Source organism: Petromyzon marinus, chromosome 11 (assembly GCF_048934315.1).
Source record: "Petromyzon marinus isolate PM22_M1 ecotype Great Lakes invasive population chromosome 11, UKy_Petmar_22M1.pri1.0, whole genome shotgun sequence".
Lineage (NCBI taxonomy): Eukaryota > Metazoa > Chordata > Hyperoartia > Petromyzontiformes > Petromyzontidae > Petromyzon > Petromyzon marinus.
Genome location: NC_133677.1, coordinates 9,519,540 through 9,663,718, shown reverse-complemented (window position 1 = coordinate 9,663,718; position 144,179 = coordinate 9,519,540). Strand labels below are relative to the sequence as shown.

At 42.0% G+C, this 144,179-nt stretch overlaps 2 protein-coding genes and 1 long non-coding RNA gene across 7 annotated transcripts; 1 reads left to right on the top strand and 2 right to left on the bottom strand.

Moving 5' to 3' along the window:
* Positions 1–38,142: 38,142 nt before the first annotated feature.
* LOC116941233 (gamma-aminobutyric acid receptor subunit pi-like) lies at positions 38,143–94,057 on the bottom strand. Of its 4 annotated transcripts, none has more exons than XM_032952057.2 (10): positions 93,809–94,051; positions 93,063–93,151; positions 90,168–90,265; positions 88,441–88,508; positions 83,705–83,922; positions 70,762–70,844; positions 68,899–69,036; positions 64,144–64,296; positions 57,839–58,032; positions 43,587–53,638 (listed from the first exon to the last, which is right to left on the bottom strand). In XM_032952057.2, exons 2-10 carry the CDS (start codon positions 93,107–93,109, stop codon positions 53,288–53,290), a joined length of 1,350 nt encoding a protein of 449 aa, XP_032807948.1. In that variant the 5' UTR covers positions 93,110–93,151; positions 93,809–94,051; the 3' UTR covers positions 43,587–53,287. The 4 variants fall into 4 exon arrangements, with proteins under 4 accessions (XP_032807951.1, XP_032807948.1, XP_032807946.1 ...); XM_032952055.2 differs by having other exon boundaries at positions 93,475–94,050; XM_032952058.2 differs by lacking the exon at positions 93,809–94,051 and adding an exon at positions 93,279–93,468.
* Positions 82,353–84,010, top strand: LOC142924284 (uncharacterized). Its single transcript, XR_012941472.1, has 2 exons — positions 82,353–82,822; positions 83,776–84,010. It is a non-coding gene; the product is annotated as an uncharacterized LOC142924284 (long non-coding RNA).
* Positions 94,058–99,067: 5,010 nt separating the features above from the next.
* PACRGL (parkin coregulated like) lies at positions 99,068–140,516 on the bottom strand. 2 transcript variants are annotated; one of them, XM_032952061.2, is made up of 8 exons: positions 140,370–140,516; positions 137,253–137,408; positions 134,922–134,989; positions 133,944–134,034; positions 130,497–130,631; positions 119,497–119,604; positions 118,726–118,806; positions 99,068–99,565 (listed from the first exon to the last, which is right to left on the bottom strand). In XM_032952061.2, exons 2-8 carry the CDS (start codon positions 137,391–137,393, stop codon positions 99,509–99,511), a joined length of 681 nt encoding a protein of 226 aa, XP_032807952.1. In that variant the 5' UTR covers positions 137,394–137,408; positions 140,370–140,516; the 3' UTR covers positions 99,068–99,508. The 2 variants fall into 2 exon arrangements, with proteins under 2 accessions (XP_032807952.1, XP_032807953.1); XM_032952062.2 differs by lacking the exon at positions 130,497–130,631.
* Between the last annotated feature and the right edge of the window lie 3,663 nt (positions 140,517–144,179).

The window sequence follows — 144,179 nt, the reverse complement described above, 5'->3', positions numbered from 1 at the left end:
GATGTGTGAGGAGCCATCCTATAGGCAGCTAGCACTCCGGGAATATGCAAATCCCAGTCAACATCGAGGTCAGAGTCCTGTGCAGCAGCTCAACCATGCCATCCGTCTGTGGGTGGTATGGTGATGTGCATACTGTGTTCGTTCCCACCAAATTGCATACTTCGCGCAGCAATTTAAAAGAAAATGTTTGGCCCTGATCGGTCAAAAGGCGTTCGGGAGCACCCTTGTCCGCTACGTAGCCATTGAGGAATGCCTCAGTGATCGTCGCCGCCGACTGGTTGGGAAGCGGCCAGGCCACCGGCCATCGTGAAAAGTACTTGACTCCCACTAGCAAATATTTATTCCCATGCGGGGTAGTGGGAAATGGATCAAGAATGTCCAAAGCAACCAGTTCATTTACGCGGGAGATCTGAAGCGATTGCAATGGTGGACAACAGGATTTCGCTGGCGGTTTCCGCCGCACACACTGTACACAACCTTTCAACAAATTAGTAACATATTCTGCCATGCAAGGCCAGAAGAAGTCCAGCTTAAGTGTGCCAACGTCTTATGCACACCCAGGTGCAACAGTCACTCATGTACTGCCCAAATGACCTTACCCCGCAGGACAGTGGGCACAACAATATTATAACGGTGCAACCCACCGTCCCAATGTATGAGCAGTCCGCCTCTGAAAGTAACAGATGCAACACCCCGTCGATCTGCATCCCCATCAGCCTCCCTGACCCGGCGTCGCAATTTAATCAGGGATGTATCCTTAACTTGGAGGCGCCCCAATTCTTCATGGTCCAACCCAATGACGGCGTCGTGCGTCACCGGACCCTCGGCCGCCTCAGAGGTTCCAACCTCAGCCGATGCCGCAAGGGGAGGGGGCGAGTGCTCGGCGGGCGGCTTACAATGCCCAGAGCCCAAAAAACATGCACACCCATCGCTCGTTGGTAATTGCGACAGGGCATCCGCGTTCGTGTGTCGGGAGCCTTTGCGATACGTAACAGGAAAGGAACAGTCCTGGAGGACCTCCAACCAAAGTGAAAGTTGGCGCGATGGCTGTTCAAACACTGCATGGTCAGAGCTCACCTCAAAGCGTCTACCATACAAATAGGGATGTGGTGTACGAAAGGCTGTTTTGGGCTTCGAGGCTTCATCTAGTGGCAACTGCCAAAACCCGGACAGGAGGTCAAGAGTGGAAAAGAACCGTGCTCCTGCTAGATCATCCAGAGAGTCGTCCATCTGAGGTAGAGGGTACCGTACGTGTCAGCAACAGAGATCTTATTAAGCTAATGGAAGTCAACACAGAAGCGCAAGCTACCATCCTGCTTTTTAACAAGTACAATTGGGGCTCCCCATGGGCTGGTAGACGGTGAAATAATATCTGTGGCTAACATTTCATCAACCGCCAGCCGAACGTGTTCTTTTTCCATAGGGCTCAGCCGGTAGGGATTCTGCCGGATGGGAGCAGCGTCACCCGTATCAATGTGATGACTCAAAAGCACAGTGCGGCCGATGTCAAATTTCCTTTTGCTAAAAACATAACAAAATTTGCGCAAAAGCGCCCTCAATTTCCCCCTCTGGACCTCGGACAAGTCCGCATTTTCCCAACAAATCTTATCTATCCACCCTTCATCTGGTGTCTTGTGTGGCTGATTATTTGACGCGGCACCCACACTGCCAACGATGCTTCCCTCACAAAGTGCTGGCGACGCATGAGCGAGCACGGTACCTTCTTGAATGACCGACGTCTCTAACCCTGCATTAAGGACCTGAATAAAGGGTTCCTGACCGTTGGAAACCAATGTCTGGGCCCTACTAACGTCAATCCACGACTGACTTTATTAGAGGGTGCCAAGAGGATTCCTCCCTCTGTCGTCTCCTGGTCTAGCGGCTTCCATAGCCGCAAGGGGACCAACATTTGCGCGCCGGGGGGAATCTTAACCATCCTACGTGCAAGTGCCTGCACGGTAGCGTAAGCTGTGTACAAGCAAGTGGGAGAAGGCAAAAATGCCATTCGACGGCTGGATGGTAATTCAATGCACCTTTGGTCGATCAAAATTTCATGGGCATCCTCCCCAAAAGTCAGTCCCAAGTAAGCAAGGAATAGCAAGGGATGTCGAACAAGAACCGGCCCCGTCAATTTTACATCCACAATGTACGTTTGCGGCGAAGCATGGAGCTTCGACAGGACATAAGGTACGACATTTAGGGGATAAGATGTTATAATTCAATGGTAGTCACTGATGCACCAGTGTCAACGAGCATCCTGATCTCAACCCCCTCTGTCAACCCAATAACAGCGTGCAAAACCTGCGGTCACGGCAACCACTCTATGGGCCAGCTCCGACCATTGACCCAGTCGGAGCGGCCAATCGACCCAATCAAAGTCCGAACCCTCCCGCACCGACGCACGACTGGCACAGAACCCGAATTAACAATATGGGTGAGGTGGAATCAGGGGCCGAGTGTGTGATGTGTTGTGACTCGCCTTTGGGTGTAGTGAAGTGGAGGACAGTCGGTGGTCTGGTGAGGCATCGTCGCGACACGCGACAGCCCGACGAGACGTGTCCCAGCAGGCCGCAGTTGTAGCACACGACGTGCCCGCTCCCAGGATGAGATGTCTTCTGCCGTCGTTGGTCGTGTGCCCGTCGCACCATGCCGTCCCCTCGCCAGCCTCTGCCCTGGGTCAATGCGCAAGCTGGGGCCTCACGAGGCCCGATACACGCTGCGAACACTTTGTGCCATTGCAAGAGCTTTTGCGCCTGGATGCATCTTGCAACCTTGATAAACAATAGATCGTCATCGTCGACAGCTGGCAGGACGATGTTGAGGTCCTTAGCTAAAGCCAGCAATCTCTCGAGGACCAGTGAGTCGACTCCGTCGTGGTCCATCTTTGGAAAGAAAACCTTCGCTAGTGCCAAAAGCGCACTACGGAAGGCGAGGGGCATCTTAGTTTCCCTTTTTTTCACGTAGTGAACCTGTGGCGCACGTTCAATGGCGGCTCGTAAATTGCCGCCATCTGCTCAAAGGCTTGACTCAGCATGTCCCTCTCAAGAGCAGCGGGCAGTGCTCTCAGTGCTTCCGCCTCCGTCCACCCCGCCAAGTCGGCGTTCATTAGGAACCGCCGCTTGAAGGCCACCCATTTGCCTCCGGTGGCTGTAAATTCTTTCACGAAAGGCCGTGATCGCCAGAGAGATGGAACGTCCACAGACAATTTCGATGCATCTTCGGATTTGGCGGGCTCCACGCTCCGCTTTTCTGACAAGATGGCCACCTCAAGTGCGGGCTGCGCTACAGAGGTTCCGCTCGGGGGGAAATGGCGGCGGAAACTTTGTTTCTGCGCAGCTTCACTGCACCTCCGTCCACTGCTGGCTCCTCACGGTGGAGCTCCGCGACAATGGACGCCGCGGCTTGGAGGAGTTCCGCAAGGCGGGAGTGTGCCGTCCGACGCTCCTTCCCCGACGGCGGTGAGCCGTCGCGCGCCGGGTCGATGTGCTGCGCCGCCGACAGCACCTCGCCTCCCTCCTCCGGGGTCGCCATCCCCAGGGCTGTTTGAGGGATGAGGTCGTCATCTTCGTTGTCTGACGTCCTGGTGCGTAGTCTGCGTCACGCATTCATGACCTAAGATTTCTAACTTTACTAGAGAAAGTTTGGCCACTTCCGACACCAGTTCAAGTGAGTTCAACTGAGTCGCAGACGCATTTCTTGGAGGCAACACATTTATTAAAACCAACGCACGGGGTACAACCCCTTCACACATTAATAACTTAGGGTGGTGGACCAACAGGCTAACTGTGCTAATTACACTGGAATTAGCTACGACGGACCGGACCCTGGTCCGGGTCCAGATCCACGTGTTGGTGACTCTTGTCGGACGTAAAACGTAGAATGTAGATTCTTCAGGATGAACAACAGCAGCCAGTCCTGCTCGGGGACCCAGCTTATATCCTCTGTGGCGGGGCTGGCTCCACCCTTTGCCACGACCACCTCTAGCAGGTTCTCGACTGTGACACATGACCACCCCTAGCCACCACCTGGGGCCCCTGTGTAGATTTTACCAGTCACGTGTCCTTCGGGGTCAACCAGTGTGCCATGGCCCTTGGTAATCCCATTCCCATGGCCGGCACTCTCACACCCTATCCTGTAGAGATCGGTACTGCACGCAGAGCGTGGTGCCACTCAGCACTGGCAGACAGCGCTCACCGAGTCCCTCTAGGGTCGGTACTGCACCCACATATACGTGGTGCCCGCAATGGCAATACATCGCACGCCGTGCCTCTCTAGAGCCGGCATTATACAGTGACATCCGCGATGTCACTGCGCATACACAAACTATTGAGCATGCGCTGCACATCTGGACTTTTTTCTAACAATAGTAGCAAACGATGCAACCGTGACAATAAAACGATTGCAAGCTTGCATTTTGGTTCTTGCAAATGAAAACTAAATATGAAAACAAGAATTATGTTTTGTTGCCAACACCACCATTACAAAACTGTACGAGATGGATTTTAGGATACCATGTGGTACAATATGACAAAGTAATTATCAAAATATTAATAAGTAGAATTTGGCCATGAAATGGCAGTGCAGAGATCAATTCACTGCACCATGAATATTTTCATCTCAGTTCAATTCGCAGCCATAGCTGACAGGAATCACAAGTGATATCTGAACCAGTCCTGGCCCCACCAATTCACTAGTCTGTACTGACTGGCGTCTTGAAGTAATGTTCAAACAACCCCCAAAGACTGACATAATGTATGGAGGCTTTTATCCAGCATTGTATTGAAAGGGGACTGTATATTTTAGCATTATACATATTTCTGAAGTTTTTTCTGAAAGGTACTGACAGCATATTGAGAGGTAAAATAAAATGGAAGGCTATTTGGTGAAATAGCACGAATCCTGAAGCCAGCACTTACCAAGTGTCTCTTTACTATGTCTGACTCTTGGTCACAGAAAATTACTATGCCTACTGGCCAGAATAAGCTATTATAAAGTCCTAAATCTTTGCCAACAAAAACTATCTATGCTTTTGTAATGATGACCGTCTGTCGAGGTTATTTAAAGATGTGCCGTGATTCACGAATGCAGGGTATTGTACAGATTGCATTAAAAAGTACTTGAAGAATCCTGTGGAAATCACGAGTGAGTTTTTTTCATTTCTTTGGTTATATGTATAGTTTGGAAATATACTTATTTGCCAAAATGTATTCTCATAGAACGCAGGTAATTATTACTTTATCACTAGAAATGTTAGTATAAACACAATATGATTGTGCTCAATAAACTAAAATTACAATACACTTCATGAGAACATAAACAAACTAAATGTGGCAAGAAACATAAGTAAAAATGTGTTTATAATATTACATACTAGCATTTGAAAGAGTAAATTCATATGAAAAACACAAATGTGGAAAGTTTATTTATCATATATAAATATTGCATTAGCTTTGAGTGTTAAGCTCAAAGAAGTCAATGCCTTTGGCACCACCACAAGCCATACCTTCGGGGTATTGAACTATAAAAAAAAAACATTTTCTATGGATATATCCCAAACGGCACAGCTTTCCAACAGATTTAATTATGAAAATAATTATAAACAAAGTGCAAGTTGAAACCTTTAGGATGCTGTGATTCCCTTTGTCACAGGGATTTCAAATTAACTTTAGCTATGGACATGGAAATGCTCACTTTTTGCCACACTGCTGTCAACGGATATTTACAGTACATAACTGCTAAAGGGAGGTGGGTGGCAGTCTTTGTATTAATTCCATCACACCAAGTCACGATTGTCAAAATATATCCGAGGTCATCTGAACAAGAAGCATGTCTACAGGCATATACCAAAACAGAGAATAATAAATTACTACAATCACAATTTTTCCAAATAATTAATATTTACATAATTTTCATTATCATCGGCCATTGTCAATCCACTGCTGGTTGAATGCCATGCTATAATGATCCAATATGGTCCGGCGATGCCACAATCCCACCTACTTCTTCAAAACCACAGCAAGAAAATTTGCTGTGGTTTTTCACACCTGATGATGATTGCTTGTGTTGCAGTCGAAACGTCGTGAGAATTTTATTGTTATATATTTTTATTATTTTATTGTTTCCCTTCTACGTGACTTTACGAGAAAAGAACCAAGAATATGAATCCCTGCAGTCACGAAAGCTTTAAATAAAAAAATTAAATATGAGTGAGTTTATCCACAAATTTGATTATCAAGTAAAGTTTAATATTTTGTTACGTCTCACCTTGGTAGCTGCCAGATTGCTAGTACAATCTCTCAGAGAAGTAATTTAAGCAATGAGCAAGTTTCTTTAAACCCCCCACCTTTATCCATCCAAAAATAAATAAAAGGTTTACCACAGTTAGTTGGTAAAATTTCAAGTGTATTTAGTTTAAACATGAGAACCCAAGAAAGCATGAAAGGTCTCCATTGACAAGAGTGACCTGGGGCATGTCAGCCAGCAGAGGCAGCTTGTTGTCCTTCCCACGTACCTTCAATTAGCACAGTTGACTACATATGGCGCGAAAGAAGTTAAACATAACATTAAATGTTCAGGTGGAAAGCACTTTGCGGTGGTTTTAGAAAGATTTCTTTGAAATCCAAAGGTCATAGAATATGCCTCCAATAAAGTTAGCTCAGCTGTTAGAGCATTGACATTGTCCTCAAGTTTTGTTGTCCTATGCAGCAAGAGCTATGTCATCTGCAAATAGAAATTTGCAAGATTATGTACATGACAGGCCACTTATGTTCATTAGTGACGGTGCAAGTACAGAGCATTGAGTGAGGCTCTTATTCGTAATAATCTTGCGGTGGTATTTACCAACGAGGTGTAACCTGAAAGTGATTGTTGCTGAGCATCGCATCGATTAGGTGTATAGTAAAATGGCATCTGATGAATTTAGCCTCACTTGAGGAGTGGGCCACGCTGCCAAAAAGTGTCAGAGGCAGCAGATAGGTTTTCTTGTGCCAGTTTTCTGTTGATGATGGAGACCAATTGCAATGAGGGTGGTGAAGGCAACGATCTGTTGCAGCAGCTATGATCATTTCAAAACCCGGCTTGTTTGGGAGGGAGTTAGAGGTCAATAATAGGGGAAAGTCTGACAAGCATGGTGCATTCCGTTCGTTTTTAGGTGGAGGACATGATGGATATATAGCCGGAGTGCAAGTCTTGCGGCTTTCTGCGTTTCAGAATGGTGATGGCTTTAGCTTTCTTCCATTCTTTTTGGATTTTATCTGTCCTATGTATGACGTTGAAGGGATTGGTGAGGCATTGCTGTTCATATAGTGTGAGGTTCTATAGGGACTCATGAGACAGGCCATCATATCCCAGTGCCTTGTTGGGCTTTGTTGCCCTGAGGTATGCTACCAAATCAGAGACAGTGCATGGTCTTGTTAGATCTGTTGCTTTTGGTAAGTGATTAATGTGGATGGTGAATTCTTTCCAGACTGCTTTTTTGGTGAACTTTGTAAAGAATGGTATGTGGGAAGCCACAGCGTTCACTGTAGTTTTTGGTGGTGGTGCTCTGTTCGTTTTGAGGCACCTAGGTTCCAGATGAGCTGCTACACTTTACGGCTGTAGTGAGTCAAGTCCAAGTTTACAATGATGTCTTCCCAACGTGCAGAGTTCAGGGTCCCCCAGTCGAGTGGTGCCCTCATCATGGCCATCAGTTCTGATCTTTTTCAAGAGTTGTTCTGTTTCTGGTTGCCAACATGGGGTATCACTCTTCCGATCATTCCCCTCAGGGTGATGGGGTTTTTGCGGCAGACGTCAACATTTTTTATGAAGTTTGTAACGTTTTCAGAATTTGGCTTTCAATTGGGCTATGGTTTTATTTTCACAGCCAGGCCAATTGGTCTTCCGACAGTTCCAACATGGCCATGGTTTTGAGGTTATGACCGGTATCAGTAATCCAATGTGCATCTGTGTTGGCAATTCGTTGCTGTCCTTTTTCCAATAGAGCTGAGTGAAGTGTGCCTGGTTGGTTAGGGTCATATATAAGGAATGCGTCTTGTGTCGATGACCATTCCTCGTGTTTCTCTCCATCTTCGTCACTTTCTGAGTAGCCCTTTTGTGTGTGGTGGCTGTTGAAGTCACCTGCATTATACACCCGAATGGCTCCCTGCCAGAAGTGGTGGATTATATACATTGATCACCATCACATGACCAATTGTGACAGTTATTGTCGATTTGCTGTCACTTGTGGTTGTGGGCCTGAAAGCATAGTCCTTTAGGCCTTACCAGTTGAATGTGACGGGGCCATGTTGAGGGTGGTAAATGGCAGCAACAAGGGGGCAATTATGCAATGTATGATCCCAATTGAGTAATTTGTGGGTAATTTTCTAACGTGGAAAATGTAGACCCCGACTCCAAAAAACAATGACCTACTTGTGCAAATATTTAACATTCACTATGAAGCAGATAGCGCATATTAATATAGTTGTTACACTCACAGTAAAATCAGGGTGGCCACTGGATTTGAACCATGAACCTCTGCAATAAGCAATGAAGATGCTCCTACTAGGTCATGTGAACACCCACGTCACCGATTGGCAGATCACGTGGGGAGGTGAAGTATGGGTATTCCCACCTCTTCCAAGATATCTGGAAAGTACAGATGAGTAGACCAAGTAATCTATAGAGGGGCTCTATAGGGCCATCTAGCAGTGGCCCTTCTGCCAGCAGTGCTGTGAGCAAGTTATTTCAGGGCTGCACCTCTATATTTTAAACATGTCAACGTGAATGTTCCCATTCAGCTGGACACCCAAATGTGAATGTTCAGGTCACATATTCAAAAAAAGAATTACATTCAATATGTGCTCAACAAAATGTAACCGCACAAAACATTTCAAGAACCCATGACCCTTTTATCCCCAGGTTCCATGACTGGCTCCAAGCACTCACCAACCCACAAAAGAGTACATATTGGTTTCAAATCAAAATGTACATCATAAAAAATAATTAAGACATTCATTATGAGCTGCCTTGCCTATTTAAACCTTAAATATCCCTGGAAACATTCAGGCACAGTAATCATTTTTAAATGTCATGTACAGGATACAAAAAGTATACGTAATTTTTCAGTCAATTAAATATAATCTATGCATTTCCTGTGAAGTCAGGACAATATTGTTTGCACTCAGGAGATTATTAATTAACCATATTCAATTGCAGCCTTCTGTCAATCGGCTCCTTGATGAAGGCCTCCCCATGTCATGTCAGTTCATGGAGTTGCTTGATCATACCTCACCATGTTAGTCAGTTACAGTCAGTAAAGGGGATGAGGGTAGACAAGGACCGTTTTAAATATCATCTCCGTTGATGTTATCCATGGCCAGATTCCAAGCGTGTGCCCTAATCACTATGCCACTAACCTATTCAGTTGATAATGAGTACCTTGAAATGTAATATTATCAAGCGTTTTCATCAATATAATGTATTTGTTTTGTTATCCTAAGAGTATACTAATTTTAAATTGTGTGCTTCGCTACATAGTGAAACTGCCGGTTGCTTTTAAGAGGATTAGTTAAAGAGGGGATAAATATAAAGTTACGCATGAGTAATATGATTATGGAAAAACAAATTAAAAATTTAGCATATTTTGGTGGAACACTAATCCTTTTGTGTTTAAACACTCTCTTACCTCATTAAAACCTGGTCTCAAACTCCAGGTCATTGTCCTATTCTGTGCTGAAATGTTAAGCATTATTTTTCTGCGTTACTTTTAATACTGTCTAACACGTTTTCAATACAAATTAAAACTGAAAAAAGATAAGGGCTGTTTTTTTTTTCATCTCACCTTAAGATGCTTGAATAGAACATGATGCTTTTCAATGGAGGATACATATAACTGCCTTTTTAATTGCTGAAAATCACTGTTTGCGGCTATAATTCAAGATTGAAATCACGATACCAACACATGAGTTCCGAGTTTTACTGGCCCTCCGAGGCTGGAACTAATTTCATTCTAGTTTTAAAAGATAAATGTATGCATTCATTTCAAGGGTGAGACCAGTAGATATCAGCCTGAAAATATAAACCATAATGGATTGCTGTAAAACTTAAAATCGACTTCCTTCGCCCTTTATACCAAGTGACAGGAAGTTAATACTTAATGCAATACTCTTTGGTTCTTTCGGTAAAGTCACGTAGGTATGATGATACAAATAAAAGCGAGTTAATGGACACTGGCTGCATAGTATGAAACACTGTTGCCATGAATGCCACTGTGACAGTCTAAACTAATTCTAATAATTTTCAATGCGGATTTCAATGTCATCGAAATGCCTTTAACAGTAACAGTTCACAATCTGACAATAAATACAATCAATTTAAATCTATTAAACGCCAATTAGATGTAATTACTTGTAATTGCTACATATTTGGATTCAATTAACTTAAATGTATTTCAGAATGTGTGGCTTTTAACCTAAATGTTTTGAGTGCAATTGTCAAGTTGATGTGTGCACATTAACGCCACACAATTTGGACCTTTTTTTGAGTGATAGCAGCATATGCAAGAATTCATACCCCGCCTGTGAGTTGTCAATGTTAACAACTGAGACAATATTTATGTTGAGGATTATGCACAATGAACCATAATGCACAGATAATGTGCAGTAGCTCAACTCGTCTGCCAGGTTAATTAAGTGAAGGGATCATCTTTATGTTTTCTAAACAAAGTGCATTCTAGTTCAAAGAATGGTTCAATTTATTTGCACCTTAATTAGTTTCTTAATGGATACTGTGATCACAGCTGTAAATTAGGTACCTTCCATTAGCCATTCAATGTAAGACTGCATGCTCATACTGAACGACAATGCATCACGTGACAAAGAGGTGATTCCATGGCGAGGCACAAACGTTGGAGAGTTCGTGCCGCTGGGCATTACAGACCTGTTTTGCATGTTTGTGCACCTTTTTTAATTGTAATGCCACTTAAAATGGCCGCACATACATTGTCATGATTCGAATAGCATAATTACCATTTGGTCAGAAATATTAATAACAAATGTTAAAAAGAGTTCAAACTACAATTCGGTGCCAATTTCTGCATTTAAAATACGGGACAATTTCAGGGAATTGGTAGTGCATTTTGCATTGAAATTTCCATTTCAGATTTCCAGTAGATAACAGTTTTGCTTCTAAATGTTAAACATGCTGTCATTTCTATAGAAAGAGCATTATAGACCAACATTAAATTAAACGGGAATGATCTTGCTACTCATTGTACATTGGAAATGCATTGACATTATCGACGAAATAACCTTTAACTTATTTCAGATACGAGCTGTGGCCTAAATAATTTAGTTTACTTAATCCAGTCAAGACTGTTTTAAGAAAACTACCAGGTATTCTTTTGTTAGTATTATAGAAAGTATAATATATAGAAATGCACACCAGCGTTTGGTAAGCAAATGCAAATAGAAAAGGACTACCATACAAAATATATAGCATGCCAATGATGACCAAAAGAATAAGACTAAAAAAAGAAATTAATAACACAACAATTGTGTTTGGGTATGAACAAGACAATATTAAATACAAAGCTGATGCAAAACTGCATGCATTGTTGGTGGATCTTGTCAAGGAAATTTTAATAAATGTACACATTCATAATTTAGTTCAGTTATATATTTACAATTGCGGATGTCGCACTGATATTTCCACCAAATGTATGAATTTACATAACCATTTAAAACAATTGTCACACAACAATCTTATAAAGCACAAATCTAATTATCTTAGTATCTAAATTTGACAAGTTTTGTTGAATTAGGATTAAACTATTTTATTTAGATTTATTTAGTTTCAAATGTTATTTTGCAGGCACACAAATTATCAGCTAATAAAAGTGTTAAATATGGCATATGCTAAGACGAAAGGGAAAAATCTATACCTGATGATGATTGCTTGCGTTGCAATCGAAACGTCGTATGTATACTATTATGTAATTTTATTTTATTATTATTTCTTATTTATACGTGACTTTACCGAAAAAAACAAAGAGAAAAATCTAAATGTTTGTAAATCAATCTGACTGCCCATAATGACTGGACCCTGCTCAACAGGTTCCAAGCAGGGCAAACCCCATGTGGAGCTATAAAGCCTGCACAGATGGGACTTAGGCGACAACGCTGAACTGGCGATGCAAGATAGACGATGAGGCCAGACATTGTTGAAGGCTGTGTCCGCTAACCGAGTCTAGTGACGGTCTGAGGATTACGACGACAAAACCGCCGCCGCATTCTGATGAAGCCGATGCCTGGCACAAGTTTATTATAAGACTCCCAAATCACCAGGGCATGAGTTCAAGTCCTGGCAGGAAGCGCTCAGCGCATTGTAACTTTGTGGACTGGTAAAATAAGCTGAACCTGGTGGACGCCACATTGTGGTAAGTCACACAATTTTTGTTCCTGGGTGGAAAGTGTTATTTCGTAATTGCTTATGCCTAAAATTTATAGAAAATGGCTATTATCCCCCACAATCGTTTGTGACCAGGACAGTGATATTTTGAAATTTACCTATTTTCAATAAGAAAATGGGGAAATTTGTGTCTTTTCGTTCACATAAAGTCAGAAAAAACAACATATGAATCCAAATTAACATGTATTTTTACTACAGTAACGCAAAAATGACTACAAAAGATTTAGAAGTGAGTAGTTTTTCGAGATTTACGATTATACTGTAAATCACTTTCACGAATCAGCCCCCTGTCCTTAGTAGTGGCATTCAAAGTCCAGTATATCCTGGTGGAAGCGCTCGCCTTGCTCTTCCGAGTATGCTCCCATGTTCTTCTTGAATTTATCAAGATGAGCATCAAGGATATGGACTTTAAGGGACATCCTACAGCCCATTGTGCCGTAGTTTTTCACTAGAGCCTCAATCAGCTCCACATAATTTTCGACCTTGTGATTGCCCAGGAAGCCATGAACCACTGCGACAAAGCTGTCCAAGGCTGCTTTTTCCTTAATAGTGAGCTTCTTGGGGAATTAATTGCACTCCAGGATCTTCTTTATCTGTGGTCCGATGAAGACACCGGCTTTGATCTTTGCCTCAGACAACTTAGGGAAGAAGTCGTGAAGGTACTTGAAGGCTGCCGACTCCTTATCTTGAGCTCTGACAAATTGTTTCATAAGGCCCAATTTGATGTGCAGTGGTGGCATCAGCACCTTCCAGGGGTCCACCAGTGGCTCCCACTTGACGTTGTTCCTCCCCACCAAGAACTCGGTCCGCTGTGGCTAGTCCCACCTGTGCTAGTGCGCCTTGGTGTTCCTGCTGTCCCAAAGGCAAAGATAGTAAAGAAACTTGGTAAAACTACCTTGGAGACCCATCTAGAATGCCACCATTTTAAAGTCTCTGATGACCTCCCAGCCATATTCAACATACTTCAAGGCGTCCAGTAAGGTCTTGATGCTCTTGTAATCCTCTTTGAGGTCCACCGAGTGAGCCAGGGAAAGAGATGGGTACTTGTTACCAGTATGGAGCAGCACGGCTTTGAGACTCCTGGATGAGCTGTCAATGAAGAGACGCCACTCATTCTGGTTACAGGTGATTCCGATTGCCTCGAACAGACTGGTCACATTGTGGCAGAAGCAGAGCCCATCTTGACGCGTGAAGAAGCTGCAAAAAGGTTGGTGACGCTTCCTCTGATCTGCGACTTGCACACTTTCACGTTTCACTGCTTGAGCCTAGACATCAAAAGCTCGGCATTGGACTTGGTGAGACCAATATCTCTGATCAAGTCGTTGAGAGCTTTTTGGTTGTGGTAGTATGGGTTTCTCTCCTCAGCTTCACCTGAAATTGTCATCTGGATCTACAACGTCTTCCTCGCTCTCTGACTTGCTGCCCTCTTCTAAAGATGGCCGCTCTCTCTCTGGAAGAGTGGGTACGGGGAGCTCATGGCAGTGTGGCACCGGGGCGATGGATGAAGGAAGGTCCGGATACATGATAGCAGGTGCATTCTTGCCAGTCCGACGTTTGGAAGGGTCCACCATACAGAAGTAGCAGTTGCTTGAGTGGTCAGTGGGTTCCCGCCAAATTCTTTGGATAGCAAACTTCATGGCTCTCTTTTCCCCTCTGTAACATCCTACGAAAATACATTTATTTCCCCCATGACTAATGTGTAAGAGATTCTCGCAACATTTTTCACACGTGATATATTTTTTCAATAACATTAAAAATTGAAAAACATTTTTAAATTAAAAACTTTTACAATTTTCAAAATTGTAACAAATTTTATGACGTAAAATTCCGAGCAACAATTGTCCATCTTACCTTCCAGAGTTTTTTGCATTGCTCGCAGGTGAAATGAGGTGCCCAGGCTTTGTTTTTGTTTGGATCCCCGACAGGCATGCCGAAATAGGCCTTGTAGGCCCCACACATCTTAGCAGATGCTTCCACAGAGTACTTTTTTGCTCTTGTCTTGATAAATTGGCCGCAGACAAAGCAAAATGCGTCTGCCGGATACTTGCAGCCTCTTGATGCCATCTCAGAAAAATGGAGATATGTATCCACATAGGCAGCTGGAACTAAACTGAACTGGTGGGCTTAAGGCCCTTGTATTTACACTACTATTTATATTACTGGAAAGTTCTAGAATGTTCTAGAAGTTACTCCAAGTGTACTCAGCACTGAATCTATCTGAAATCTTCTGGAAAATAGGTAAATTTCAAAATATCACTGTCTTGGTCACATAACCAAAGTTCGTGGGGAATAATAGGCATTTTCTGTCCTTTTGAGGCATAAGCAATTAGGAAATAACACTTACTACCCAGGAACAAAAAAACTTGTTACAGTGTTATTTGACCATATGGATGCACTCATTTGCAACCTCACCTCAAATAATTAGTTCAACTATCAACAGTAAAAAATAGTAACGAGCAAAGTATATGAAAATTTTTGATTTAAAGCTTTCGTGACTGCAGGGATTCATATTCTTGGTTCTTTCGGTAAAGTCACGTAGAAGGGAAACAATATTTTTTTTATTATTTTATTGTTTCCCTTCTCTGTGACTTTACCAAAAGAACCAAGAATATAAAGTATATACTAGTCTAGAAAGCAATCAAGACTATTTAATGTTATATATTTAACGACTACATTTTATCCATAAGAGGTTTGTTGGGTTAGATCGTGTAAATATATAAATGTGTCGTTAAAACTGACTACATTTTACACTCATTACACAGTGTATGCAAAGCCTCGTTTATGATACAATAAGTCATAGATCTTTGTATTGTTGTGAGGGAGGATTCAAAATTACATTTTGGCAAAACCTCATGATTTTTACTCACTGTGAAGGTAGGATGAGCCAGTGATCTTTTTACGATCGGTGTAATGAGTTTTCTGGCTAAAGGCCAAATTAATTATTTTTAATAGCGGATAGGGGAGAGTGGAGGCCATGTTGAGAAAATGAGACGTGCCAAAGATAGCCGCGGTGAGCAGTCTGTGAAGAAAGCCCTTTGCCCCTAATGGCCCCCATAAGAACACCTCCCATTTGTATCAACTTGCCACAAAAACTAACCTTTGATTGAAAGTAATCACTGTACTTCCGCGGTCATAGTTTTTACAATGTGAGCGACCAGAAAAATCAACAAAAGGTCCTAAAGGAAATGCACAAAAGTAATAAAACACAAAATAAAAACACAAAGCCTTATATGTTCCTGTGGAAGTATGCTATATACACACACATCGTATAACCCATAAAAAAATTGGCAATCTCATCAAAACCCAAAGGCTTGAGTTAGAGTTGCATAATAGAAAATGATATTAACACACAACACCCTCCATAAAAATGTCATATGCTGTAGAAATCTTCAGTATAACACAGACACTATAAACCCATTGTCTTGGCTAGGCTGCCAAGGCAAGCAAATGTTGATACAGTAGTAGTATAATAGTCTGAGTAAACTCATTGGCTAATTTCTCAAGTGTTCCATGTAAAGTTGGACACAAATTAAACACTACAAATACATTTCAGTCGAACCAGAGGAATAAGCAAACAAGCTAAAAAAAACAGTCAAAAATATGCATGGATAAATTTACGCAATACGCAGAGAACGGAACGCCTGTATCCATTTAATCAAAGTAAACTGGAGCTTATAGGAATGTTCAGGGTGGCTTCAATTGGGGAAAAGTTAATCTAGGGGATTACTTCAAAACCAATCATCATCCGCAACTCGAGGACTGATGAGGTCTCTCAACCATGAAAAATACTGCGAGACCTTCTGCAAGCGGCAACCCATCACAGCCACTCGATAGCTCTCATATCACATCACTTCCTGGGTCGCTGACATCAGCCCCCCCCCCCCCCCTGGTTGAGGTGTGTGCAGCAAAAGAGACTCGTGCATTGAGCACCATAAACTGTGGGTACCCAGACTCCTCGATCAATCCATCGATCATTAAAATTAATTGGTTGCCGCATGGAGCAGCGTCTCTCTCACACACACACCAAGCGGTGGAGGTGGCAGTGTTAGAGCTACATTTGTTGTGTTCACGCTACAGTGCAAGCCACGGTGCTATAATCAATTTGCGCAAGAAATATGGGCGCATTTGTCACTAGTGTTTCCGCCACTTATTTATCAGTAGGAATGACCGTTTAAGCAGCACTACAGATGATTGTGTTTTTTTACACTTTATATAAGCATCTAGCACTTTGATCCCCAACATAAACCCCTTCAGCCCTTCATTAATGCAGGGCTGTCCTTCAGTCACCCTTTACCAAGCACTAGGCCTGCCCATGATGTTTGCAACGTTGAGGACTTGGGCAGGCTACAAGGCAATGCCTCGTGCTCTCCGTGTCAAAATAAAAATGCTTACAATTAAAAATTTCTAAAGCATTCTTGGCAATTTGGAGTTATCACAATACTGTAGTGTTTGACATAGGCGTCCTGTGCAAAAAAAATAATTTTACTTCGATCCTGTAACCAATTACAAGATAGCTTGAGACAGTGCACTTGTATTTTTAGCCGTAGGTTAAACAGTTCCTGACCGTGCTTGTGATCTATGCAGTACAGAAAATTGTGTGGGGTGTTTACAATGCAACCAAAGAATATTCCTCAAAACGTGCATCTGAACATATGCAGATACTACATTCTCTCTGGGATTGTTTGACAATCACGTTTGATCAGATACAATTTAGAGCGTGTTTTTGTCATATACAAACCCTTTACTATGCACTGTTTTTCATTTTAAAGAATTACCATTTTTTCAGAATCGGGTTTTTCCCCTTTTTTTCTGGCAACAAAACTGAAACCTTTTTACAAGGATTCATGTCTGCATTAACCACAATACCTGCAGTCAAAATGCAAACAAAATCATACTATAACAATATATCCATTGTCCTTGAAACGGATTGTTCCACACCAAGGGACGGCTTTCTTTTGAGCCTCGACCCAATTGGTGCTCGACCAGATGACGCAAAAAGGCGTACAGCTCAAAGACAACGCACTATCAAAGTAATGAGGGCTCGGGGTGAGCATCTACATCATTAGACCTCCTTTGCCAGTACCAAAATATAAGAATAATTTATCAAAACTGCTTTCCCAGTTTCCCTAATGTCTTTGACTTCCATGCGTCCAAATGCACTCGTGCTGTTCACCCACAGCTTCGCAGCGTTTTCCAAACGTCTACTCAAGCAAAGATGCAGGAGTAATTTTGCAAACAGCTTACCAAACATGACACTTAACTGCACTACTACATCGCATTCATATACCCATGGTGTTCACTCTAACGAGAACACAGCGTGCATAAAAACATATAGCCAGCTGAATAACACAACTAATTTACTTGTGTCACTATTAAATACACTAATAATATATCAGGTGCTCTGCGTTTAGTCAATATACACCGTTTGACTAGCAAAACACACAATTTATGTCAGTATGCCGATATTACCTAGAAAAGTCATACCAGTACATCTAGACACTCTTTAGTGAGGGCAAAATGCAAGATACATAATCTGCCATTTTATTATGTGCACCCAAATGTACGTATTCGGATGTTTTGGTATTTGAGGTCAAAAGTGACAACCAACAGACAAGGAAACCAGCAACATTATTAAATTAGCCTATTATATTAAATAATTACCAGGTTGATGAATGGATAGGTGGACAGAAAAAATATATATAATGACCTCCAGGATGGATGGGATTCATGACTAGATGCACAGGTGAATAATTGAAAGAATGAAGAAAACTGGATGGACAGATGACAAATGAGTGGATAGACTGAGACTGAGAGGAAGACTAATTTCAAGGGCAAGAGGTGGATTGATAGGTGGTGCATTAATGACATCGCTGAATTGTATGGTTGTACACGTGTGGATTAAGGAGCGAGATATGTTTTCTTAATTCTTACCAACTGCCTACACTTAATATTACCTGTGGACACAAAGCTTTGGGTCTGACACAATGTAAAATTATTACCTTTCTCATTCCCATTCGATGGTGTAGATCATGAGGGAAGTCATCTCATTAAGGCAGCCTTGCCACTGTGCAGAGTAACCCTGCTACACCAGTGCCACCAAAATGTCTCCATTGGAAGTGGCTTTTTGGTTCAAAAGCACTCATCAATTCAATTTAAATGTTAATTAGAAATTCTGCGCTACGCGACCACTTTATATTTTTATGCATTTCATATGACTGCTCCACATTTTTTTCTCCAAAAGGTACATTGTATACCCCTGGATGACGTTTCCAAAGGTGAAATAGACATCTCCTGCAAAACAGGCCATTAATCAGCAAGAACATTAAATGCCACATTATGTTGTGCAGCATCAAAGACCAACTGTTTGTATTTTAAGTTAGCATGGCTGGTTTTTTTTTTCATTTAAATATATATAAGGATACACTACGGTATGAAGTAGATGCAGCGACAGAACAAAAACCACAATGAGGAAAGCAGTGTTTTGTAAATAATTACAATTCAGTTTCAAATTAGTTGTTTTTTTTGTAATAAGGCTTTTACTGAAAAGGCAACAAACCCTAATTAACATTATAATTAAGTGTCCCCTGTAATGTTTATATTAAACTAGCGGGAAGTACCCGGCGTTGCCCGGGGGGAAAATATATTTCAAAACTTCTCAAAACTTTAAAACATAACATAAACATACACACATACGAAGTTATTGTGAAAGCTAGGGGTGCGGCTTGTCTGTCCATTTGTCCGTCAACAAAATTCTAAGTCCAAAAAGTTATAGAAAGTGTCGACCCCCCTCCGCCACCCTAATAAATGTTTACCCCCACGTAGGCATATATAACTAAACACCCTACATACAATAAAGTGAGTAGTGTCTAGTGACCCTATAGTAGTATCTGACTTTACAGTAATAACTATTGACTCTGCAGTAGTATCTATTGACTATAGCAGTACCTACTGAACCTATAGTGGTATATATATTGACTCAATACTATCTATTGACTATAGTAGTAATTACTAACTCCATAGTAGTATCTGCTGACTCTATAGTAGTATCTGCTGACTCTATAGTAGTATCTGCAGACTCTATAGCAGTATCTGCAGACTCTATAGTCATATCTACTGACTCTATAGCAGTATATACTGACTCTATAGTAGTATCCGCAGACTCTATAGCAGTATCTGCAGACTCTATAGTAGTAACTACTAACCCCATAGTAGTATCTGCTGACTCTATAGTAGTATCTGCAGACTCTATATCAGTATCTGCAGACTCTATAGCAGTATCTACTGACTCTATAGCAGTATCTACTTACACTATACCAGTATCTACTGACTCTATAGTAGTATCTGCAGACTCTATAGCAGTATCTGCAGACTCTATAGTAGTAACTACTAACCCCATAGTAGTATCTGCTGACTCTATAGTAGTATCTGCAGACTCTATATCAGTATCTGCAGACTCTATAGCAGTATCTACTGACTCTATAGCAGTATCTACTGACTCTATCGTCGTATCTACCGACCCTGCAGCAGTATAAACTGACTATAGTAGTAACTGCACACTTTGGGGTGGTAGGGGGAGAAGAGGACATCACACTTTGAAGAATTATCTCAGCGGTGTCTTTTTTATGCATTAAAGCGAATGAGAATGTTTCCCCGCCCCCACCGATCGCGCGTGTGCGTTGCTATGGGAACCACGAAGTTTCATGCGTTGCTATGGGAACCACGAAGTTTCGTGCGTTGCCACGGGAACCACGACGTTTCGCGTTGCTATGGGAACAACGACGTTTCGTGAATGCGAAGATGCGTGCTTTGGCGCGCCCTCAGCGTAGTGATATAATAATTAATAGTACTAAATTGTAAATTTAACTACTTTAAAGTTAGAAATGTAAATCCCCGTTTGTGAGTTAAAAGCGTTGCAAGTTGCGTAGACAGACAGACGGAGAGACACACAGACAGACAAAAAAATGACTTTTATAGGTAAGAATTAAAAGTACTTGCAATAATAATTTACCTAAATCAATTTTTACATAAAAGACCCATTGGCATTGTACCGTTTAGCCATGTTACTTAGGGGGAAATGTTTATGGTGCTACATGTAAAGTTTACACACAATTACCCTAATCTTTATAAATAATGTAATTATATATTTTTAAAGCAATTTAATGATAAATGAAAATAAAACTTTGATCATTACCTGATTAATTAAAATAAAACCCAACGCTCGGTGGAAAAAAATATCTGACGCTCGCGCGCCAAGAATCCATTCTTTCAATAGAGCAAAGGAATCTAAGGTTGTAGATTTCTTTAGAATCGGCCTATTCCCGTTTAATTGATACCACAAACGCTCACCAGATATCGATTCTCGCCAGTCCTGTGTGCGAGTTGACGCCACACACTTCATGGTCATCCCCCCCCCCCAATTCAAAGTCTATTTTTATACTTTTTACATTTTTGTACAGTATGGGAGCTACTCACATGCCAAATTTCAAGTTTGTATCATGTTGGAAAGTATGCTAAACATTTCGAATAAGCACACATATCCACACATTTTCCTTTTATATATATAGATTTGTATGCTTTATTAACGTACATTTTTTTTACAATTTGAAACTGTTTTAAATTCATATGAAACATTTAGGTCATCACCATTGCAATGTACATTAAAAACAAATCCAATTGCAGACTCCCAAGAAGAGCAGAGGACAAACCTCTCATTGCACATCAACCAGTGTCCCTGAGAGGACTATCCCGAGCAATATGGCAAGGGCCCGTCTTACACAAGCGTGATGCCACGGCAGTGAAGCCGCCCCCCACATAAACACACACACACACATGCCCTCACGTAGGGCCTCGTGGGTTTGGGGGGTCGCCTGCCCCTGAGTTTTTACCCGGGAGACCCCCTCGTAGGGGTGCTCCACGGTTTCTCAGGGCCAGGAAATTGGCAGAACCCCTCCCAGGCCGAATGACACTGCGGCGCCGTGGAGTGACTTAAAATTGTATGGCCACGGCGAACTCACTGAGGACCGCATTGAGGAAATTCCCAAGGCACCCGCGGACCAGCAGGCAGGTGGGGGGCGGGGCGGCACCGGTTGACCCTTTGGGAGGAATACACGACAGGAGGGCAGGGCGGCACCGGTTGACCCTTTGGGGGGAATACACGACAGGAGGGCGGGGCGGCACCGGTTGACCCTTTGGGAGGAATACACGACAGGAGGGCAGGGCGGCACCGGTTGACCCTTTGGGGGGAATACACGACAGGAGGGCGGGGTGGCACCGGTTGACCCTTTGGGGGGAATACACGACAGGAGGGCGGGGCGGCACCGGTTGACCCTTTGGGAGGAATACACGACAGGAGGGCAGGGCGGCACCGGTTGACCCTTTGGGGGGAATACACGACAGGAGGGCGGGGTGGCACCGGTTGACCCTTTGGGAGGAATACACGACAGGAGGGCGGGGCGGCACCGGTTGACCCTTTGGGAGGAATACACGACAGGAGGGCGGGGCGGCACCGGTTGACCCTTTGGGAGGAATACACGACAGGGGGGGCGGGGCGGCACCGGTTGACCCTTTGGGGGGAATACACGACAGGAGGGCGCGGTGGCACCGGTTGACCCTTTGGGGGGAATACACGACAGGGGGACGGGGCGGCAGAGGCGAAACTACCGATTGGATAAGGGGCCAGCGGGTCGGCGGCACGTAGGCTCTGAAGCTGGGGATAAAAAGGAGTGAAATTGGGAAGCAAGCTCTCGTTTCGCTGGGGATCAACAGGAGGGAGGAATCGAGGAGTCGTCATCTCCCTGCTTCTGGAACGTCCGTGAGACGGGTCAGAAAGCAGACGGATTCAGTTTCCCCACTAAAGCCACGGGTAGCATCATCTTTCCGCGACCCCCCAACACCACGAGGTCGGACGGTAAAGTACGAAGAGGAGAGGTAAGGCAAGGGGAGAAATCCTGAGAGAGAGAGAGAGAGAATAGAGGGAGGACAGGCCACTTGAATATCAGACCGTAGAGGGATAGGTTAGATCTGTCCTGCTGGTCCACACCGACACGAGTAGATTAATTCTAATTAAATAGAGAATAAACCACCAGTAGACACTAATCCGTGTCGTGTCGTCTCTGTGAGCACGGGGAGGGAGAGGAGTGTGTGGTGCGGTGAGCCTGTGCGTTGGGTGGTACAGCTATTTGAATCATACTTCTGCGAGGCGCAGCGGCGAGGGGGGGAGCAAGGGAGAGCGGGGGGGCACAGGAGAATGAGGAGTTGAGGGGCAGCAGCCCCAACACAAGCACCAGACTAAACGATCTTCAGCTGTAGATAAATATGCTTCTCAAAATCTTGGATAAAGACAATTTTTTAGACTTTGTGGCCATCCTGGGACATGTAAAATGCAGTACAATGAAGACATTTTTTTTAATCTCAAGTAAACATGACGTATTGTTTTTTTTATAGATATAATTACCATTAGCCCTCTGAGCCACGGAATAGTGTAAATTCACATTTTCAAACGCAGAAATTTAAATAAATTTTTAACAGAACCAAATAGGAATGTGTAAAATACATTTCATCTTGAGTGCTGTCAGGAGGGTCCTGCATTGTGATGTTATCATATAATCAATATCAACCAATATCATTAATTATTTTAGTGGTCAACGCATGGAAGGTAACCCGAGTATCCAGGGAAAACCCATGAATACAAGGGTATTGCACTAAGCACTCTAGAGTCAAAACCAATCCACTGCCATACTGCCATCACTTGGCTACCTCACACCCCAAGTCTACAGCGCCTCATTCAGTCAGTCCTTAGTTTCTTAGATCTGACTGAGCTCAGGCACATTCGTGGTGATTTTTTTTGTAAGAATACATGCTTGCATAAGAGAAAACAATTTTTAAACCTTTTTATATTTTATATAAAAAACATTATATATTTATATATTTACCCTGTTTTATATTTGAAAATGCGTCATACCTTGAGTGCATATTCTGTAGGATATTTATGACTCTTTTTTCATGTATTTCCTTTTGGAGTTAAAAGTGTCCTTTGACTTTCAGGACAATTTTGACCAATTTCAGGTATCCCCCCACTTCTCATCTTTTTCATCGTCGATTGCCTCTCATTATACTCAATGACATTTTTCGCTTTCTGTCCTCGCTACAGGGTAGTCATGTGGGACAAACATTTCGAAGGTCAACGCTTTCCTTGCTTGGTTTCTGTCAGGGTGATATCTGGGTTCTCCACTATCCACTTTGTCAGTTTCTGTCGGGCTATCGGCACTTCCTACATAAATGTAGTGAAATAATAATTTTGTTCCCATTCAATACATGTCCCCACTTTCTTTATTCTCCAAAACAACCCTTCAGTGGTATGTGGGTGCATGATGGAGCAGCAAAGTACATTTTGTACTCGGCCAACTTAAATGATAACCTTGTTCCAAACCGGGTATATGTCTGGGGATAAGGCTATGCTGCAAACAGCCCGAGTTATTTTGGGCTGTTTGCAGCATAGCCTTGTGGTGTCTCGACAATAAATGCAACTCTCTTGTTTTTAGCTTGTTGTGGCTGGTTGACGTTTGTTGTGGCTGGTTGACGTTTACTTAAATTCAACATTTAGTGAAAAAATTAATCAATTAAAATATTTCACCATCATAAATATCTTGATATAAACAGGAGACTTAAGTCAATAAAGGTTTGCCCAAAGCTTTCAGCATTATTTCAGTCTGATTTTAAACAGCCAATATACTATTAAGTCATGAATGTTTAAAAGTATGTTTATATGTAAATATACAAAATGCTTGCCAATAAGAAATCAGTTTCGGAATGTCGTACATACTAACGTAAATACTGATTACAGTCTGTTCTCCTATGACGCTGTGTGTTTTCAAAACGCAAATTGAATATAACATTATGAATGTATTAGGGAACACTTTTTTATAACGTGGATGCAAATTGGATAAAACGCAATTGAATGAACAGAAACTACGCCGCTCGAGTAGGAATAAGCGGTTGTACGGCTGCCTCGGTGTAGCATCGCACAAGGTGGAATGCTGCTGGATGCTTCTAGATGCTACCCACGTGCCTCAGTCTTTGTTCAGCCTGCGTACACATCTCACGTGTTATCGCAGACTGTGCTTTACCCCTATATTATTTATTATAACACGATTTTTCCACAACGCGGTGTTCTTCAGGAATGCAACTACTGCGTTTTAGGAGAACAGACTGTATAAATAATCCCTCGTCACAGCCATCTCTGAGACACACTTAAGCGTTTGTGCTTTCGCTACGTTGTCCCCACCTGAAGAAGGACGCTTGTGTTGCGCCCTAAACGTCGTGATTTAATTTAGTTGTTTTAATTTATATATTTTTATTTTATTTTTTTACCTACGTGACTTTACCGAAAAAACCAAAGAGTATGAATCCTTGCAGTCACGAAAGCTTCAAATCTAGAATTAGGAACTTACTGTACAGTGTACTCCTCTTGTAAAGGACTATGAGAGGCACCCCACACCATTTATAAATAAATCGGCTTTAGGGCCAAAAGAGGCGTTATACCATGTGTTGCTGTTTTTGTTGCTGTGTTCTTGGGTGCTTTTGCCATTGCTAATGTCACAACCACCGTTGAGTTGCGTCACTGTTCAGCGGGGGTTCACTTCAATATCAGAGATTGATCAAGCCTAGAATGGCTATGCTTAAAAAAGGGGGGTGGAATCGGCGATGTAAGGGATGCCAAGAGGCGTGCCCCCACTAATTATAGTTAGTGGGAGCACGTCTATTATTATAATTATTAATAAATCGGCCAAAGGACCAAAGAGGAGATTCCGATACTGGAGATATGAGGCAAATCAGGGGCCCGAGGCCAACTACATGTAAAGAAGAGTAAAGGGCCATGGGATTGGTCAGGGAATTCAAAAGGAAAAGAGTACATGAGGAATAACGGCAATAGAGATGGTTCAGGTGGAGAAAGAGGTGTAAATAGGGGATTTGTGAGAGAGGGAGTTTGGGAAGAAGTTCAAGAAGATTCTAGAAGATTCGAGAGAGGAGATGAGGGCACGTGAGAGGAGAACGGGGCTCTCTCGGGGGGAATAACGAGAGGAGAGACGTATGGTGGAACAGAGTGGAAAGAGTACGTACGTATGTTGAACTTCTTTCTTATCATACGTAGACAACCGTGCTAATAGGAGGTGGAGTGAGGAACCAAAGTGTGGACCTCCTTTTACATCTGGTGACTTGATTGACTCTAGAAGTCACAGGTCAGCTCAGCCACACAATCCCGACTGTGTGCAGTGGCAGAGTCTCCTCATTGCACTGGGACACGGCAACCCAGCACCCTCAACTGATAGTTCCCACACTCCTAGAATATACGCTGGTGAGGATGGACATCCATTCTCACCATATCCTTCACCTCACAGGTTGGAATACCCTGTCCATCCTCCAGGCCCGATGTTTTTGGCCTGGCATGACATCTGATGTAGTTTGATGGGTGGCTTCCTGCCAGGAGTGCGACCCAGGAAGCCACCAACTCCAAAGGCCCTTACAATCCATTATGGTATCCAGGGTCAATTGGTAGCGTTGGATATTCTAGGGCCATTCCCAAAATCGCCAAGATGAAATACAGTTTTTGCTTGATCGGAGTCAAGTACTGCACCCGCTGGCTGATGGCATGGCCCCTCCCAGACAATGCAGCTCAATCAATCCATTGCCGACACTTTTATTAATGGCTATGTTCTAGACAAGGGTCATCCAGAGCATTTGTTAAATGGACCAATGTCTACATTGATCGGCTAAACTGCTTAAAGATGTCTAGATGTTATGGTGACTTAAGAAGGTGCACACATCCCCGTACCACTCTCAAACTTACGGGATGTCGGAGTGTCTGTATCAGACTAATGTAAAATATGTCGTGGCATGCAGTGGACATTAAAAACACTGACTGGGACCTCCACATCCCTGCAGTTTTGTTGGCAAAACAGGCTCACGCCACATGCTTCGATAGTGTCATTCACCGTTATACCTCATGAACCCCATGAACCCACAGCACTCATTGAGATGCAGCTTTCAAAGGTCCTTGCCCGAGGTGATGCATCGCCAGCATCACTTAAAAACGCAGCGACCTACTTACGGGAGGTTTGCCAAGTGGTTCTGGAAACATCTTCAGATTAATTCAGTAGCCAACGAATGGATATGGGCAAGGTTGGTATAAACACCTCACTTTGAGGTTGGTAACCTGGCATGGCCGCACGTTCCCATTGGCACATTAATAAAATTGTACAAGCCTTGGCAAGGGGCCCGTGCGGATTGCAAACATACTTTGCCATCACTGTGTCAAGATTTCACGGGTCGCAGAGATTGGTGTGTACACCCTGCCCACCTGAAGTCTTACGTTCACACACCTTCCCAATCTCCTTCATTTTCATCAGGTCATCCATCCTCCAAATCACAGCCATGGACCAGGGTTGTCTCACACAATGCAAACGCACTAAATGTAGCCGCCGACGCCTATTTCTGTACCCTCTACAGCAGCCGCCATTGTTAACGTCACAACCAACATCGATTTGCAACACTGTTCAGCGGGGGTTCACTTCAATAGCATGGATTAAGCTACTGCTCAAAGGGGTGGGAGGGAGGGGTGATTAAAGGATGCCGAGAGGCGCACCCCACTAATTACAAATGAACCGGCCGAAGGACAAAAAGAGGAGTCAATGACACTGGAGAGGCGTGGCCGAGCCAGAAGCATGTAAGGCTGAGAGCCCTCATTGGCCACTCCAACAGTCACTCTGAGAAGCACAGGGATGAGTAAACGGGCCAGGAAAATGGAAAGCAAAAGAGAGAATGAGGAAGAACGGTAATAGAGATGGTTAGGGGTGGGGAAAGAGGTGAGGGTGGGATTAGAGAAAGAGGGAACTTGGGCGGAGGTTCGAGGAGATTCTATAAGGTTTGAGAGAGGATATATGAGGGTGTATGAGCACAGGGCAGAATGTAATGGAAATAAGAGTGCAGTGCGGTGTCAAAGACCGTTGGACAATAAAGTACCTCTCAAGGAACCGACATGTGGATCTCCTTTACTCTCGTATACAACTAAATTCGTCGAATAAACTATTTGGTTGATTATCATGTCGAGATTTATAAACCATTTTTGTTCGAATGTTTGCCATGACATATTGACAATATGCTCACCAATGAAGGGATTCTTAAAGGTCTAACTAAAGGCTATCCTGGAGCATATGGATTATCTACAATTTGATTAATTCATTATCCATAATCCAAAGATTGCCATCTAGCACTATTACAGAAACACCACATCGCACGCTTTCAGATGCGCTACTGCGGCCATCTGAAACGATCTTCCTTCTAATATTCGGAAAGCACTGGAGCTACGCACTTTTAAATCTAGATTGAAAACTAATTTCTTTAAAACTGCTTTTTGTGTTGAATTTTTGGCCTTCCCCGCACCTCCGATTATCACGGTTGGCTATGTATGGTGCAAAATAAGTTCAACATACATACGCCACACGTCGCTTCCCTCATACAAAATGTGTCAATCCACTGCTGGATGAAGTCCTCCCAATGTCGTTCATGTGGGGGGCTATTTTACTACACATCACCACACTGATGATTGTAGATTGGTGAAGGGGGGGGGGGGCGACCAGGACTGGTTCAAATATCACTCGCAACTGACGTTTGAAATGACCGACAGCTAAACTCAAGTCGCCGGATTCAGAGCACGCAGTTCGATAACTACCGCGTGCCACCATTCGCCCATACATTATTCAATGTAAAATTAATTGGAAGATTCTCTCACCATCAGACAAAAATAAATGTCAACATTTCGGACAACTGCATCCCACATAACCAAGAGCATCTGACCCCTGTTTGTGTCTGCCAACGCTGATCACACATTACTACATCACTGTCTGTGCCCTTTGCAAAGTGCAATGAGCGTGAATTGTGGCAAGCCATAATGGGAAAACGCAACTGTGTATTTATTTAATTTCCTCGTGTATGCTAATTTTTACTTTCCCAACATGAAATAAATTAAGCAACATTAATTAATATTGATGTTTTCATTTCTTTTAATTAGTAAATAATAAATGTGGTTTCCATGAAACATAGGAAATGGTATCAAATTTATCATTAAAATAAGACGTCAGTTTTCACAACATTGCATTAGCATACACTGATTTAATCTCACACAAGAATGGCCATCAATCCCTCATTGGGCAAATATTGTGAGCGAGGGCCTTTTAAATCTACGATAACACCACATCTCGCTATCTTTGTCTCCCCAATACTGATGTTTATATACCGTACTTACTACTTTAAAAGCAGTGTTTGATCAAGGGTATGCCTAGAAGCAGTTCAAATATCACTCATTACTCATGTTAGCCGGGTTTGGGGAATCGAACTTAGGTCACTGGATTCATAGTGCAGTGTGCCAATGACTACACCACCATGATTACCACAAACACACACAAGTGTGCACAATAGACATTTGGACCAAACATTCTCAAAATCTAGTTCCTGTATCGAGGGACTAGATTTGAGAACCCTTAAATTCAAACCAGCCAGAGATCTCTGAAATACATCTCACCCTGCCCCACTATAAGTACATCGGCTTCAAAGAGAGGTGGAAGAGAGCGCACGGGGAACCAATTTTTTCCGAAGGCACAAGCTCAGATGGCACGACCTTGACAGAGGAGCAGGCTGGGATCATGCTCACGAGATTGCAGCCACAGGCACTGAAGCTTTCAGGGCACAGGAGGCCACACGCAATGTCTGTCACTGCGGACAGTACAGTTGAGCAAGGGCAGGTGGTTGTTGTTGTTTTTTCAGCCCCAACATTCATATTCAGATTTAGTCTCGAATATTTTTTTTTGCCTTCACGTGCAGCAATTGTACGGGCGATTGCGATCACTTTTGCACTCGTGGACAGCGAATCTTGGAAGTTTGAAGAGGTATCAATTTATGTACCAATTGAACAAATGCAACTAAAGGTGCACATTATGCATGTTTATGCCAGTGTGCTTTGTAGTTTTGGCCCTTTGCTATTCTCGGTAAGACTCATTCACTCTCAATATTCACATTCAAGTGGCCCCTGATTGGTGTGTTTTTAAGCGATTTCAACGTTCAGCAAATGTACATGTATTACCAAAACAAGAGTGCCCGTAGAAAGCTCATAACATAAACGCAAATAGCAGTGAACGTCTGGTGCAGCTTGTGTGCTGTACTGCATCACGGTGTTGAGTAGATAACAGAGGTAATCACGGGGAACGCTTACAAACGCACTTTCATCAATTATCTGGATTACTGACATGCGCTACCACAGTTGTACATGTGCTTACAGCGAGTGTGTTCTGTATTCATATGTGATCGTAAAAAAAAACTGACTCCACTCCTTGGGACTCCGGTAAATTGCATTTCAAGCATAGAGATCTCCACTGCCAAGTACAAACTCTCGGCGCCTCTCAAAGTGGCACGTGTACCCCTCCTTCTGGCCATTGTGGCGCTTACTAAACTTATCAACATTAAATCACGGGTAAAATATAAATAGAATTGAAATGAAAATACGACTGAAATGCCAGTGCTCGTGAATCATGGATGTGTCATGTGCTTTCAATGTTCGTGCGTGTAAAAGTTTCGAGTGATCAGGGGGTCTGCACAAATTGTGTTCAGTAATTTTTTTTAGAAAAGTTCAGTGTTCCCTTCAAAATGTTATCATGATGTGGACAATATCTCGAGGTAAAACTCGCTTTTCAAATAGTCAAATGAAATAACACTAAATAGCATGGTTTTTTTACAGGAGAAATAATCATTGCAAAACCATTGCCTTGCCATTCTTGTGACATTATGATAGGTGGTATAGGGTAGCATAAGAGCAATCACCACTATTGTTTTTTTATCTTTCAAAAATCTGGTTTGTACTATTAAACAGGGACCTTATACTCTGACAACACGCTCCATTTAAACTTAAACTATGAACACAACTATTTAAAATTTTTACTAGGTAAGGCTCCTTTTTAGAAGCGACCAGGCCGGAAATAAAAGCTCAAAGAAGTAGATTACTCTGAACGTGTGATGTTGATTCTAAATTTGGAAGGAAAAACCAGAGGACCGGGAGTAAAATCCACGTGACCACAGGGAGAGACACGCAAACTCCAAATATACAGCAGGCGTCAGGGTCGAGATCGAACCCACGACCTCCTGCATACCAGGTGAGGCAGTTACTTTTTCGCCACCATGGCATTTGCTGAGTTAGTGCATGTTAAAGCTTACATGAGTGCAGTAATAATGATTCTACTCTTATATTTATTGAAATTTGGCACAACTGGTGAATCCTATTATCTCTGCATATCACTAAAAATATTCTTGATAACTCAATTATCCACTGATATAAAATGATACGAGGATAAATGTCCCACCACTTTTGTTTCACTCTAGCCATGTGAAAAACGATAATAAAATAAATTAAACATGCTTGAGACCACTTCTGGGTGACTTCCTCTTTATAATCATCATCAGCTACGATCTATAAATTGCACTACATCGTTAGTCTCGACTGTAGTCCACCAGCCATAATGTATTATTGCGACATGGCCTTCCCAAACCCACTTCCTTTCATTAAATAAATGAGATGCATCTACATTTATGAGGTTATTTTTCACCGTGCGTAACTCCACGTGTGTAGCTCTGCTCTCAATGCTTATCTGTGTACTTTTCAGCTTTTATTATTTGTCAATGTGCATTTTCCAGGCTCGTATGTCAAAGCAGGTAATATACACTTGCTAAAGGGTTTTTTCACCAGGCACATTGGCCTGTTGCTTTTCAAGCTTACGCTTATCATTATCTACAGAGAAATATGAATAACGTGATTATGTTCTGCCAATACTTGCTGACTACGTCTACGTGAATAACTACTTTCCTCGAGTGATTGGTAATTGGTGTGAAATATCCTGCACTAGAAATTATCTAAATCCAGGCTAAACACATAATTGATGGCAATTATTGTTCATTATTATTGGAACCTTTCGCATACTGATAGGTCACAGCACAATGTGGTCATGCTCCACAGTGTCCTTTTTGAACTTGCTGTGCGAAGGTTTAACGTTGCAGTCAATTGCACACTCTAATGACGGTTCAGTTTTATAAATGCATGTAATATGGCTCCGTTTTAGATAGATCTATCGTCACACCACTTCCGTCTATGTAATGAAACTTAACGTGGCTTGGTTCATACTTTAATGTGTAAGATGGTACATACGTACATACAAAGATCCCCCGTGTAGCCTGAACAGACTGTTGGGGCAAGTGCTATCAGCGAGCAGCACCTATGAGGACCGGCACCGCACACCAGTGGGTGGGTGGCCAACACCACGCCAGGCCGCCTTTGTCTCCCCAGTGGTGATGTTTACACACCACACCAGGTACTCATTTGAGGCTGAGTCGACCTAGGGGAGGCCTATGACCGGTTCAGACAATTATCGCTGTCTTGGCCATGAGCGGGAAGCGAACCTGGGGTCGCCGGGTTCATAGTGCAGCATGTTACCGTTGCACCACCGCTCGCACGCGGACGCACAACATACATGTTGGCACTTGCAGGTATAACAGCCATTAGCACATACAATAAGCCCCATGTTGCACTTTCAAAAACACGTACCAATTCCACCGACACGTATTCCGCACAGCAGAATTTCCATCATGGGGCAGGTTTCTGGCGCATACAATGATCTCCAAAAGTTTCTGCCACAATTGCAGAAACTTTATTCCATCATGTGGAAGGTAACAATTGTGTTTGGGAGTGTGTCTAAGGGAAAAGTGTGGAGGGGGGTGGGGGAGAGGTCATGGCGACCCAATCTGTCCCAAGTCATGTGCGTGCTTGTTGTCTGCATTCTACAAAAATCGGCAGAACAGCTGAATAGCATTTTGAGCAGGCTCTTGTTGCTCTCATCTGTGCGGGGAAAATGGTGAAAGTGTCGCACACGTACATGAAGAATGCAAAAGTGGTGAAGATGATGCAGGGACACACATCATGACGATGATGTTGAGGATGTTGACGATGATAGGTGTGCTGCTTCCACTGTTGCTGCTGCAAATATTGCTTTATTGTTCTGGGAAATGCCACAAGCATTGGAGGCAGTGCAACATAAATTCTAATTCCCCTCCATTTGTACCTTCAGAACATTCCATGGCAGGTGGGCTTCAAGGCTTTACGGACACCAAGAGCCACGTGGTTTTGCACATCGGCCAGGAATTTATGGCTCATTTCACTGCTGAGGGTAGGGAGCTTTCTTCCCCCAATCTCATCGATTTCCCTCTACCCTCCTGCCCCCCCCCCCCCCCCAACTGATGCATGGTGTGAAAATACATTGTTTCGTATGTGAATGGACCATAAAAAGAGCTTTCTAAAATTGATCCACAAGCACCGGAAGGAAATTCACTTCAATACAAATTCCTCCAATTGATCTGCAATCTGGCCCATGCGCACCCCATAAGTGCGGCATTGTACCAAGGACCGACATTCTTTCCACACCTCAGGCTAACCAGTTTCAGAATGTTTTGTCCATCACGAGAATTACGTACGTAACCACTTTTGTGAACATTTGAAATGTAAACTACCTGCAAATGTTGGCACCGTTCGGAATACTGCGTGATATAAGTGGACTTACAATACAGCGGTCACCAGTTTGTTGTCCTGGCGTGGGAATTAAAGCAATGGTGCAAGTTTCTAAAATCCCCCAACCCCCCCAGTCTCTGACCACCCTGCAATGTAATTGGATGCGCAACAGATAGCCGATCATCAGATGATTACGGCCAACTCTTACAGTACGTCTGACTGGTGTAGAAGAGTAGGCCAAATTTCCTTTTAGGGGCTCTTGAGAGCTTTGAGCAAACAAGCTGTCAAAATGCCAGGCAGCCCTGTAGTGCACAATGGATTATTGGGTTGAAGAACAAAGCATTCAAGGGACATGACACCACAGAGATCTCATTATCCATCAGCTTGGGACCACATACAGAGCTTGGCATAGCATGTGGCACTATCATGACTCTACCCTCTCATAAAACCCTGAATAAATCCACCCACGTTTCTTTCCATCCACATATCCTTCTCTCCTAGCTGCAGATTTAAAAAAGTGGCATCAAAAACGCTTTGTCACTACCTCTTCTTACTAGAAAGCCAATAATACATGATAATGTTGTACATTTTTTTAAATTGAAACTCAACATGCGTAAATCGATTTTTCAGTCATTTTGTTTATTGTTTCAATTAATTATACAATAGATTTGTTTTTAAATTAGTTTTGGGATATAAAATAAAATGCTAATGTGACTGCCAATGTTTTTATTAAATGTAGATTTTTTTTTGACATAACAAAGAAATCACAGATTTAAAAAAAATTATAGGGGTGATAAGTGTACATTGTATATGATCACTAAAGGATCAAACTCAAATTATTTTAAATAATGGAAGTGTTTATTTAACATTTTTTCTTGCTTGCTTTCAATTTTTTTTCCCTGCATAAAAGTGTCCTTATATCCATAGCTACAGTGACGTACTACAGAGGGCATTACACAATACAGTATTACAATTGCATCACAAATGTTTGGAACATTAAAAGAGTCAGAATGGTTTTCAAGCAAACCAATCTCAAATTTTTCAACATTTATGTAATAACCTGGAACTTCTACCATTAAAAATACATTGCTCTCAGGGCCAATTTTCCATTATCAGAGAATTATTGGCAATTTATTTCATATTTTAACGTGAAAATATTGCAAAGAAGGTAAAGCAGATGATATATTTCACTCTGGTTGCATAATGTTCTTAACAACAGTAATTTACAGTCATGTGTCAATCTGCTAGCCATGGCCAGAAATGGAACTCTGTTCCATCCCACGTAACGTAATTTCTTACCCTAAAAGTAGAAGTCTCAGGTTAGTTGCTCGATGATGCTAGCTTAGATATAATCCTTCAAATAGGCAGTACTAAAGTAAAAGCTTATAATCTCAAAGCAAAGATAAAGTCCAATTGCTCAGCTTATCAATGAACCTTAGGGATAAAAATATTCAGGTACATAGTTCACTTTAGGAATCGACAAGAGAGTTGGAACATCTTGTATGTTCTTTATCTTATCGCAAGCAGTGTATTACATCTATAGCCACCACTTTTAACTGTAACGAATTGCCTCTCAAAGCAATCACATTTGTGTATTTATATTTACATAAGGCTCTTATCAACCAGTGCTGTATAGGTCCTTGCTTCAGTAACAATCAGATTTTAATTTGATGCCATCAGTAGATGCACACTGCACCATTGCACACTGCATTCGCATTTTAATCGAGAATACTGTTGAACATGGTTAGATTTTGGGCCTTGGAGAAATGCTGATGTAAAGCTAATCCCACCGTGTACAATTTTTACAGAGAGTACTGTAGTTTTATATGGGCGTTGTGGAGTGGCATCATCAACCCGATTAATCAGGAATATCAGCATACTATTTGGGTCTTTCGGTAAAGTCACGTCGATAGAAAAATAATAATAAAAATACACTACGTTTCGATCGCAACACAAGCAATCGTCTTCAGGTGAAAACATACAGCAGACGGACTGCTGAGGCAGGAAGAAATATAGCGAGAGAGCTACTGCAGCCAAAGGTTATATTGGTTTGAGATGGGTACAACCCAATGATAAGTGGGCGGGGCTAGAGATGGAATTTACAAGTAAATGTCAGATCGCAGAGCTAGGTATACCTCGGCTATTGTGTTGCTAGAGATGAGCATGTCAATCTGTTAATGTGACCCCACGGCTACGGTGCTGAAGAAGCCATTGTATTGCTCGAGATTAGAGATTTGCATGTCAATGTGAGACGGTTCCCGCAGCAGCGGCTGTGTTAATGAGAGAGACATTCAGCCTATTAAACAACGAGCGTCACCGCCGCATCGAGGAACAGGGAGCAGCAGCTATGTTAGTGAGACATTTAGCCTGGTAATGTAAATACATTTAACAAGGTAATGTTACATTTTGATTGAAAGCTTTCGTGACTGCAGGGATTCATATTATTGGTTCTTTCAGTAAAGTCACGTAGAAGGGAAACAATAAAATAATAAAAATATAAAACAATACAATTCTCACGACGTTTCGACTGTAACACAGGCAATCATCATCAGGTGTGAAAACCACAGCAATAATTTTCTTGAAAATCACAGCAAGAACATTTTCTTGCTGTGGTTTTCACACCTGATGATGATTGCTTGTGTTGCAGTCAACACGTCGTGAGAATGTTATAGTTTTATATTTTTATTATTTTATTGTTTCCCTTCTACGTGACTTTACCGAAAGAACCAAGAATATAAGGTAATGTAACTCAGGGAGTCGGAATTAACTGCTAACATAGGCAGGTAGGATGGAAGCATCACAGCCAGTTATGACTTTACCTGGTTAATAACGTCCCTCCAATGATTTCTCAGTTTGTACCCATCTTCTCGTTTGAAATTGTGTCTGTGTTTATATATCCGGATGGCTTCATTAACAAATCTTTGTTGATAACCAGTGGGTTTGCCATAGTACCTTCGTCTTGGAGAAATCAATTTGATGTGTGCCCACAGCGTTAAAACAATGATCAGCCATGGCAGAGGTGTTGTTCCTACCGTGTTTCAGATCTGCCTTGTGTTCGCGAACACGGTCTGATAATATCAGCATGTACAAAAAGAAGCATTCAGCTTTGTTGTCTTTGGGTTACTTTTGTAATGCGTCCCATTGCACTGCTATTTGAGTTAGTATGGCATACAACTGTAGTACTGTTTGTGTTTAAAATAAAAATTAGAGCCATTATCAATCCATCAATGTACGAAGAAGACCTCTCCATACCACGCGAGCCACGAGAGACTTTTAATCATACATCAGCACGCTGGTCAGTGCGAATTGGTGAAGACAGAGGGCAGGACCAGTTCTGGTATCACTTGCCACTGATGTTAGCAGTGGCCAGAAATCAAACTCAGGTAGGTGGGTTCTTAGTGCAGCACCCGAGCAGCTAACCACTCTGCCACGGCTCCACCTAATTTGTCCTTAACAATAATTGTGACCAAAAAAAGGGCAAAACAATCGTTTAAACGGTGTAGGAATACACGCAAACAACAACACGAGCAAACTAATGAATCGTTAATTTTCACACAAAACATATTACATGTGTGTAGTATAATAATTACCTTGTGGTAACGCGCTTAGAATCATCAGTAGAAGTTTTCCCACTGCCATTGAAGACGTGGTATAAAGTGGCTTCTGGAAACTTTTAGACAATCAATATAAACCTAAAAAGGCAAGATCAAAACTCACTGGAAATGAATAAGCCTAAAGTAGTATAAGATCAGTTTTTTATAAAGAAATCTACACAATGCAAAAAAAAATCCTCTGGACAATAGCAGTAAAGTGTGTGGTCTGCAATCTGAAAACGTAAGAAAGCATGCTGTGATCACATGACCAAACCAGATGGGGGTCATAATTAGAATTTAAATATATCTACAGTGAAGTTAACCAAATGGACAAGATTTTAGACAGCAGTGGCTTCCATAATTCAATTCTGCTGTGTGTGGTCAATGTATAATAAAACTATTCGAATGACAATTTTCACAATGCAATGAGATCAGCATTGTGCAATGAGATCAACATTCAGTGGGCTCACATGACATTGACTTCTCCAAGACAGAGGTTCTTTGCAAGCCAACCGGCTACCATGAGAGATTCGTTCATGAGGCCATCTACATATACAAGCACAGAGACAATTTCAACCGAGAATATGGATTCTGGCTTAGTAACCATTGGAAAGATGTTTTAAACCATTTCGGTTCTTAATTGATTGTATTTCACGGTGACTATCAGACCACAGCCCTTTCGCTGACACTGCCTCTTAATACTTTTCACACCATGATCAATGGTATGGTTTATAACATGTAGTATAATAATTAATAGTATAACGTTGTAATATTTAACAGAACTCACAAGGCAATATATAGCATCGTAATTGCATAGTGAATATACAGCAGTGTGGTATATAGTTGGGTTCATAGAATAATACATAGTGTAATATCACAAGTCAAATGTTATACCATGTAGTTTAGATTTGAAGATACAATATTGTACTGTATAGTAGTCCAGTTTATAGCATAGTCATGAAGCTGCTCAGGACACAACATCGTACCTTGCTATACCTGCTCATTTTCTTTAGTCTTTTTCTTCCTCTCTGCATTTGTTTTCAGCCCCCTCACCCCTCCCCCTCTCCGAAGATTGGTCGGGCTCTTGTTCTGACTCCGTCCACACTGTTTGACTGGCACGTTCCTTTTCATTCCTCTCTGCCTGTGTTTCCAGCACCCCCCCCCCTCCCTCCCCCTCTCTGGAGGTAATTGCTTGTAACGTACAGACTCATGTTTTAACTCAGCCCACACAGCTTAATAAACGCTGTCCATACATGACGGCGTCCATTCGAGCTCTGTCTTCCATACAGACTTGTCTCTCCTCACCTGAAGAAGGCTACTTGTGTTGAGGCCGAAACGTCGTGAGAATTGTATTGTCTTATTTTGTTTTATTGTTTTATTCTCATTCTACGTGACTTTACCGAAAGAACCAAGAAGATGAGATCAGCATGTTCAGCATTAAACAGAAACATTTTGTATTGTGGGCGTCTAATTACCTAAGAGTCAGTACAAAGTCACACCTTTAATAGAAAGTTGCAGTACATTTATTAACCATAGTATGTGCATTAATTGCAGGAGTTGAATTCATAATACCCCAAAATTAATTTAATATGCTTGAAAAAGTATGCATTATTACAGTGGCAATATGAGCACAATTTTAAAATTAACAGCCATAAAAAACAATTATAGGTTCCTGGACCCGGACACCAACAATATGAAAGCAAAAGAAAACACAATTGCATTCCAAGGTAGAGTTATGGCATGAAGATTTACTACATAAAAAAACATGTATTTTTCACTAACCAAGCGAGTACTAAGTTTATTTGAGCCTATAAAATCTTTATGTACAGCACACAGTAGTGTGTTTAAGTAAGTTATTACAAAATAACCTCATATTACTGATCCCATTATACTGTGCATTTCGAAAAATTGTAGTACAATACAGTATTTGGTAAATAAATATCAATATATAATCAAATTGTCATTAAAAAAAAAAACTTTCCACCTGCATATTGATGTTTCAGACTGCAAGCTGAACTTTCCAGTTTTCCAATTAATACGACCATGCAATGCACAAGTGTCACCTTGCACGTATGAGTGGGTTTAATCGTGCAGGGTGATGGAAAGATCTCTCTGCACATTGCATCCAAACAACCCTCTCACTCTGGATGAACTGGCAATGGAAATAATCCGTGTGCTAAGTGTTATATACGTACAGCCAAAGGAAATGTAGATTGTATTTCAAAACTACAGCTGGGGCGATTGGTGCTTAAGTCAAATTAATCGACTAAAAGTTGTAATTCTATATTTTTAACGACACATTTATATTTACGCTATCTAACCCAAAAACCTCGATTATGGATAATTCAACATTGTTTTTGTGGTTGATTATTCCATTATAGGTCCCTTTAAAAATTACAACTGCCCGTACAAGTCACGCTCAGCATGATACGCCTATGACGTCTTAAATGTCAACGTGTCCAGCGGCACACGTGGAAAAGAGATGGGAAACTCTTTCTATCCAACTACGACTGTGTTATCCAATGAGTCGAGGAACCCGACCGATAATCGAGAGAGCGATCGATGATTTAGGCTATCGTATACCCCAGCTTTACTCAGAACATATACCGGGTTTAGAATGGATGTCAAATTGCTCTTAATTTCAGAAATTCTTGTTAATTCGTGATGACGCAGTTCTACTGCACAGATACATTTTGGATCACCATCCTATATGACAATGGACAGCCTCCTTGCAATGCATCCGCAGACATCGAGTTTACATTTGAATGGTGAGTACATTGCCTGAGAGAGCTTTTTTGTTTTTGCATGCCTCGGGCTTTCAGCTTTCAGTTATTGATGCATTTACGGACCCTATAAATGCTAATATTTAGCGTTGTACCATGATTATAAAATATACAGCACTTTAGAGACTTCCATGAAATTATATTTGATAAGTATAGTGCTCCTTGAGTCATGCCTCTGAATTATCATGGGATTCTCTCAATGAAAAGGGCTGCATATTTTATTGGCTGGCAAGACTACCCCTCTAAATTAACATTGTAAATAGCCTATAATGGGTGCAGTATAGAGTCCAGATCCTTGAAAATACCAGGGAACTTGGACAGACGTTGATCGTTATGTCATCTCCTTTTCAGTAGGCGTGCAGATGCTGAACTCAACACAGCTTTGGCTTGCATTATTATGGCTATTACATTCATGAGTATATCACATAATATGCATTCATTTCGTGAAAATTAAAAGTTCAACCTAGGTAGAGAGGCCTATTGCCCATAATCTTTGTAATAACCTCCAATTAAAATAATACGTAAATAACGGCTGTGAAGATACACGTTATTTACGTGAGTGGCATTGTACAACGCATGCATGAGCAGAACTGCATGCAAGGAATGTGCTTAGAAGCTATAAAACACGTTGAATCATAACACCAAGCTCAAGCCACTGCTATGTTTATTGTAGAACAATTGTATTTGCCTTTAAATAAAACATTCTTTTGGATTGCATGGTGGAAAATATCATTAAAGCTCTACATTTTGATTTAAAGCTTTCGTGACTGCAGGGATTCATATTCTTGGTTCTTTCTGTAAAGTCACGTAGAAGGGAAACAATGAAATAATAAAGAAATATAAAACAATAAAATTCTCACGACGTTTCGACTGCAACACATCATCAGGTGTGAAAACCACAACAAGAAAATTTGAAAAAAGTGGCGGTTATTTTTAACTTTAGCACCACGGAGAGAGATTTCACAGATATTCAGATGGACGAGTCCATCTATGTTCGGAAAAGAGGAGGGGGGAGACAAAAAATAATGGATGCGGTCTGAAAGCCACCTTAAGCGTGATCAATCAAGACCCGAAATGGATTATCAAATCCTTCCAATGATTGCTAAGCCAGAATCCATCTTCTCGGTTGAAATTGTTTCTGTGTTTGTATATGTGGATAGCCTCATGCACGAATCTCTCATGGTAGCCAGATGGCTTGCAAAGAACCTCTGTCTTGGAGAAGTCAATGTCATGTGAACCTACTGAACTATAACAGTGATCTGCCACGGCCGAGGTGTTGGTCCTACCGTGTTTCAGGTCTGCTTTGTGTTCACGAATGCGGTCCGAGACATGGCGTTTGGTTTCTCCAATGTAACTACTACCACAGAGGCAACTTAGTTTGTAGACACCAGGGTACTGTATGTCTGGAATCACATCTTTTACAGACGGAACCAGATCACGGATTTTATGTAATGTGTTGAATCGGACCTGGATCTTGTGTTTATTCAAGATTTTGGAGATCTTTTTTGTGATCCCCGCAATGTAGGGTAAAGTGATGGTTCTGAAAGGCTCCTCAAGCGGGTCCTTCTTCATGGTTGGAGTGATAGCTTTGCGGATTGTCTAGTCGGAATAACCATTAGCCTTAAGAGCTTGGTGTACATGCTTGAGTTCACTGGCTATATGTTCCTGGTCGGATATGCATTGGGCTCTATGGTGCAGAGTCTTGATGAGGGAATTCTTCTGGGATGGATGGTGGTGGAAATCCGGTTTCAGGTAAGCATCCGATTGGGTAGCTTTCCTGTAGACAAAGTGGCTCATTGAACCATCAGGTCTCTTTTTTATTAGGACATCCAAAAAAGGTAGCTTGGCATCTTTTTCGACTTCCATGGTAAATCTGATGGCTGGGTGTATGGAATTGATGTGGTCGAAGAATTGGTCTAGAGTAGGCCGGCCATGTGGCCAGATGACAAAAGTGTCATCCACGTACCTCTTCCATAAGGTTGGGCGCAGAGTGGCAGTCTGGATGGCGTCAGTCTCAAATTTCTCCATGAAAATGTTGGCGACAACCGGAGATAGGGGGGAGCCCATTGGGGTGCACTCAGTTTGTTTGTAGAAAGTTCCATTCCAAGTGAAGTATGTATTGGTTTAGCAGTGTCTTACCAGGGGGGGGGGGGGGGGGGTACGTCAGTGTTTAGTCCTTGATGAACCAAATCTTCAATGATTGCGATGGTGTCAGGTGCAGGAACTTTGGTGGATAAGGAAACTACATCAAAACTGACAAGCAGGTCGTCTGGGGACAGGGAAATACCCTTGATTGTCGATACCAGGTGAGTAGAATTTTGTACTGCAGAGGTGGTTTTTTCAGTGAAAGGCCGCAGGATTTCAGACAGAAAACGAGCCAGTTTGTAGGTGGGGGAGTTGATAGTAGAGATGATGGGACGAAGGGGTTTATCTACTTTATGTATTTTTGGTAAGCCGTATAATCTTGGTGACCTGGCAGCAGAAGGTTTCAATGAGAACTGTTTAGTTTGATCAATTAATGCAGTTGAATCAGAAATGATTTTGTTGGTTTTTATGACGAGGCTGTTGGTGGGATCTCTTTATTTTTGTATAGCTGCCATCGTTGAGTAATTCTTGAATTTTGTTGTTATATTCTATTTTATCCATGATGACAGTGGCATTGCCCTTGTTGGCTGAGAGGATTACAATGTCATCTCTCTTTTTTAATTTATATAATTCAAAACGCTCATCTTATCTCAGGTTGCTAGCTGGCATCTTAGCGTTTTTGAGGGTTGCAGCCATTTCAGATCTTGCTACGTCTGCAGCAATGTGACCCAGGCCCTTGAGAGCCACGTCTACTTGGGCAATGATATCATTAACTGGTATGTGTTTAGGTGTGACTGCAAAGTTTAGCCCTTCAGTAGGTTCACATGACATTAACTTCTCCAAGACAGAGGTTCTTTGCAAGCCATCTGGCTACCATGAGAGATTCGTTCATGAGGCTATCCACATATACATATACAAACACAGAGACAATTTCAACCGAGAAGATGGATTCTGGCTTAGCAATCATTGGAAGGATTTGATAAAACATTTCGGGTCTTAATTGATTGATCACGCTTAAGGTGGCTTTCAGACCGTATCCATTATTTTCGTCTCCCCCCTCCTCTTTTCCGAACATAGATGGACTCGTCCATCTGAACAAACTGTCAAATCTCTCTCCGTGGTGCTAACGTAAAAAATAACCGCCACTTTTTTCTAATTTTCTTGTTGTGGTTTTCACACCTGATGATAATTGCTTGTGTTGCCGTCGAAACGTCGTGAGAATTTTATTGTTTTATATTTTTATTATTTTATTGTTTCCCTTCTACGTGACTTTACCGAAAGAACCAAGAATATAAGGCTCTACATGCCAACAGTTCCGTGCATCTGTACCATGCGTGCATATCAGCCACATCACAAACTGTACGACGGATGTATGGAAATGCTCTTTGGAATATATCTTGTTGATAAGCTATTATTAATGCATTTGCTCAAAAGCATCCGGCACCTCTGCGACCATACAAAGTCTCCTCGGCTTGCTTGTTATCTTTAATTTGAACTTCACGTCACGATTGAGATAAGCCATCACGTTACACTTTTAAGCAAGAGAGCGTTCACTCCTTGATCACGTGTTTTAGATGCTACCGTCTACATAAATTAGTAAACCTCAAATAAATAATATCGGCAGCCACCAACCCTTAGACCTTGGCTGAAAGACCACAGAGAGATCGTAGACCACGCTTGTGCGCGACTGGAGGTGCCCCATTAGTGTACTCTTCCAATGAAATGTACTGTTTTCTACAGCAGCTTCGTACAATTCAATTGCTGGCTTTTAGCCCTCTACTTTAAATAGCACAGCTGGTCCATGGAATTCTCCCATCCGCACAAGTGTTCATCAATAAAATCAGAAAAAGAATCAACATGTGGAATCTCGTTTCCCATTTGGAATCTCGTGGTAAAATTACACGCGGCATTCACAGAACGTGGGTATTGTGAAGTCACTCTTGTCCCGATTGAGGCAAAAAATGTGGGGGTACAGAAGGAAGACAATGGCGGGAGCATAAGGGTCTATGAGGTGTGCGTGAAAAATAAAATGTGTTTTTTATATTCTAGCATATGCAGGTCATATAATGTGCAGATGCAGGACAATAACATAAATGTTGATTTATTGTAAAATATACAGACATTGTCCAGTCCCATCTGGTTCTGCTTCTGGCATGCGGATGTTGCAGAGCGTGATTTTGCTTAAAATTGCTTTGTGAAGGCAAATAACTCAGTTTACTCGTACAATGCTTCAGTTGTTCCAAGGATGCAAGCTATAAAGGCTACATTTAAAACAACCATTATTAAATTACACATGCAAACGATTGGATTACATTTAATTGGTCGCAGTGTTGGCAGTTATGCCATTTAGTCAGCATCATAAACGACATCTGACCAAAGAAAAAGCTGTCGTGGCTGATTATAAACAAATTTCATTGCACGTATATTAAAAAGGCGTTACAGCAATATCACTACATTGTTAAATTTGCACCAGCTAATACATACATTTTAGCGAAAATGAATGGCCTGCTACACAAATTCGCAAAGTGAATCCTGGAAGTTTTTTTTTCTCCCCAATTTGTAATATCTAAGTTTAGATCTTCAGTGTTGTGCTACATAGCTCTCCGATGCGTATTCAGGTTGTGTCACGTGTTCTTTGGCCTCCTGTCCGACGTTTCACCTCACAGTGGGAGCTTCCTCAGCAGCTCAATATTCAGCAAATCGACATCGTGTGGAGCAACACAACAGCACAAATCTCAAAGAAGTCGGAGGGCTTTTTAACATACAGTACAGTAGACTGAACTTGAGCGTAGAATATCTTGATTGCAAATATAGTAACGTGCTACCTTTTTCAATATGTTTTATCGACATGGCCATCGAGACATTGCACTACCCATACAGCGTGGTAATGTTTTGTAGTTTATAAATTATCAACAATGTCAAGGTAGGTTATGAGGCTTTCATATACAAACTTATAGCCTCATTTTTAAAATAAATAAATAAATAGATGCTGCATACTGAAAACTGCCCTTGCCTTTAGCCAGCAAAAAAGGTTACACGGACGCACTAAACTCAACACTGAACAAAGATGATTTCTAACATCACCTCTGGCACAGATTGTTGCACTCCAAAGAAAATCAAGCATATCCACAATAAGTGTGTGTGTGTGTACACGCCCGACACTGAGGCGTTTCATTTTAAAGAATTTACATTTTTAACCGAGTTGCATTGTAAAGTAATCTCCTTACTTGTGCAGGTCTTATTAGTGTTACCTAGGTCAGAGTGTCTGATTTTTGTTGTGTTGTTGTCATTGCCCGCACTTCCTATTAGCACGGTTGGCTACGTACGGTGCTAAATAATTTCAACATACAATACATACATTTCTTTGTCAGTATAAACACATTTTACGCAAAATGTAAATACATCACGGTATGTCTATATAATGATGAAAGACAACATTGATATTTGTTTTAAAATTGCTGTAACCAAAAAAGCTTTCAGGTGACCGAGTTGCTGGAATTAAATGTTCAGCATTAATCACAAGTGGCATCCTTCTCTCTCACATACACACACGTTAGCACACACACTAACACATAAACACTCAACATTTAAATGTTATGTTGGGATGCACATAAAGTGAGAGACATACATCAACTGAACAAGCAAATACAATAACGTTGCTGTATTTTGCCCAAACAATTTTGCAGTCAACATATTCGTGTAAAGGTGCATCCCTGCGATTTCTGATGGAAGGGCATCCACGACAGGAAGCTCTCGACAGCTCCTCTCGAGGGTGTTTTGGCCTACTCTTCCATGCTAGCCAAAGCAAGCCTTTACGTACACATCACATATGGAATCATGCAACGAGTGATAACCCTGCATCCTCTCTCAAAGTAAAACAGCTAGCACTCCAAAACACAACTCACCCACCAGAGACACACTTTGGGGCATTATCAATACATGTGGCACATGTTGGCACTGCTGTGTTGCTTCAAAGAGTTGGACTGTTGGTCAAAATGCGGCCTTGAATATGTCACATCCCTTATATCTTCAAGCGGCACTGAGATTATGAAAGTATAACTTTTCGACGTTGGCCAGATTTACCTGAAACCCAAGCTAATAGTATATACAGGATGGCATACATTGGCGAACATTCAAGGGAAGTTTGCACACATGCACAAGGTTTAAGTGTCATTGAGCCAGCAACTCCAGGAAACAGGCAGCTATAAAAAGTTGCTTCCCTCGGTGATGAATCATCCACTGCAGGTGTCTACACCAAAGGCTCGCCCCAGCTTTTAACTCCTGCACGGAGCTTGAGGCAAAACAGCCAGTATCATTTCCTTTTAATTGCGTGCCAATTTGTGGAATCAAACCACTGTAGTATTTGTTAGCTTCTGAAAGTGGTCTGATCACAGAGGAGGTTGATCCAACGACGACCGTCTTTTAATTTGAATACTAAATCCTGTGCGAAGCTTTTCTCAAGTATGTCAGGCAGCACGATGACCGAAAGGACAGTGACAAAATTGTACGTTCATTGAAGTGGTGTCGCGAACATGACATTGAAGCATACAGTGAGAGACTAGCAAGACTGAATTGTTATTGACTACTAGCGACAATGTGTGAGCTCAAGCATTAAACAAAGGTCATACTCTGCAACAAAAAGCAGGTCATCGGTTACATAAAAATATGACAATACTGTGCACGCAGCATATTTGACAGAAAGTTCACCACTCGATATACTTATGTATACTACAGTGTTACTTTTTTTTTATCAGTTTAAATCATTCCTAGAATATGGCATAATCGCACATTTTGGATGTGATTTGCAAATAACGCTTTTCAGTTACACACGTTTTTTTCTTGATTTATAATGTGCCCACAACATTCTCTCATTATTATTAATACATATTAAAAGTTAGGCATTAAGAAATAGCTACACATATAAGAAACATTACAAAACACTAGACTATCGCAAATTTTAACATATACATTGAAAAGCTGCATTAAATACTGTGGCCACGTGCTCAAATGGCATCTTATCGCAGTAATATTGGTTGTCAACCTTGAAGTCGGATGTGAAAACTCCAAAAATACCCAATTCAGAGCCCTGGCAAAGCAACTAATCCCTTCCAAAGTTCACATATGAGGATCTGAAAAGGAACACAGCAATAATAACAACTATAGCCTCTCCGTTGCTCACTCTTGAGCCATACCACTTTGGATTATTTCAGCAGCACAAAGTATAGTAATTGTGTGGCACAAAAAAAATGTAAGACATTTTCTTATCCCGAATAACTTAAACACGAGTATCATTTTGCAGGCAAGGAATGCTCCATAAACTCGCCTTCCGTTCAAGATTAAGAGTTCAATGTCACTGATGCCACCGCATCTTTGCCATCACTTCTGTCTGACAGATCGTGTCAACTGCTGCACAGTTGACACGATCACCTGATGGTGTCAACTCTATCTGACCGCCCGATGAAGCTCGTTGTAATTACTGACGAAACGTCGTACTCGAATTGTAAATGTTGTGGGTTTACTCTCCAACACACCGGTGTGCTGAACTTTTAAAGAATTGCCATGTTTTGTTTACGTGAAAAGCCTTAATAATTGGCTGTGTCGGGTGGTGGCGGGTTTAACGACACATTTATATTTACGCGATCTAACACAAAAACCTCTATTATGGACTATCGTCAAAGTCTGCTCTTGCGGTATCCCACCATCTGGCAGTATCCCCATCGCCATCAGAGGTTGGCGATAAAAATCACTAACCTCTGGTTGTCCACTGCAGCTCCTGTCTCAGTGACCCGCGATCTCCCATCAAACACGAGCATCTTATCCAATGATTTCCAGTCACATGGAATAGCATCTACTGCCATAGTATAAATGGTTTTCGCTTGGCTTGAGATGAGCATTTTAAAACAGGGCTAAGTATAATGCACGTTATAGGGGTCAGTCCTTTTCAATATTTCTCGTTGCGAGATGCTCATTAGTGACAACTTGCCTGTCTCTAGACAATCAGTGTCAAATGTAATACAATGTCAGCAGAGGACACTTGCTTTTTCAAAATAAGTCACTGATGATTCGGTGGTAACTGTACTGGTTGGGAATACACTAAGTCTGGAGTTTCATTGTGCATTTTTTTTTTACTTTCTCGGGTGTTCGAGAACAATTCTTGTCACTGGCAAAAGAAAAACTTCCACAGTATAAAGGAACCGGCGGACATCTGTCCATAGATTTTATATCTGACACTGACACGCTTTCTTCTGAGATGCACTCCAGGGCTATGTATTGGCATTTAAAATATATTCTGTTTAAAGCCAGCTCTACCCCCAGACATTGGATTTTATATTGAATGAAATGCAATGATAATCCAATCAATATCATGTACAGTACAATTTGTGCATCAGCCTCACATAATGAGTACACATTTTGTATAAATTAATTAATAATATCCATGTGAATATTAATTATATGAATATCCATAATACTATAAATACATAAAAAATATATTATTACACACAGTATGAATAACATTAATATAAATGGATATCAAGTTAGTTCCCATACCAAATGTCAACCAGCGATTTTTAAAGCTTTAAAATCGCTAAATAATTTAAAGATTATATTAATATTAATTATTGCAAAATGTACATTTGAAAATATTCATGGTATTCTGTTTTCTTATTCTTCCATATTTGTACATTTCCAACATATAGAATATTTCAGGAAAAAACATATAGTACTGAAAAAAATAACGTTTACAAAAGTTTCACAATGTGTTTTAGACAGTACACCGAAAGCTTTTCACGATCTTGCAATTAAATGGAAACATTTATACTAATCCGTGCTTTGGGGCAGTTTATAAATTAATTTTAAGGTGACTACTCATTCCTTCGAAGAGGCAATTAATAGCACATTCTGCAGCTCATCATGTGGTATTTAATTATATCCCATTCCAACATGCTGGCAGCTGTAGCACAGTGGTTTCGCGCATTACGGTCGTACACAACAATTAACTCATTATAAACCTGCCAACGAGGCTTTATTCAACCAAGGTGGCACTGCGCAGCCAAGGTGCAGCAGTGAGCCGTACGGATGCATACGGATGCATTCAAATTAATCAATGTGTCCCAGGGAAGATACAAAAAACACAAATACGTAGGCGCAAGATGACATTTGTGCATATTACCAGGGCACAATAGCGTGCTATAAATCACAGGCTGAGTCCACCTCCTGGATAGAATGGAGCCATGTAAATAAATAATTATTATCCGAATCAGACTCAGCTCGCGATGCAAATTTCATCTGTTGCCTGAATTATATTAAGAGCTACTTGCTCAACCACATTGGTCTTGGCTCATGGGTATGTTTTGTGTATATTTATTTTCTAATTAGTCTTTCAAACAAACCGAGTCATTACTGTTGTTTTCATAATGCACATATCTCACCTTGTATTGCACATTATTAGTTCATTGATAAAGAAACCATATGTCCATTATAGTGGATCACAGTTTCACCTTGAGTCCATAAAGGTTTTGTGAATGCTGCATGAGCACTTACCAATGTCATCCCAATGTGGCACAAATTATGATTGTATTTCTAAAATAGTAACAATGCACACAAGTAGTGGTATCTAGACATCAAAATCCGTTAGTGGCCATAAACTCAGCCAGCATGCCTTGCATGCCACATGACATCACCATACTGCATGTATAGTATAATGCACAACAACCTTGTTTTGAACCATCAAGATGAAAACAATTCTGCCAATATTACAATAGATCCACATATGTTAGCTGAATTAGACTTAACTCACAATGCAAGTTAATGTTGTTGCCTGAATTTAAATGACAAATATTGATTGTTTATTTTTACGCACTTTTCTGTCTGGTGACTTTTCCATCATTTACAGAAATTATGAGGTGTTCATATGGATTTACTATGTTATCAACACGTACCATAATTGGGTTGCTTACGGTGTAAACAGGGATTTGTATACAAATATATTGACAATGTTTGATTACGCAAGATAATCAAGCAGCTGGATTTTAATGCTGTATTTTCCCAGATATAATTTTTAAAATGGGATCATTCATCTCAATTGGCCCAAGTCTGGTGAAATAAAGGACATTGGAATGAGCAGAAATTGTATGCATCAAATGTCCGCTTTATTGGTTTTGTCATTTATATAGAATAGGGCAAAGTTATTCCTGCCCTAAGCAGATGATCTAATCCAAAGGATATTTAAAAAAAACTGTGTATCTGTGGCCAGTTTAACAGGATTTTTAAATGAATATAGCTATGCCATTAAATTATATGTGCAAACAACATCTTGTTAAATAATGGTGTGAGAATAATGCTGCAGGTGTTGCAATATTTTGACAGACATCTGTTGTAATTTTAACTGCCTGTGTTAGTATTCCCAACACATTGACTTTACACTGCTTTCTTTGCAAAACTCTGTGCTATCTGATTGCTTTACTGATCTACCCTGGTAGTTATGACGCACAGCCAGTGGCTGTTTACTCACTCAGACGTAAACAGACATACTAATTCCCCTGTTAGCGTGCCTCGGGCAAGTGCTGTGAAGGCCAAAACAGAGCACACACAGCGGGATAGTGCAGCCTACATTAACCCCCAACCTGCGTTTGTGTCTCCAACTCCAGTATTGACCCCTTTATTCCAGGAAGTAATTTTCCACCCAGTTTACTTCGGAGAAGCTCACGGCCATATACAGACCCAAATTGCCATTGATATTGTGCACAGGCAGGTATCCAACAATAATCTTGCTGGCATTGTGGAGCAGAATCCTCATAATGATGTCACTCTTCCTGTCAGACACGTGCACAAAAAAAAGACAGATAACCCATAGCCTACACAGGCCCGTTGGGGCAAGTGCTGTTAGTAATAACCGATGAAAACACTATGTAACACAATTTCGATTTAAAGCTTTCGTGACTGCAAGGATTCATCTTCTTTGGTTCTTTCGGTAAGTCACGAAGAATGAGAATAAAATAATAAAATAAAATAATAAAATTCTCACGACGTTTCGGCCGCAACACAAGCAGCCTTCATCAGGTGAAAGAGCCCTGTCGTCCCGACAGTTCTGTTCTTTCACCTGATGAAGGCTGCTTGTGTTGTGGCCGAAACGTCGTGAGAATTTTATTGTCTTGTTTTATTTTATTATTTCATTCTCATTCTACGTGACTTTACTGAAAGAACCAAAGAAGACTATGTAACACAATTTTTTTCCTGGGTAGTAAGTGTTATTTCCTAATTGCTTATGCCTAAAAAGTATATAAAATGGCTATTATTCCCCACAAACTTTGCTTTTGTGACCAGGACAGTGATATTTAGAAATGTACCTATTTTCAATGAGAAAACGGCCGAATTTGTGTCTTTTTGTTCACATAAAGTCAGAAAAAAACACATATAAATCAAAATTAACATGTATTTGCACTAAAGTAATACAAAAACATGACTACAAAAGATTTAAAAGTGAGTAGTTTTTCAAGATTTACGATTATACTGTAAATCACTTTCACAAATCAGCCCCCAAATGTAGTCTCCCATCATGTTCTCGTTATATTGTCCTTGGTAGCAGTGTTCAAAGTTCAGTATATCCTGGTGGAAGCGCTGGCCTTGCTCCTCCGAGTACGCTCCCATGTTCTCCTTGAATTTATCAGATGAGCATCAAAGATATGGACTTTGAGAGACATCCTACAGCCCATTGTGCCATAGTTCTTCACCAGAGTCTTAGCCAGCTCCACATGGTTGGCGACCTTGTGATTGCCCAGGAAGCCATGAACCACAAAGCTGTCCCAAGCCGCTTTCTCCTTACTAGTGAGCTTCTTGGGGAATTCATTGCACTCCAGGATCTTCTTTATCTGTGGTCCGACGAAGACACCGTCTTCGAACTTTGCCTCAGACAGCTTAGGGGAGAAGTCTTGAAGGTACTTGAAGGCTGCCGACTCCTTATCTACAGCTCTGACAAATTGTTTTATAAGGCCCAATTTGATGTGCAGTGGTGGCATCAGCACCTTCCGGGGATCCACCAGTGGCTCCCACTTGACGTTGTTCCTCCCCACAGAGAACTCGGTCCACTGTGGCCAGTCCCGCCTGTGGTAGTACGCCTTGGTGCTGATAAAACCGCCTTGGAGACCCATCAGGAATGCCACCATTTTAAAGTCTCCGATGACTTCCCAGCCATACTCATCATACTTAAAGGCGTCCAGCAAGGTCTTGATGCTGTTGTAATCCTCTTTGAGGTGCACCGAATGAGCGGAATGGCTTTGAGGCTCCTGGATGAGCTGTCAATTAAAAAGCGCCACTCATTCTGGTTACAGGCGATTCCGATTGCCTCGAACAGACTGGTCACATTGTGGCAGAAGCAGAGCCCATCTTGACGCTTCCTCTGATCTGCGACTTGCACACTTTTGTCCAATAAGTTCCACTGCTTGAGCCTAGACATCAAAAGCTCGGCATTGGACTTGGTGAGACCAAGATCTCTGATCAAGTCATTGAGGTCTTTTTGGTTGGAGTAGTATGGGTTTCTCTCCTTGGCTCCACCTCTGAAATTGTCATCTGGATCTACAACGTCTTCCTCACTCTCTGACTTGCTGCTCTCTTCTAAAGACTGTTGCTCTCTCTCCGGATGAGTGGGTATGGGGCGCTCAAGGCAGTGTGGCACCGGGGTGATGGATGAAGGAAGGACCTGATACGTGATAGCAGGTGCATTCTTGCCAGTCCAACATTTGGAAGGGTCCATTATGCAGAAGTAGCAGTTGCTTGAGTGGTCAGTGGGTTCCTGCCAAATTCTTGGGATAGCGAACTTCATGGCTCTCTTTTCCCCTCTGTACCATCCTATAAAAATACATTTATTTCACCCATGACTAATGTGTAAGAGATTCTCGCAACATTTTTCACACGTGATATCTTTTTTTCAATAACATTGAAAATTGTAAAACATTTTAAAATTAAAAACCTTTACAATTTTACAAATGTTAACAAATTTTATAAGATAAAATTCTGAGCAACAATTGTCCATCTTGCCTTCCAGAGTTTTTTGCATTGCTCGCAAGTGAAATGAGGTGCCCAGGGTTTGTCTTGATCCCCAACAGGCATGCCGAAATATGCCTTGTAGCCCTCACACATCTTAGCAGATGCTTCCACAGAGTACTTTTTCACTCTTGTCTTGATAAATTGGCCGCAGACATAGCACAAAGCGTCTGCCGGATGCTTGCAGCCTATGTATCCACTTAGGCAGCTGGAACTAAACTGAACTGGTGGGCTTAAAGCCCCTGTATTTATACTACTATTCATATTACTGGAAAGTTCTAGAATGTTTTAGAAGTTACTCCAAGTTTACTCAGCACTGAATCGATCTGCAATGTTCTGGAAAATAGGTAAATTTCTAAATATCATTGTCCTGGTCACAAAAGCAAAGTTTGTGCAGGATAATAGCCATTTTCTCTACTTTCGAGGCATAAGCAATTAGGAAAAAAACACTTACTACCCAGGAACAAAAAAACAAATGTTACACAGTAAAATCAGCAGGTTCATGAGCCAACACCATGCATGGCCGCCTTTGTCTCCCCAGTGCTGATCTTTACACACTGTGTCAGATACTCATTTAAGGTTAATTGACCCAGGACAGATTCAGATAATCGCCGGTAATGTACTCCACGACCAGGAATTGAACTCAGGCGCTAGGTGTGTAGCACAGTGCACCAACCACTACGCTACTGCTCCGCAAACACACAGGTATACACACACGTACACACACTCATTCGCACGCATGTGGATTACAGATAGAGATAGTAGATCCAATAGCAAAGGTTGATGACGATGAAGGTGAGGGGAAAGGCCTTGCGAGAGTAGATATCAATGTGGTGTGGGTTCTGCACTGTGCAGCAGTTCATGATGCACACCAGCCGCTTCTTCAGCTTCTTCCCTTCCACGTTGATGCCCTGGGGAGCGCCGTTGGGCTTGGGTTCCCCAGGAGATGAGGAGTGTCCGTGCCCGGGAGACGAGGAGTGCCCATGCCCATTCCCACTGCCGCTGCCTCCGTCGTAGCTGTCCGCCGTCTTTGCGGGGCAGCGTGTCACGGGGGTCTGTACCATCCCGTTGCTCTCCTCGAACTCCTTCTTCAGCTCCTAACGGACAAACGAGCGGTGATTTTGACACACCGATTCAACGGCTTGCACATAAGCGATGCTTTTCATTCGTCATGTTAAAGGCAGCAGAGACTGCAGTGGCAAACAACAAGTGGAGTCAGGAATACATTTTAAACCTTTTCTGAAGATATATTTCAATTACGTTGTGCATTGGCTCTCTGAAAATCGGTCCCCACGTTTTGCAAAAAGTCGAAGTTATTCTGTCCGCCTGCTCCATCATATGAGCAAGGGGCAGGGCTGATATTTGCAGCAGCCCCAAATATCCCGCATCTGTTTAGCTGCCTCTCCATAGAGCAACCATATGAATTTAAATGTCATAAGTGTGTCATCTATATTCCAGTGGTATTTTCTACGGAGCAGTATTGAAATTGACACGTTTTGCTGCAGCGGGGCTTGCAACTAATTTTAAATACGATATACAGCGTTTTCTTTGAAAATGTAGTTAAACTTGTTTTCATCAGATGCCGAGTATTAAAATAATTCCAACATTGGAACTGCACAGATCACAAAGGAATAGCACAGTTCGTGTCACTCTGTAAGTGCAAACCATCGAAGAATGAACATTATATACTGTAATGTGTTTTGTATTGACGATGCATTATCAAGGCCAAAGACATAAAAGTGAAGCTTAACTTGTTCAGCCATTAAGTACCAGTGCGATATACCACTTTGGAGGTAAGGGTTGATGGATCGCATGCATTTGTGAAACTTTCAAACCCACTGAGCTGTGATATGGCCAGGCGATGGCAGTACAGCCAATGAATTTGCGAGCCCACCGCTGTGAACCTTTGAGTGTCGTTCCCTCACATATATATAAATGGGTTTTCCCCTGATACTCTGGTTTTCTCCCACGTAAAAATAACATTCAGAGACATTGCCAAACATATGTGAAAGACCCTTCTTAAATAGCCTTGAGACTCAGTGAGACTTTCCAGACGAAATTCATCGTGTTATAATTATACACTTTAATGATTAAGATACCTAATGTGCTAAATTGATCTTAATTTTAACACCGCTCTAATTTCTTCCTGGAGAATACGTGATTTGTGAATGAGATCGGTGTCCTAATACAATATATTTGACTTAATATGTTGTCCTCTGCAGACGATTTCTCTGTTGAGGACAAAACAATATTTTGCAAGGTGGACAGAAAATTGTATGGCACCTGAGAGCCCAAGCGATGCCCAGCTAACGAGCAAGACATTTTTATTTTATTTATTTTATATACATTTTTAAAAAGGAGCCATGTGCCCACTGTGTTTTTATGTTCGGAGGTCAATGCCATAAAAATGTAGTTGGGCTGCTAAGTTGTTATCTATAACAATGTCCCCTCGCACACAAACGATGGAATGTTCACTGGTTGTTTCACTTTAGGTGGCAGATGAATGCCCGTAGTTGAAATGTGCCAATATACCAATGTGCTACATTCTTTGATATTCTATAAACTACCACTGTGTTGGGTTTTGAGACCTAAATGGATCTCAGAGCATGAATATGGTTTAAGCAGCATTCAAAAAGGGACATTTTTTACTACGAGGGCCTGCCTCAAGAGAATATAGATGTAATTCAGTGGAGTTTGTGTTGATAATCCATTAATTTGTTCAAATTTACTTGCATTATCGATTTCAGTAATTATATATTGGTCATCACATTTGTTGGACCCAGTAATTACACGCAAACCCTATTTACTGGACTACCGCACAGTATTTATTTTTCTCAATAAAACTTCAAAACATAATATGTTATATATTATGTTGATGCTCTTGTTAACATAATATGTTATATATTAATATGTTATATATTATGTTAACAAGAGCATCAGGACCTTTAAAGTGCCAAAGAGGAAATACAACAGGAATGTGGACAAAATATAATCCCTCACTCAAATGTGAGCCACCAGCAAACACCACAAAATAAAGTGATGTCCCTAAGGAAGACTTTGGATGATAAGACATAAGACGAGTGTTTCTTCTTTCCACTGAAATCTTTAACTGTGACGGGGTCGGCAATTATTTACGGGTTACATTGCAATCTCATGGCTGCACATTGTCCATTTGGAGAGTTTATAGCTTCCACCAGCAGGTGGCATGTACCATGATACTTCTGTAAGTTACCGATAGCAGTCCATTGTAGCCTCTGGCCGATGGACTCAACAAAACGCAAGTGCATTCAATTGACAGCAATTAAATCCCACATTGTGTAGAATTTTTAACTAGTTTACAATCACCGGTACCAAATGTACGAGCATCGTTGGTTAGACGACAAGCAAACAGAATTTAAAAAAAAAATCAACTAATGCTCGTCCCCAAGCATCATGTGACTTACACACTGCATTATAATTATCCAGCAAGAGGAGGCAAAATCCCCTCTGGAGCAACACCAGCAGTGGTGTGAGCAAGTCATTGCAGGGCTGCACCTTTATCAGCTCGATGTAGGAAATATAATCCACAGCCAATGTCTACCACATGCATCGTTTAAAAATACCGCTATTAATAATGCTATTACTCGCACACACGCACAATTTCAGCAGCAGTGATATCATGCAGTGTTAATGTATGCCAGCAATGAGAAGCACATTTCCCGTTTGTGGAGATAAGCAGGTTGAGAAGAGGGCAGCTTAATATTTAAAGAGCTATTGATGCGGTCCAAACTTGCTTAGGAAAAAGATTTTAGTAGCCTGTGCTGGCAGTTTAGCTTGAACACTGAGGCTATCACCACAGCTCTGTCAAGAATGCCGTAGGCAAAGGCTTAGCCAGGATTTCTTACACGGCAGAGCACGTGGGGCAGACTTGCAGTGTTGTATATGTGTCACAGCTTGTTACAGCTGTTGGTGGGTGCGTACGCTTTCTTGTACTTCCCGGATCTAATCGCTGCATTTCACACATATAACACGCACTTTGGAATCGTATGAAAAGGGAAGAGACTGTCCACCAGCACTTCTATTCACCGATTTAAATACACATAATCTTGGAGGGTCGTGGGGCTATATACTACCGCTGGATGAAGGGGGTTGCAATCTAAGCCCATGGTCATGGGATATGTAATGTTCGCAGAATAGACAGGGCTTGGGTTTAAAACGGCAGCACATACAAGATACACACTGCCCCCTACCACACTGCTGGGTTATCGCTTGCACTCAGACTTAGGGGGGAATTGTGCCCCATGCTAGACTGCTGACATTGCTTCTGCATTGAAATTGCCTGCAGTTGACCCCAAATCATGTTTTGAGTACCTCAGAATCCATGAGCTGCTACTTACTGATGGGTCCCTTCCGTAGGAATGTTGTAATTTCCAACACCCATTCAGGTTATACTATCCGAGATGAACAATGGACAATTGACTTTTAACGAAGAATGTGACAATCCTCAGCTCTGGGAATCTGGAACAAAAACCGCCTCCTCTTCATCCTCCCTGACGAAAGCCGCAGCGGCAGACAGAGAGAAGTGGAAAGACCACTGCAAGGAGATATCAGTGAAGGAAAAGGTCATAACCCAGCGGCCCGAAAAACCAAGGATCTAGCAGAGTAACAAATACCAACCATGCCTGTGGGTCACTGTAAACAAGTTGCAAACATTACCAAATATATTTGGAGGCCTGTGAACAGTGGGGTTGTGGCGAGTGTGGGATGAGCTGCTACCCAAAGATACACGTTGTACATATAAAAGCTGTCAGCCTTATTTAGACAGCCGGCTCAAAATAGCTTCTGTCAATTGCACAACCAACTCGAAGTGACAAAACTGGCAGTTCTTTTGAGCTGGTGGCCTGAATCATCGGGCGATTTTCCAGGCAAGGCAAATCGCCCGATGATGATGGTTGGTGTAACTACCAGCTAAACGTCACGGTACTCAAATTGTAAATGTTGTGGATTTACTCTCCAACACACCGGTGGGCTGAAGTAGTAACTAATTGGCATTGTGTTTACGTGACAAATCCCTTACTAATTGGCTGTGTCGGGTGGTGGAGGGTTACGACATATGTATACTTACGCGATCTAACCTAAAAAACCCTATATTATTAATAATATTTGTCGCGAAAGCCTCCATGTTATTAAATCCGATTTGCGTTTCTCTTTCTTTCCCCCACCCCCCCCCCCCACCCCCGGGCCCGCACACTCGTCGTTCCTGTTCGCGATGGGGCTTTTCTCGTTGTTCGCGAAATTCGAACGAGGCCCGGCTTTACCCGCTGGATGTCGTGGATGTGTCCCTGCTCGAGCGTGTGGAAGTGCGCCACGGCGTACTCCACGAGGGCCCCGAAAATGAAGCTGAAGCAGATGCCCAGGTAGACGTCGATGGCCTTGATGAAGCAGTTGGCGTTGGGCAGGGAGGTGCGCGCGCCCATCATTAGCGTGGTCATGGTGAGCACCGTGGTGACGCCTGCATTCGTGCCGAGGAGAAAGAGAGGTTAGAGGTGTGCCAGATGTTCGTCCCGTTCAAAAAAACCCCAACAGAATTCTATTGTTTAATGTTTCTGCTTCAGTGGGGGTTTTTTTTTTCACCTGCACGTTAACAGGTTAATTAAAAACAGCCAGGTTTTGTTTGTACCCTCACCGATAAGGAAAAAATGATTTAGACACTTAAGCCTACTTGCCATCTTCAGGAAACATTGAGGTGTACAGAGGGAAGTTTTATTTATACTGGAGATGGATGGGTATGGTTGGGTGGTGGCTGATTCAATACAGGGTGCTGAATATATATAAAACTTGGCACTCCTTAAATTTTGACTTAAAGCTTTCGTGACTGCAGGAATTCATACTATTTGGGTCTTTCTGTAAAGTCACGTAGATAGGTTAAAATAAGATAACAAAAAACTACGACGTTTCGATCGCAACACAAGCGGTCGTCATCAGAAAGAGGGGGTTAGCCTCTAAAGGCAATCTGTTTATAAAGGTTTAAACTGGGCGTAGCCCAAGTGTCAGCAGCATGGGCGGGGTAGGTAATATTAATGTAAGGGATAAAAAACGGTGTGCACCAGCATGAAGGGCCGTGCTATAAGGTGATGTAGGGTGGTGCAAAAGATGATGGTAGTAGTGGGCAATGATGGTGCTGGTGGTGGGTTTCCACCAATCACAGGGCTGCCAGGAAATCATTGCAGCTAGCTTTACACACTCACACTGATGATGGTGGAGGTTGCTGCTAGAGGTGATGGTAGTAGTGGGCAGTGATGCTGCTGGTAATGGGCTTCCACCAATTAAAGGGCTGCCAGGTCTAAAATGGAAACATTACAGCCAGTTATGACTTAAACTGGTTGATAACATCCATCCAGTGATTGCTGAGTTTGTACCCATCTTCTCGGTTGAAATTGTGTCTATGTCTGTATATATGGATGGCTTCATGAACGAATATTTGTTGATAGTCAGTGGGTTTGCAAAGTACCTTCGTCCTAGAGAAATCAATTTCGTGTGAGCCCACAGCATTAAAACAATGATCAGCCATGGCCGCAGTATTGGTCCTACCATGTTTCAGATCTGCCTTATGTTCACGAACACGGTCCGAGACATGTCGCTTTGTTTCCCTAATGTAACTACTGCCGCAGACACAGCTTAGTTTGTAGACGCCGGGGTACTGCATGTCAGGGATCACATCCTTCACAGATGGGATAAGATCACGAATTTTATGTGCTCTGTTAAATCGAACCTAGATGTTATGTTTGCTCATGATTTTGGAAATATTTTTGGTGGCCCCTGCTACGTATGGCAAGGTGATGGTTTTGATTGGGTCCTCAGATGGTTCTTTCCCAACGGTTGGGGTGATAGCTTTACGGATTGTGTAGTCTGAATATCCATTCATCTTGAGGGCTTGGTCTCCGTGTTCCAGTTCACTGGCTAGGCGGTGATGGTCGGAAATACATCGAGCACTATGGAATTCTTCTGAGATGGATGGTGGTTGGAGTTAGGTTTTAGGTAGGCATCCATATGGGTTGCTTTCCTGCAGATAGAGTGGCCCATTGAGCCACCTGACTCCCACCACCATCCATCCCAGTAGAGTGTGTAAAGCGAGGTGCAATGATTACCTGGCAACCCTTTAATTGGTAGAAACCCACAACCAGCACCATCATTGCCCACTACTACCATCATCTCTTGCACCACCCTACATCACCTTCTAGCACCGCCCTGTATGCTGGGGCACACCGTTTTTAATACTTTACATTAACATTCGCTACCCCGCCCATGCTCCTGACACAGTTTAAACCATTATAAACAGTTTGCCTTTAGAGGCTAACCCCCTTTTCCTGATGACGACTGCTTGTGTTGAGATCGAAACGTCGTAGTTTTTGTTTTTTTCTTTGAACCTATCTACGTGACTTTACCGAAAGAGCCAAAGAATATTGACACTACTTTCTCAACAGTGTGTGGAATGGAATGTGAGGAAGGCCATTTTCTAGACCAAAAACAAAAGGCATGCACAGGTGTTGTGCACTACATTTCTGCATTTGTGAGCATGGCCGTGTGGAAAGTCAAACGATGTTTTTACACTACATTACACCAATATGTAAATTCATACTGGGGTCACATGTGTAATGAAGGCAGCTAAAAAGCACACACTCGGTTAAACAGGGTGGACGAGTGCAATTATGGCCATCTCAGAGTAATAAGCTGACACCGCTGAGATTTTAGATTCAATTCGGGGTCGAGCCACATGGGACCTAACCTCATGTGCAGGTGAGTTGATGGCCTCAGCCCAGTCACCAATGATGGACAAATAGCGTTACATATATTTGGCATATTCCAGCTTTGAACTATGAAATAACATCAATTGGATTTGCTCACCATGTGATGAACACTCGTTGCAGGGCATATACATGTGTGACAAACCGTGGATGCCCTTTGGTAATGGAGCCCATGTGGAGTCTCTGGGGCTTGTTGGTGCTGGGCACCAGTTGCTTCAAACCACGCTGTGCCACCGGCGTTGCCCTCTCCTCTCGGTGGCGAGATGTCAACTACCTCACCCAGTATACAGGAGGTCGTGGGTCGATTCTGACCCTGACGATGCCCGTAGATATGGAGTGTGCATGTTCTCCCCGTGGTCGCGTGGATTTTTCTCCGGGTCCTCCGGGTTTTCCCTCCACATTTAGAAACGTGCGTTTAGAGTATTTAGTTGCTATAAATGTCCACATGACAAGGCACTTCGTTAAGCTATCATATGTGGCCAGGTTGGGTCTAAAAAATAGCTATACAGCTCAGTGGTGCTTACCTGGTCAAATAAAATATAGTTTAGTTTAGTCTCTCTGTCATGGTTCGCTCCCTCCCCCAATCCCCAACATAGCTTCCATTGAAATGTATTTCTTGTTGTAAAGCATCTCCACACGTGGCTTAATTTAGACACTATATATATTTTTAAAATGTTGTTGTTGTTTTCATGCCTGAGGTTTTTAGGTAGTAGTAGTATTTGTATGTTCAATTTAACCATACATACATGGGCTATTCTGTTTTTCTTCTCATACTATCCTTGGGAAGTACTGATTTCTGCTCATGGCACTGAACTAGTGGTGAAAGTTCCACGTTCCAATGGTGGAAGCTAGTCAATCCGTAAGGTGACCACCGTTCACATTCCACATAGTGGTACTGATCTGATTGAATCAATGAAAAGGTGCATACATTCTCCGAACAAAGTTTGAACTCGCAACTCTGCTGGCTATTCATCAGGCCTTGGATGAGTTAACACCAACACAAATAACATTTGTGGGTTTGGTTTTTTAGCATTATCATATGCAAGTGGCCAAGATTATTTAGTATTTGACTCTTTTGGGTACTTTACAATTCCACGTAATCGCACGCCCCTTTTTGCAATGAGAATTAGGATATTATATAAGTTAAGAATATTATGCACTTGCTAGATAACGCTGCCATGAATATTAATAGATGGAAATTTTCTACAAGGTCTCTCGGCACACAGACCAATGTGTCATTCATTTACATCCTCACCGTGATGGAATGCACCAAGAAAACAATTAAATTATTTCAGAATTATTTTTAGAACTGCAATATTTAACACGTGAAATGTGGTGCTGATAACTATACATAGTTTCCAATGTGATTAAAAAAGGTCGTACTGTTTTTCCGTTATACATTTTCCAAATTTGACCTTCATTTGCACCCCAGCAAAGAGCATTACTTTGGTCTTTGCACTATTATTCTCTAAGATAGAGAACCAAATCACTCTCAATGCACCCAATCAGTAAGATCTCAGAAGCCAAACAGACTTGAGCCTGGTTAGTATGTGAATGGATAGTCAACAGGGCTTGCCAGGTATTCAAGGAACAGGGCTGCGAAATGGCCGGAAGATTGAAATTATGAATATCACCCCTTGTATACAGGGTGGGTTTCCTCCCACATGAAGTCAAAGGCTCTTTCATTGAAATGGCCAAATATAATCCCACTGCAGGGAACTCTTGAACAAGTGTATTGAGACTCAGTGAGCTTTCCTGAATAAATAAGTGGAAGTTTTTTTTATATATATGTACACTGTAAATATAATGTTTCATACACAATCACGTTTTCCCGTGACTTCTGTGCTGTTTGCTATTCGGCTATTATGAGTTACTAGCAATACAATATATCCTATGCTGAGCAGGTTTTTTTGTGTTGTCAAAATGGGTAGCCAAGTTGAATTCAATGGAGCAAAACAGGATTATCATCCTGAATGCGTGCGTGCACTCCACAGAGCTCTTAAAACCGGGAGTTTACTATGCGATTAAAACAAAATCGATATTGCACCTTACGCCCGTCACACCGCATAACTGCCATGTGCTCGTCCATATGGTTCCAACAATTAGAAACTAATTGCATATAGAGAGATTCAGAAAATATGACACACTGGAGGCAGTATTGAGGTAATAGATTCACAAGACTTTTTTTGTCAGATGGTCCTGCCTGGGTGTTTGCATGTGGTCAATCCACTGCCAGATGAAACCCTTCTCAAGCTGCTGCCATCTTTCATAAGCATACACTCTAATAATCCAATAATCGACCATTGCCTGCAAATGAACCGATATCAGTGCTCCAACTCGTCGTCCTCTCAGCTGCGTTCCATTCGTCGGTTGCCACTCCAATCCATCATTATGCTTTACTGTCCTTGCTCAAGCCCCACTTACTTTCTCTTAGCATTCTGAATGATGTAATTTGCCATACAAAAGAAGAATGATGTCGATTAACTTGTATATGCTATCGAACGCATGCAATCCTCTTTTTTGCTTCTCAATGCAATTCTAAGTACTTTTCAGTTTTTGTTCCGTATTTTGCAACCATGGCCCGTGTTTCAAAACCAAGTCATGGCAGGTGGTAGACCTTCTCTTTGAAACGTATCTTCATTGGGGGCATTGCTATGTTACTTTTCATTATCAAGTGGATATTTCCCACCTCTTTATGCACAAATACAAAGGAAAACGTTTCGATGCACTTACGTCAGAAAACTACTTGCTGTACTGCCCCCTACTGACACTGTGGTACCCAATAGGTGATATGTCATGTGGAAAAAAATTTAAACACGATCAACCAATTAGTCTGCAGTGCTCGTCCATATATTTTTTTACTCGTATATTTATCACCATCACCATCATCATCGGTCATGGCCAATCTACTGCTGGATGACGGCCCAATCCGCAACGTCATCTCACGAATCCTGTGATGTAATAATTCACCGAGCACCTGCACGCACGCAGGTTCACCGCTCAATCTCCTCTCGATGGACATCCCCTATGATGCATTCCTTTCCTTGGCCGAGACTCCCATTATTATTCTTTCGTTTCTTAAATAGTTCGAATGGCGTCATTAACCTGAGTACGTTCTCGAATCCATCTGTCTCGCGCCAAAAAAGTTGCACGAAAGAAAAATAAAAAGATGCATGGTTGGAATTACGCCGAGAGCCAAAAAGAAGTGAAGTTATTTATTGTTCAACTTATAATGGGTTTTTTTTTGCGAAGCAGCAGGTTTAATCACATGCAATAAAAACGCAGTGCTTCATGATTAACTGCATTTTTTTAACGTACATCACTGACGATTGTGTGCGTTTTAGCCACGTGTATGGAGGGCATAAATATGTATGATACATATGTGTGCATCTGTGTGTTTGCAAAAGTGCTTCCATTCAATGCCAACGTTGTTTAAATTATTAAGAGGGAATATTACTGCACAAGAGGGCATCGCATGAATTCTGCCTTTGCATTTAATTTGGCCCAGTTCAAAGCTGAAGATGAAACTTGCATATTTATGGCAGAGAAGCACAGAATGAAAGCATCATCAATCAACTCCACAACATAAAATAAAAAAAAACATTGTAAAATGTATATAAGATCAACTTTGCTGGGATTAGGGGGGAGAAAACCTGCAAGTTCACTTCAGGAATTATTCTGGATATGTTCTGCTGTGCAGATAGTTCTGTACAAAACAAAAAAACGTGTATCTCTGTTCCAGATACTGACAGCACAATCGAGATGATTTATGAACATTTTTAAAACAAAAAACAAAACAAAAAATCTGCAGAACTCACCGATACAAATCCTGGCAGGGACAGAAGACTGGCTGATCCAGAAGGACACCCAGGACAGCACAACGAGCAGCACGGACGGAATGTACGTCTCCAGGATGAAATACAAGATGTTACGCCGCAGTTTGAAGTGAAACACCAGCTTCGGGTACTGGCCTGCCGCAGAGTAATAATAATAATAAAGAGCCATGCAGTTATCACTTTTTCTGGGCTGCTTGAGTCTGCAGCGAGAGTGCTTAACCATACAGTTGGATCGTTGTAAGTCCTAGTTTTCTCAAAATCATGTTCTTTTTGAGGTAGCTGTCCGGGGAAATTGGTTAGTCTTCCCAGAACATTCAATCTTTTTTTTTCAGATAGTAATACACCACACAAGGCAATTCATTTGCTTGTAAATCTTCCTTCTGCTGGCATCGTGACATATTCTTCTCATGATAAGTCCCGGGGTTTTTTTTTGTACCTCAGAGGAAGCATATCCGAGGTGTACATTTAAATTCTGGTTCAGAAGTCTGAACCCTTGTTGTTATCACACATTCTTGTGAGTGCAGTCCATCACGAACGCACAGTGATCACAACAAAGTAAACGTGGATAGACGGGCCCTCGCCATCAGAAAGTGGAATTTTCACCAGTCACTCCAGAGTGTTGACTTATTTATTCGTTTGTTTTTGCCACCCCGTGTTTATTAAAGGTGGGGCAAAAAGAAAGTTCCGTGTGTGAGTGCAAGGGGAAGACAATGGGGAAATGGGCGAAAGGAGCAGGGGTAAGGGGTTTTATTTTTACCTCGCTTGTGCACTTCCTTTGGAATGTGACTGTCATCTAGCCATCAATACAATGCTGGAGCCCAACTCTGGGCTGTGCATGAGGGTGGTTTTAACATCCCAAGTTCATTGATCTGGCCGACACTTTTTATTGTGTGATTTAAAGGGACAACTAGATTATCGTAGTGAACTTTTTTGTACAATGCATAGCCGTTGTTATTCATCTGTACAATCAGGGGGGGGGAAATTACCGATCTTTATTCGTGTTAAATATTTCATAAATAATGATAACATAGAAAATGTATTGATGCTTCCTCAAATCACATTTTTAACAAAGCATCATCCATTTGCGTTTGAACATTTTTACATTGTGAATGCATATCAAAATTGTACATTCTACTGTACTTCTGCGATTGTATTGTCCAGGCTCAGGCGATCCTGTAATTCAAACTCTCATCAAAGGGGGTTTGAATCCCTTCGGAAATTCCCATTCTATGGGTTTTGATGGCATTGTGAATTCAGGATTTACGACTTATTCCGATGGAAACCCCCTGGTGAATAGCGCGATAAATGTGAACAGACACGCGTGATCTCAAGGGCCACGGCTTTGACACTTACAGCTTCAATCCATGCTTAAAGAGCCCCCATGTTCGTTGATAGTGAGACACATTTCTGAAGTTGATTGTTTAATATTGAAGCCCACGTACTACCTTCCTGCTTACGTGTCACTACTATTTATAATTTTTTTACCATATTTCTACAAAAGTTACTTTACACCTTCTTTGGGTCTTAAGTCAAGATTTACTTTACACCGCAGTTGGTATTCGACAACACAGTTTCTACTACTATTATCATCACTATGTATTATTTTACAAAGTAAGGCCCACTGAGCTATATTGCTCTTTCTCAGAAGCGAGCTGGCCACAAATTATAGCCCAATAGAGTGGCTTATGTGGAAATGTATAACGGCCCAATACTCTAAGCGCATGTTTCTAAATGTGCAGGGAAAACCCGGAGGACCAGGAGAAAAATCCACACGACCACGGAGAGAACATGCAAACTCCAAATATACAGGCATCAGGGTCGAGATCGAACCCACGACCTCCTGTATATCAGGCGAGGTAGTTAACATCTTTCCACTGCGGCACCCTATTATTACATATTACATAAAGGCAGTGTTTTTTTCAGCCAGAGATGTCCAGGGATGAACTCCAAAAAATATTTTCCCAACAGCCCCCCACCCCCACCCAAGTAGGGAGCCACTGAAAATATTCCATGACAAATTAATCCCTGCATCAAGGTAACTTCTGACACCAAAAATGACAATAAAGCATTCTGGAAATAATCCATTGCAACAGCATGGCAAGCTATTATTGGCAAGTGAGACAGCACATTGATTTATTTCAGTATTACTCTTATGTAAAAAAAATCGCCATTTTTTTCAAAGTACTGGATTGTATAGATCAATATATTTCAATTACCTGTGTTGCTCAAAACAACATCGAAAGGTATGAGCAATACCGTGTAAGATATAAATGTTGAGGACCACCGCAACACTCGACTTCCACAGCAACCAATTATATAAAGTGTAGTGCTGTAATTCTATATTTGTCCAGGAAAATATTACACAACCAAAAGACACATTTTCAGTAGAGACCTACTTGATATGTTTGACCAATTCCTTTCAAGAAATTTTTCAGAAATGGGGAGGAAAATAAAGTGTCCAAAAAAAGCTCACACATGAGAGAGAAAAATATTTAAACTTGCATCTGAAAAAAAACGACATGCTGTACTGCCTTTCAAAGATGCATTATTGTCATTCAGGTATATATTGTGCACGTGATCTTAGCATGATTGTGTAGTGACGTATAGTGAGTCACTGTGGTGTAGCACCAGCCACTGAGAGGAGAGTGGAACTGTGCGTGTCAAAGCCTCTATCTGGAACCAGAGTGTGGATGCCATAGAAGGGAACCCTAGGGGGCATTGTTCTGGTCACAGAGAGAGGTCGGTTAAGGATGTTACAGTCTGGGTGAACCCGAGAGGGCACATGACCAGACAGAAGAGGTAATGGGACACGTGGCATAGGGTCCTCAGGCTTCTAGTAAGATCCAGAAGGGGGCGTGGCCGGGGGCGGGACCACGCTGAAGAGCATAAAAGCCGAGTCCCGAGAGCGATCTGGGATGTCTTCTAGAATCATCCCCTCGAGCGATGTCGCTTCGCTCTTCGGTCTTCGATCGGGGTCTTATTTAGTAGTTACCCTGTTAACAGTGTTTCCTTAGATAGTAGCCCGGTTGGGGCCGTATAATAAACGTGTTGCCTCCCAGACCAAGTGTGTGCCTCTGTGAAACCCGCTACAATTGCATAACCCCTCCTACAGGTTTGCTTGGCAAACAAAATCACTGCTTGTAAATTGAAAACAGTGCTCAAATTTACGACAAGACTCAACTTTACAGACATGCAAGCTCTGTGAGCTGTTATAAAAGAGATCGGTGGTTGTCACCTTTGATGAGGTGTTGTGACTGCGGAGGTCTTGTGTTGTGACTATGGTCAGTATATTTTGTAAGGCTGAAAGTCAGTCCCTTTCTGTTACCAGCAGGTGATGCTATAAGTCCCTGCAGGTATTCTAACTCATGGTTGATGGAGTTATATTCTTCTCTTGGCGTGTCATTACAAAGGCGTTTCTTTGTTTTATCCTTGACAGTTGAATTACCATAATTATTCAATGAAACAGAAATATTCCAGTTTCACTTGATAGTAAAATTGTATGTATTCCATACTCGGCTATTATTTCTAACTGTGCTATTTTTTTCAATATGACCAGCTGTGTTCACTGAATCAAGTTGTACTGGTTGGGACACGTCAATGAATATTGAGCTTTCAATTTTTTTTTATCATGAACCAAATCTGTATCTAAATTCCATTTGGATATTAATTGGCCAAAGGCCAAATGCATGCAATTGTTATTCACAATTATTGTTTATGTAAATGTGCATTTCTGCAATTACTTGCTCACTCCACTGCTGGCTAAAGGCCCTCTAATTCGGGGGAGCTCAAAAGAGAGTGGGTATTTAGACCTACTCCACGCTGGTCAAATGTCTTGCAAAAGGGGGGGAATAACCACACCACACTCGACCTGCCGATCTACTAACTGCGCTGTACTCATTTATACTGCTGGGAAGACAGTGGTGGGGGGATTTAAGAAACCTGCACCATAGTTTAAACTGCCTGTTGGGAAATATGACCAAACATGGAGATAACCTGCTGGCGCAGCAGTCAGAACATGGCATCACTGAGAGCCTGGGTTGATTCTGAGCAGGAACTCGGGCTTAAACCAGGTTTTCAAGTGGCGTAAGCTAATGTCTCGGCCGGGTGACAGAAGTAATATATTAAATATGGGTTTTTACTTAATTTGGATACATTCCAAGTTTGGGAACAAAAAAAACAGCAGTTTCAGTGCCAAGCAATGAACTTGTATCAGCAGGACGGCATGTTAAGTAGTGCACACTCTTTCGTGTAAAACATGTTTAACTCACATTAAGGTATATTTGAAGCAGTTCAACAATAATTACTCTTGTAGGGTATTCTTTTACACATTCCATGATATAACGCTGGCAGCAACCTTGGAATTAAAGTTGGGAAAAATCCAAAAATAAATTACCAAACATTAATTCATGTGGCTTTAGACTATCAAGAAATATATATGTAGAATTCACCAATTTCATAAATTATAACATTCCATTGTGTCCCTTATCTGCTCTGAAAAACAGGTTTCTCAGTTTCAATATTTTTCTTGGAACAAAAACTCAACGCATTCATCAAATAGCAATGCCTAAAAAGGAATAAATATATATTCGATGATGTTTGTGGAAATGCCCCTTCCCCAAGTTCTATGAAAATGGGCCATTGCCTGAATCGTCATCAATAGTTGTCATTTGTGCTTATGCACCACTGCCACGGCACCTCCCAAAACAAAACATTTACGTAGACAAATATATTTCTCACCGGTTTCATAGACGGCCTCAGAAACAGAGGTGTAGTACCCTTCCACCGTGTACTGGGCAAGTTTGAGTGTGTCGAGTCCCCGCACAGAGTCGTTTCCGCGTGTCCAGTAGAACACCAGATCGTTCGTATTATATCCCCCTAACAATACCACACACTCATCAGAGATCAGCATCGTCATCATCGTCGTCGTCATCATCGTTCACCGTCAGATGTATGAGCGTGTCTCAAAATGACCTTTCAGCTGCCCCATATTAAGATGGTGGTTCTCTCAACAACACAAGTGATGCAGCCGAGATATTTAATGTCACACTCATTTACAGTCATCTCAGGTGACTTTCAATCGGAATTACACTTCAGAGCTTTAAACTGCGTAAACTACCCCCGCTGTAATTAATTTGTCTTTATTTATTTGCCGAATGAAAGTGGGGTGGAGTGTTGGTGCAGCGGTTAGCGTCCTGCACTCTGAACCTGGCCACCTGAGTTTGATTGCTGAACACCAACATTAGTTTGCGAGTGACAGCTGAACCATACTTCAGTGATCAGTACGGTGAAGTATGGTCTAACAAAACTCATGTTCAAAAATGTCGTGGCGAGGGAGGTCTCTATTCTGCAGCCAGTGGATTTACAAATGGCAGTCGTGGATGAATAACAACGCACCCTACTCTGGGCCAACCCACATTGAACAGTGTAAGTACCTTATGGTCAAACAACTAATAGGGCATGAGGCCTTCATAAATTAGGTGAACTAACAAAGGGCTGTACATTATAGTTAAACCTTTAACCTACCAATGTTAATTACATGACAGTTTTTCGTAGCTTGTGATACACTCATATTTGGATGGGGTCATATTGTGTCATTTTCGTGTTTCCCATATGGACTGTATTTACTCTCTACACAGTTGCTGTTTTAGTCAGTGACCTCTGGAATTAATAACAGGTTAATTGTAAAAAATAACATGCTTGTGTTACAGAAAACCATAAGGCGAAGATCTGGACAATTTGGTGAAGTGGCGTTCGATCATGCTTGCGTTTGTCAGAAAACAGTCTTCAATATACTGGGTACGTTGAAAAGAAGTGGGCTTGTGCTATTGTTACATCATCGATCAGTATAAGGATTTGGGTAAAAAAAATTTTTTTATAGAGTTAAGGTAAGTCTCACTGAAGGACAGTACAGGAGTCATCGGTGATTGTAGAAGTATATATACAGAACTCCAAGGCTGTTACTATTTTCAGAGTGTGGGGAATTGTACGGTCTGTCAGGACATAGACAACGAATCGAACGTTCCAGTTTAATTCAACCTGTTTGTGGTGAGTCATCAGCGTCGCAGCTATTACTGAGTGTGCAGGCGGTGCAGTTGCACCGCAGGCGGTGTTCGAGGGCCGCAGGAACCCCAGGTGCCAGGCTGGGGAGGCGGGGAGCAGCGACTGCTGGCAGTTGGCTGCTTGGGGGGGTGGGGGGTTGGCAGTGCCAGGTGGAGGCGTCGGGAAACGAATCCAATTGTCTCAAACGGGTGGTGGGCAGATTGTCGGCACTCGGGAGGGGACAGAAATGTCAAGTTGTGCAGTCGGGTGGCTGTGATGAGTGCGGTGTGCACCTGACACTGATCAGGTGACAGACACCAAAAACGCCTCGGGGGGGGTGGGGGGGGGCAACGCCACTGGGATAGACGCGCGCATCGTGAAACGTGCTCTTAATCACGTGGAGATGTGAGGCGAGAGCGGACAGTGATGGAGCATGTTTGGGTCCCCCGTTCAATTCGTTGCCACCAGCGCAAATGTTGCACCACTGACTGGGCCCTCTGAATGTGAATAAGCCTGAACATGAAAAAAAAACCCTCTGAACTCTTTCAAGCAACAACTCACAGCTCTCCAGTTGCAGGGTGCAGGTCTGCTTGTCCATGGGATACTTGGTAAGATCCATGTTGCAGGCCACTGTGGTGGTGATTCTGTTGACAAATAATGCGTGAAAGTGCTTCACATCGAATACGCGTAGTTTAGTTCAAAATGTCTGTGTGTTACTGCTCAAATACACCACGGGGTGTGTACTTATTTCCAGTGGCTGCTCTTAGCCAGTAATGTAAATTCGGCATGTCCATAACAGGATCAATCTCTACAAAGGTCGACCATTGTTCACTTCCCACACAATAGCGATTAATGCTATCAAACCCATGGAAGTAATGGTGAAGCCTGGACCAGAATTTGACTTCACAATCATCAATTGTAGCAGCCCTCCGGCATTTCTGAATTTAGATTGTACTCTCATGTGCGTATGTTCTCGTAATGTTATTGTAGGCAGCCATGAATGCATTGCCATCTGTCAATAAGTATGAGATGTGGAATTTTCACCACCGGGTCAGAGCTATACACACACAGGCAGCAAAAAAGAGCATACACACATAATGGACGTTATGTAATTAAAGAAAAAATGTGAGTGTTCCTATGCTCCATCAAATATTTGGCCGTGCTTATATCAATTGGTAGTCGTGTTTCAATCGTGAAAATACCTCATTCCTATGGTGGGTACAAGGCTCTACAACTCGTAGTATAGTGCAATTGGCACTTCGACATCGTCAAAAAAGAGTGAGAAGCTCATTACAGGCAAAACAAGACGCTTCACATCCAACTTAAAGATGAGCAAGTAGACAAATTAAGATTAGGTCTACGCTACAGATACGAATGCACAGAGGAGCAAAATTATTAAATGGATGTCAGCACTTTAAACAAGCATAAGTCACCCGTTGTGCATTTCCCACCTCACAGCCAGCATATGTCAGCGATAACGACTGTGGTATATCTATGGACAGTGCATTGAAAATGCGAGCAAAGGTTAGAGGGCAGAGAACACAATTTATGAGACCACCAAAGATATGTTCAGGACGAGGAGGGGTATAAATGAACCATTGTTGGTAAAATTGCGTGTATATTTCACCAGGTAGTACAGGGGTTAGAGTTTTAGACCAGCAAATGGGGTCGAATCCTCCTTTATATTTTCAGAGTCAAGGAATGAGTGCCACTTTGTGGGAAGTGGTTGTCTTAGGAAAAAGGATTTCCTATGGCATAGGAATGTGTAATTTGCAGCACCGGCTCGGGAATTAGCGCCAATACTAAACATCGTAACTTTTTTTCAACCATGATGTCCCCCACACAGAGTGGCTTCCAAGATACAAAAACGTTCATTCTTGCATCACGCACCACATACATCGAAGGTCGCATCCAAACTGCCTCACGAAACCCTCGCGACCTTTGGAAAGGCCTCAAAGACCTCTTCTATCGCGGCAGCAGCAGCTTGGCCCTCGGTCACAACAGCCCACAAGCATCATTGAAGCTCACAACCTCCTTCAGCACGCACTTCACCAACAAACGTTCCACCATCACAGAAACCATCAATGCATCCCTCAAACTTCACTCACACCCCTCTTATGCCCCCCCCCCAACCTGCAACTCCGACTACATCCCTGCCCTTCTTTTCATTTGCACTTCCAAAAAAATGTCTTCATCCTAATCCATGCACATCGCATCAAGTAATTTCCTCTGGACACCCTCCCCAGTTTCCTGTGCGAAGTGTGCTACATAACTCTTCATAATTATCTCCAATAGTACCAATGTCTTTTTTGCAGTCGGGCATTTTCCCATCTTGCTCTAAAAGTGTTCAAGTCACCCCATTGCTCAAGCAACCAGGCCTCAAACCTAATGACCCGGAAAGCTAATAACCCATAACAAGCCAAACGCTCCACTCTCTCCAAGCTCCTGGAATGCCTTACCCTCAACTAGCTCAAGGCCTACACTACCTCCTCTCCAAACTCTTCCTCCTTCCTGTCAGCCTTTCCTCAGACCTAGTCCACTAAGAATGCACTGACAATGGATAACATTTTCCCATTGTGGACTCTGGTTCAGTCGTTGCACTCACTGGCCTTGCCATCTCTGAAGTCTTGTACACCCTTGACCAATCTCTCTTCATTGCCCCCCTGGAATCTGACTTTGGTATCAGTGGCCCAGCCCTAAAATGGATGACATCCTACCTCTCAGACAGTAGTTTCTTGGTCAGAGTGGGGGGAGTCTTCATCCACAGAAACAAGTCTCTCCTGCAAAGTCCCTCAAGGTTCTGTCAACAGCCCCCTGCTGTTTGCAGCTCACACGCCTTCTATTGTCCACCTCGTTGAGAGCTTTGGTGTCGAATACCATTCTTGCGCAAATGACACCCTAACCCGGCAGCTCTGTTGATTCCACCAACGCCTCTGGACTCGAGAGGCTCTCGGAGCTCACCGCCACCTTACAGCGGTGGTTCTGAGCCCAACAATCTCTCCTTAAATGCAGTAAAAATCTGAAGTAATCCTGATCGGCACGAGACAGTGTCTCACCACACCCCCTAACATCAGGAGGAGGGTAGCAGGTGACCATGACCGGCAAGTCATAGAGTGGGGACGTCTGTCATCTGCTACATGGCCATCAGCCAGCACACCATCGTCTGTCATCGAAAAACAGCTTCCTGTGCTCCACTGTACCACTGACCACGTCACCGGAATCTGCTAGAACTTCCCTCTGGCAAAAATAATGGGAAAATCGAGTGGCAAAACTGCTGAATGGAGCCGGTGAGGAATCATCCCCAGTGAGGAGCTCGCATCTGGCTCCAATTCCAAATGGCTCACATGGCGGAGCCTAAACAGACTGAGAGTGGGTTTTGGCAGATGCAATGCTCTCATGAAATCCTTGGGCTTCTGCGCAACCGACCAATGCGCTTGTCAGGAGAAGCAAACCATGTATCATCTCTTGATATGTCCTGCAGCACCACAATACACTCAAGATTTGGCAATGCCAACACCAGAAGCGGTGGCCTGTGCAGATTATTGGGCAAAGACTATATAGGTTGGACAGGAGACACGACGAAGAAGACCACACCCATGTTCCATTCTAGCATGCTAATTGGTGGCTCCACTATCCATTTTTCTGACTAACGTCAAGTTCCTCAACATCACTCTTGACTCCACCTTCCCCTTCGGCGGCCACACCAACCACATCATCAGATCTTGCGACTCCCACCTCAGGGCCCTCCATCAATTACGTCCACACTCATCGCCACGGAAATCACCAACTTCCTCGCCTGCAGCTTCGTTGGGTCTTGCCCCGACTATTGCAACTCCATCCTTTCCAATCTTCATCAGGTAACCTCGAGAAACTCCAACGGTTGCAAAACCATCTCGCCTGCATCATCCTTGGCGCCTGCCATGCTCGGCAAGATTCCCTCGCATCAGAATCAGAATCTTTATTTGGACCGGGGGAATTCTATGAGCTATGAAGCTCTTTTTTCACACGTGCCCAGTTGCTGTCCCTCCGCTCCCTTCACTTGCTTCCCACCATCACCAGCAATGTCGGCTACAAGGTCGCCTGCCGCATGCCACCGCCTTTCTACTCTTAATCGTCCGCTGTATATTTCTTCGTCCCTGTCACGCGCTGCACTGCAGGACATGGCAAAACTCTTCACAGCATGGCTCTCAACTTCCGCTCTCTCTCTAACTTGGACCAGGAACGTCACTGCCAGGCGTCATGTCTCCGTGGCTACCCTCACTGTCCAGGGAGCCTTCCCGCTGCACACTGACAGCATTCAATCTCCACCAACTTTCAAGAGACAGTCTTTCCCCATGGATTTTCGGGTGACACTGAGCTTGGCTCCATGCCTTAACATCTTGGTAATTTAGGCCGTGAAATATTGTGCCCATTATCAATTGCCTTCTTATTAACATTGCATTTGCTTTATGTTTAAAACCCCATTCCTTCCCATTAAACTTCTCATCGATATTTTGATCTGATAATTGCATTATTTTTTTATTTATACCACTACTCGGATGCAGTATATATTGAGGTGCCAGAATAAAGAGGTATTTGAGATAATAGTAAAATTATCACTCAATAAAGGAAGGAATTCAGACCTAATACAATGTGGAAAAACAATGCAGTACAGACAATACATACAGACAAACGAGCTTAAACTAAATTGAAAAGCTTAACTTTACTCATTGGGCTCTCATCTGGCTTTAAATAAAGGAAACCACACTACTTACTCGTTTGAGGCTGAGTTGACCTAGGGGAGGCCCAGAAGCGGTTGAAATAATCGTCACCGGTGGTGGCCGTGAGGGGGAATCGAACTCGGGTCGCCGGTTTCGTAGCGCGGCGCGCTAACCACTACGCTACAATGCGTTACGCTTCCACATGCGAGGGTCACGTGACAGATTTGACGTCACAGCTCACTTGCCGTGCAAAAAATATGCATTATTGAGCTCCCCCCCCCAAAAAAACACCAAAAGTGTATTTTTATAATTTTTGCATGGTGTACAGTCTGGAAAGTACCCACAAGGCAAATTTCCAGTTTGTTGGATGTCGGGAAATACGCTAACATTTTGAACAGACACACATATTTACAACTTTGCCTTTTATATATATGGAGATAACACGTATTTGTTACAATTAATGAACGAAATGGTATTGTACAAATGTGCGGTGTTAGAACTAAGTGGATAGGAAGGTAGTGGCATTATTAGTGTGGAAATGAATGCAACCTTATCTTTATTGAAAATCGAATTTATAATATTTGCTTCTGTGAAATAATTACTCACCAGGCAGGCATAATGTAACCCACTACGCATGCAATTTATGCTTTGGAATTATCATAAATCGCAAGTTGAATTTTTTTTTATCTTAATTTAAGTAAAAGTTGAATTTCGAGTTTACTTTATCTCCAACTTAACGAAGTTTGCATTGTATATTGTAGTTAAATGTTTACTCCGCCTACATTACTGGTGAGGAAATATATGGAAATGCTTTTGGAGCAGCGTGGTGCTTAAAGTAAGGAGGCTGCAGTTTAACTGCATGGATTTTTGAGCATGATCATATTCCCTCATACAAGTCGATAATGAAAAGCCACGTTCAAGACACCACCGAGAGCTTCATACATCGAATTATAACTTCGAGACAGGAAGAGAACCACATGAATCAGAAAATCCCAAGCAAGAGACATCATGTGATTGTAATTGTTCAGTAGAGTAGCTCGACTTGTACAGGACGTATCGTTAGACACGGAGACATAGCTAAGGGATTTTGGCACCCAGGGGTAGTTGATATCCATGCCCCCCTCCTCCTCCCCAAAATTGAGCCACCGGCTGGAACTGCTCGCTTCATTCCCAACAATTTGGCCACACATCGATTCGGGCAGCGGTGCGCCCTCTTGGGAGAATGGACGATGGCCGATGGATGAAACAGGGAACTACGAATCAGTCAGACATCCCACTTAGGACCCTAACGGGAAAAGTAATGAGACTGATGCTTGAGGCTTGTTTAAGTGAAGGCTTAACGTTGTTATATAACTAGAACTAGCTTTACTACCCGGCTTCGCCCGGGACTTGGATTTACTACGCCCGGCCGCCTTTGTCTCCCCAGTGGCGATGTTCACACACCACACCAGTTACTCGTTTGAGGCTGAGTCGACCTAGGGGAGGCCCAGGACCGGTTCAAATAATCGTCACCGGTGGTGGCCGTGAGCGGGAATCGAACTCGTGATTATTAAATGGGTCAATAATCCATTCTCATACACAAAATTCAATGTGTGCATCATGAGTGTACAAGTCAATTTGAATCAATGCCTTGACGCATCATTACATGCTGACACGAAACGGGCTTGCCCTCCAAGAACCGCGTGCTGTGGCAGCCGCACTGTGACCAACCCAACATCCCGACACCATTCTCATCCTGAGCTACTGCCTTTCTCCCGGCCCCACCTCGGACACAAGCCATGACATCATAGGGTCAATGTGAAACCAGGACGGACAAATGCTTTGTTACGTCACCCATAGATTTGATCTCATAACAGCTAAATCTAACCTGATATAATGTGAAGGGAAAAAAAACAGATTTCAAATGATTTCTTCCCAACCCCACTTCTCTGACCATGGAGGGTAGAGAGTGGGAGGGGGAATTTGGACAGAGCATGAGGGACAGGCACATGGAAGCGCATGGGCCCTCATGGCACGTGGACTGAGCTCCACCTCGAGTGATCTCTACAGGGCCCCTCGAGAGGGTATTATGGCCCAGCCTGACTATTAATGGTAGTCCAGTATTCCCTCGTTATTAACGAACTTGCTAACGGCGATTTTGGCTATATGCGAATCGCATCTGGAACTCTACACGACTGCATCGAGAGAGAGAATGAAACACGTCACAAATGTGGTGGAGAAATTGATGAGAGAGAAAGCTTATTTATGTATTTACTTAAGGTAATTAATAAATAAGGCCAATATAATTATCCGCGAAATGTGCTTTGCATGAGCATCTCCGGAACGTATCCCTCACGAATAACGAGGGAATGATGTATATGTGTTTCACTGGTAAGAATGCGTATGTGGACATGTCTGTCTGTTGCCATCCAATAATGTAGGTCATATGCTAACAAAGGCACTTTAAATATATCTAATAACGCACACAACACTGTACGATACCACAACATGTAGTGCACTGACCTATAAATAGACAGAGCTGCAGATTGTAACATTCTAAACGCTCAACCAAAACAGATGTGTGCACGCCCACAGACTCTGTAAATAATATTGTTTTTAAAGCGAATAGAAATTGCTAACATTTTAAAATCATGTAGCAACAATAATGTTGCCTATAAGAGTTGCTGTTTCAGTACTATAATTGGACACATTCACATACAAATATAATATTTATATGTAACAATATAGATCAACATTCAGACTCCAGCGGTTAGAGGCATTCATCCTTTCTATATTACGTTGTTATTGGTACGGAAATAAAAATCACTGTGCTTGAGCAATTCAAATACTTACTCTGCATATAATATAAACACTGTATATAACTGGTGCAATCAATGTATAGCTGGTGAGTGGTTCCCTTCCATTAGTGCAGTGGTTCTTAGCCTTGACTGCAACCTTGCACCCCTTTGGTTTTTAATCGTTAACAATGTTATCATATTCATAAATACATAGAGGGTGTGATTAAACAAAGTAGTTCTACTTACGTGCCCGTGCTTAATTTGTGTTTTTGATTATTTAACTTCTAAAAAAAAATCTGGCAATGTCTCGCACCTCCAGAAAGGGTATCTCGCACCCCAGTGGGTGCGTGCACCCCAGATTAAGAACCACTGCATTAGTGGGATTCAATTGGATGATAAGGTTGCCACCAATAAAGGTAAATAATGCCTGCAGGACAAAGGGGATAATTTAATATCGAGGGCTGTAATTATAAATGGTGGTCTACTAAGCCCATCATCCCTCCGGTGACAATAAAATTAGCAACACATTTGATCAAGTAAATAGTTGGTTGTTCTATTTAGAGTAGCCCCTGCCGCAGGAATTTACAATTTCCATCACGAGCTCAGGACTGCCATTCATGCAAAAAAGCAATCGCACACGTGTTTACATACTGGTTTGCATTCTATACGTTATAAGCTCTATGTTGCTTATCTGTGCCACTACATAACAAGCATCACAAGGACAATGAAAGTTGTAATGGCATTTGAAATTCGTTTAGCAATTGTATTCTCTATCTCGTGCAACCAGCACACAGCACGAATGTGTACGCGCACATCGGGCAGGTTAATTTGGTACCAATGCCCCACCTTTCCACTTGCTCCCAATCAACCTCAGCTTCTACTATATCAGCAAGGGCACAGGGTGAACAGTGGAATTGAAGGTGGGGAGGACTTTACGACGAGCTTATCTTGTGCGTTTCAAAATATGAGGTAAACGTTCTTGCGAAATGTAGCTATGTAATGACCCAAAGTCCAGGGTGATATGACAGTATAAAGTTCCAAAGAGTACTAACGATCACACACAATATTGTGTGTGTAACCGTTAATCTCAAGCTTGACTTCGAATTTCATCTCTACTTTCCTTTGTTTAAAGCATCATAGGTCACAACTTGTTAAAGCTCACCCTCCCACCCACCCGAGCAAACCCTCATAGAGCACAAACAATAAAGGCCATTTGTTAAAAAGTGTCTTTGTAAAAGTTTGTGTCAACGTTTCGAAGTCGGTCTCATCGGAACGTCCAATTACAAGGTGTAACAAAAACAATTTTGTTCCTGGGTAGTAAGTTTTCTTTCCTAATTGCGTATGCCTCAAAAGTACAGAAAATGGCTTTTACTCCCCACAAACTTTGCTTTTGTGAAATTTACTTATTTTCAATGAGAAAACTTGGTGTGCATTTGTGTCATTTCTTCACGTAAAGTCCTGCTCACAAAAGTTTGTGGGAAATAATAGCCATTTTCTATACCTTTTAGCATAAGCGATTAATAAATAACACTTACTACCCAGGGACAAAAATCGTGTTACATTGCGTTGTAATTGGCTCCATGGAGTTTTCAGAATTACGACATCTATGCCGTAACCAATGACCTGACAATTGTCAGCCGTGCGCTCTTTTATTATAATTTTGCCTTTTAAAGGCAGTTGCTGATGGGTGTTTTGAGGCAGCTTGTGTGCGCAACGCAGGGATGCCTGTAAATGGGTTTGCTTTTAGTTGATTTCCCTCTTTCAGGCCACGTGTGAGAAAGGTCAAAGGGGAGAAAACGAAAGCGTTTAAAAATTCAAACCTAACTACATCGTAGAGCTCACTCTTTTCTTAATTAGCATGTCTGGTTTTCAATGTGTCATGTAATTTAAGTCGGTTACTGGGTAACAGCCATTAGTGTCCTTTTATTTTCCTGTCAATGCAGCCAGTGGAGAGGTTTTCCCTTCCCCTCTGCTGCCCTCGCAGTCTGAAACTCCCTTCCTCCCAAGCAGCTGTGCTGCGACTTGCCGATTCTCCTCTGCCTATGACCAACTATCACTTTCCATTGCTACAATGTATTAATATTCCTCCCTTCCAGAGAATACCCATGTCCTTCGGTTGTGTCACTCTTTTCTTAATTAGCTTTAAATCTAGAATTGTGTCCGTTGTCTCCAGATGCGATTGAGATGCTATGTACACGCAAACATTGTGCAGTATTGTAATAATTTGACAGTTATGTAGATTTAAAAAAAAGAATAATAACAATAAAATAATAAAAATAAAATTGAAAAGTGAATAAAAAATAAGAAAAAAATCACATTTCCATCGCAACACAAGCAATCGTTATCAGGACCCATTTCAAACCTTTAAAACAGCCTGCCTCAGCAGCTGTCCCCCGCTTTTGTCTCCTGATGACGATTGCTTGCGTTGCGATCGAAACGTCGTGATATTTTTATTCTTTTATATTCACTTTATTTTTATTATTTCATTGTTATTATTTTTTTTACCTACGTGACTTTACCGAAATACCCAAAGAATATGAATTCCTGCAGTAACGGAAGCTTTAAGTCAATATTTAATTTGATAGTTAGCTTATTAAATAAATCATGAGTAGCAATAATCGCGTTATCGGCAGTGCTAACCAAACACTGCATTTGCAATAACAAACAACTTTTATCATTAGAAGTATCACCGAATAATTCGTTTAATCGGAAACTACTGAGTGCGCCTAGAAATGCGAGTGACCTTGTAATTCTCAACAGTGCTGCCTCAAGCAACGAAAGTAGTGTACGAGTGTACCATGTTATGAATCCAGCAATAATCCTCCACAAAGTAGCATAATCTGTGAAGACAGTGTCAAGATTTGTCGCAACAGCAACCCTCTGCTATCAGTAATCGTCGTCGTGATGTAATCTCCACCTAAGGTCTTTCGCAATCGTTGTCCTACGTTTAAATGTATCGTTAGCCTGAATCCAACACCAACAGTTTAACAGTGGCATCAATGTGAATATAATTTCATGTTTGGCATTAGCCTGCAAACATACCGTGCATTTCAACTGATCTTGAAATTTTAAGAGCTTTGATTCCAAAACAAAACAAAATAGCAATTTGGACAAATTAAAGGAGTTTATATATATACGTAACTGAAAACACTTATCATATTCGAACAAAATACAATGGTAGCAAATGTACATTTTAAATGATTTACGTCCTCCCACATTTTAAGATACTTTATTTCACAGCTATAACAATAAGTGAGCGCCTGTGGTAGTTTGTCCCAAAGGGTTTGTTAGCAGCAAGGTAAAGTGGTGCTTAACCGCTGTCGGCATTCGCCTCTGATTAGCGAGGTTGGCTACGTACGGTGCGAAAGAAGGACAACACATTATTTGTGACGTGTAGCACTTTCATACGAACCAATTTAATGCGTGAAATCTAATTTTACGTAAACAGCATTTCAAATTGAACAAGGTATACAAGATCATTGAAATATGTTTATCTTTAAAATATTTTAGTTGACCCAAATGAAAGTGTTGTATCTTTATTAACTAAATAAAACATTGTTATTGCATGCACACATATCTATGACTGTAATCTAGAACTTTGCTGCCATGAGAAAGACTCACATATATATTTATTTGATATAATTTACACATTGGGCCAGCTGCCTGACTCGTAATTAAACAGTTATGAGTTAAAATCCTAGTTCGACATCTACCCAACCCATCATCCCAATAGGGTTGCTCAATACGAATGTGAAATTAGATGTGGTTGCCTTGTCGCTATCATAGGAATCAACGGTGGTTGGCTTGCTTATTCCATGAGATGTAAAACCTGTACTATTGAATTTTGACTTAAAACTTTCGTGACTGCAGGAACTCATATTCTTGGTTCTCTCGGTAAAGTCACATAAATAGAAAACAAAAAAAAATCTAAAGATTAAAATAAAATAAGAATAATCAAATTAGATTCAAATGAAAAATAAAAATTATAAAAAATAAAATAATTTATTTTTCTATTTACGTGACTTTACCTGTACTATTGGTTAATGATTACCTCATATCACTCATTCCAACATGAACACACTGCCTTGCTTTTATTGATTCACGATAGTTCTAAAACTTTTTGACTACTCTGACGCTGCATACAGATCAGCTACTAATGAAACATTGAACAAACTTAACCCGCTTCATCATTCTGCACTGGCTGTACCACATGACCCACCATTGTAACCTCTACTTAATATCCAAACTCACATCACTTAATGAAAGAATATATCTACATTGGGCCCTGTTCATCCATTTAAAAAACCTTATTGGCAAATATGTGCTATACTTAGCTCATTCATTAATCTCATTGTCAAACCTAATAAACCTAAGACGTTCATCTAATTGCATTTTAACTATCTCTAGAACAACAATTGGAATAGGTGACAGAGCCTTTGCCATTGCAGCACCAACATTTAGGAACAACCTTATTCCTCCCTTAACAGCGTATGTATTTTTTTATATAATTTTCTACATACGTGACTTTACCGAAAAAAACAATGAGTATAGTAATTTATGCATTCACGAAAGCTTCAATTCTATATTAATCCACCTCTACGGGGAGGTTACCTTTACGATTCTGTCCTTAACTTGTTGCCCTGTGTTTATCTTGCCTCCGTATGTATCTCTACGTGCTTCAATGTGCTCTGTTTTCTGTTTTCCGTGGTCTGTGTCTCTGTTTCACTTTCTTCCTCCGTCGCTGTCCTCGATGTTACGCATCCATCGCACTCCGCGTGTGTTCCCATTGTCTTCAACCCCTCCCCCCACCTCTGCAGCTTATTTCAGCACCGTTCCTGTCCGGGTTGTTTACTCATTCATGTGCTCTCTCTCTGCGTAGGTTCCCATTGTCTTCAACCCCTCCCCCCACCTCTGCAGCTTATTTAAGTCTCTGTCCGTCATCCCTCCAGTCCTTTTTGTCTCTTGGTGTGGTGTTACTCTGGTTGTCCATCTGTGCTGCCCAATATATCTTTCCTTGCATGTTCTTCCCTATGTATGTATTTCTGCTACCTTGTACCTCGTATTTGTTCACTGTCTATGCTGGTTTGTTCAACCCAGAGGATGAACACGAAATTTAGCAGTCTTCTGAAATTCGTGGTTAACCAGGTCAGTATCTGTGTTGTTGGCCGACTGGTTTTGCATCACGTTATTTTTCTTACTTTAACGTTCTCTATGTGCTATGTACGTGATGTCCCCCTATGTGCTCCCTCACTATTTGTTTTACACCTGATGATGATCGCTTGTGTTGCGTTCGAATCGTCGTGATTTATTATTATTTTAATATTATTTTCTACAAACGTGAATTTACCGAAAAAAACAATGAGTAGCGTAAGTATTCCTTAAAATAATATCCTGAAACAGCAGATTAGTGCTGAATACAACCAAATTTGCCAATGTGATTTGTAACTTTGATCCTTACCCATGTATCAATAGTTACATTTTAATGTGCACTTCGATTGGGGGGACTGTGTGTTGTATTGGTGTGGTCTGGGACTGAAGGCTACCTTGTCCAAGTTTGCATGAGCGCTGAAAAATCGAAAGGAATTTATGTACGTGTGTAATTTGTACTTATATACTTAACTATTGTTTTAACTTTAGTGACTTGCTTTACCATTACTCTATTTTGCACTCCTATAAAAAAAAAATGCTGTTGTAACTTGCTGACTCACGCCTACTGGAGATCTGCGAAAAAGAGCTTCATAGCTCATCGGATTTTTGTCAGGATAAATATTCTTATTCTGACTATATCTTAAGGACCCAAGTTATTTTTCTGCACGCATCTGGAATCATATTAAGCATATATATTTTAATCTCATTTAACATGGGGTGAAGCCTAAACTCATGGCATCACCCTTGACAGCATTGCTATCTAACAGCACAGTGTGTGTGTGTGTGTGAAAGCATCGTGGGCCATGACATGAGAGAACGTTTCATCTGCTCGTGCAAAAAAAAAAGAACCTCTCTGCTGTCAATCACGTCCCAGCTCACCGCAGGGCGTAGAGCACCGTTCCGTTGGGGAATATGCGTATGAGCCGGTTCTCCACCGTGATGTCGTGCAGGAAGGAACGCTTCGAGTCCACGATGAAGGTGTCGGGCACCCACAGCAGCTCCACAAGCCGCCCGTCCAGACTCAGGCTCTTGTTGCCCTCGAAGCACAGCCTCTCGTCCTGCCAGCGCTGCCGTAGGAAGATTGTCGCCGTGTAGTCCTGATCGCAAGGGATGCTTTCATTAGGACCGTATGACTTTCATGTGTTGCTTTATTTTTACTTACGCACGCGAATAAACGTGACAAAACGTGCTCAAATGAATATAGGGGGCGCGGGAAGGGTGGAGGCGATGCACGTCTTTGTTGGTGGCTCTGTTCAAGGGTGGCACTGCTGTGCGAGAGATCCAAATGGATACTTTGTCTCTTAGCGTGACGCTGATAGCACAATCAGGACAACATTTTCTCCAGTAAGATGGTCATTATCGTACTGTACAGCAAAAAAAGGAAGTGCTGCATAGGCAAAGACCCATGTAGTATTGATCTCGACTGGTCGCCCAAAGCAAGTGGTGGAAATTCCACATTTCTATGGACAGTTAATCCATAGTGCAGCCTATAGTCTATCCCTAGGACAGCCTTTGTTGACTTTCCACAAAGTGCTACTAGTATTATTGACCACGCAAGGTTGATAAGTTGATCTTGAAACCTTCTGATCATGAGTGAAGTTCCACAGCACCATCCAACCTACAAAATTTCAGCATTTTTACATTGGCCGTTCTATAGAGACAGATCCTTACCACAGGAATGTGGAAATTACCGCACTGGCTCAAGGCCACCAACAGAAATTAGCCACTGTGTAACACTTGTTGGAGCATGGAACATCAAGTGAAGTCAACAGTGTTCCTCATATATTTTTTAAGTCGTGAAAGCTACATAACAAAAATGATATGTATTCAAGTAAAACGTTCAGTTCATTTATTTCAGTTCAGTTTATTTAATTTATTAGGTTTAGCCCTGTGAGCCATGCGGCTCTTGAATCGGGTGCAACCACAACAAACAAAAACATGAAGAAACATCTTAAAGTGACTACGCGCAACAGAAAAATCCAGGAAAAAACAGCTAAGTCTTCCAGAAAAAGCATCGTATATCAACGCTGTATGCAAAAATCTCAGTGGGATGCAAGTCAAACAATAACCATGAGACAATTTAGATTAAAGTTATCAGTCTAACTCTGTACTACAACAAACAAATATGGCGAAACCAAAACGCTTTCGAAATCACCAAAATAAAGTGATAAAAACAATGTAACAGTGATCATAGGAACTGTGATTAAAATTTAACAATAAACGATACACATAACATGTACGACCAAACTTTGCAGCCATAGCTAGCATGAGTCACTCCATAACAGCAGGAGTATCAGTAGGAGTATCAAAATTTTGCAATGCACCTTTAAAGATCTGCACACTATAATCAAAAATCAAGATCAAACTTTGCAGCGGTCATCCGGAGTGATACATTTGATTTCAGGCCACTGAATAGCAGTGGCAGCTAGGGGTGTACAACTCCTCTAGAGCAGTTTTGAGTGAAGATCTCACAGGTAGTGATCCAAGTTGCAGTTTATTGGCGATAGCATTCCAGACCCTGGGGGCACCAATAGCAAAGGCCCTTCCTCCAGTATTTGTACGGCAATAAGGAATGTGAAGCTGGTAAATGAGGGAGGACCTTAGGTCACATTTGTTCTTCGAAACAGTGAGGAGATCCAGCAGGTAGTCCGCTGATTTTTGTAAGTACATCGTGAATAAATAAGATCTGATGCACAAGCCGTCGATCATTAAGGGATGTTAAGTAAAACGTAATGGACTGCATTGCAAGTGGGCCAAGTGTGGGCTAAAAACACTGCTTCACTAACCATACCTGTAACACGTACAATGTAATATTTCAGACAAGAGCATTTTTTTTCTATAAACAGGCTATTCAACAATTGTTACTGTTTTCATATTTCACATTGATCATCACTGTAGAGAACACGTTTAATAATACGTATGTAGCGAGTCCAACTGAGTCACAGACGTTCTTCTTCAGAGACAACACATTTATTACACAACACGTATGTACAAAAGGGGTAGCTGCCCCTTTACCAGATACAGCCTAGGGTGGTGGCCACCCAGCTAACTGCACTAGCATACAGGAGTTATGGCTTTGACGGACCGGACCAGTACTCGGTTCCCGGGCCACGTGTTGGTGCCTCTTCAGATGTAGAACGTAGAGCTTCCAACTTGCAGAACGAAGCAACCCCGGCCCCTCCCAGGGACCCACCTTATATCCTCCCGGGTCGGGGCCGGCTCCGCCCTTGGCCCCGCCCACCTTCGAGAGCGTTCCAGCTCTCTCTCGATCTCTCTTGAGAGCTCTCCCCGGACACGTGATCACTCCCTAGCCCCCCCACCTGGGGGCCTCCCTATGGACACTCCGGATCACGTGCCTATGGGGATAACAAGTGTTCCATGGCCCGGGGCAACCACCCTGTCCCTCTAGTGGGAGCCCGCACTGCACGCTATGCGTGGTGCCATCGCTATCCGAGCGCTCAGCAAGCCCCGCTAGGGCTGGTACTACACCCACCTACCGGGTGTACGCGATGACATTGCATTGTATGCCGTGCTCTGCAGAACCGTGAGAGATCGCGACGGCTTGGGGTATGGGGTGGTGAGGGGGGGGGGGCTTCATCCAAGCGGTGGATTGATTGTGGATGATAAAACTAAATTGTGCATCTATTTGCTTCAACATCTTTAAAAAATAAAATAATTAAACCGTTTATACCCTTTGCTAAGGAGTTTCTAATGATCGGGGGATAATCGGCTTGGGAAAAAGTATTCTGTGGTAATGGAAAAGAGTTCTCTCCGCTTGCATATAAAGTAATTGGCTGCGCCATAATGCTGAACAACCCTCTCTAAGTATGGCAGTCTTGTTCATCATGTTCCCACAACATATAGTAAGATTTACATTATGAGGCCTCCTTTGCCAGTAACAAGATATAGGAATAGGTTTTACCCTTTTAACTGGCACAAAAACTTGACACCTTTATTCAAGGCATCATGTTTGCAATAACCACAACACAAGCAGTCGAGTTAAAAGGGTAAAACCTATTCCTATATCTTGTTACTGGCAAAGGAGGTCTCGTAATGTAAATGCTCACCCCGAGCCCTCAATGCTCTGATAGTGCGCTGTTTTTTAGTTGTACGCCTTTTGGCGTCTTCTGGTCCAACACCAATGGAGACTAGGCTCTAAGAAAAGCCGTCTCGGGTGTGGACCAATCAAATTCAAGTACAGTGCATATTATCAGAGTTGTCTTTTTTGTTTGCATTTTGACTATTTGTGTTGTGGTTATTGCAAACATGATGCCTTGAATAAAAGTGTCAGTTTTTGTGCCAGTTAAAAGGGTAAAACCTATTCCTATATCTTGTTACTGGCAAAGGAGGTCTCATAATGTAAATTCTCACCCCGAGCCCTCAATACTCTGATAGTGCACTGTTTTTGAGTTGTACGCCTTTTGGCGTCTTCTGGTCCAACACCAATGGAGACCAGGCTCTAAGAAAAGCCGTCTCGGGTGTGGACCAATCAAATTCAAGGACAGTGCATATTATTATCAGAGTTTTCTTTTTTGTTTGCATTTTGACTGCTTGTGTTGTGGTTATTGCAAACATGATGCCTTGAATAAAGGTGTCAGTTTTTGTGCCAGTTAAAAGGGTAAAACCTATTCCTATAGTGTAAGATGTACTGAAACCAGGGTTTAATTTACATTTGCCTGCTTTCTCCAGACAACTGGACTTCCCAGTCATGCAAATATTTAGGTACACAGCTGACATGAAATAAATATAAAATACAAGATCAACACCACATGACACGATACTTTTTTTTACTTGTCCAGGAAATGCTGTATTTCATGTACATGTTGGATGTAAAATGCATAATAATAATTGTGCATGTGTTTGCCATTTATCCATCTTCTAAGATTATGTTTCTCATCAAAATAATATCACACTGTCAGGACATATATAGAGAATTTATTTTAAAATATGTACCATTAATTATTGTTCTGCTTAATTTTATTCTGGCTCCAGGCAACTTGGAACAAATCATATTTTCATGCCTATGTGAGACTTAGTGACTTTGAAGTAAGCTGCCAATCTTTCACTGACATGAAATAATTTTTACGCATTGATTTTAAATGACCTTCCTTCCTCATTACAAAGCAATTGTGTGACTATCTTGAAGCTGCTATTTCAATATGATCTTGACAATTAGACAAGATAGCATCCGTTGTAATTAAAGTAACTCGTCTACTGCGTAGCTTTTTGTGGTTGCACTGCATAGCTCTTTCATATGTTTTCGGAAATAATTTGGCCATGATGTCTGATGTTTCACTCCAAATCCTGGGAGCTTCTTTATGTACTCAGTATTCATTTCCAAAAGAATCTCCCAGTGCATGTTAATGTAACAAGTTCTGTAACTTGTCTTAAGGAAAAGGAATGTTTATTCCCATGTTAAGGTATTCAGAATAACTAAAACAATTTGCTATGCATACACATTAAAAAAAAACTGCCTGCCATTACCTTGGCTCACATTCATAGGTGAGAATACAACTGTTGTTGTTGAGGTTCAAAGAAGTAAAATAACTACAAATGTGGAGAGAAAACATCACTTTTCTCCTGCAGAATGTTATTATTGTTCTCAGTTGCCTCACCATGTTGATCTCAGAGATGGTGTCAATGCTTGCAATGTCGAGACTCATGCCGATGGCAACTGGCCCATCTGAAAAAATACATGTGAGTAAAAAATAGACTTAATTGACATGCCAAGAGAGGAAAAACTACAATTAAATCGAAATGACATCATTCTTATAATTTCATCAAATTCTTTGGTTCTTTCGGTAAAGTCACGTAGATAGAAAAATAAAAATAAAGTTATTAAATAATAAAATAAAACCCCAAAGTGGTTGATGACATATTTCCAATGATGTCATCAACCACTTTTAGTCATGACTTGATTTGTTTTTTTCTTGTCAACCTTCACCGTCAGCAGTGTGGGTGTGTGGAGCGAGGTGCAATGATTGCCTGGCGGCCCTTTGATTGGTGGAAACCCACCGCCGGTTCATTGTTTTCTCCTACATTAACATTTGCTGCCCCGCCCATGCTGCTGACACACTTGGGCTATGCCCATCTTTAAACCTTTATAAACAGTTTGCCTTTAGAGGCTGACCCCCCTTTTCCTGATGACGACCGCTTGTGTTGCTATCGAAACGTGGCGGGTTATTTATTTATTTTATTTTGATATTGATTTTTTATTCACTTACTTTTTTATTTTTATTTCTATCTACGTGACTTTACCGAAAGAACCAAATAATATGAATTCCTGCAGTCACGAAAGTTTTAAGTAAAAAAATTATTTCATCATAATCTATTTAAAGTAACTATCAGTCATTGAAAAAACGGCATTCGCAAAATGTATATGTAGAGTACATAACATGTGAGATGTTAGCATTCACCTAGGTAGATGTTTTGATTAGCCATGAGGCCAATCACAGATTAGCGAATTATATTGTGGCCTACATAATATACGAGGTCAGAGTATTTTGTACAAATTTCCTCCTCATGTACTGTAGTGTGTTGTGTTTAATGTTGGGTTGGCAAAATTAACTATAATGAGTGCTCATTAAGGTACCGTAAGGATGCCAGAGGCCTCTATGATTAAAAAAAACATTGCTTAATGATTAGGAATTGCAAAGCAATACAGATACAAATTGGAGGATGTTATTTAGCAAAGCAGCAATTGTTATTGAAATATTTGCATTTGTATTTGCGTGTTAGAACGTTATTAGGAAAACTCATATAATGCTATGAAACATCTGGCGTTGGATGAGAGCCATCTATCTGCCTTTTTATGCAAATAGTCTTGACCCCCGTCAACCCCATGCGAAATAATTTTAGGTGCAATCTTTAATGATAAAAGAAAGAGCCCGTGACCCCAATAGAATTGGACAGCCCCTGCAGCTATCCCTAACATTCAATTATAATGCAAACGATATTAAAATATTAGCACACCCTTGTTGAATTGGTTTTTTTTAAGTACAGTAAAACCTTGGATTGCGAGTAACTTGGTCTGCGAGTGTTTTACAAGACGAGCAAAAATTTTAAATAAATATTAATTTGATAAACGAGCGAGGTCTTGCAATACGAGTAGTACGTATACGCTTTGTCTGCCGAGCGTCACGTGATCACAACTGATATACGAGTGCTTTGAAATACGAGTGCTTTGAATTAGAAACACGTTTCCGGAACGAATTATGCTCGCAATCCAAGGTTTTACTGGTACATCCTATTCCAGACACTGCTGCTTTTGGTCATTGAAAATGAATAATGTTTAAAGCATTGCACGTGACACTTTTTGAACGAGCGTACGTAAACGGCTTACTGTCAAAAGAGGGCCGGAGGTACTTGTTATATCCCCGCATGAGGTTCTGAATTTTCTGAGGAAGGGCATCACCCTCCTTGTATTCTTGACTTCCTTGGCTGACCAATACATTGGCGACAGGATCCATATGCGTCATTATAATTACAAAGCAAGATCGTGCACGAATGCCGTAGCGAAAATAAACTGGACATTTCTCTGCAACCAGACAATGATGTTAGTAACACACATTATCATTCCACCAGAAAAAAAATAAACATCATGTGTAAACCCATCAAACGGAAGGAGATGCATGTAATGCTGTGCCTTCTTAAATATATGCTGACAGCGGTGTTTTTAATGGTCAAATGTAATCAATTGTCCACTCAATCATGCAATTCCCTTATTTATAACCATGCTATATCCTACGACGATAGAATATATTTGAAAAGAAACACCTGACCCCAATACAGTGTGGAAAAATGATTAATAAGGTGTATTACTGATTATTGTTTTGCCTATATCATCTGGAATGCGTCTGGCCTCATTATATCTCAGAAGCTAAGCAGAGTTGAGCCTGAATAATCCTGGGATGGGTGACCACAATGCATAAAATAGGCATTATAGGCTGCTTCTGAGCTACGTAGCCATTAGCAACAGACGACAGTACATGAACCTACATTTTTGCACTGTACCTCTCTCCCCCCCCCCCCCCCACATTTAGAATGCTTTCACTGAACTAACGAGCGATATGGTGAAGCATTGACAAATAATCCCCGTGACAAAAGAGGGCATAGCAAATGCCCTCGTCCAGCAGTGGATTGGCCAAAATAGGCTGCACGTGTGCTGATCGTAATGAATATAATTGTTGAACAAGTCAAAGAGTACATTGAAAAGGGATTACGATTAGATGACTTTTTTTTTTTAGAAATGCACAGCAACTAGGGTAATCGTTTATGTTGACAAAAGGTGAATCATTGCGAGCAGGTACACACTGAACATGCTAAGTGGCGTCACTAGGGTTGGTGTCACCCAGTGCGGTAACTCATGGACCTCCACCAGTAACCAGGCCATGTAGAATGCTTAGTTATGTTTTTTTGTACTAATGTTACTCGTAAATCGTAATTCCCGTATATCACTGAATGTAATGGCAATAGTAGTGACATAAACAACTAGCACAAATTAAATTACACTTTTGAATTACAATATTTCCTTTAATTACTACTTAATTCTCCAAAAAAATATTAATATAGGTTCACAAATACTAATTACCGCAATATTGTAGCTAAAACACCAGAAAATTTGACAAAATCAGCGACTAGCGACGAAAACAACGGCGCGTGCTTGCAGCGCGTGCAGAGGAAACCACGTGACTCGACGCGTCATTGTAATTGTGCAACAATGACATCTCTGAACGGAGTGCTTTAGAAGGTTCAAAAAGTAAATTAGCATAGAGTTTTAGCCTTGTAGGTATATTGATACAGGACATGTAAGCTGGGCTTACGAAACAAAATTTTGTTGTTGTAACTAACTACTGGGATATTTTTTGTTATGTATTTTTTTAAAAAATATACATTTCTGCTGAAACACTGCACAAACATTGTATAGACAGTCATTTTGATGTCACCCCCCTCTGTTGGTGTGACCAGGTGCGGTTCGTACCCCCTGCACCCCCCCCAGTGACGCCACTGAACATAATGACTGGTGTTTTTTTTGCCTGGCTGTGACATTAGGGTTGCAATGCATCTGGCAGACCAATTTCCAGGATTAAGGATTATTTTTGCATCATCTCTGTGACATTTTTTATAATTAAAAAATATACTTGTTGCATTCAATCGTCATCACTGTGCTGATTCAAATTGTGTTAAGGTGATAACAAGGCAATTTACTATGAATGTACATTTTTCATGCTGACAAAAAAATCTCGCCCAATATATCTCTGAAATGGAAACTGTAAAAGAGCTTATGTATAGCAGGTGGAGCTTAATGGATAATAAAAAATATATGTAGGGCATCCGTTTCTATGAGGTTTTTTTTTAAAATAGAGAAACTTCAAAACAGATAAACTTCAATAACTAATTTTTTAAGTATTAAAATTTATACTGCGTGTGTCGGTTACAAATATAAAAAGTAAAATGCATCTTTCAAATATATATTTTTTAAAATCATAGACATGCATTTTCACCATGCAGACATACACCGTTCAATTTTGGGACACCATTAAATACACTTGTGGTCATTGAGACAAATACCCAAAGTTAATTCTATTTGTTGTTATCTTATTTTAACCCTATCGCTCCCAAAATCGTCCTTTTCCCGCTGCATTCAGTCTTAATTCCAACTATAACTATGAAAACACACACGCACTCTGAGCCTGCTGTGGAAGTTAACGTCCACACACATTTGTATTGCAAATGCAAAGCGTTTTATGTTTACGAATGAAATCCCTTCCATTTGTTTTATCTGCATTATAATTACACACAAAAAATCAGCGTTACAATTAACAATTTTCTTTGGTTATGTTGCGCACATGTGACTCGCATTAACTTTACTCTGAAAGCGTACTGTAATAGTGAACACGTGATTTGGTGCTACTGCTTTGGAAGGGATGCACAAGTAGAATTAACAAAAACAAAATCAACACACTCGTCAACAACACTGCGTTCGAAGATAATATATAATCGGCGACATTTGGGCGATAACCCTTTATCTGCTATGAAGAAAGGGCCATTGCCCAAAACGTCGCTGATTATTTACATTATCTCCTTTATTGCATGATAACAGTAAAGTCAGCATATATACCATACATCTGTAATTGACAGTACTCGTAGTACGATTCGCATTATACAAACTATCCTGACAGAACAAAGTCAAGAATGTGTTCACGTTTGGCTTACGAGTGGCATGTATCAACCTTACCTGCACTTGATAAGTTGTAACAGCAAGCTATAATATAACAGCAGCATCCTTTATTGTTTGGTTGTTGATCCAGCTTTAAAAAAAATTACCTGCAAAAAAAAAGGTTTTAAAAAAAACGTACTTAAACATTCTTTGTACCAATATCTTCCGTAAATTATCATTGGATTTTTTGCATGTAGGGACCCAAGGAGGCTACCGACAAATAAAATAACTCACATTGCACAGCGGATTCTGCCACTGATAAAATGCAATTGAGCCTTGCTCCAATCGAGGACATGGAGGAGTGGGGGGGTGAAGAACGCACGCATGCAAACGATTACATGGTTATTTCATCGTTCACATTAAATCACCGCTGATAAGCACGTCTTTCCGTGGGGATGTAAAAAAAAAGAAATCTACAAGATGTACTCACCTGTCTCTCGGCTTGTTATGTGTTGCTCTCCCCTTGCAGCAGAACAGAGAATCGCACTCGCGACGTGCACGGAGCCCCCAAGGCAAATGTTCTCCCATGCACGCGTTATAAAGGACGCTCGGGCTTATTCACCAGAACAGCATCAATACGTGTCCCGCCAGCACACATTGGCCCACGTGTCTGACCATTCCTCCTCGGTATTTTTTTACCCATTTTTTTTAACACATGCATTAATTTGCAGCAATTGCACGATAGTTGTAAGTAACAATAAGCTAAAAAAAATAACATTTGAGCATTAGACCTCGGTTTTGCAGTTTGAAATATTAGAACTCACCGTGTCCCCATAGATGTGTCGTGACCTTAAGTCTTCAAAATAATAAAGCAATTGGTAATTTGTGCCGCGTTCTATCCTTCAAATCGATGGAAGCTTAAGCGGCTTCTATCCAAACACGTCACACGCAGCCTGAACGCAGCGCTATCTGCTCCTAAGTTGTTTTTAGCAACGTGCTGATGGAAGAAATTCCCAGGAGATATTGTTTGGAATGAAATGCCCTCAAGGAGAGGGAGGGAGGGAGGGGAGACAGCATAGCACCATGGGTGACTGTGTAGTATTAAAAAAAAACCAATACAATCATAAACGTACAAGAAAAGACTTTCGTTTGAAAATGAACCTAATAAATATAGATTTTTAAAAAGTGTACATATACATATTTACCTTTACCTGTTAAATACTCTTGATCCTTCTGACAATGTTCATGCATTGTGTGCTTGTGTCTGAGAGAATAATCCAAATGATAAAATACAAATTCCAACGTGACATTGGACGTGAAAATATCACCGACGTGTGACATGAAATCAGCACAATTTCACGATAGTGGCAAGTGGTCGTGAACGAGGCCCACGGAGAGGAAGACGTGGTTGTGGATTGGGGGGGGGGGGGTGGAGGGAGCCCAACAAAGAGAGATCAGAGATAAATGAAGAAGGCAGCGAAAGATAACTAGCGTGCAATGCAGAAGCGGCTAGCGCAGATTTTAACGCTCAGCGTTAAAGCTGAAACCAATCTGTGTGAATAAGACAATCAGGGGCACTGTGCCAGTGCAATCTGCCTCATGCCCGTGATGTCACATTAAGCTTGAGGGCACAGCTGCCCCTGCCAAACGACCACCTACCTCCTTTGGATTGCTTTAGAGTTGACAGGTCAGCCTGAACAATGATATGCTCCTGCGTATCCCGTATAGTTTTACAGATGCCTTAGCGCATGCCCTTCGAAACCACATCAGTCCTCGCAGCCTTTCAATGTGCGACTTTCTCTTTCCACTGATTTAAAGGCACGCTCAGTGTCCATCGCCAATTGCACACACAGCATTCAGACAACACAGAGATGTAACGACTGGGTTGACAGCCGTAGGTTCATTTGATGTGCACAAGGTATAGACGGTGCTACGGGGCTGTGGTGAGGGCCCTTTCGTCCTATTATTTTCACACCGGTAATGGAAACCTGGAATGTGATGTGTTGCTTACGCATATTGATTTGATGAGTAATTGCTCAAATCAAAGTTGGCGTGACTGAACGTGGGCTTGTGCGAGTAGCTCGCAATGCAGCATTTTCCAGCATCTCAGATTGCTCCAAGGGTCTGGAATATAAACGACCTACGCAGTAGCTGCACCTTGGTGCAAGGGCCCCTTGCATTTTATATTGCATTGCATGAGCACAAGTTCATTGCCATGTCAATGTATCCTGCTATGAGTGATGTAATGTTAGTTAAGAAAAATCCAAAATATTATTACAGAAATAACGCCCACAATTTGTGCGGGCGTCCTTTAGCTCCGACAGAATGTGCAAGACCTCGTGGCCACTACTGTACTGGTTAAATCCATCAGCATATGTATGACTATTACCTGTACACAACAGTGCAAAATTCACCATCTAGACATATTTTATGCAATATATTTTCTGTGGGTGTTTACGATGCTTTCAGGAGCACAAAAAATGCGTATCGTTTGTCCAGCAGGCACTGACCCTATTGTCTCCAGATAAGCAGCTTGAAACAGCTTGAAACACAGCCACATAAACCACATGAAATAATGATCCGCCACGAGTACACGTATTGCTATAGTAATTACATGATTAAAATACACACATTAAAGTAAAATAGGTGGATTCATTCGAATGTTATCCTATTACTTGATCACATCTTAAATGCAAAGCGTGAAGACATATTGTGTTAAATTGAGATTACGCATATGCAAATAAAATGCACCTAATTACTATTCATACTTATTTGCATCAGCGCAGGGTTTTTTCCCCTAAACTTACAAATTAATTTAATTGGAGCCTCTCATGTAAGCAGCCACCTCTTTGAATTTTTTTGACACAATGTGCAAAACCTTATTACCTCGTACAGTGAGGGAAAAAAGTATTTGATCCCCTGCTGATTTTGTACGTTTGCCCACTGACAAAGAAATGATCAGCCTATAATTTTAATGGTAGGTTGATTTGAACAGTGAGAGACGGAATAACAACAACAAAATCCAGAAAAACGCATGTCAAAAATGTTATAAATTGATTTGCATTTTAATGAGGGAAATAAGTATTTGACCCCTCTGCAAAATATGACTTAGTACGTGGTGGCAAAATCCTTGTTGGCAATCACAGAGGTCAGACGTTTCTTGTCGTTGGCCACCAGGTTTGCACACATCTCAGGGGGGATTTGCAGTGGCTGGGTGGCTCAGTGCTCAGACCACTGAGATAATGGTTTCTAATCCAGGCAGCAACCCATGATTAAAACGGCCTCTCAAATTTAGACAATTGAAGATTTTAGTTATGTTACCAATTGCTGCACAAAACCCCCTAATAGTTGTTTGATCAACTCAACTTATGCATTTCGGTATGTCATACAGCAAACCTCTCTATAGCAGGGTGTATCGGGGAGGTGGCAGTGCCTCTGGTGTGGCTAAAAGGGCACTTGCAGGTATCTCAGAAACAGTCTGGGATATCTCCTTACATAGGCAATTTTCTAATTAGTGATGCACTGCTGGAGCTGCAAATGTACATTTCTTCATTTTGTAACACGACACCGATGTCACAATTGCAATAACAAACATGCTCGAAAGAAAACATGAAAACGTGCCTATGCATATGTATAGGTTCATTGGATTCATGACACCATTCGTATTTAGAAGCAAGAGTTAAGTTAAAGATAGACGAAAGGGGGTGGGAATGTGTGTATGGTTAAACTCTTACTGTAAGATCGTTACTCATTATGAGTCTACACCTCTAGGGTCCTTTAGCTCACAGAGAATACAATTACCTCAAGACACGACTGCATATCGGGGCAGTGTGAACCGTGATATCACATCGTGATGAAGCACACAGTGTTGTCACCTGCTTATTGAAATACATGCTGCCGTGTGTGTGTGTGCATGGCACCATACATTTGTGTGTGCTGTTGGGATTTGTCCTATGAGTAACATTGTCCTCTTTTCGATTTTTGCTTTTTTTAGGATTCCGTGGCAGCATGTGAGATTTGAGGAGCCAATGTAAAGGTAAAGTTATTAAAATAAACAATTCACTGGCCTGATCTCCAGCCAGTAATTGTCAACGTTTGGACAAATTTGAATTCACTCAACTCAGCGGTGCAGTCTAAGCAACTAACAATGTATTTTCACTTTTCAGGAAAAAAAATATACGGAATTGTTAGCTGCCCTTTCAGTAATATTGGATTGTTACAATTTCAATAAATATGTATCTATGGAGATTTGATATCCTTATGCTGATGTCCAACTAAGAATTTTATAAAATTCAATGCCAAAAAAATATTTGAGTTGATTTGCTTTATATTTTTTACAAGTGTATTATAATGACATTTATATAATACCACTTTAAGCTTTATTGACTGATATAATAAGGTTTTAAGTAACGAAGCATGAGATGCTCTATATATTGTAGTAAACACATTAAGCCATGCTGCACATGCTGGAGGAGTAACGCATGTCCTTTAAGAAATGTACATTGGAGTTTAGCCACACTTCGTTATCCAGTAATATTTGAACAAACCCATCAGACTGCAAACAATCTAACCATATTTCGATGTAAAGCTTTCGTGACTGCAAGGATTCATCTTCTTGGGTCTTTCGGTAAAGTCACGTAGAATGGGAATAAAATAATATAATAAAATAAGACAATAAAATTCTCACGACGCTTCGAGGTAACATGCAAATTCATATTTTAACTCCGCCCACACAGCTTAATAGACGCGTTCCATGTTTAACAGCTTTCAGGACACAGCAGCGCACCTTGGCAGTTGCACTTGCCCATTTACTTTTTTCCTCTCTGCCTGTTCCCAGCCCCCTCCCTCCTCCTCTCCGGAGGTGATGCTGGTAACATCCAAATTCATATTTTAACTCCGCCCACACAGCTTAATAGACGCGGTCCTTGCATGACAGCGTTCATTCAAGCTCTGTCTTCCGGACAGACCTGTCTCTTCACCTGAAGAAGGCCACTTGTGTTGTGGCCGAAACGTCGTGAGAATTTTATTGTCTTACTTTATTATTTGATTTCCATTCTACGTGACTTTACCGAAAGAACCAAGAAGATTAATCTAACCATATTTAAGTCTTTCGGTAAAGTCACGTATAAGGGAAACAATAAAATAATAAAAATATAAAACAATAAAATTCTCACATTTTTGACTGCAACACAAGCAATCATCATCAGGTGTGAAAACCACAGCAAGAAAATTTGAAAAAAGTGGCGGTTATTTTTAACGTTAGCACCACGGAGAGCGATTTGACAGTTTGTTCAGATGGACGAGTCCATCTATGTTCGGAAAAGAGGAGGGGGGAGACGAAAATAATGGATGCGGTCTGAAAGCCACCGTAAGCGTGAACAATCAATTAAGACCTTCTACGTGACTTTACCAAAAGAACCAAGAATATGAATCTCTGCAGTCACGAAAGCTTTAAATCAAATTCATATTTAAGTCATTTTCACTTATACCCTACAGGTATACCACTTTCTCCATACATGCAAGTACAAAAAATAAATAGTACTTTATAAAATGGCATTGCTTATTACAATCATGAAGTTGTTGTAACACATCATGCTTAACTTTTCTAGACATTTACAATCCATATGAAATTGTATAGAATGGCCTTGAATGATTAACATATGCATGTTTTTTCAATGAGACATTTTCAAAACATTTGATGTTGAATTCACTCAATAAATCAAATGTCAGCTACATAAAATGAAGTGCACAGTGTCCTTTGGCATTCTTGCCAATTGGGGTTGGGAATACCTTTAAATATATCTAAAAGTTACATTTTAAGCATATGTATGCATGGGCCTGCAATGTAAAAAAATGTAAACCACACACACACAGGCACACACACTATAAATATTTAAGTTAATGTAGTCATGTTATATGAGTGTGGTAACACTGCAGGTTATTAAACTGATTGGAACCTGTGGGTGTTTGTCTAAATTGAATTTACACAGGATTATAAATTATAAACCTATTGAAGCACATTACACTTTATTATAAAGAACACGATTGTGGAAAAGGAAATACAAAAACTAATCAGGCAAGAATAGTCATCAGACAATGCAATTTTATTAGCTTTCTTTGTTCAAGAACGATACAGAAACGGCACATAATATAATTATAAACTTAATATTAACCCACCTTTACTTATCGTTGAAATAACGCAAGCACATAATCAAGCTTCATTAAATGCACCTGACAATGTTTTACTGTGAACATGAAGAAATAATAAACATTGAAAAAAAGAGTAGGATGCAATTATAAGTGTGGCATGGAAATCTACGCATTTCTTTAACTAAATGTCAAAATGTGCACACTAAATTTATTATTTTACACATTCAGAGAAATGTAGATATGCAGTTAACCATGCTAAAATGCCAAAATTTCCGCATTAAGTTGTCATCAAAAAAATACTGTCTCTATATACCTTTACAACCAGTTTTAATAGGGCATGTGCATCTTCTAAAATAAATTAACAACTTGCTTCCTTAGCAATAGATTGAGCAGTATGTTGGGATCTTCAGCTTTATCATTGTGAGACTTTCCTGAAAAGCAAAAATGAGAAAGCAGCTTTAATGACCATTGCACATGAATAATTTCATTATTAATGGGGGTGCAACAAAATAATTGTGATTAGTCAACGCTGTACAAAGATATTTGATGATTTGTTCAATAAAATATTCAATGCACATTTACCATCACACTCCTTGCCACTGTTAAGCCCTTGCTGCAATATAATAACCATGAACAAAACTGAAACCGTTGGTGGAAGTCATGTTATTTTGGCTGATAAATTACCACACATCACTTGCATTTGCTGCTAATAGCTTACATTGAATGACACGTGAATACAATATTTGGAACTAGCTTCTTTGCCCGTCCTAGGACGGAAGCTGTAATATTTGCGAAAAAAATCGAGCAGTGACTTGTATAAATGTAATGGCAGTGAATCTTGCACAAAAGTATGTCATCAAACACTTCATTGAATGGCACTGTAGCACTGTATTAATGGCAGTGATTCTTGCACAAAACTCTATCATAAAACACCTCACTGAATGGCACTATAGCACTGTATATAAACTGACCTTCAATTTGTTCAAATTCACTGCTCTGATACTTAATTCTCTTCTACTTTCGGTCGATGGGGCTGAAGTAAATTGGAAATCTATGCAATGTGGAAAATCACCGAGAAATGTCTATTTTGCCATAATGTAGAAGCATAAATGAGACTTAGCTTTTGTCTCAAGTGCTGAAGAAATAAATAAAGACACCAAATCCACTTTGTTGCTGCGTATAATTATTTATTACATTCACTATCAATGAAGAAACGTCAAACTTAAAGCGAATTTTCGAAAAAAATTATTTCCCTTCGACCTTCTGCGTGAGTGTAAAAATCCACCCGCTTAAAATTGTTTTTATTATTAATGACGGGGGGGGGGTGCGGCATGTGGAGTGACGTCACGCACGCTACACACATGTCTGGACTATTATAGTAGTAATGTACATTTTACATGTGATGTATTTTATACATGTCCAAAGCAAAAAAATATCTCCCCGCTCACACAGCAGAGTACAGGTTGTTCCTCGCTTTATGCAGTCGATGCATTCCAAAAAAAGGGCATAAAGCGCAGTCACCCAACCCCCAATGCACCGCACGAGACAGCTGCCGAATGAATAGCCCACAGTAGGGATAACGTTGTCCCACCGCAAAGCCGCATATAACGAATTTACAGCGAATAAGCTCTTTTGATGGCCATGAGCCAGTGGTAGAAATTCAACATTCTCACGGCAAGGACAAATTTATATTTAAGAATCGTCAATATTAATCATGTTATCGGGACATAACTGCTAAATGCACAAAGAGTTATGTTGTAATGTGTGAACCAATAGAGCAGAAATAGGACCTTTGGTTTTAAACCTTCGGGGGTTATTTTTTATGAATTAACATTTTTTTGTTAACATACAAAGCTGCAGACGTAACTTGTATGACTATGCAGCAGATATTCTATAATGTGTGAGCTCTGAAGGTGATTGACCCGGAGGCCTCTTAAACAATGACCTTTCAGGGAATACGCTCATCCAAGCGTGTGACACAATTTAAATCAAGTGAGGTGGAAAAGCTATTGTGAAATTCTGGCTGCTGCTTATGCCACCGACTCATTTGTATACCTTCAGCGCATATTAAATGTAATATGCTCAATATAATCCATGTGAAAACAAGTATTCTTCACAGATTGATTATAAAAGTCTGAGATTTAAGCAACATTTTCCATCCTTGCTCACTATGCAGTAAAAGTGCATTATCCGAAGTGATTTCTAGCTATCCATATGTTTACTTACTAAGGATTATACATAAAACAATAAAACTCAGATCCCCCCAAAAACAACACTTTGGCCCTTGTTTATACTAGAAGAACACTAGATCATGACCATCTTTCTTACAATAAATGTATTACCATTTAGCCTTCCTTATGGGTCGCGTCTCATAAGGATTACAATTAAAGTTCGTCAATTGTGTGTGGTGGGATAAAGTGTGCACACTCCAACCTCTTGTTAAATGTCTGGCTAGTATGGAAGAGTTGACAAATATATCATATACAGTATAGGGTTCTAGTGGCAGCCCTTCTGCCAGTATAACAGATGCACAAGCATTTAATTTAGTAGGATAGCAAGCCTGTTTGCTTAAGAGGTCTTTTGGAACCAGAAGAAATATCAACCTCTAGTTTCTGCCACCAAACTGGTGGTGAATGTTCGTACAATAATGGCCGTTTGACAAAGTTCATGACAGTCTGCATGCCAATATTGGCATGGGACGTTCCTCCACTGGCTAACACAGCAGCATCATTCCTTTAAAATTATTCATTATCATCATGGCATCACTCCCATAGGCAGCATACACTGTCGATGTTTAAAATTATTTTCATTCATTGTGTCATGCAATCCACATACATTACAACAATGTTTACTAACATTTGAATTTGATAACATTTACACTTGGTACCCAGTTGGGTGAGCTCCATCATTTTTCAAATGGGTGATTCAGCGTTTACACATGCATAAATACGATCCCTTAGGTCAGGGGTTGAATTCATACATGCACATATGTTGTGCAAATGTTAGGAAGATAATCAGATGCTATACTTTGACACTAAAAATGTTAGAGTTTAGGTTAAGAAAAATATAACTGATGTTTATTGATCATGGAATGTATTGATCATACTTGCTGTCCATATGAGTAATACAAATTTATTACAAACTAGTTCATAAAGCCTATCTTCGCCAGGCAAACGCTTTCAATAAATATAATTTACCTGATTATTTTTTACAATATTTATCTACGATCAGACACTAACAACTACTCCAAAAAAATATATTTTCCGCAAAAAACAAAAATTGTTGAAAACTTTATTCAACTTTTTATTTTAAAGATGTACCCATTGGAACCCACTCAATATAAAGATTCCGTTCATTTATTAGAAAGAACAAAACATTTATGAACTTAATATTCTATGAGGGGAAGTGCCTATATTTTACCATTTTCGAATTATTCAGATTTGAACATCATATAATGCGTATTTTTTTCGATCAAAACCACTTTAATCTGATATAGCTGAAAAACAATAAATGATAGAACAATGCTTCTCACTTTAATTTTATTTGCTGTTTAACGCTATATCAAACGAATCTCATATTTAGAATGGTTTATGAATGACACGCGCAAACATGTTTATGGGGCACTTAACATCGAGTTTTGGGGCCTTAAAATGAAAAATCTAGGATTTCCTGTTGTTTGTGCCCTAAAAGCTACCTGTGTACCAAATTTCAGCTTTCTACCTTGTCGGGAAGTACCCTAGAGGTTCTTGAGACATACAGATTAAGGTCTTTAATTATATAGATTTTGGTTTCATATGGGTGTACATTGCTTTTATAATGGCAGGAAATTATGCGACAGTTTTCGGAATGTAGAATTTCTATTAGTTCAAGGCTACACATGGAGATGACTGCCTGATACCCATTTGATAATTGAAGGCATATCACCTTTTTTGAGACTTCATAATATGAGAACAGAACTTAAGATATAAATTTGTCATTTGTTGAAAACATTGAAATATTTTGTAAGCTATATATTTTTGTTGAGGTATATATTATTTGCCATTGACGTAAATAAAAGAACGGTTAATTTGACAGTGGAATCTCTCAAACCTTAGAACCATCAGTTACAGTTTCAAGTATCCCCTGATAATAGGATGATAGCACAAAAGGGTTCACTCCCAATGCCTACTCAATGGGCCTCACCCGCAATAAAACACCGTTCACTGGACCAGTTAATAATCTGTGGCCTGGAACCATTGATGTTTTTAGATGCTCCCAGGGCTAAATATTTTACCAGCAGCCCATTTTAAGAGGATTTTTTTGTGCAATCGTGGTGTGCTACTTAACAGAGGCCTCTTTGAAACTGTGCAAGCAAAAAAAATCCTCCGAGGCGAAGAGGACGACGCTCATTTTTTCTCCACCTGCCTCGGGGCTAAAAGGCAGGATCACAAAAGTGCTGTCTCAGTACCCTGACATGGACATTAGCCCGAGGAGAAACACAGCCACCCATTTTCAAAAGGTCATACAGTGAGGGAAAAAAGTATTTGATCCCCTGCTGATTTTGTACGTTTGCCCACTGACAAAGAAATGATCAGTCTATAATTTTAATGGTAGGTTTATGTGAACAGTGAGAGACAGAATAACAACAACAAAAATCCAGAAAAACGCATGTCAAAAATGTTATAAATTGATTTGCATTTTAATGAGGGAAATAAGTATTTGCCCCCCTCTCAATCAGAAAAATTCTGGCTCCCAGGTGTCTTAAATACAGGTAACGAGCTGAGATTAGGAGCACACTCTTAAAGGGAGTGCTCCTAATCTCAGCTTGTTACCTGTATAAAAGACACCTGTCCACAGAAGCAATCAATCAGATTCCAAACTCTCCACCATGGCCAAGACCAAATAGCTCTCCAAGGATGTCAGGGACAAGATTGTAGACCTACACAAGGCTGGAATGGGCTACAAGACCATTGCCAAGCAGCTTGGTGAGAAGGTGACAACACTTGGTGCGATTATTCGCAAATGGAAGAAACACAAAAGAACTGTCAATCTCCCTCAGCCTGGGGCTCCATGCAAGATCTCACCTTGTGGAGTTGCAATGATCAAGAGAACGGTGAGGAATCAGCCCAGAACTACACGGGAGGATCTTGTCAATGATCTCAAGGCAGCTGGGACCATAGTCACCAAGAAAACAATTGGTAACACACTACGCCGTGAAGGACTGAAATCCTGCAGCGCCCGCAAGGTCCCCCTGCTCAAGAAACCACATATACATGCCCGTCTGAATTTTGCCAATGAACATCTGAATGATTCAGAGGACAACTGGGTGAAAGTGTTGTGGTCAGATGAGACCAAAATGGAGCTCTTTGGCATAAACTCAACTCACCGTGCTTGGAGGAGGAATGCTGCCTATGACCCCAAGAACACCATCCCCACCGTCAAACATGGAGGTGGAAACATTATGCTTTGGGGGTGTTTTTCTGCTAAGGGGACAGGACAACTTCACCACATCAAAGGGACGATGGATGGGGCCATGTACCGTCAAATCTTGGGTGAGAACCTCCTTCCCTCAGCCAGGGCATTGAAAATGGGTCGTGGATGGTAATTCTAGCATGACAATGACCCAAAACACACGGCCAAGGCAACAAAGGAGTGGCTCAAGAAGAAGCACATTAAGGTCCTGGAGTGGCTTAGCCAGTCTCCAGACCTTATTCCCATAGAAAATCTGTGGAGGGAGCTGAAGGTTCGAGTTGCCAAACGTCAGCCTCGAAACCTTAATGACTTGAAGATCTGCAAAGAGGAGTGGGACAAAATCCCTCCTGAGATTTGTGCAAACCTGGTGGCCAACTACAAGAAACGTCTGACCTCTGTGATTGCCAACAAGGGTTTTGCCACCAAGTACTAAGTCATGTTTTGCAGAGGGGTCAAATACTTATTTCCCTCATTAAAATGCAAATCAATTTATAACATTTTTGACATGCGTTTTTCTGGACTTTTGTTGTTATTCTGTCTCTCACTGTTAAAATAAAACTACCATTAAAATTATAGACTGATCATTTTTTTGTCAGTGGGCAAACGTACAAAATGAGCAGGGGATCAAATACTTTTTTCCCTCACTGTACACACACACTTAAAATAAATCCCCGCTGCAGCTATGCTGATGTAAGTTGTGTGCATAGGCTTAAACTACAATTGATGCACAGTTAATATTTCTGAATGTGTAGGCAGTCACTACGCAGCCCGATTTATTTTATTCAGAACCAAGCGAAAGCATACCTCTTTGACCACAGACACTTAATTTTAAGTATCATTGCATGTCCAGTGTATGTTTCTGTTTTATTTAAAAGGTTATATTACATTAAATTACACTATAATTTCAATGCCTGTTTAACTTATAAAAGACAGCGTTTTTTATGGATTTTTTACATGAATAAAAAACTTTACACATCATTCCATAATATTGTGCAGCAATTGAAAGCCCTTGTTGATATATAAATGTGGCGATTTGGGAAGAGTCAAATCTCTTCGGGAATCTCAAAAATGATTTCAGATTTCCAGAAAGCATCCATTTTCTGCAATACGCATATAGCGATTGCGCAAATAAATCTTTGAAATTGAAGTGCATGTCAACAGTTCAGGGGGGCATCAGGCAGTAAATCACAAACCCCAAAATGCTCTTCAATTTCATAGGCGAGCGTAATTTTCACATATTTAACTGCAAGGCAAAGCTTTAATAATGTTGGGAGACACTTGCTATTTGCCCGGTTTAATAAACAAACTCTGCTTCCCATAAGGATCGCAGCCTCAATTTAAGGGAATGCAATTTAGATAAGGAAATGCACTGCATAAATTGGATGTTACAATTTAAACCGAACACTACACTTCAAATGTTTTTATAATTTATTAAAATTAGCAGATGCACGCACACACACACCATGAACTGCATATAAAAGATACATAGCAATGAGAATCTCATACATTTGAAAATATCAAATTACAAATACATAGTTTCTGAACTCTGTTCTTAAACACATTTGTATTTAAACTAAGCGTAACAAACAACATTGGATATAATTACCCAGCAGTTGCACCTATAGGCGTTCAGTTCAACAGAAAGTATTAATTTTGATTTAAAAAAATATTCTTTAAATGCTCACAATACAAACACATTACTCTGTTTATTCTAGGATGTGCCATGGATGTCCATCAAGAGTAGGAGAATGATGGTCTTTGGTAAGGTACATGAAAATTGTCAATCCACTACGGGTTTGAGGCCTCCCCATGTGGGTGTTTGGCCATACTTCGCCATACTGGTCAGTGCTGATTTGTGAAAGGGGGGACTGCGAACAGTTCAGATGTCACTGAACACTTATGTCAGCTGTGGATATCATACTCAGGTCGTCAGGGTCACAACACAGTGCACTTACCACTGTGCTACTGGTCCAATCCATTTTTATGTATAATTCCTACTAAGGCAAATGTAATCTTATAACCAAGCCATCAAGTCAAGCATGAGGTTGTTCAATAATAAATTGTGTGATATTAACCACTAAGGCACAGTCATGCCTTGGTTGATCTTTAGCCAAACCAATGTATTGTAGATGTTATCATGTGTATTGTTCAATTTGGAAACAAAAAATAATCGTGCATCACGTGCAATTTTGTATGGCACTTTAAAGCAGTATAAACATTTGAACCACAACATCCGTGCATTATAATGTGATAAATCCAAAATTATACGTAAGGATACCACTAACAATATATAATGGGTGAGCAGCGGTGCAGTGCTTATTGCACTGCACTATGAACCCAGTGACAGTTTGATTGCTGCCCATGGCCCACATCAGTGGTGAGTGATATCTGAACTGATCACATGCAGCAAAACCACACTGACTAACGTGGTGCAGTACGGTCAAACAGCCTACTTGACCTAACACGGTTAAGGGGAGGCCTTCATTCAGTAGTGGATTTCCAAATTAAGTATCATTGTTCATATTATTTCATTATTACTATTATTAAGAATATACTGTACTGGTCAATACATTTTGCATTCTACTTGTCAAATATTCTGGGTACTTTGAAGACATTCGGATGCATGTACTGTCCCAAAAAAAAACATCGCTGCTAATGTTTTATATAAATACAGCTTTGCTCCTCGGGGGTAAGGAAGCAATCTCCATTTCAAGCTAGCCTCCTGTGCACATGCTATAATGAAAAGGACCTTTCATTTAAAGAGCAACGCTTACCACCTATTTGGGCATCGCACACTTGATTGCTAATCACACCGTCGTTTTTGATGTGAAAAGCGGAATGGGGAGAGAAGTGTGCTATAGGATGTACAAAAAAGTGGCAAGTGAAAAAATGTCAAGCATGCAAAGGACATGTCTTGCTGTGTCATCATTAGACTACTGGTTATCAAAGTTGCAAGTGAGCTCGCTAGTGAATTCAGTTTATAGAAACGATGATTCGATGACTACATCCCATTTTAAAGCTTTGTGTGGAATAACCAACACAAAATGGTCATTCATGACCTCAAAAACTAATTTACAAAAGTGTGGTATTGTGTACAATTGGTTCTTCGTACATTTAATTTCCATACAAGGACAGTCAAATATCTGCTTCAAAGAGGTTTAGACTAGAAACATATAACATTTTTTTATCCAGATTATCATCTGCCCATCAAACAGGTTGTTGCAATCTATAAAAAAAATGTGACTTCAGATTTATCTAAGACGTCAATCGGACACGGCTAATAGATTGAAAGCAGTAAACCGATATATAGACGAATGAAAATATTACATTTGTAGAGATCTTAATGAATCAGATGCCAAGCAGCTACTGCACACTCCTGTTGAATGTAGCATGCTGTCAAATTTAACACGCCATCTCATAGGCAATGTAGCTTGGCCTTTGACTCAGCTAGTGGTAATAAACACAAAGCTTTTTAGATGAGGTCAATTCAAGGGCTGGAACCAGCCTGCCAGTGAGAGTATTCGATTTTATATCACGTAAGAGCTAGATGCATTACTGGATGCATTTTTCAATCCACTGCTGGATGAAGCCCGCCCCCACCTCCATGCCATGCAAGTTGTGTGGGGGTTGTTTTATCCATACTTTACCACGTTGGTCAGTGCGGGTTGGTGAAGGCAGACAGCAAAAACACGGGAGCATAGTATAATGCAATATATTTTTTTCTGTGCTATGCTTTGCTGCCCAAAACATATCCCTACAGCTAACACCTGTTTTATGACTGGTCGCCCATCCAAATCAAAAGCCTAACCATGCTTCGCTACCAAGATCTGATTAAAACGGGTGCATTTTGGGTGATTTGGGCATAGTCTGCATCTAAATTACCAAAATATTTAAAACGTTGGTGATTTTTGATGCTGGGAATGTTTTGTGAGTTACATTTTTAAAACGTTTGTGAAAATTATGTATCTAAATATACCATGTCATTACTCACCAGTTTAGGTGTAATGCTCTTAGATTAACGGGTCAATTTTGCTCAGCAGCAGCTGATTAAGGAACTGATACACATTCTGTTGCTATTCGTCTACCAACGACAAAGAAACCCCAATAAACAATCCACAGATAAAACCAACACACCATAAATGTTGCGAATGTTCATAAATGGATTTTGAACATGCGGCTACAACTATTTTAAATATATTTGTGAAGCAATGCACTCCATTGGCCAATTGTGCACAACACAGTGCCGGCTACAGTGCCCGTTCCTAAGCAACGACATGAATAAAACTCCAAAATCTGACATTTTGACGATGCAGCACTACTGGAAGGAACGAACCTATTGGTTTCATATTGTCGCTTTATTTTTCCAATATGAAATGCCTGCGCTGTAGTAAGACCTCAATAAATGTAAAACTGGAAACCTTGGTCTTACATCCCTCACCATTATGAGCAAGGTTAATCTCTAGCTCTGTGGATCACTTACAGGGTGCTTGTTTATGGTCTTGTGTGGCTTGTGTGTTTATGTTAAATAATGGACAAAAACTATCTGTCCTACGCTGTGGTTTGCTTATCTCACACACAATACCCTGCCAGGTGATCAGTAACAGGGAATGGTGGGAATATTTGTACGCTGCTTAACGCGGCATATTTTGTAGCAGCAGTGGAGTGCTTCAAATCCCAGGTAATGATTTCCTAAGACTGTGGTAACCACGTTGCAGATAAGAAGTATCTGAGCAGGAGAGATTATTTTTTAAATGCACGCACATCTAGTGATCGTGATGTCTAGTGAGGGCTAAACATATCCTGACCTTGATTTATTGGGCTCAGATTGCTCGTGACCCGAGTGTAACTTGATGGCTGTCTAATGCAAACCTGTTGTCTTTTACGTCTATTATGCTGCCATTTTATATAAGTAATCCAAGTGATGATTATACAATCTGTTTTGTTAAATAGCATGCAATTAACTTAACACAAACTATATTTATAATTAAGATACCCATCATTCAAATGAAATGACAGTCTCATATTAAATGCAAAATTCATCAAAGATAAGACAAAACGTGTAGCTTCTTTCTGTCAGAATTCATAGTATACTATTCAGCACAACTGCATCTGCAAATCTTGTGAAATCAATTGTTTGTATTTGAATTTACATTTTCTCATTTTAATATTCCTCTCAAATTCTTATACATGTATAGCACATTTGTCAATTTACTGCTGGATAAAGGCCTGTCCATAACATTTGAGTTGTGGGTGTTTATGGCGCACTGAGATCCTTGGATGAATTGCGCCTAATAAATGAAAATTATTAATCATTGTTATTGCTGCTATCTGATCATACTTCACCACGCTAGTCAATGCGGGTTAGTGAAGAAGGGGAGCATATGACAGCAGAGGAAGTACACTACAACAGTGTTTCTCCTGCAAGGCCCTATGCAAGGCAGCAACCTACAACCCGACGTGCACAGCAGTCACTCATCCAAGCACTATCCTGGCTCATCCCTGCTTTGCTCATGAAATATGACGTGACTGGGCTTATACCATATAATATGGCCATGTTAGCATTTGTATGCAGTATTTTTTTATTACTATTTATGTTTCTCATATAGTACTATATATTTAGACAATATTCCTATAAATAAAACATTATATTGTGCTCTGATTTGGTTATTTACGTGTAACTAATATGGTACTAGGCTGCAAGATTTAACATGCAATGCATAAAAAAGTAATATTAATCTTTTGAAGCTCACCTGCTAAAATACATAATCAGTTTTACATCTGAATTTAATGGTTCAAGTATTAGGGGGATTTCCAAACCCTCATTTAATTCAACATAGAAAATCCTAAAGATTGCACAAACAGCATTGCTTCAAGCTAGCACACTTTTTAAAAATATATGTACAGTATGTACAGCACACGTATGGATTTGTAAGCAGTCACATTTAAACATGTTATACATACAACTTGTATCGTTTTGTGTAAAAGGCTTTATAGCTTATACGAAAGCTTCATATACTATCAGACACATGAAACATGTTAATAACGATGCTACATTTTGTTGGTTACAGCTCCATATTATTATTAGCATCGACATCACTTAACAACAATACATTTAGTGTCTAAAAAAAAACCATATCCACGCAAATTGCGTTAAGCAAAAACTATTTCCCCATAAATAATGTAACTATAAAGTTTGGCGATATACGATGTACTACGCACACAAATATGGCAGAACAAATAACGGAGTGTACCTTGCCACGTTACTGTATCATTCTGCGTACTGTTTCGTACAACTCAGCCGCACAGCTCTAGAAAGTAGTTAATCGTCAACCACTCAAAAACCGCGTTATAACGGGCGCATTTTACTACATAATGGGCCCGGAAGAACCGCGTTATAGAAAAAACGCGTTGTGAGAACCGTATAAAGAAGGCAAGAGAGAGGTGGAGACAGACAGGGCAACTATATAAAATAAAACGTTTTGCTGGCTGGCTGGATGGGCAAGTTACGAATCATATTTTGTTTAAATAGCACAAAGGGGAGAAAACTATTTGTGTTGGATGGATGTGTCCTAAATAAAATATCTGCAGCTTGAAAACATCTACCCACCTCTCTTTAACTGCTGTGATAAGGAACCATAAAATAGCACAATGTATCTCGAATCACGTTTGCCATCAACTCATGCACAGTTGATTTATTCACCAATTTTGTGCAGCCCATTGCCCATTTTTAAAGAAGTCACCCCTGCAATGAGCACAAACGTTTCGTGACAGAAGTGACTATATGCATGTGCAACACTTGGTAATATGCGCATGCAGAACTGTTATCTTGCCAATGAATTGGGTCATATATGCACTTAAGAGGCCATCATCAACCATGAACATTCTCATTCCCCCACATTAACGTTGACAAAAACACACTCCATTCCACGATGTCTATCTCAATCCCGTGTTCTGGTACCACCAGGTATATATTGTCAATTGTTTAAGCGTTTCCCTGGTGTGATGGAATGTACTGCTAAACCTGCGCTTTACATGTAGGGTTTGTGGATCAGGGATACGAGGTAGTTAATTGACAGCAGTGCAGCAATTTGGATGCTATCAGTACGGACTATAGAGCAGTATCCCTTCAATATGCAAATGTGTTCTCCAGATAATGTCCTTTCCGCACACATACAAAACCATTCATCAAACAGAAAAGGATTAAACATCCCAAATCAATACCCTCCAAAAAAAGTGTTATAATAATTTCACCAGGCATGTTGCTATGACAAACACAGCACTGGTTATGAAGGAGGTTTGATGCAATGGTCAATAGCAGCTGGTTTTAGATTTCATAAACAGTTGTGGGTTGGAAAGGTGAAAACTCATAGACATGTCTTATATTCAGCATCATATTCCTTTGTCAGAGGCGGTGTTGAGTTTGTGAAAGGGCAGACTAAAAGGCCATATTCAGTTTTACTATTCTGAATAGTGTTGTATGTGTGCTCTTTCCATAAATGTATTTTAAAAAGTGATAGATTGAGTACACCTATGTTAAGATGGGACATATATGAGTTCACCCCTGTATTAAACAAAAAACTCCCTGATTGTTAATTCGTGGTGTAAAGGTCTGACCATTGACAACTGCTTTTACAACCAATGTATGACAAATCAAAGACTGTGGCAGCATCAGGTGAAAACACACACAAGGAGCCTCCTTCCTCTCCATCCATCACCATATGGACCAGGACAGTTAATTACAGTTAAATAGCTCGGTCTTTCGGTGATGGAGAGTTAATATTCATTGCTCATGTCAAACACCACACATAAATGCTAAGGTGATGGTGAATGGCTTAAATACATATGTAGAGGAGTACCGTGAGTACTCAATGAGAGGGGAGCGCGGGAAAAGGGCGAGCCAGAGGGAGGAGCCGGCCGGGGGGGATAAAAGGGACCTCGCGAGAGAGATTAGGGGGTCATTGGGGAGAAGAGCCTGCGGGAAGACGTCTCGGGCCACCGCCAAGGGAGCTACAGGTCAAGGAGGTCTCATCTCGTCGCCGGCGGTGTTGGTTGATCCCCTGCTGGAGAAGACGAGTGTGGAGGCCTTGGGGTAGCTGTAGTACGCGGTGTGTCAGGGGTGGGACGTCCGTGGGAAGGACGGAGATTAGTGTGCACCCGCCATGGGTGGAAGTGTCAGGGGGAGAGAGTGTAAAGGGGGTAGTGCGTGAGAGTAAATAAACAGCAAGCAGCCCTGAGCAAGAATCTCGTCTCCGTCTGATTCACTACATTGGTGTCGGAAGTGACCGTCAAACCTTCGCTGGCGTTATGTCAAAAGCGGCGGCAAAGCGCAAGAAAGTACCTGTGGTGCAGTCGGACGATGAGGACACCGTTGATATCGTCCTCACGACACCCCCGGAGTCAGGGACCCCGGAGATGCACCCCGCTGAGCTGCTGCTGCCGGCGCAGGAGGCAGCTGAAGTTGTTCGTCAGCCGCCTGGCGACAGAGAGCTGGCAGGAGGTCGCCGGCCAACTCGGCCAAGTTGGGCAGCTGCTCGCATCGGCCGTGCAGCTGGTCACCCGCATGTCCTCAGCGGGACTCCAGCAGGACGCAGCACCAGCGAGTCGGAGCGGCGGGTTCCTGCCAACTTTTCATACGGCTGCGGCGGTTCCCACCATTTCTTCGACTGCGGTGGCCCCTGCCAATTCTTCTTCCGGGGCGCCGGTTTCCGCAAATGACGTCACGAATGCGACGCAGCACTTGGGCGCCATTTCTGCTGCCGAGCGTCTGCCGCCGATCACTGAGCCTGCAACGCTTACGCGCCGATTTTTTTAAATCGCCGCCTGCCCCCAGTCCGCCAATTCACCGCGACTGGAGGGGACTGGACGGCCTTTCAGTGCCGCTTCGAGGCGGCCTATGCTTCCGTGGGATGGTCGACCGGGGAGGCGTTGAGAGCCCTGCCGACGGCCTTGGACGATGACTCCCTGGCCGTGTTCAACGCCATCCCACCAGCTGATCGGGCGACGCTTTCTCAGATGGCCGCTATTTTTCAAGCCGCCATCTAGCGCACGCCGTAAGTTCCTGCTGCGGAGGCGGGGGGAGGCCGAGACGCCTGTCGCCTTCCGCAGCGCACTGTTGGCGCTCGGTCGGGCGGCCTACCCCAAGATGGACGGGGCGGCGCTCGACTCGCTGGCGGCTTCTCTCGCTGGCGCGGGAGTTGGGCATCGTCCTGGCCATCGCGGAGGAGGCCGTCCTCTCTTCCCTCAAGGCCGCCCAGGGCATTCAAACCCACCTCGGCCTGCGCCAGTGGCCCGCGGTGGCGGCGTACGTGGCGGATCATTCCGAACCGCCGGCCTTCGCTCAACTCGATGACGACTCGGCGTTCGCCTCCTTCGCGCGCGGCCAGCGCGGGAGGGGGGCTGCAGGACATCGAACGGAGGAGCAGTGACGTGCAGGGGCCCTTCCTATGCGGCAGTCCTCGCCCGCTGCTTGCTTCAAGTGTGGTCAGCGGGGTCACATCACCAGGGGCTGCCGCAACGTTGTCGGAGCCTCCACCTGGCCCGCATCGTCCGCCGCCATGTTGTCTTCTTCCGTGGGGCCACAGGCGAGTCGGTGCACATCACACACTCCGCCGTTCCTCGCACCTCATGCATCGAGGGTTCATCCAAATCACGCCATCAACACCGGCCATGATAGGATGCATGCGCAGCAGACGGAACCATCGGCCGAATGGCCTAGGGGCATCCGACAATGGGACGCACTGGCGCACCGCGTTGTTGCTGCTGCGGCAGGGTCGTCCGCGGTAATTGGCCACATCCAGGGGGTTGAGGTGCGCATTTTGGTGGACACGGGCGCATCGGCCACCATAATATCTGAGGTGATTTTCAATCTTGTTGCACCTGAATGTACTCGTTTGAGCCCGGAATGGGGGCAGCCTTGGCATCATGGGGCATATGGTGGCCTCTATTAAGGTTAGAGACACAGAATTGGTGGGGCCAGTATTGGTTTCTAAAACGTTGGCCGTGCCGTGTCTCAGGAGCCATTTTTGCAAGTTTTGAACACGGGTTCCGGTGCACGTGGTCATCCAGGCTGGTGCTGTCCTGGCGCACGCGTCCCCGGCTCATACTGAAGGGGACACCGTGGCTGTTGCAGGGGTTGTTGCCGGCGTAGTTGATTGCGGTTCGGCTGGCGTGTGGATCGATGGGCTGTGTGCGGAGAACACGGATTTGTCCCTTGAGGAGAGGGGTTGCCTTCGAGCACTTTTGAACGAATTCGCCGACAGTTTTAGCAACAGTAAATTTTATATAGGCCGTACTTCCTTGATTCATCACCACATTGACATAGGCAATACGGCTCCTATTCGGCAACATGCTCACAGACTGAGCCCCAAGGAAAAGGATCATGTCCGCCTTGCTATTGATGAAATGCTTGCGGCGGATATAATCTCATCCTCTAACAGTCCGTGGGGGGCTCCCCAAGAAACGCGATGTCAGTCTCCGCTTTTGCGTTGATTTTCGGAAATTAAACAAAATTTGCATCGCGGATGCCTACCCTCTCCCCCGTATGGACGACTCGCTGGACGCTCTCTCGGGTTCTGGCAGCTGCCGTTGGATGAGGATTCCAAGCCCAAGACTGCTTTCCACACGCCCCAGGGCCTTTCCCAATTTAACTGCCTCCCGATAGGTCTCCATTCCGCCCCGGCCACTTTTCAGCGCCTTATGGAGATGGTCTTGGCGGGTCTTCAGTGGGACTCATGCCTCATATACTTGGATGACGTCATCGTTTTCAGCTGGACATTTGAGGAACACTTACAATGGCTACGGTCAGTTTTTTATAAGGGTGCGGGCCGCTAATCTCAAATTAAGCCCCAGAAGTGCCATTTGCTGCAATCGTCAGTCAGGTATTTGGGTCACGTCGTGAGCGCATCGGGGGTGGCTAATGACTCCGACAAAAATGCGTGCGTGCATGGCCGATCCCTAAGTCGGTGGCTGAGGTTCGCAGTTTTGTCGGGTTCGCCTCCTACTACCGCCGATTAGTCCGCGACTTCCCTGGGGACGTCCCGTAAATTACATCGCCCGTGGCAGGGTCCCATGGAGGTTGTTGAGGTCCGTAGACCGCAGTGCGTGCTCATCTGGTTCGGCTGGCGCCGTTGGACTGTACACCCTTCTAGGTTGAAGAGATATGTGCCCTGTTCCGTCGATTCATTCCCAATTCCGGAGCGGTGTCTGATGTGTCCGACAAGCCGGGCCGCCGGTGTTGGGAAGCAGTGCGTCAAGGTGGTTCTTCTCTGCCCGCAGGATCCCAGTGCATAGTTCCCGACGAACAGCCTGTGCCCCTGTCAGGGGGAGAGCCATTTCACAGGACCGCAACGCCACCGTGCAACCAGGCTGCGGCTCACGGGGGCGAACCAGCCTCAAGAACAAGGTCCAGGAGCGGGCTGTTCCATTGAGCGCCCTTCCTGAACCCAACAGCTCAACTTTTGCCACTGGCGGTGTGCTCGGCGCGGCGGATCATGTGGCCTTCTGCGAGGGCCATCCTTGTTCTTCACTTGCTTCCCGTGCTGATGTTCTTGTTCTCCCTGAGTGCCATGTTGTTATTCTTCACGTTCTGATGTTTGGCTGCTTGTCGTAGGGGTCATCGACATTTTATTTTGTGTATAGGTGATAACGTCGGCAGCCGGGACGGGTTTTTTTCACAGGGGGGGGGGTGATGTAGAGGAGTACCGCGAGTACCCAATGAGGGGGGAGCACGGGAAAAGGGGGAGCCGGAGGGAGGAGCTGGCCAGGGGGAATAAAAGGGACCTCGTGAGAGAGATTAGGGGGTCGTTGGGGAAGAGAAGAGCCTGCGGGAAGACATTATGGGTCGCTGCCAAGGGAGCTACAGGTCGAGGTCTCACCTCGTTGCCGGCGGTGTTGGTTGATCCCCCGCCAGAGAAGACAAGTGTGGAGGCCTAGGGGTAGCTGTAGCAGGCGGTGTGTCAGGGGTGGGACGTCCGTGGGAAGGACGGAGATTAGTGTGCACCCGCCGTGGGTGGAAGTGCGAGGGGGAAAGAGTGTAAAGGGGGTAGTGTGTGAAAGTAAATAAACGGAAAGTAGCCCAGAACAAGAAACTTGTCTTCGTCTGGTTCACTACACATATTGTGCTTGAATATTCGTGTTGCATATGTAGTAGCAGAACACTCGTTCGAGCGCCTTAAAAGCTTCTACTCGGAACACAACTCAGCTGTTGGATCAGGGAGGCTCCGAGTATTCTGTTCATAAAATAAAACTTTGCCACAATATTCTATAAAGCATAGCTCCTGAACTCATATACTGCTCTTAAAGTAATTTAAGCTTTTTGCTCATGCCAAGCAATGAGCAACAACAGCAGCTTAGTGTTTGGTGTGCTGACTAAAGAGTGTGCATTATTAAGGTGCATACACCTCTACGCATTTTGTCAGGGACTTACCAGCTTGGAGTAAGGTGACCCTGGCCTGTCACCGGGTGAAGGATGCGTGATGTCTAACCGAGTGTGACCAAGGAAGCATTGTGCATGACACCAGGAGCAACACTGAAAGGCACTGTGAGCTGGAGAGACATGCAACAGCTGTCCAGCAGCACAAGAAATGCCAGAGCAGTCAATTGTGGCCTTATTGGGTAGTTGTGGTCGTCATGCAGCAGATAAGAGAGAATGGTAGCAAATTAAAGTAAAGCTTGCTTGGATAACAAAGTTATTTACGTGTTGAGTGAGAGCGAGATCTTTTCTTGCTGGCAGGTCTCTGCTTTACCTGTATCACCAAATTATACCTTCCATCTTTCTTCTAACCATTTCACTGGAGCCTTGCACCCTCTGCTTAATATGGACTCTTACACCAATGCAGTATCTTGCCATATCTCATGTACACTGTACGTGTTGAATTGTAAGAAAAATCATACGGAATGCTAATCTGAAATACTGGTTGATATTTCAAGATTATTAAATCACCAAGACTAAAAGCAACTTTTGGAGTGTTCTGTGGTTGTATTACTCCATGCATTATTTGACTAACTTCTGTTTCCTGCTGACAAGATTTATGAGCTTTGGGACATGAGAAGTCATCTAATTTAAAACGAAAAATAACATACCCCAAGGCAATGAGACAACGGTAATAATTATTTAATGATTAACACCTGCCTATACAATAATATAGTTAAAAATCCATACTCATAAAACAGTGGTGAAAATTCAACATTAATCTGAGCAGGGCCAGTCTAATCATACAACCAATATCATTCAATCATATGAAGTATATATGGAATTCATCTTTGTGCCACTATGTTCTTGTTAATTATTTGTTGAACTCACTTCATGCAATATAATGGTACGCTCAATCTTGATTATCAACCAATATATATTTGTTTGCTCTTTCAAGGTAAATTCTCCCACCTTGAATGTATCTTTGACTATCATTTTTTCAACACTTTTCTGACCCTCAATACATTATGTACCTAAAGCACAGTAAGCTGTGATCATGGTGTCAATTTTCACTCAAACAAAACTATTCCTTTATCAGGTATTCTATTCATAGCTGCATATGAATATTCTCATCACACAGAAACAATAAAGATGAGTGGAGAGTTAAGCGCTGCAATGTATTTTCAGGTCCTAGTTGATGTTAGTACACACGATTTCAGGAGTGCCGCAAAAATGACAGCTTTTCAGAGCATGCTTTATGGATGGCCTTTTCTGTGACACGATTGTGCAAAATAAAAACCACAAGGGACATTGCCTGTGAAACTCCGATACTCCCACATCCTATTTTAACCTTTAGCTTGTAGGCGTAGGCTTGTCTTCCAATAATAGTTCCCTCTGTGGTGTGAGCCATGCAATTAATAATGCTCCTGGTATTAATTCACAGGGATCTGCTATTGGTAACATACAAAATAATCTCCCTTTAATTAAAACATATATAATTAATATACTTAATAAATAACCACAAAAGATTAATGGAATTCCCTTGATTCCAGCTGCAATTCTGGATATATGCTGTGAAAGTCTGTCAGCTCATAAAATATTACACGCTGCACAGCACGTTGTGCCACAACCATTTGTTGTTGGCCACTTGACGTCTTGGGCCTTTGGACCTGTTGTGCTTGGCAAACTGTAAAAAAAAGATATACTGGTCTTTGGCATTCATCTTCTTACCTTTCCTCCATTCTCCTCCAGTCTCTGTAGCACACTTGTAACCTGCTCCCGCAGCTTTTTGTCCATCATTCTTTTGTAAAGCTGAACAAATAAATAATTCAATTATACTAAATTCAAATCAAAGCACTGTCAGACTCAAATGTACAACAGGATGGTGGTGCGATTCTCAATTGATGTCATTGAGCCTGTGGTAAATATCCCAAATTCTCATGGCAGTGGCCAGAATACCCATATAATGATCACTGTTGACTTGTAATATAAATTGTATCCGCCCCAGAGGCATCGTAGGTTGAAAGTGAATCTCGAGCAGGATTGGAACTTGCAGCCTTCCAATATAAAATGGGCATATGCTTTAACATTACGGGGGAAACAATACTCCTTTTAAATAAAACTGTACACTGTACATTCAGGTAATTGAAAAAAAATTCAATTAAATCATTTGTTGGCTTTTGTTCTGTGTACTCTGCCTACGGCAACATTACAACGTATGCGTTTCACACTTGAATAAGATTCCATACATAGGTCATTTATACGAGCTTTATATATGTGCACGTACATACTGATGTGAATTCAGTTTTCCTATAGCTTTATCCCAGCCATATGATAAAAAACACAGCATATTATTTCGAGTACATTCATTATATACCTTCAAATCTAGAATTAACAAAGACGTGTCAAACGGAGTTGGCTTAAGAAATTTCCACAATCCGTTTCCAACAATAATCACCATATTCTAGTGTATGTTAAATGTCAACAGCAATGGCAACTTACGCTGGTCAGCAGAAGCTTGAGATGATCATTGATTGCTGGTCCAACGACAGCACTTAGCTGCTCAAGGGCCTCTAGACCCCTGAGAAACACCTCTGGATCAGAGTGAGACTGCCAAAAGATCACAGATTATATAGACCACATCTTACACACTGCTTGCAGTATAAGAGGTTTGATATTTTATTGTTAATCAAACCTCAATTCACTTGTTAATTAGGCCACACCTTGTCCTGTCTTTGTATTAAAATTCAATGCTATAACGTTATAAAAATTCAGCTGCCTGTAATAACCACTCTATCAAACTATTTCAGTGTCAGTGTTGTCTAGAATAAACGCTGTATAGAGCAAACCCTTCCCCTCTCATGGGTTTGCTTTTGCACCAAATTTATTGAGGTACAATTCGGCGATCGTGCTCCTGTGGCTCGACCATTCGCAGTTCACCGCGAGATTCCTGTACGCATTATAACTGCACCGCTTGTGATGATGATGCTGCCACAAAAGGACACACGTGCCATCTTATCTCCATCTTGTCTCCCAAGCGGCCCAGGGCACGGGTTTCCAGGCTCCAGTGAGGAGGCACTAAGGTTCAGTTGCACGATTAATGTAGTGTACAGTACTGTACACATATGCGTCTACAGTATCCACAGACTACATTTTTTTTCATTCTCTGCATTACTGTATAGGATATATTTAACACTAGAAAATAGTAATCATTTTACATACTTCCCGCTTAATGTTTGGGTTGATCTAGATGAGTAACAAAAAACAAAAGGGGTGGGAATCATATTACGAACCATGAACCAAATCCGAGTTTTCCCATTTACCTTTGAATTTGCGAATCGCAGATTTGCCGATTGTGACTATATTCAAGAACTGAACCCCCCGTGATGGACAAGGGTTTGCTGCATTGAAAAGAACATTTCAAATATTATAAAATAAAAAACCATTATGTTCAAGTTAAAATCCACATTATGCTTGAACAAATCACAATCATGAAAAATGTCCTCAATGTTTCATTTTAATGTACGAGTAGGCAAACCTATGATTTCATGACAAAGTCAATTGTTTTCATTTGTATATCTGTCAAACCACAGATGCCCTGACCAAATTGTTCCACGTCATTATAATGCAGGACAGGGGCTATATATCATTTTTGACACAATATTACACGCCAACTGCTCAAATCACATCGAATAAGACTAATAAAATAGTAATATTTTCACATTCTACTGTCGCCCAGCATTTTGAAATGTACATAGGCGACTTGATAGTTTACCGTTGTTACATGGGCATAATGGTGATGAAAATAAACAGCGGTGGAATGTTCTGACTGTAGTAAATCAACAAATATTTTAATACAATTTTTTTAAAGATTGAAAATATGGTGGGCAAATATGGATCATTTTATAGTTGCAAATAGCTTTATTTATAAAAAAAAATGAAAAAATATAAAGAATGTAAATAAACTCACATTCACTTGTTTACCATTACAGAGGATGATTGTGATTTTATTCATGAAGAAAATGTCGCTATTACAGCTTTAAAATAAGCATCAGTGCTTAAATGTATTTTGATTCAAACAGCTCAACGTATCATGCCACATCAATGAGCACTGTTATCAAGACATTTACCAGGTCCCAAAAATAACCTGGTATGGGGCCATCCATTTAGTACGTACACATGGAGGGGGGGTTAACCCAAATGCATACGCTTGCATATGGGGGGCCTAGTTGACAATGTATGTTTGTACGCATAGGAAACGGGGGGGGGGGGGTGAAGCCTCGATAATAATTTATCTACATTGGCCTTCAAATGAGTTAGATAGTCCGGCGGTGGACTATCTGTTTGCTTAAACACGTTAATATTATTCATCCTTGATCGTTTCTGCGTGGATAAAATATCGGCCGTTCTAAAGGCTTTGGGGGGGGGGGGTGCGCCAAGCGTACGTACGCAGGTGGGGGGGGGGGGTGTAAAAAGTATGCGTGCATACAGGGAGGGGGGAGGGGTCAAGTTTTGACAGATTTTTGCGTACGTACTAAATGGATTGCCCCTATCTGCTTAAAGCAGAACGTTTATATTTTCATTTGGCATTGAGAGTCACTCAATTACATTTGCATGTCATCCTAATTTTCTGCAATGATTTTTTTTACACTGTATGTAGTTTAATTAGAACAGATTGTTCATCATAAATGTGTAGTGAGTTCAACTGAGTCACAGACATACTCTTTGAAGGCAACACATTTATTAACACCAACACACGGAGTAACTGCCCCCTTTACAGAATAACAACCTATGGTGGTGGACCACCAGGCTAACTACACTAATTACACCGTAACTAGCTACAACGGACCGGACCCCAGCTTGGGTCCAGGTCCACGTGTTGAGACTCTGTAGGATGTAGAACGTAGAACGTAGGTTTCTTCAGGATGCACAACAGCACCAGTCCCTGATTATATCCTCTGTGGCGTGGCTGGCTCCGCCCTTGGCCACGACCACTTTCCAGAATCCTCGAGCAGGATCTCGACCCTGACACGTGACCACCCCTAGCCCCCACTTGGGGCCCCTGTGTAGACTTAACCGGTCACGTGTCCTCTGGGGTCAACCAGAGTGCCACGCCCTTAGTAACCCCATTTCCATGGCCGGCACTCCCACACCCTATCCTGTAGGGCCTGGCACTGCACACCGAGCGTGGTGCCATCCAGCGCTATCGATCAACGCTCACCGAGCCCCTCTATGGTCCGGTACTGCACCCACGTGTGCGTGGTGTCCGCGATGTAAATACACCACACGCCGTGCCTCTCTCAGGCCGGCATTACACAGTGATATCCCGCGATGTCACTACATCACCCCCCTTTGTAGCACTCAGCCGTCCCGGCTGTCAACTCCCCCTTTAACAACGAATAAAGTGAATAAAGTCAATAAAACCCCAATGTGTACCTCAACAAATAAATACCCCAACCCACCTATACAATATATACACTATCTACAAATGTACAGTAACGGACGGGCAAAGGGGATTGAAGTACAGAACAATAAGCAAAAGCAAGGGGGGAGAGATAGAGAGAAAAAAAATGTAGTAAAATGCGAACGCTCGGAACCCCCTCCAGCACCAGCATCTCCCACCCTCACCCTGTAACAACACCTGCAAGCACAATTAAGGCTAGATTCAGTCAATAACCAATACGGCCTGCCGAGTACGACAACCAACTGACGGTGTGGGAGCGTGTGTGCCTGGAGATCACAAAAACCGAAGAGTCTTTGATCGAGTCCTTGTGGCCGGGCTCCCAGGGGAGGTGGGCTCGCTCTCCCTGGAGGTCCCGGAGGGAATTAGCAATCGTCCCGTCGAACCCGGCTCCTCACGAAGAGCAGTCGGCTGGGCAGACGGGCTCTCCTTTCCCGAATCCAGTGGAGTCGACGCCGGCAGCGGCTTGGGGGACATTAAATGCGCAGTACATGAAGACAGGATCACATGACTCCCCTGAGGACCAACCTCAGCGGGTACACACCTCAGCTCGCCGGACACATCTGACACTCGGCCCCTACGTGGTGGCGATGAAATGAATACACACGGTGCAATGAAAGGCTTAAGGCAACAGGGATGGACAAACCAACTCCGTCAACCCAAGCGAATTTGAACACACTGAGGCCGAACGAACCGAACCACATGAACCGGCCGCCGCCAGGGTTTAAACAATTTGGGCGATGTATCCACCAGTACCTGTGGGCAGTGCAGCCAGGCTTTGTCACCTGGAGCCCACTCACTTTGTTTGGCGCAGCACGTAATTGGACATCAATCGGGGGGTCGTGTTCCCTTCCGTACATAAAAAATGGCGAGTAGCCGGTGGACACGTGAGGGGCCATTCTATAAACAGCCAGGACCCTGGGAACATACAAGTTCCAGTCAAGCTGGGACTCGCTGACCTGATGACTCAACATGGAGGTCAGAGTCCTGTGCAGCCGTTCCACCATTCCATCCGTCTGGGGGTGGTATGGCGACGTACGTACTTTCTTTGTTCCCAACAAGTCGCACACCTCCCGCAGTAATTAGAAGAAAAAATGTTTGCCCTAATCGGTCAAAAGACGCTCAGGGGAACCCTTGTCCATCACATAGCCATCGAGAAATGCCTCGGTGATGGCCACCACCAACTGGTTGGGGAGCAGCCAGGCCATCGGCCAGCGTAAGAAATACTCGACGTCCACTAGCAAATACTTATTCCCACGAGGGGTGGTGGGAAATGGACCAAGGATATCAAGAGCGACCAGCTCATTTATGCGGGAGACCTGAATGGATTGCAACGATGGACAACAGAGCCAGGACGGTGGTTTCCGCCACACGCACTGCACACACCCTTTCAACAAGTTAGCGACATCTTCCGCCATGCCCGACCAGAAGAAGCCGAGCTTAAGAGTGACTCGCGTTTTGTGCACACCTAGGTGCAACAGTCGCTCGTAAACCACCCAGATGACTTTACCCCCCGTAGGGCAGTGGGCACGACAATATTGTAATGGCGCAAGCCTCCGCCCAATGCAGGATGACAAGAGGCTACACCACGTCGATCTCCACCCCCATCCGCGTCCTTGACACGGCGTCACAACTTAAGCAGGGAAGCGTCCTCCACCTGGAGGCGCCCCCACTCTGCATGGTTCAAGCCAATAACGGCGTCATGCACCACAAGACCATCGGCGCTCTCTGAGGTGTCAACCTCGGCCGACGCTGCAAGGGGATGGGGCGAGTCCTCGGCAGGCGCCTTACAACGTCCCGAGCCCGAAAAACACGCACACCCATCGCTCGTTGGCAATCGCGACAGGGCATCCGCGTTTGTTTGTTGGGTACCTTTGCGGTAGGAAACGTTAAAGGAATAGTCCTGGAGGACTTCCAACCAATGCGAAATTTGGCCAGACGGCTGCTCAATACGCAGCGCGTACTGTAGCGCTGCATGGTCAGAACGCACCTTAAAGCGCCTGCTATAAATATATGGGCGATATTGTTGTACAAAAAAAACAATAGCCAAGAGTTCCCAACGTGTGACACAGTACCGTTGTTCGGCCGGAGACAGCACTCTGCTGCCATTCACAAAAACACTCTCGACGCCATTGACAACTTGAGACAGAACAGAGCTAATTCCGGTGTTACTCACGTCTGTATCAAGGACAAACGGCAAGGAAAGATCGGAGTAGCGGAGGGGAGGGACGTTCACCAAGCCATCCCGGAGCACAACAAATGCGGCCTGCTCCTCCCCCCAATGGAACTTCTGAGCCTTAGCAGTCAAGACATGGAGAGGTTTGGCGATAGTGGCGAACCCGGCGACAAAACAGCGGTAATAGGACGCAAATCCAATGAAACTCCACACCTCCCCCACCGATGTGGGGGTCGGCCAAGTATGAACACACGCGATTTACTATGTGGCCAAGATACCGAACATATTTTTGGAGCAGGTGACACTTCTGTGGTTTAAATTTGAGATTAGCCGCACGCATTTTAAGAAAGACAGCACGCAGTCGTTCGAGATGTTCTTTGAATGTATGGCTGAAAACGATAACATCGTCAAGATATATCAGGCACGAGTACCACTGGAGACCAGTTCCATTAAACGCTGGAACGTAGCCGGCACGGAATTAAGACCCATTGGAACCGATTAAATTCAAATAAGCCCTGCGGTGTACGAAAGGCTGTTTTGGGCTTAGAGACTTCATCTAGACGCAGCTGCCAAAATCTGGATAGGAAGTCAAGAATCGAAAAATAATGTGCTCCTCCTAGATCATCCAGGGAATCGTCCATCCGAGGAAGAAGATACGCGTCAGCCACGGAGATCTTATTAAGCTTACGGAAGTCAACACAGAAGCGCAAACTGCCATCCTGTTTCTTAACAAGAACAATTGGGCCTCCCCATGGGCTGGTGGACGGCGAAATAATATCAGCAGCAAACATTTCATCAACCGCCAGCCGTACGTGTTCTTTTTCCGTAGGGCTGAGCCGGTCGGGGTTCTACCGGATGGAAGCGGCGTCGCCCGTATTGATGTGGTGACTCAAAAGCGTAGTGCGGCCGATGTCAAATTTGCCCTTGCTAAAGACATCTGAGAATTCACGCAAGAGCACCCTCAACTCGCCCCTCTGGGACTCGGACAATTCCACATTTTCTGAACAAAGCATATCCATCCATTTCTCATCAGAATCCTTTTGTGGCAACGTATTCGACGCGACCCCCACACTTCCAACGATGCTTCCTTAGTGAACTGCGAGCGACGCGTGAGCTAGCACGGTGCCCTCCTGAATGACCAATGTGTCTAACCCTGCATTAAGGACCTGAACGAAAGGTTCCTGATCATGGGATATCAGAGTCTGGGCCCCTACCAACGTCAACCCACGAATGGCTTTATTTGAAGGTCCCAAGAGGATCCCTCTCGCAGTCGCCACCTGGTCTAGCGGCTTGCGCAACCGTAAAGGGACCAACATTTGCACGCCAGGGGGAATCTTTACAGTCTTAGTCGCAAGTGCTTGCACGGTAGCGTCGGCCGTGCACAATCGAGTGAGAGAAGGCAAAAAGGCCATTCGACGGCCCGATAGTAACTCAAGGCAAGGGATCGATCAGAATTTTCAGGGGCATCTTCCCTAAAAAGTCAGTCCCAAGCAATCAAGGAATAGCAAGGGACGTTGATACAAAAACTGGTCCCGTCAATTTGATATCCCCGTCAATTTGATATCCCCAATAACAGCGGATGAACCTGCGGTCGAAGCAACCACCCTATGGGCCAACTCCGACCACTGACCCGGTCGGAGCGGCCAGTCAGCCCGATCAATTTGCGAACCCTCACGCACCGACGCATGATGTGAATGAAAACCGACCGAACGCGATGAGTGAGGTGGATTCAGGGGCCGAGTGTGTGATGTATCGCGACTCGCCTTCGGGTATAGTGGAATGGAGGACGGTCGGGTGGACGACGGCGGTGGTCCGGGGGGGCGTCGTCGTGGTACGCGACAGCCCGACGAGACATGTCCCGGTAGGCCGCAGTTGTAGCACACGACGAGCCCGCTCCCAGGACGAGGAGAGGTCTTCCGCAATCGTTGTTGTTCATCCCGTCACGCCATGCCGTCCCCTCGCCAGCCTCCATCTTGGGTTAATGCACATGCTTGGACGGGCTCCACGTCTTCAGGTGTATCACGCGCCTCATGAGGCGCGGAACATGCCGCCAACCCCATATATCGTTGCAAGAGCAGGTGCACCTGGATGCATCTTGCAACCTTGAGGGAAGACAAATCGTCTTCGCCGACGGCCGGCAGAACAATGTGAAGGTCTTTTGCCAACGCCAACAATCTCTCGAGGACCAGCAATTTATTTCCTTTGTGGTCCATCTTGGGAAAGGCATTCTTTGCTAGCGCCAGTAGCGCGCTACGGAAGGCGAGGGGCGTCTCGGCCTCCCCATTCCTCCGCGCGGTGAATTTATAGCGCACATTTGACAGTGGTTCGTAGATCGCCGCCATTTGAGCAAATGCTTGATGCAGCGTGGCCCTCAGCGATGGCGGAATGGTGAGAAACACCGCCATGGCGTCATCGTCAATCGCGGCGGGCAGCGCTCTTAGCGCCTCCGCCTCCGTTCGTCAAAAATCTGCGCTTGAAGGCCACCCAGTCGCCTCCGACGGAAGTAAATTCTGTAATAAATGGTAGTCGTCGCCGAAGAGATGGAAAGTCAACAGGCGAACTTGACACAGGCACAGTTTTGGCGGGGCTCCTCGCTCCGCTCAAGCAAAATGACGGCCGCATGCGCGGGCTGCGCCACGGAAGTTCCCTGTTGGCGGGAAATGGCGGGGGGATGTTGAGTTCTGCGCGACTCTGTTGCTCTCTCCTCCACCGCTGGCTCCTCGCGGTGGAACTCCACGACGATGGACGCCGCGACTTGGAGGAGTTCTGCGAGGCGGGAGTGTGCTGTGCGGCGCTTCTTCCCTGACAGCAGTGAGCTGTCGCGTGGACGGTCGATGCGCTGCTCCGCCGACGGTGCCTCACTTCCTTTCTCCGGGGTCGCCATCCCCGGGGCTGTTTGAGGGAAAAGGTCTTCATCCTCGTCGTCCAACGTCCTGGTACGTGGTCTGCTTCGCGTAAACATAACCTAACTCGGCCAGCTTACTAAAAGAACGTTTGGCCACTTCCGACACCAGTTGTAGTGAGTTCAACCGAGTCGCAGACGTACTCTTTGGAGGCAACACATTTATTAACACTAACACACGGGGTAACTGCCCCTTAACAGAATGACAACCGATGGTGGTGATCACCAGGCTAACTAAACTAATTACACCGTAACTAGCTACAACAGACCGGACCCCAGCTTGGGTCCAGGTCCACGTGTTGGAGACTCTGTAGGATGTAGAACGTAGAACGTAGGTTTCTTCAGGATGAACAACAGCACCGGTCTCTCTGGGGGACCCGGCTGATATCCTCTGTGGCGTGACTGGCTCCGCCCTTGGCCACGACCACCTTCCAGAATCCTCGAGCAGGATCTCGACCCTGACACGTGACCACCCCTAACCCCCACTTGGGGCCCCTGTGTAGACTTAACCGGTCACGTGTCCTCTGGGGTCAACCAGAGTGCCACGGCCCTTAGTAACCCCATTTCCATGGCCGGCACTCCCACACCCTATCCTGTAGGGGCCGGCACTGCACGCCAAGCGTGGTGCCATCCAGCGCTATCGATCAGCGCTCACCGAGCCCCTCTAGGGCCGGTACTGCACCAACATCCTAGTGGTGTCTGCGATGTCAATACACCGCATGCTGTGCCTCTCTGGGGCCGGCATTACACAGTGACATCCAGCCATGTCACTACAAATGTAAAGTATCAACATCAAAACACTGGAAATGTTTTTTAATTCAACACAACTTTTGTAATCACACTCTACTGCAATTCTCAACAGGACTAAACCTTGATAGGTTTATCACAAGTAATGTTATATGATGCATAACATTGTTTCTCCAGTAAATTACAAAACTACAGCATCCCCACTGAGTTATAAAAAATGCGTGAGAAGTTGTTAAGATGGTATTTCTTTCATTATGGATGAAATGAAACCTACGAGTTGGAATATGCTGGTTCCCAGAGGCTGTGCAGCATTCATAATAAAAAAAAGATTAAAAGCTGGATCATTGCAGACAATGCTGTATTATCTTAAAATAATTTAGCGAACTTATTAACAGAGTGAACTATGATATCAGATGGTACATGCTATAGTATCAAATGCATTTTATGAGAAACATGCACACGTACAGCGTGACCCATAGGCAATGATAAAATGCCCTAATGAAATGCATCAGTGCTATGCTTGGTATGATTAATAGGCAACACTTGCAATATTAATGAGATTTTGAATCAAGTGCACCATTACACTACCCATTCCCGTCATATCCAATTAACCAGCAAGAAACAACGACAGGTGCAAAACCCTTATATTAGCATAAACCCAATAAGAAGGGTTAAGGGTTTACTAAACTGGTATAGCAATGCTTCGGGATTTAATGAGGCAAAGAACAGGAGGTGACAACCATATCATGAATTAAATACAATATATTTCCACATGTTTCATTAAATATTGCAAACAAGTGTTATATTGAAATTTATCATTTTAATTAATAGCTCCAACAAATTTGAATATGCTGAAATAATGTAGTAGCCCTAAGCAGTGGGGGGGGGGGGTGCCCAACAGTGTGTCTCAGTGTGTTTATTTACAGGGGGCATTGGTTGCAGTGATTTCTCTCTGCACTGCAATCCTGGCAAATATGGGCTTGATTCCCAACCACGGGTAACGGCAGGGGGGAGTGGTAACTGAACCAGTCCTGAGCCTCTCCTAACTTGATTTATCCCTAAATGGTTACAAGATGCATTGGCCTGACACTGCCGATGAGACACTGTGTTTCGAGGCGGTTCCAGTTTTCCCGTGCTGAATCGATGCTGCTGGAATTGTGCACATCCAGAAGACCATGGGGCCGATGAGTTGTGTTAAAAACACTATTATTTTTTGTGGCGAGGGAAATATGTGCAGGAGACATGTTGTGTGCTCATCTATTTGCTATTTATGTTCTCCACAATGACCCAAATGATTGTTAAGCATTGTGTACAAATCAACACTGGGAAGCAGTGGGGCATGATGGTGGCCCATTTTGCACTGTCTGCCTCAACAAGTAATCAATATGAACATCATTGACCCCAGTTGTATTGGGGACATAACAACAAGTAGTATTCACAAATGAAAAAAAAATATATCATGGGATTAACTCAGTGAAGATATAGATATTTATAAATCTAAATAAATGTAAATAGAGGTATAGACATTTTATGTCATCATCTGCCATCATCTATCCACTGCTGGATAAAATCATCCCGAAGCAATCGTCATTTCTCATGTTATTGTTTTGCATCAATCCATATAGCTCTTGCGCACAAGCTGATCTCGTGACTCCATCTGGGCGAATGTATATGTATAATGGTTTCTGACAAATGTAGAATTATTATTTAGTTTAAACAAAGATACATGTTTTGTGCATAGACTTATGACTCACTACTGCTTATAAGAAATAACATATGTCATGTGCATATAAAAGGATTGTGCAATAAACATGAATTCAAACCATTTGATAGAATAATATATTCTGGCCACCGTGCAGCTCAGCAAATTTGGAAAGGTCACAAATCTGTGTTTCCCACAAACTCTTCTAAAAAATGTTATCAGGTGTGCACCACCATGCCCAGCTGCAAGAAACTTGAAAGGTAAATGTCCAAGCAAATACGATGTATACCATAGTCTGCAATATTTTTTTAAGTCCACATTCACATGTGTTTATTTTTAGGAAATATTTTTGAAATAGTTTCATCTCGTATTCTTTATTATCTTCAAAATTATCACTCATTATGTATTTAAAACGAAGGATTGTTTTTTTACTTACTTCTCACTGCACAACAAAATTGATGTGCATCATTTTTACAAAGACATAGTTGTAACAACGAGGGAGCTTAGGTCTCACCAGTGCAGATTTGAGGATGGGGGCAAGCCTAGGCAGTAATGGCAGGGCTTTCTCATTTGACCCTTGTGTCTGCAGCAGCTCCCGAAAGCCCTCTCTGGAAACGAATGTGTATGGGTGACATGTCTCTCGCAAGCCCTGCAGCAAGAAAGAACCACACTGTTAAAATTACTGACATACTAACCAATATCGCCAAATGCCACTGTTGATCACAGTCAACATATTAATTTAATGACATTGGTTTATTTATGAAAGCTGCGTGTTTTTTTGTACACAGTATATTATTGTATATGGATCCCAGCAATTAGTTGTGGTTATTATTAAACATGTGAAGTGTAATTAATCTATAAAACATTAATATATTTACAGCCCATTAGATTCTGAAAACATGCTACTCTGCTAGCATTAAAGATTCTTAAGCATGACAGCGGATGTGAGAATTTTCATAAATAATGGCATTGTTGAGCAATAACCCACAGGTGTCTAAGAGGAATAGATGTATTGAAATTGCTGTCTGAGCTAATAAGAAGCTCATTTTTGTGGACACATTAACTTAAATGCAGAATATATTAGCATATAAAAGTGTCATCAAAGCTTCATGTTAAAATAGAATGACAATTGGGTAGTATTGCACATGCTACATTATTGATATTAAATGTATATACATATTTGTTTTAAACATGACTTCTGTCCATGTAAATGTAGGATAAACTTCATTTTCATTATTTTATTAAATAATAATTACATATTTTCATCATCCTCAACCATGTTAGATCCAACGCTGGATGAAGGCCCCCAAAATTGCTTCATGGATTGCTTCATGAAAGTTATGGGGGTTTTTGTCAACAGAGTGTCAACACAGTGTCTTAAACATTGTGAAAAAAGTCAACAATTAAAATAACATCTGAAATTATTTGCAAGAGCTCTCCACTGTGGGGGGCCTTCATCGCAGTACCACAGAATTGTATAAAATGTATTGTTAGTTGCTATTGTGGATTGTGAGTATACAAAATATACACTTTCAAAAGACAAGGGTGTATGATACAATGTCAAAACTAAATACAGTGAATTTAAACATGTGTTTTTAATTGTCCATAAGCTTTCTGGACCAATATTTATCCGTGGCATGTATTTAATAGTCCAAATTCTGCTGATGACACTCAGTATAGAGAAACCACAACTCTGGAACTGTGTCATTCATCGAAGTGTCATCAGCAGAATATAATGTACCTGCTTCAGCACTTGGGTCAAGTGCTATTAGTGAACACCTATGAAGGCCAACATGGCACATGGGGGGTGGTGTGGCCTAAACCAAGAGCAGCCAACTGTCTTTGTCTCCCCAGTGGGGATGTTTACACACAACACCAATTACTCATTTAATACTGTCGAGTTATATATAGAAAACAAAAAGAAACACAAGGTTTTCAAAGATGCTAAGTAAAATCAAATGAATCCATTAAGATAAAAAGTTAACCTTATGTATCATTATAATTTAGCCAACTCTCTATATGCTACCTATGAAACATAGTAAGTAATAAAGGTTCTTACATTTTATGTATTATTTTGAAAACAAGCGAGGGCATTTTTACTTTAAGCTTTAGTTCTCATTTAATAAATATTAAAAAAAACTTCTAGATTTAAAGCTTTCGTGACTGCAAGGATCCATACTCTTTGGTTCTATTCGGTAAAGTCACGTAAAAAACAAAAAAAATTCACGACGTTTCGGCCACAACACAAGTGGCCTTCATCAGGTGAAGGGAGCAGACTGTTTAGAGGACAGCGCTGGAGTGAACACAGCCAAGCTCAGACCGCGACCTTTAAGCTGTGTGAGAGGAAGCAGAGCGCCTTGACAAAGGAATTAGCATAAAAAATAGCATTTAATTGGCAGACTTAGCATGATGAACGATGTACAGGGGGGGAGCAAGTGCAGACCGGCGAGGGGGGGAGGGAGTTTACATATTGATGGTGTGAAAAGGGAATTTAAGCAGCTGCGAAAGTTTGGGATACCATATGGCCTCCCGGCTTTGAACCTTTTCCTAGACCACATTAATTCCAGACACCCCGCCATCAAATTCACCATGGAAGTGGAAAAAGATGGCAAGCTGCCATTCTTGGATGTTGTGTTTGAGAGGAGACCTGATGGCTCATTGGGACATTCTGTCTGCAGGAAACCCACCCACACAGATTCCTACTTGAAACCTGATTCCCACCACCACCCGACGCAAAATAATTATCTCATAAAAACGTTATACCACAGGGCTCATTGCATTTCGGACAACACCACCTGACCAGTGAATTAAAACATGTATATCTGGCCCTAAAAAGGAATGGATACTCTGACCGTACCATCCGCCAAGCTGTTTCTCCCTCCATACAGAAACAACCACTTGATACTCCGATCAAAACCATCACACTACCATATATAGCAGGCGTTACTAAAAATATCTCCAAAATTCTAAACAAACACAAGATCCTGGTCCGGCTCAATACAGTACACAAAATCCGTGACCTGATCCCTTCCATGAAGGATGTCATTCCTGACTTACAGTACCCCGGAGTTTACAAATTGATCTGCACCTGTGGTGACTGCTATATCGGGGAGACGAAAAGACATGTCTCTGACCGAATTCGCGTGCACAAATCAGATTAGAAACACGGCAGAACGAATTCTTCTGCCGTAGCTGATCACTGTTACAACACTGTGGATGATCACGATATAATTTTCTCCGATACCAAGGTTCTTTGCAAACCCATGGGTTTTTATCAGAGATTTGTTCACGAGGCAATTCAGATTTACAAACACAGACACAATTTCAACCGAGAGGATGGTTTCAAATTAAGCAACCATTGGAAAGATGTTCTGAATCAAACCAAACATTAAACTAATTTTCAATGGTACAGTATATTTTTTCAAGTAGTGGTATCCCAAACTTTCGCAGCTGCTTAAATTCCCTTTTCACACCATCAATATGTAAACTCCCCCCCCCTCCCCCCCTCGCCGGTCTGCACTTGCTCCCCCCCTGTACATCGTTCATCATGCTAAGTCCGCCAATTAAATGCTAATTTTTATGCTAATTCCTTTGTCAAGGCGCTCTGCTTCCTCTCACACAGCTTAAAGGTCGCGGTCTGAGCTTGGCTGTGTTCATTCCAGCGCGGTCCTCTAGACAGTCTGCTCCCTTCACCTGATGAAGGCCACTTGTGTTGTGGCCGAAACGTCGTGAATTTTTTTTATTTTTTGTTGTTTTTATGTGACTTTACCGAATAGAACCAAAGAGTATAAAAAACTACAATATCTTTACTGTGCATATTACCATTCATATAGTTATTCTTATGTTATCAATTTGTACATTTTCGCCTGAGTATTAATTAAGCCCCATTTTTAGTCTATTCTATTCCAATGGTTGCATATAATGTGCGGGTATTTACTCAAGTTTTATTCGAATTACTCACCTCTGCCAATGTTATGAGAAGTGGATCAAATGGAATATCTTCTGGCGGGGTGTCCCAATGCAGCTTATGTTTTACTGAGCCATGCACCAACCTATCAGACAGCAATTACAACACACAGACCCAACACTGCTGACTCTAAAGCAACAATGAAAGCAAAACTAGTGCTGTGCGCTCACCAATTTTCAAAACGAGACATAATTTTAAATAAACATGCCTGAAATAAAGAGTAATATTCTTGTTTGTGTTAATCTTATCTAGAATTAAATTATGTACGAGTTAAAGAAACTGCCAATTAATTCGCTCAGAAAAATAAGATCATTAAAGCTAACAAGCTGAGGCATTCAAACATTACATCTATACTCTACATATTTCACACATGCTTAAAATGTAAAACATGTTTTCACTAAATGTTTATAAATATTAGACTATGTAAATTGTCTTACATAATTTATATTCGTACACTTTAATAAACAGCGACATGTTTGTATAATATTAATATTACAAGTGCCATTTAGGTGCATCTGGTTCTCACCATCATGTGTAGTGATTGTTGTATATAATGATAAGAATAATAGCCAAAGGGACATAACTATAATTCTGAGTTCATCTTTTTAAAATGAATGCAAGCTAACTGTTTAAACTCTTAAATACACTGACTACATAACACTGGCACGAGGTGTGCGTTTATGTGTGATGCAATTTCTATCACAAAGTCATGCCCTGCAGGAAAGCGTGCAAACGAAATGAGGCAATGTTATCCATACCAGTGTGACCTCTGTGCTAACTCAAGTCTACAAGTTTCTATATTGCAATGAAATGTAACAATTCTGCCTCAAGCTTGCGCTGACATTACATCTTCATGTGTGGCCGTGTGGGTTATATAGCATGAGAGGCTTTTTCTCCTCCTTTGTAATTCCATGGAAAAGTCATTACTTGATGTTGACCCAAAAATTGCAAACAACCCATGTGGTCAAGTACCTGCATGGAATTCCAGCTTTGGCATAGATGGTAGCAAATGCAGAAATCGGTCTAGTTCTATCACTGAACTGTAAAATAACACATGTAAACAACAGCATGATCATGTGACATTAATGCAAAAGATTTAACGTTTAAAATGTACACAGTACTGAAAAGGAGAACACATTAAAAAATCGTAAAGGAAACATGACAAACAATTAAACCTAACTACCTAGAATGTGAAGCATTAGCATGTATGTATTTTTCTTCTACGCTCGATATTTAGCCTTGCCATTAGCCAGTTGCTAGCTGGTGATGAAACGCTTTTGAATAACAAAATGATATGAAACCAAGTGAGTTACTCAACAAAACTGGACAATATAAACAGGCAATATTATATTGTTGTGTTGAGAAACGTGGCACGCAGTTGGGGTAAAAATACCCAGTTAGAGAGAATACGGTTTTATGGAAGGGAAAGAGTGCATATTTTTGTTCCTTTGTAGGTGCATCTTGTTCCAGGGAAATTACAATACTGTAATTCAAATTTAAAAGAAGATGGAACATAAACACCAACAACACTGATGGGGAAAAAAATAAACCCATAAGCAAACATATACGAAGATTCATGGCAACATGAGAAACAATTAAACAGAACTTTTATGAAGCATTAAAAGTAAACATTTCTAATTATATTTTCGCTAAAAATATACATGAATAGAATAAGAAATATTTTGTATTCATAGTTAAAACTAACAGATGAAGTTACTTAATCATACCCTTGGGATTTTAAAAATGCATGAGCATTGAGGAGTCATGAAGAGCGGGTGAAATGAAAATGATTACGTGTCTAAATGTCATTACTGTATTTAAAGGGCATACCAATTTGTGCTGAACTTAATCAGATTATATGCATTTATTTTATTCATATTCTGTCACCTTATGATATGAAACAAACCGTTATTTTATTCGGCAAATTATTGTGTTGGAAGAATGCAGGGCAAATGTAAGACAAAAAAACATGCACAGCTTAAAGTAATAGGTATATTAAAATAAAGTTTTTTTGTTGAAAACAGGGAAAAACACACATTTGAGGGGAAATCAAAGCTCCTCACAGATTGATTCAGGAATCCATTTCGTCTCATTACATCTTGTCAGTTTAACATGTAGGCTTTGACAAATTGAGTACAACGTTTTACCAGTAATTATAACTAGCATAATCAGGCAGTCAGAGTTGTAATTACTGTTGTAATTACTGGCGAAACGTCTTACTAGAATTGTTAATAATGTGCGTTGACTTTCCAACACACCCGTGTGCTGAACTAGTGACGAATTGGCATGTTTTGTTGATGTGTCAGGTGGTGGCAGGTTTCACGACACATTTATATTTACGCGATCTAACCCAAAAACCTCTATTATGGGTAACATCTTGTCACCACGTAAGGCCCGCAGGCTTGGCAATCTAACGCATCACCATGCCCACCTTTTATTTGCTTGTGGCTGAACGCAGATTTCAGGATTAACCAAGTCTACAAACTTGATTTGAAGCTTTCGTGACTGCAGGAATCCATACTCTTTGGTTCTTTAAGGTAAAGTCACGTAGACAGAAAATTAATAGATCACGACGTTTCGATCGCAACACAAGCAACCGTCATCAGGTGAGAACTGCAGTTCTCCTGCTGTGTTTGTTTCACCTGATGACGGTTGCTTGTGTTGCGATCGAAAAGTCACGTGATCTATTAATTTTCTATCTACGTGACTTTACCAAAAGAACCAAAGAGTACAAGTCTACAAAGTTATAAAAACAAATGTATGAAACAATGCTAAATGCAATAAAATATATCATACATTTTGCAGTGGTGTGGTTTGCATTCTACAATATAAGCATGTTTTGTAGCTCAACCATTTTTATTAAATCAGTCAACATTACACGAGATGAACATTTGCCCTGTTGAAATAACACAAGCGATGCTGCGTCTGTGCTGCCAAGCATTGTGGCCTTACATCTGAATGGAATGTTTGAATATTAAACGCACAACAGACTGAACAAGGTGGTGGGGGGGGAGTTCTAATGGCCAAAATTATTTTCAACCTATAAATGTACATGCTGGTCAAAAAAGGCCAATTGCTAGGCTACTGTATAAGAGAATGTCAGAGTGAATAAAGTAATTGAAAGCAGGGCTTTGATTGAAATATGGTGTGCATGAGCATAGTGCCATCCGTGTCATATACTGCATATGTCAATCTTATTTAAGAGTATAAAAGTAGGTTGGCTGGGTAACTGAGTAACTACTTTATGCTGGAAGACACAGCAGGTGCAGGATATTCAAGGTAATGTAAGTGGCAAAAACTCACCGGATCAATGGTTTTGGGATTCAGCCGAGCACTGGGCCTGGGTTTTAACACCACCCTGCCTTGCGCTCCAGCAGATCCCGTGGTATCCGGCTTCATTTTGGTCGACACCACCTTGGATTTGCTCGCGGCTGCTGATGTCATTATACAGCTCGACAGCTGACATAAATCAAAGTAAAATTACCAAGACGACTCAAATAAAAGTACAAATAGTGAGTTTTTTTTTAAATATGCCACTGCAAGGAAGAAGATCCCTCCCTTAAGAAGCATTTTGCTTCCTTGATCTTCACCCTGGCCAAATGGGTTGGAAGAGGTGAAGGAAACCAGGCTTCTGACCACCTTTGGCAATTCACCTATCTACCTCATGGATTGTAAATATATTTTACTCCTAGGCAGAAGCAAGGGGTGAATTAAGTAAATATTTCCAAAGCACTCAGGAGTTTCATCCAGCAAGTGGATTGATCATCGATGATGATGAAAGCATCAACTGTCTAATGGTAATCGAACCTGGTATACCTTGACTGGTGTGCTAGCATTCACATGGCATTAGATACATTTAAAAGCAAACATAATGAATTATCTATGCATGCTCTTCAGTTTCAAATTGCTTGTCACAGCATTAACATGTTTTTTGGGGGGGATTTACATTTTTTCCAAAACAATTACTATTTTACGCCAATCATAAAATGGCAAAGAGCACTGGATAGCAATTAAATAGTGGCAAGTACTAATTATCATGCAAGTTTCATTTAAAATATATGTATTTCACGAAGTGTTCATGTTAGGTCATACATATGCCACAAATATATTCTCAGGGTGTACTAGATGTCCAAACTAAAAAGTTGAACAAATGTGGTGCTGCTGCACTGACAGTGATTCACAGGCACACATAACAATAACAAAACTCAACACATTAGGTCAATAACACTGCCGTAGAATTATAAGCAATGACGTTTTAGGCAATGACCCTTCCCCACAGCACCAAGAGATGCTAGAGTAAGAGCTGCTTTGTGTTAGGGACATTGCCAGAAATCTTACCAATAAAAGGCATTTTTTGTCTGTCTGTCCGTCCATCTGTGTGTGTGTGTTCGCGCACTTGCGAAGGATATAAAAAAAATTTGCCAGGTATCACGCCGTAAGCCTCGCGGTGAGCAAGCGCTAATCGTTTTTCACGTCCCTCAACTTTTAATTAGTTAAATTAGCGATTTAGTGCGATTTTTTTAAAATTATTTATTACACGCGCTCGCCCATACCAACTCGCACGCCTTCAGTGGGGGGGGACGGCCCCTGCCAAGTCGCACGCGTTCGGTAGGGGGTGAGGGCGAAATTTAATTTTGCGTAAGAAAAAATGTTATAAAAAAAGACAAAACGCTGAGGTAAATTATTCACAGTGTGATGTCCTCCCCCCCACCCCACCCCGATGCGTGCAGTTAATCATTTCAATTAAAAAAGCGCCCTTGAACGATCGTTCTCAGAGCGCTGCAAGCTGCCGACACTGGTGAGACCAGGCCCTAAGGAAGGCTGATGTCTCTGGTACAGGGCAATCAGTTTCAAAGACAATGCCATACATTACGCTATGGAACAAAATTTTGTGTTCCTGGGTACTAAGTGTTATTTTTAAAATTGTTTATGCCTAAAAAGTAAAGAAAATGGCTATTCCCCACAAACTCTGCTTTTGTGACCAGGGCTTAATGTGAACGAAAGACACAAATGCACACCACGTGTTCTCGATGAAAACAGGTACATTTCAAAATAGCACTGTCCTGGTCACAAAAGCAAAGTTTGTGGGGAATAATATCCATTTTCTGTACTTTCTGAGGCATAAGTAATTAGGAAATAACACTTTCTACCCAGGAACAACAAAAGAATTGTCTTGCACAGTGCAGAGTTTGTACGCGTGGTTAATGCAGCACTTGATTCCTTGCGAAAGGTTTCTATTTTGGTGTTTGAACATCTCAACACTTCTTGTTTTATTGCCAGAAAGGATAAAAAACAAACCCATTTGTTATTTTTTTTCATTCTTTGATACTGGCAAAATGGTAAAATTTTTCCGGCATCGCATTTAGGGGCCGTCCATAAATGACGTCACGCACCTGTGGGGGGGGGGGGTCAGACATTTGTGACGATGTGTGACGAGGGGGGGGTGAGAAATGTCACGTCACATCAAAATGCGAAACTTTAAATAGACACCTTTTAATGTTTTCCCCTACATCAGAGTGCAGCGCCACATTAAATACGCACTACAATGACAATAGTTTAAAGCGATTTGAAGCATGTTTTATTTGGGGGGGGGGGGGCAGAGCTTTGTGACGTCATATATGAGGGGGGGTCTGACTTTTTGTGACGCCGTGTGACGAGGGGGGGTCAAAAACCGCGTGACGTCATTTATGGACGGCCCTTTAACACTGTACACGGACTACCGTACAGTCAGGGAGGAACCATTGTGGTGACTTCACATTTGCATCTTAACCTCGTTGGGGTATTTTCTCGTTACTACACAACATGTAACTATGCCACAATAACAAAAAGTAGCAAACAATATAGATTTTAAGTTTTCGTGACTGCGGAGATGCATACTCTTTGGTTCTTTCGGTAAAATCACGTTTGTATAAAATACATTAATTTTATTTTATAAAATAGAAAAAATTATATAATTTATTTTATAAAATATTTTTTTATATAAATTATTTTATTTTACATTTATTTTATACCTACGTGACTTTACCGAAAGAACCAACGAGTATGGTGACAAACAAGCTTCGGCCTAGGTGTGCAGAGAGAGTGAAAACAACACGACAAAGACAAATATCCCCGCCGTCCCGTCCCCCATGTAGCCTGAACACACTGTGGGGTCAGGTGCTGTGACCACCAGCACCACGCCAGACCGCCTTTGTCTCCACAGCGGCGATGTTTACTACACAACCGCGCCAGCTACTAGTTTGAGGCTGAGTGGACCTGGCGGTGAGACGGCTCAGGGACCGGTTCAGAGAATCGTCACCGATGTTTGGGTGGCCGCGAGCGGGAATCCAACTCGCTCCCACCACCCAAACACCAGCACGCATTTCATTCTAAAACACTCTCGCTACAAGCTGACACAATCCACAAGCACACAAAACTCACCGTGTGTCATTAGACTTTGAAAATTAATTGAATGCGATGGAGAGAGAAAATAAACGCTGCGAGTGTGAGGAGGCCTTCACGTCGTCGGTGGCGGGGTTTGTTGACCCCCCCCCCCCCCACGGGTTGCTAGGCAACAGGCGCCCTAAAGGGACTCGGTAGAAACTCGGCGCGTTTTCCGAATCTGAACTTCTGAACGTAACTGGAGTAATCCGATGAGCTGTAAAGCGGCTTTCTTTGTTTTTGAGGGGGGGCTGGGGGGGGGGGAGTTCTCTCTCTCTCACAGATGGTTCAGAAGCTTGCGGCTCTTGAAATATTGAAGCGGGGGAGGAGGGGTTGTGTTTGTGTTTACTGAATTCGAACCAAAAAAATGTCTCTTTGTTATTTTGTTTGCCAACCGCTGACCATGGGAGTCCAGTTTACAATGGGAGTCCAGTTTACCATGGGAGTCCGGTTTACCATGGGAGTCCGGTTTACCATGGGAGTGCAGTTTACCATATGGAGTCCGGTTTACCATGGGAGTCCAGTTTACCATGGGAGTCCGGTTTACGATGGGAGTCCAGTTTACCATGGGAGTCCAGTTCACCATGGGAGTCCAGTTTACCATGGAAGTCCAGTTCACCATAGAAGTCCAGTTCACCATAGGAGTCTAGTTTACCATGGGAGTCCAGTTTACCATGGGAGTCCAGTTCACCATGGGAGTCCAGTTTACCATGGGAGTCCAGTTCACCATGGGAGTCCAGTTTACCATGGAAGTCCAGTTCACCATAGGAGTCTAGCTTACCATGGGAGTCCAGTTTACCATGGGAGTCCAGTGCACCATGGGAGTCCAGTTTACCATGGGAGTCCAGTTCACCATGGGAGTCCAGTTTACCATGGGAGTCTGGTTTACCATGGGAGTCCAGTTTACCATGGGAATCCGGTTTACCATGGGAGTCCAGTTTACCATGGGAGTCCGGTTTACCATGGGAGTCCAGTTTACCATGGAAGTCCAGTTTACCATGGATGTCCGGTTTACCATGGCAGTCCGGTTTAACATGGGAGTCCAGTTTACTATGGGAGTCCGGTTTACCATGGGAGTCCAGTTTACCATGGGAGTCCGGTTTACCATGGTAGTCCAGTTTACCGTGTAAGTCCAGTTTACCATGGGAGTGCAGTTTACCATATGGAGTCCGGTTTACCATGGGAGTCCGGTTTACGATGGGAGTCCAGTTTACCATGGGATTCCAGTTTACCATGGAAGTCCAGTTTACCGTGGGAGTCCGGTTTACCATGGGAGTCCGGTTTACCATGGATGTCCGGTTTACCATGGGAGTCCGGTTTACCATGGGAGTCCAGTTTACCATGGGAGTCCAGTTTACCATGAGAGTTCGGTTTACCATGGGAGTCCGGTTTACCATGGGAGTCCAGTTTACTGTGTAAGTCCAGTTTACCATGGGAGTCCGGTTTACCATGGGAGTGCAGTTTACCATATAGAGTTCGGTTTACCATGGGAGTCCGGTTTACCATGGGAGTCCAGTTTACCATGGGAGTCCAGTTTACCATGAGAGTTCGGTTTACCATGGGAGTCCGGTTTACCATGGGAGTCCAGTTTACCATGGGAGTCCAGTTTACCATGAGCAGGAGTCGGCAACATTCGTCTCTGGAGCAGCATGCGGCTTTTTACGGATGGTTTCGTGACGTTATTTATTTAGGACCGTCTCGTATTTACATGTATTACAACTATTGAACGCTGCGTTTTTTTTTACCGAATTTGAGAAAACGGCTTTTATTGTTATTTGAGTTGCCTACCCTGCATTAAGTCAATAGAGAACACAAACGTACTGTGTATTCAGCTGCAAAAGTATTTTTTTTATTTTAGAAATTTGACTGCACATACGGTCCTCGTGATTTATAAATAACTTACATTTTGTAAGAACCAAGATGATAAAAGTTGCTCACTGAATTAATTACATTTATTATACGTTTGCTGCGTTTGCAGTTGTGTACAAGTAATTGTACTTTGGTCTTGAATAGTTATTAAAAGTTTTATCGTGAAAAATATCGCTGAATAAAAATAAATTTTCAGAGTATAACAATCAAATATTTTAAGATATACCGTTGATGCAACATTTCAAAGAAAACATATTGTAGTGTTCCCGACAGTATCCTAAAATATTTCAACCTTTATATTATTTTTTTTAAATAAACATGCCATAGTCATGTTGGTCAGGCCCTGGCTAAGAAATTATAGACTGGTGGCATTCCCTTTTCAGCAGGTGACAATCGCTACCAAATATATAAATTACATAAATAAATGACCGTAATATTTCATAAAAGCCCCCTACGGCAAAAGCCATCTTTATAAGAACTGGATAATCTCAATCAGGCCAGTATTTAATAGAGTACTGTATGAGAACGCGCACACCTCATGTTAACGTCACAACGTCAATATGTCAGGTCAGCACAAAAAGTAATAGAGCTATTGTATTTTTGGGTCACTCAAAAGTGATAAATATGTCACTACCCATTATGACCTCTTGATATAATACATGTTTTACTCTTCTCTGTAATTAATTTGCATTTTCAATGCAGGGGCAGAGGAGGTAATACAGCCCAAAGTCAATCACAACGTATCGAATTTCATAAAAGACAGCTCACAGCAATATATAACTTTTATCTACTGATCAATACAGAGTCCAATGCAGTTACGTTACAATGCAGTATGACACCATGAAGGTGCAATTTACATTTTCATTTACAACTCATTGTCAATCTCGTAATCTTCAGCTGAAATATCTCTGTCAGCACAAGAGATGGCTCTATATGGCAGCAATTACCAGATCTGCTCCAATTATAAAATCTACGGGTATAAGGTAATCTTTTGCATGCATGTGCAACGGTGTTATTGGGCGAACGTACACCGTCTCCGGGTGATAGCTACTACTTACCAATAGGGGGCGGTCAACGGGCTGAGCAGTAGCAAGGGAGTATAGTTCATAGTTCATTTATTTGGTATAGCCCTGTGAGCCATTCGGCTCTTGAATCGGGTGCAACCGCAACAAACAAAAACATGAACAAGAAAATATCTTAAAGTGATTGTGACTGTGCAAACAGAAAATCCAGGAAAAGAACATCAAAATATTCCTGAAATAGCACCGTACACCAACGCTGTGTGCAAAAATCCCAGTGGGATGCAAGTCAAATAACAACAACAACCACAAGACAACTAAGATTAAGGCCATCAGTCTAATGTTTTCGAAATCACCAAAATAAAAGCCATAAATGCAATGTAACAGTGACCATAGGGACTGTGACCAAATTATTAACAATTAACCACATAAATAAATAATAACACCAAAATCTAGAGCCATATTTTAGGCCACTGAATAAGTGACAGCTAGGGGTGTACAACTCCTCTAGAGGAGTTTTGAGTGAAGATCTCATAGGTAGTGATTCAAGTTGCAGTTAATTGGCAATAGCATTCCAGACCCTGGGGGCATCAATAGCAAAGGTCCTTCCTCCGGTTTTTGTACGGCAATAGGGAATGTGAAGCTGGTAAATGAGCGAAGACCTGAGGTCAAATTTGTTCTTTGAAACAGAGAGGAGATCCAGTAGGTAGTCTGCGGATTTTTGTAAGTACATCGTGAATAAATAAGATCTGGTGCACAAGCCGTCGAATATTAAGAGATGTTAAGTTTGACCCAATGTGGTGAGTCCTATATGGGCAGTTCAATGCAAATCTTAAGGCCGAGTAATAGATGGAATCAAGCTTCTTCAGTACAGTACTTGGGGCTGATTTATACACAATGTCACAGTAGTCAAGTAGAGGCA

What these genes read in the sequence shown, in the direction of transcription:
- LOC116941233 (XM_032952057.2), bottom strand. Translation starts at nt 93,109, where the DNA reads ATGCTGCTGTTATATTATAGCTTGCTGTTACAACTTATCAAGTGCAG. An exon ending in ACGGTGCTCTACGCCCTGCG is followed by an intron (nt 70,845 to 83,704) that starts GTGAGCTGGGAC and finishes ATTTGTCAACAG; the next exon opens with AATCACCACCACAGTGGCCT. An exon ending in CCCTGCCAGGATTTGTATCG is followed by an intron (nt 58,033 to 64,143) that starts GTGAGTTCTGCA and finishes GCACGAATGCAG; the next exon opens with GCGTCACCACGGTGCTCACC.
- PACRGL (XM_032952061.2), bottom strand. Translation starts at nt 137,393, where the DNA reads ATGACATCAGCAGCCGCGAGCAAATCCAAGGTGGTGTCGACCAAAATG. An exon ending in ATCCCAAAACCATTGATCCG is followed by an intron (nt 134,990 to 137,252) that starts GTGAGTTTTTGC and finishes GTTATTTTACAG; the next exon opens with TTCAGTGATAGAACTAGACC. An exon ending in TTCTCATAACATTGGCAGAG is followed by an intron (nt 130,632 to 133,943) that starts GTGAGTAATTCG and finishes TTCTTGCTGCAG; the next exon opens with GGCTTGCGAGAGACATGTCA.